Source organism: Meriones unguiculatus, chromosome 10 (genome assembly GCF_030254825.1).
Source record: "Meriones unguiculatus strain TT.TT164.6M chromosome 10, Bangor_MerUng_6.1, whole genome shotgun sequence".
Lineage (NCBI taxonomy): Eukaryota > Metazoa > Chordata > Mammalia > Rodentia > Muridae > Meriones > Meriones unguiculatus.
Genome location: NC_083358.1, coordinates 93031375 through 93175553, shown reverse-complemented (window position 1 = coordinate 93175553; position 144179 = coordinate 93031375).

Below are 144179 nucleotides of genomic sequence, written 5' to 3'. Positions count from 1 at the left end.
ATTTCTAATCAGTTGAGTGTTTGTACCAGTCACCACTACAGCAGCAAAAGTGATGGCTTTGTTTGCCCAGTTCCATCTGCAGCCAAAGTTGGCTTGGATATACAGCAAACACTAGTCAGCAAGCTGTGGGTTTACTGGAAGAAACTTCGTTCAGTCTGTGCAATCCTGATCCTGATCCTTTTAAGTATATTTATCCAGCATTCAGATGCAGTGTCTATTTGGCGATCTTACCCAGTCTCCCCATCACAATCAACACCCTGAACATTTCTAAATAGCTTCCATAAAACAAATAGAATCAGTATATTTATGAAATCTTACTAAGGAGGTAAAACTTTTGCAAAGATAAATAGAAGGTTTGAAATTTGTCATATAAATTTCACTTTTTTTCTTCACTGTTGTCATCTGTAGATCCATGCTCAAAATTTAAAGTTTTAATTTTATATGTACGACAAACAAAACTAATGTAGTGCATACTTCAGTGTTGTCTAGCAACATGTCTTTCACTTTCACTGTCATTCTTAGTACAGCAAGATACTATGCAGAAATAATGTACGGAATAATCATTATAGCATAATTTATGCTTATTTTTGACAATGTTGCTGAACACTAAATGTAAATGAACATTCCCTAAGTCTGTTTAAACAATGCTCACAATAAAAAAAGAGAAAAACATCACTGCAAATTTTGTGGACAAACTCTTTAAGTGCATTTCACCTGTATAATAAAAATATTGCAGAAATGACAGCAGATATTATAGCTATTTCATGTGTTCCATCTCTTATTATTAGGGGCTTTTATTTAAGTGTTCTTTAAGAAAGATTAATCAATAGTTTTACTTCAGAAAAAAAAAATGGATTTGCTAATACATACCCAAAATATTACTACTAAGAGCAGTAGAGCAAAAGCTGGCTATAGCAAGGACAGTGACATTATTCTTTAAGATATTGAATAGAAGACCCAGAAATAAACTCACAAACATAAGGATACTTGATTTTGAGAAAAAACAAAAACAAACAAACAAACAAACAAAATCCCACCAAAACATACAATGGAAAAAAGAAAGCACGTTCAACAAATGGTTGGTTTTAACAGGATTTCTACATGTAGAAAAATGCAAATAGACCCATATTTATCATCTTGCACAAAACTAAAGTCCAAATGTATCAAAGACCACAACGTAAAATAGAGACACACTAAATTTGTTAGAATAAAATTGAAAAAGAGCCTTAAACTTGTTGGCACAGGAGACAACTTCCTGAACAGAACACCAATAGCATAGGCTCTAAGAGCAACAATCAATAAATAGGACCCCATGAAGGGCAAAAAGCTTTTGTAAAGGCACTGTCGTCAGAAAAAAACAAAAACAAACAAACAAAAAAAAACGACAGACTACAGACTGGAAAAGGATCTTCATCAAGCCTATATCTGACAGAGGGCTAATATCCGGAATATATGAAGAATTCCAGGGGTTAAACACCAACAAATCAAGTAATCCAATTAAAAAATGGGGTACACAGCTAAACATAGAATTCTCAATAAAGGAATATTGAATGGCAGAGAAACACTTAAAAAAAAGCTAGGGTCAGATGGAAGAGGAGAAAGACCTCCCCTATCAGCAGACGTTGAGAGGGGCATGGGACGAGATGAGAAAGGAGGGGATTGGGAGGTAATGAGGGAGGGGCTACAGCTGGGATACAAAATGAATAAACTGCAACTAATATAAAAATTGAATCTTACTTAAAAAAACAAAATGCTCAACATCCTTAGTCATTAAGGAAATGCAAATCAATATGACCTGAGATTCCATCTTACACTCATCAGAATGGCTAAGATCAAAAACTCGAGTGAAAACACATGATGGTGAGGATGTGGAAAAAAAGGGAACCATCCACCATTGTTGGTGGGAATGTAAACTTGTACAACCACTTTGGAAATCCTTCTGGTGTTTTCTCAGTAAACTGGGAATAGTGCTACCTCAAGATCTGGCTGTACCTCTTCTGGGCATATTTCCAAAATATGCTCAAGTATACAAGGTCATTTGCTCAAACATGTTTGTAGAAGCTTTATTCCTAATAGCTGGAAACAAGACAGATGTCCCTCAACTAAGGAATGGAACAGAGCTTGTGGTATATTTACACAATGCAATACTACTCAGCAATTAAAAACAAGGATATCAGGAAATTTGTGGGCAAATGGTGGGCACTAGAAAAGATCACCCTGAGTGAGGTGACCCAAAATCAGAAAAAAACACACATGTTATATACTCACTTATAAGTAGATATTAGAAATATAATATAGGATAAGCATACTAAAATTTGAACACCTAAAGAAGCTAAGAAAGAAGGAGGACCCTGGGAAAAATGATTATTCAGAAAGGAGAGCAACAGAACCAAAAAAAAAAAAAAAAATTGGGGCCAGGAATCTTTGCAAAGGACCTTGCATGGAGATACCCTTGAACTCTTGCTCAGATTTAGCCCATGGCAGTTCAATATCCAAGTGGGTACCCTAGTAAGGGGAACAGGAGCTCTCTTTGACATGAACTCAGTTGCTGGCTCTTTAATCACCTCCCCCTGATGGCAGAGTAGCCTTACCTGGCCAGGGAGGAAAACAATGCAGCCTGTCCTGATGTGACCTGATAGGCTAGGGTCAGAGGTAAGGGGAAGAGGACCTCCCCTATTAGTGTACTGGAAAGGGGCATGGGAAGAGAAGAGGGAGGAAGGATGGGATTGAGAGGTGATAACGGAGGGGGCTACAGCTGGGACACAAAATGAATAAATTGTAATTTATAAAAAATTAATTAATAAAAAATAGTCAACTCCCAAATAGCTCTTAATCTGAGTAAATAATAAAACAGTCATCATGAATGTACAAATAAATATGAATTATATCTTTTCACATTGAATTTATAAGAGCCATAAGAAATTGCTCATAAGAATGGAAGTAAATTTTCTCTTTCCCAAAATGAGTGTACAAATTGTTGAGATCAAATTCTTCCATTTTTTATTTCATTGCCTGTTTATAAACAGTTAATAGCTTAGTGACCTTAAGTGTTACTTACAGCTCTCCCATTCTTCTGCACAAGCTCTCCATATTTTCTTCTCTGAGACACACTTTAGTGAAGTCCAGACTGTCTTTGAACCTGAACTCTGGTAAAGCTCTGTTCCTTCTGCCTGTGTGCCTGGATTTACTCAGACAGTAGTATATGAAGTTTAATCCATGGTAGGAATCAAAGTGAGTGCTTCATGGAAATTGGGATAGCACTCTGCCAAGTGAGCTATATCCCCAGGCTTGAAACAGACTCATATACTTAAGTTTTCACAAGAGTTCTATGTATTCCACGCAATCACTGCCTCCACTTCAAAGAAAAAGAACGTGACACTTAGAGTTAAAACTTGAATCCATAATGTGGAAGACCCATAACTTGGACAAATCTGAAAAGTCAATGACTCATCAACTGGTCATTTATAATGGTATGTGAGTCCAGTATAATGTAAGTGATTTCTTCCAACCGGTTGGAAACCAGACAATGAGACATTGTTGATATAAACATCAAATCTATGGTAATTCAATTACAACTAAAATTCTAACATCATGTGCAATTAAATGACATATATATGCTCTTCCATACTTCTAACCAATGTTACTAGGGTTGGTTCATAAGCTAGTTTTTCTATATTTGAGTAGTTTATGGTAATTAAAATTTATCCATCAGGGGTTCTCTGATATAAAAACAGCACTAGCTATAGGACATTTTGAAATTCTTTAACAGTAATGAAAGTATAAAAGCAGAAAATCATTTTTGGTTCACCTTAATATCCTTCATACAAAAACAATTAATCAAAGACAGAAAGTAAAAACCACTCCAGCTAATGAGGGGGCAAAGGAAAGAAGAATTCCAAAGGAATGAAGCCACGGACCGTGCTTTGTTTCAGCCTCTTTTTAGCTCTCTTATGAATCTATCACCTCTCTCTTAAGTTACCAGGACCAGCAGTGCAGATTTTTAAATAGTCTCTCTCCAACTGTCTCTGTCTTTGGGCTCCTAGATGGTCTCTCTATATGAGATTTCCTTTTATCTTTTTTCTTTTTCCAGGAGAAAGGTTTATTTGGGGGTTTTATTTCTTGGCTGAAGCTAGCTAAAATCGAGGCTCTGAAATGAACTTAGAATCTTTTTGAAGGAGGCTGACTGACTGCAGCTGTTCCATGTAGGGCACACATGAAGGGTCTACCTCCTACCACTTGGACAAAGGTTGGGTGCCAATTAAGAAGCTGAAAAGCAGGCAGTATGGACATGAACAAGGAGTACCTATCCTTTTTCCCATGTCAAATAGACACAGCTTACCAATGAGGCGTGGCAGATAGAGCGCTGGTCTTTACTTTCAGAAGTTGTCAGGGGATAATTGGGCCAGAACTAAACACAGGTGGTCAACCTGGTGTATGGTACTTTGGGAACTCTGGAACTTTGATAAACTGAACTGAGCAAGTAAATGAACAGAAAAATAACATTCTACAAGGTTGCCAGATTATGCATATGTTTAGCCTTCTTTTTTTTTAGGCTATAATTTTGTCAATGCAATATGAATATCCACTCACTTAAGAAAGAGAGGCATATTTTGGATATATGCCTAGGAGTGCTGTCACTGGATCTTGAGGTAGCACTATTCCTAATTGTCTGAAAAAAATGCCAGACTGATTTCCAAAGTGTTTGTACAAGTTTACATTCCCACCTGCAATGGAGGAGGGTTTCCTTTTTCCACATCCTCTCGAGCATGTGTTCTTACTTGAGTTTTTTATCTTAGATATTCTGATGGTGTAAGGTGAAATCCCAGGGTCATATTGATTTGCATTTCCTTGATTACTAAGGATGTTGAGCATTTCTTTGTTTCCCTGCCATTCAATATTCTTTATTGAGAATTCTCTGTTTAGCTCAATACCCCATTTTTTAATTGGATTGCTTGATTTGTTGGTGTTTAACTTCTTGAGTTCTTTGTATATACTGGAGACTAGCCCTCTGTCAGATATAGGGTTGGTGAAGATCCTTTTCCAGTCAGTAGGCTGTCTTTTTGTTCTGACAAAGTGCCCTTTGCTTTACAGAAGCTTTTCAGTTTCATGAGGTCTCATTTATTGATTGTTGACCTTAGTGCATGTACTGTTGGTGTTCTGTTCAGGAAGTTGTCTCCTGTGCCAGTGACTTCAAAACTCTTACCCAATTTTTTTTTTCCTAAAAGGTTTAGTGTGTCTGTTTTTATGTTGATTTTGTTGATCCACTTAGACTTTCATTTTGTGCAGGGTGGTAAATATGGATCTATTTGCATTTTTCTACATGGAGACAACTAGTTAGAGCAGAACCATTTGTTGAAGATGCTGACATCTGCTCACCCATGTTCTTAATAGCTTTATTTGTAATAGGCAGAATCTGAAAACAACCCAGATGTCCCTCAACTGAGGAATGGATACAGAAATTCTGGCACAATGCAATACTATTCAACAATTAAAAAACAAGGAAATCATGAAAGTTGCAGACAAATGGTGGGAACTGGAAAAGATCAACCTGAGTAAGGCATCACAGAAGTAGAAAGACAAACATGGTATATATTCACTTATAACTGGATATTAGACATATTAAATAGGATACACATTCTAAAATCTCTACACCTAAAGAAGCTAAGCAAGAAGGAGGACCCTAGATAAGATGATCAGTCCTCATGCAGAAAGGCAAATGGAATGGACATCAGAAGAGGGAGAAACAGGCAACAGAATAGGAGCCTACCACAGAGGGCCATTGAAACCTTTACCCAGCAAGGTATCAACACAGATGCTGAGATTCATAGGCAAGCTGTGGAAAGAGTACAGGGAATTTTATGAAAGAATGGGGGAGGTAGGAAGACCTGGAGGAGACAGTGGCTCCACAAGGAGAGCAACAGATCCAAAAAAAAAAAAAATTGGGCTCAGGGATCTTTTCTGAGACTCACTCCAACCAAGACCATTCATGGAGATAACCTAGAACCCCTGCACAGATGTAGTCCATGGTAGCTCAGTTTCCAAATGGGTTCCTTAGTAATGGGAACTGGGATTGTCTCTGACATGAATTCAATGGCTGGCTCTTTAATCACCTCCATCTGAGGGGAGAGCAGCCTTACCAGGGCACAGAAGAAGACAATGCAAGCTAGTCCTAAAGAGACCCAATAGGCTAGGATCAGAGGGATGGGGAGGAGGAACTTCCCTATCAGTGGACTTGGAGAGGGGCATGAGAGGAGAAGAAGAAGGAAGGGTGGGATGGGAAGGAATGAAGGAGGGGGCTACAGCTGGGATATAAATTGAATAAACTGTAATTCATAATAAATAAACAAATTTTAAAAAGAAATAAAGGCATCAGTGTTATTTAATAATGCCCATAGCTGATTTTCATTTGGTTTGCAATACACTCCAAAGTCAAATAGCCAATTTTTAAAGATTAAGGAATATTTTATAAACATTAAGTCATTTTCTTTTAATATACATAAATCAATTGCAAAGTAGTATTAAGTTTAGTTACTCATTGTATGTTTGCCCAAGATTTACACATATATCAATGAATCAAGTAAATACTTTAGTTTTCCTCTTATGTCCCTTTTGTCCCTCATCTACCCTCGTGTGTGTGTGTGTATGTGTGTGTGTATGTGTGTGTGTGTGTGTGTGTGTGTGTGTGTGTGTGTGTATTATAACCTCTTTTGCTTTTCTATGTAAACTTTCACTCTCTTCCTAGGCAGGTAACAAATTAAATATTTCTGATGAGTTTTGCATGGCTAGTATTTAGAAATAAATATTTATGAGATTGTCTCCAAGGACAAATTTGGCCTGACAAGAAAATGCTAAGAGTTAATAATAAAATTGTAATGCTGGAAAATGAGCAGTTACTAGTCCTCACTAAAGGTGGCATTGTCCTGAGTGCGTCTGATAAATGCCAGCACAACAAATAAATCCTATCTCTTCAGATAACTGAAAGGCTTTATGAAATGCTTTTGTATACATCTATAGGGCTTTGATGAAGGGAAATTAGGTGAAGCAATAGAAAGAAGGAAGTTCAGGTATAATTCAAATGAGATCACAGACATAGATTACATCTTCTTGTGTGTAATGTTCACATTGTGTCTTTAGATTTTTATTCTGCACATTATAGTAATGGTGTCTCAGGAGAACATTTGTTTCATCAAACAAGAATGTCTTAGACTTATCTGTTAATGGCCAAAACCTACCTGCTATATTGTGATCAACAGATGGCATCTGTGGTACCAATAGCAATCAAGAATGCACTAAACTTGTTTATTTTTTGTATCAATGTGAATAAATTCCAGCAACTTTGCTATATAGTCTGCCATAAGACCAGCACAAGCTACAGAAACAATTATAATATTTTTTTTCACATGTGGCCATGGTATTCATTGGACTCTGAAAGTAAGTAAAGTTTTAAAAAGTTTAACTGAATTTAATCATTACTTACAGACATTTAAATTTATTGATGGCATGGAAGGAAACAAATCTTTATAGAAAAAAAAATGTACCCTAAATCTGAAAAGAAAAAAAGTCTATGTGAATATGCAACTGAATTGAAAATTGAATGAATAAAAGCTAACATTCCGTATGAAGTGTACAATGACAAAGAGAGTCAGGTGTAAAGTCTTAGGGAGAGAATGTTTGCTTTGAGGGAAAGAAGAAATGCTATTCTGACCAGGAGAAGGACTATGTTCAGTGAAATGTGGCATTTGCTATAATCAACAATCAAGGCAACTCCTCACAGATAGACTTACAGGCCGGATCTGATGGAGTTGTTTGTTCGGTTAAGTTCACGTTTCCCAGATGACACAAATTTGTGTTAAAATGACAAAATCTACCCAGTACAAATATTTTGGGTTTATGGTTCTGAATAAAAAATATAAAATCATACCTTCCTTAGTCTTAGCTATGTAGTGACTCCAAACTATCTTGGTGGAATCTTTGTTTATTTAATGATTATTCATAACACAGTAAGATTTTTTTTAAAGGCTGTCCCATGGAGTCTGTAAAATAAAATTTTTTATTCTGCTTAATTTCTCTGTGGCAGGGTCAGATATTTTCATTCTCATAAATCTTATAGGAGACAATATATTTCTTTAAATTTCACTAGAAGTGGAAGTGACTTGTCATTTATCTTTCCTTCTGAACAAATTTTATTTGTAAAAGAAAGTAAGATTCGTTTCTAAATGCCTTAAGGAAAACAAGTGTCTAAAGGCAGCTCAGGGTCTGAGTGGATGATGTGTAGAGGAGAAAGTAAGAGATGAAATTTGAAGCAAAGTTTCCCGAAGACATACTTGCCTCAAAGGCCTGGCCTGTGGATTAGTAGATCTGTTATTTTTAAAAGATTGCAGACAGTGAACATCAAAGGTATGCATACCAGGTTCTTGGGAAAAATCCTTGCTAAATTGCTCAACATAATCTCTACACAGATCAAATAGCAGAGACAGCCTTGACTTAATGCTTTTATCAAATAAATAATCATCTATCACTTCTTTTTTCTTAGCAGGTAATGTAATAAGTACAAGAACTATAGATGATTAGTTTTGCAAATTACAACTTGTTAGAACAGCTCTGGTTTGTCAAATTTACAATAATCCCCATGGTACTGTCACCCATCTTATTAATTTACCTTTCAAAAAGACACAGATTCCACATATACTAAACAGAAAACCGAACTGACAGAGTCCTTTCTGTAACTCAAATAAATATATCACTGTCATTTAGCGACCACATGGGCTCAGTTGAATACTTTTCAGCAGGGCTCTGAAGGTAAAGGAGAGTGAAAACAGACAGCTCATTGACTTCCTATGCATACATCTATACCGCATTAATCTCATACACAAAAGGTCAAGCATAAAATTATGTGCTTGGAGGAGCTGTCTGCAGAGATTTGAATTAACATAGAAGAAAAGTACCACAGGGGGGAAAAAAAGTTCATTTTATCTTAATTGGATTAAGCCATGTCCTATCTCTACTACAGGAATGAGGTTACAAAAGACTAGAAACTGCTGGGTTGACAGAAAAAGGATTAATTCCTGGGCTAGTGTCAGGTTGTTGACTAATAACATATTGATCGGATCTTTAAAATATGCAGTGTGTCTGTCAGGAGGAGACACACGTTGGAATTGAAGATCACTAGCATAACTGACATGATCAGAGTTAGATTAATTTTATTAAGATGCTGCGAGAGAGCTTCATATTATCCTAGCAATCACCAAGATTTCCCACGTGTCCGGGATTGACGGTCATAAACAGAAGAGCTACCTTGTTGGTTAGAGGGAAGTGATTGATCTGCCTAGCTGCCTCTCCCCCCACCCCTCTTTGCTTTAATGTGTTCCCGCAGACATATTGAACTACTGCAGTTTAATCCCACCGGAGCCTGCAGGTGGTATTGTCCTTGCATTGAGGAGTTATTAAATTCTTAAGGTCACCATAAAAAAAAAACGTTCTATTAAATTGAGTTAATAAAAACATTGGGCAAAGGTTTGCAAAGAGCACAGATGCCAAAGCCTTGGGAATCAGAATGTCTCTCATGATATCAGACTAAAAGAATAATTTAAATCCATCATAGTACAAAGAGAAGTTCTGTTCTTTAATAAAAATGTATTTTTTAACCTAATACACCTGTGTATATGTGAACATTTATATAGCACATTCATTTCCTGAAATTACTTTTTTTCAGGTGAGACTGGCTTAGCCTACTTAAACACCAAGAAGTCTAGAAAATAGCATAAAGATGAATTTTGGAGAATTTTACATGTAAAGGCTGTTTTTGTTTTTCTAGTTTTATTAAAACAACAGCAGTAAACATATGGTATTTTCTTTTGGATGGGCTTAGATACTTGACTGGACTGTGTCTGTGCAACAAAATTCTGCCTTTAGTATTTAATAAGAATAATGTAGCTACTAAGATCCCTCAAAATGTTGCCTATACATAGGACTTACTAAGGTTAGAGTGAGGGAAGTTTATTGGATCCCATGCATCTTCCTTTCCTGTGAATTTACAACAGCTTTTCCCTATCTGACAGTAAAGATGGAACTCATTACTTTGGAAGTGTTGTGATTAATATGCTAGAAACTAATTTGTATCTAATCTAACGGCCAACTGAATTACTTAATTACTTAATGGGTTTGTTTTGCACTGCTGTAGATCAAAAGCTGAGCCCTGTGTAATCTAGACAAGCACTCAAGCTGCTGAGCTACCCTCTTAACCAAAACCACTGAAATTCAGTAAGAGAAAATAAAACTACGAATCTGGAGGTAAACACTGGAAAGATTAGAATGGATTTGAAAAACAATTTTTAAATTTAGTTTTAATTTACATATTTACTATACATCCCAATCGTAGTCCCCTCCCTCCTCTCCTCCAAGTACCTCTCTCCCATCCTCTTCACCCTTTTTCCCCACCCCCGTGTCCTCAGAAAAGGAGAGCTTCACAGCACCAACAACAACCCACTGCCACAACATCAAGTAGCATCAAGACTGAATGCTTCCTCAACCACACAAAATAGGCACGGTATCCTGGCTAGGACAAAGTGATCAAAAGCAGGCAACAGAGTCCACGTCATAGACAGCACCCACTCAGTTTACTAGGGTCCCACATGAAGATCAAACTGCGCATCGATTACATAAATGTATGGGGCCTAGATCCAGTCCATGCATGCTTTTTGGTTGGTGTTCTCTTCTGTAAGCCTTCATGGGTCTAGGTTGGTTGACTCTGTAGGCCTTCTGGCACTGTTATGTCCTGTCTGGGTCCTTCTATCTTTCCATCCCAGTCTTCCACAGGACTCCTTGAGCTCTGCCTGATTGGCTGTAAGTGTAAGCATCTGATTTGATCAGCTGCTGGGGGTGAGGCGGCTCTCAGAGAACGGTTAAGTTAGGCTTCTGTCTATAAACATAACGGTGTATCTCTAATGGTGTCACTAGTTGGCTCTCTTCCATGAGATGGGTGTCATGTTAGGCCAGGCATCGGTTGGTCATTCTGTCAGTCTCTATCTTTCTCTCTGCCCATCTTGTATATACATTTCGGTTCAAAGGTTTTGTAGGTGGATTGCTGTTCCCCTCCCACTGTTATAGGGCTTTCGTTTAGGGAAGGTGACCTCCTCAAGTCTTTGGTCTGCAACTGCCAGGAGGTTAAGCTAGAAACATGCCATATTCTCACTGTAGCCTGCCCCATTGCAGGTTTCCAGCTTGTCTCCCTGTTGTTCTTCCTTTCTTTCAGGCCCTCAAACCTCCCCTCCACTCTCCCCACATCTGATCCCCTCCTAACCCCGGCCCATCTTCAACAAATGGTGTTGGTCCAACTGGATTTCTACAAGTAGAAAAATACAAATAGCCCCATATTAATCACTTTATCACAAAAACTCAAGTCCAAGCGAATCAAAGACCTCAACATAAAAATAAGATACAGTAAGTCTATTAGAAGGGAAAGTGGGGACCAGCCTTGAACAAATTCCTGAACAGAACATCAACAGCTCAGGCTCTAAGATCCACAGTTAGTAAGTGGAACCTCATGAAACTGAAAAGCTCCCGTAAGGCAAAGGACAATGGCAACAGAACAAAACAGCAGCTACAGATTGGGAAAAGATATTCACCATTCCTACATGTGACAACGGCTAATACCTGAAATTAAACACCAACAAACCAAATAATCCAATTTATAAATGGGTTACAGAGCTAATTGAAGAATTCTCAACAGAGGAATCTCAAATGTGAGAGATAAACTTAAAGAAATGCTCAACTTTATTAGTCTTCAAAACAATTCTAAGGTTCCATCTTACACCAGTCAGAATGGCTGCTATCAAAAATATAGTACAAAGGTGTCCACAGTGCATTAATAACATTCTTCCGTTGACATTTACAGTTAAATATTTTAAGCCAAAAAAATCTCTCTTGAAAAAAAGGAGGTTTTAAATATTGTTGGCATTCTTGTGGTTCATTAAAGCGCCCCAGCCTCTCCCTTTCTCTGGAAACTCAGCACTCATGTAAACTATGCTCCCAACCTTGTATAGATGTATAAGCTTGCCCAGAAATAAGACTGCTGTTGAAGAGCCACAAAGATGTGAGTGAGTGCTTTAATAGTGCAAATACTCCTGGTGCCTGTGGAGTCTGCGAACATACCAGCTCTAGAGAGTAGAGGTACTGTTCATGGCTGCTGGAGATTCTGGCCCTGTGTGACAAGTTCGTAAGTTGATTTGTAATATTGGAATTTTCTCTTCTTTGGGTTTTGTTTTAGTTTTCTTCTCTTCTTTTGTTTGTTTGTTTGTTTGTTTTATCTCTCTCTTGTAAAGGCAATTCAATAGATGCAGGAAGGACCAAGGATCCGTCAGTTATATAAATTTGTTTCCTGAAACTCCGTGGCTCCCACATCCATCTTTTCCTTCTTCTTCCAATCACTCCTCACACACTGAGGAGCTCTTGCATTTGACAGCCTGCACACGGACATAGTGTCTTGTTTCGCTTGTTTTGTTTTATTTTATTTTATAACTAAAGCTATATAAAGCTTGTTTATTAAACAGAATGAATTTCTAAATAAAAAAAAAGCCTCAAGTGACAGCACTGGCAAAGATGTGATGAAAGGGGATCACTCCTCCATTGCTGATGAGAGTGCAAACTTGTACAACCACTTTGGTACTCAATCTGGAGCTTTCTCAGAAAACTGGAAATAGTACTGCTTCAAGACTCAGCTATACTACTCCTGAGGCATGTACTCAGAAGTTGCTCTACCATACTACAAGGACATTTGTTCAACGATGTGCATAGTGGCATTATTCATAATAGCCAGAAACTAGAAACAACCTACGTGTCCCTCAACTGAAGAATAGATAAGGAAGATCTGGTACATTTACACAATGGAATATTCCTCAGCTATTAAAAACAAGGGAACAATGAAATTTGCAGGCAAATAGATGGAACTAGAAAGGATCATCCTGAGTGAGGTAATCCAGATCCAAAAAGACACACGTGGTATGTACTCACTTATAAGCAGATATTAGACATATATGACAAGATAACTATACTGCTAATCATGGACCAAAAGAAGCTAAGTAACAAGGAGAGCACAAGTCCATCGTACTCTGGCTACTTTGCTTTTTATTTTGTGTTAAGGAAGAACGTAATGGCAGAACCATGCATTTAAACAGAGTTCTTACCTCATAAGAGCCAGAAAACAGAGAAAGGCAGAAGACAAGATGCTGGGTACCAAGTTCAACAGTTAACTGTGTCTTAAAGACACCTTAAATGTCTTCATGTAAAGTCTCATGATGCCAATATTAGTTGGTGAATATTAATATTTATATATTACTGCATTATAATTTTATGTGTATATTGCAAACTTCAATGCAAATGCAATAAATATTGTCATATAGCTTGTACTCCACACATATGTTAGTGAATTCCTAGAGTGTGAACCCATATTATATCAGAAGAAATATCTAGTTCTGCAATATTTCAACAATAAATTATTATGGCTGTGCATCTTTATATGAATTGTGTGCTCTAGCCTAGTTTCACACTTCAATAATTGTCAGCTGTGTTATTTTAAAAACCATTGATTTTCAAAATTAATTTTTGGTTTATTATTCATTTTAGGTGTAATTGGCAGCCTGCTAAAGAGAGTAAAAACAAACCAACATGATGTGGTACTGATCTGGAAATACTCACTAGTCATTGTTTTTGTTGCATTCATTTGTACAGAAGTAACCTCTAAATGATATAGTCCAAAAATTCTGTGGAAATGTGTCCTTTTTAAAATCTTATTAACTTAAAAAAATTATTTCAAGTTATACATTCAACAAAAGTTACTGTATTTATAAAATGTATATTTTATAGACAAAGCTAGTCCCTATTCATTGTCTTTATGGAGAAATATGTAATATTTCTTCACAATATTCACTTACCATGTCTATATTATACATATGTAAGAATGACTATAGCAAAATAACACATTTTTGTAATAAAATATAAAAAAAACAACTAAAATCACATATGTACACATATATATTTATACACAAATGTATATACAACTACACACATACATATATACATCTATGTACATCTGTATTCAAAACTATACATTCTAGTAAAATAATAATCTACTAAAAGCATGGAACAAATGAGTTTTCAATATCCAGAAGCATACAGTGTATTCATACAGTTCAGTAATGAATAATGTGTGTTCTTTTTGCTCTATCTCTATCGCTTTTATTGTGTCCCTATAGACTAAAAAAATTGTATTAATATGTTCTTTACTCATTTTGTATCCACACTAACTTTTACCATTACTTCCGATCTTTTCTTGACAAGATCACGTTTAATCCAGATTTAGGAGATGTTTCATTGCTTAGGAGCACTGACTGCTGTGCAGCATGCACACGATGGTTCAAAACCATTTTCATACGTGTGCAAAGGGATCCAATGACTCCTCTGCACAAATTTGAGGCATAGAAATTTGCGTGCAAATTATGCACAAACAGGGAAGGAAATATTTTGAACCACTTGAAGTCTAAGCTTATGCTTTTGTGCTACTTTTTATGAAAAAAATACACATGCACATACAAGAAACTGTGACTCGCCGCAGAATTGGGACAGGTGTCATCATAAGACATATTGTTGGACATACTGTTTTTCTGTGTTTAACAGTAGAAGTGCTATCAGTAAAAGACAAAGTTGAGAAATGAACCTGTAGCAAATTAGCATAGTTTGGAGGTGTGTTTGCAGGAGAGATTAACGTGCAGTCTCTCTGTGTCAGTTATGCTTCTTGCTATGATGATAAAACACAATGACCAAAAGAGATATCTCATGGAAGAAAGAGTTGGTTTTGGCTTAGGATCCAGAGGAAAAGTCCATAAGGGAAGAGTGTGGCAACAGGTGTCCAAGGAAGGAATCTCAAAATCACATCTTAATTCCCATATTGTAGAAGGAGATAGTGAGCTGGAAGTACGGCAAGGCTATAAAACGCTTGCTTTGTAAAAAGAAAAACATATGACTAAGACTAAGACCCTCCTAATTGCCATAGTAATTAACATTTAACAATATTTCCTATTTCCATAAGTGCCAGCTAACATCAATATATGGACATCAACATATGCATGTCAGGTAGCACCAATATATTTTTCTTCTATTTTATTTAAACTAAAAATAAACCAACGAACCAAAATACCAGGTATGCTTGCCCTGTTCTTTCAAGGGCACAGGTACATTCATGTGGAGAAATCTGAGGATTAAAGCTTGTCTCTTACCAAGTTGTCTAGGCTCATTGTTACTTTCTTCATACTGCAAATCTGTCTCTGACCATTTGCTGATATCCACTGTGTGGGGTCTGCTGGGATAAGGTAATAATCAACATTATGCAAACACATGAATTCAGATCAACAAGACAGCTCTGCTTTCTGAGCACATACTATTCCCGGTAACACCACTGTGATTACAAACAGTATTTACTGGATTTAAATACAAATGAAAATATAATAATATGCATTAACATTTTAATTCTAGAATCCCTTACAAATAGGAAACAAAATTGATGAAGGAAATTGAATTCAGTCTGCTGCTTCCTTGCATCTTAGTTGGTAGAGGCTATACGATACTCTTAGGAAAAAGCATTTTACACTCAGACTCTAGTCCCTCTGTGCATTCGAGTGTGTGCGTACTCGCCTGAGTACACACAAACACACTTTTAAAGTCATAACAGTGTAGCCACTTTGAATTGTCTTTCAAAATGGTTTAGTTTTATTTGTTTACTCTGTTTAATTTTATTTATTAGTTTATTCAATGCAGTCCTTATGATAAGGCTTTGATGGATAAAAAGATACAGAAACTTTTCATTAACAACAACAACAACAAAAAAGTATACTTACAACTGGGCACAGTGGTGCATGACTATAACCCCAGAACTTGGGGAAGCAGAGGCAGGCAGATCTCTGTGAGTTCAAGGTAAGCCTGGTCTATAAAGCAAGTCCAGGACAACCAGGTCCACACAGAGAAACCCTGTCTTGGAAAAAAAAAAAAGGAAAGAAAGAATAAAGAATACTTATTATCCTAAAGAAAATGTTTTTTGTTTCATAAATAATTCATAAATAATTGTAGAAAAATAATTCCAGTAAAAATGAAAAAAAGTACTAAAAATGTATAAAGCACAATGTATTAACCTCAGCCTAATATTCTATTTTGAAATACTTAGGCTGTATCTTTTGCTGTTCACACAGAGAAACTTCTCTAGGTCCTTTGTGATTGCTTTTTGTCTTTCTTTGTTTATCAGCAGAACCAGAAGTACTTGTCAAATCAGAGCATGAACTGAGTACAATTTGAAATCAAATGTCCTTAGATACCATATGAACAAGGATGAAGTGACATTGCCTTCACCCTGACAAAGCACAGCGTAGAGGGTACTATGCTAGAGTCAGTTTTCCTGAGTCAATTTTTAAGTGACTTTTTTATTGTGAACTGTATAATATTTTATTAACTGTCAGGATTTCATATAAAGTATTTTGATCATAGTCACTCAACACCCATCTCCTCAACCGTTCCCAGAGCCATCTTCTCCTCCCTGCCCACCTGTAATTCATGTCAGTTTTGTTGTTGTTGTTTTTGTTTTTTTTATTATTTTTTTATTTTTATGTTAATTACAGTTTATTTACTTTGTAGCCCAGCATGATCCCCCTCCTTTCTTCCCTCCCCACCCCACCCTCCCTCCCTCATCTTCTCCCTATCCCTCTCTAAGTCCACTGATAGGGGAGGTCCTCCTCCCCTTCCATCTGACCCTAGCTTGTCAGTTCTCATCAGGACTGGCTGCAAGGTCCTCCTCTGTGGCCTAGAAAGGGGTCCTCCTTAGGGGGTTGGGGGAGGCTAAAGAGCCAGCCACTGAGTTCATGTCAGAGACAGTCCCTGTTCCCCTTATTAAAGTAGCCTTCTTGGATCTTGAGCTGCTATGGGTTATGTCTTAGCAGGGCTTCTAGGTTATAACCATACATGGTCCTTATTTTTTTCTTAATAAGACACTTCTTGTAGCAAAAGGCCTGTTTCTCCAAGTGTTACAATTTTTCTGCATCATCTTCCTGAGCCTTAGGTACAGGGTTTAGGTTGGAAATGTGTTCATCTGAGGACAGGCACCTCCAAGTGGGTCAGTTGTTCTTTGTATTTGCACAGTGTTATTTTTTATTAAGGTCTCTTTCTGTTGAAAAAAAAAAGTCTTTGATGAAGGGTGAGTTCTACCCTTATCTGTGAATAGAAGGTTAAGATACAGTAAGGAATTATACCAGTTTAGGAAACTGGCTGCAGTAAGCTCTTTTCTACATTTGTTACCTAACCACTCATGGATAATTGTTTAAGTTTAAAGTATCAGGCATGAATTCTGTCCAGTTGTGCAGGTCTTAAGCCCAAATAAATTCTTGTTTTTTCTCCCTAGAATATCAGTGTCACCTTTTAAATTATCTTGCTACTTGGACATTGGATCATTGTTGTGTTTAGCAAGGATTGCATTTTCTTTTTTTTTTTTTCAATGCAGTTTATTCAGGAACATTGAACAATCCTCGGACCCCGGGGAAAGCCAGCCCACAGCTTAAATAGCCTCTGGGTAGCCAACCCAGGCGTGCCACGGGGGCAATGCAGATAGGTCCACATACATGGAAGCAAGCCAGATCCTCGGCCTTAGCCAAATGTGGAGTTGTTCGTGACAGAGAGCACTCACCATCGGGAAGGTGGAAGGCAGAAACCAGCTCCATCTTTAAGGCATAGCATTACACAGCTCTCTACAGTTCCCCCTTTTTGTTTTTCATATGCTTATTGAGTTCTTTTTTCCACTGGCAAATAACATAGCTCTCTACAATGCTATAAGAGCTAGTCAAAATTGAGGAGGTATCTGGGTCTGACTCTGAGCCGTTCTTTTATTCCTATACTCAAAGTGTCTGGTATCTTCAGCAAAAGCTATTCTCAGCTGAACATCTTGTTACTAAGTTCATAAAATAATTATTATCATAAAATTCTGTTATGGAAGGAGATAAAATCTATACAAAATTGTTAAAATCTGAAATGAGACTGCAGATTAAATGTCTCAGCCTTCATGTTGATGAGTGTCCAAAATGTACTACCTAGCACCTTTCAGATCCTTTTTGTTTAGTTTCTTTTAAGTTTTTGGTTTGTTTCTGATAGGGTCTAAAGCCTTTGAACTCATAATCTAAATTGTTTAAAGGAAACTGATACACATCATATGTTGTTAAATAACAAACTCTCTGGAAATCAATCTATTTCTTTCTCAGAAAATTTGGAAGAGTTCTACCTCCACAGCCAGATATACTACTCCTGTGTATATACCCAAAAAATGCTGTACCATACAAAACGGACATTTTCTCTACTATATTCATAGGGGCTTTATCTGTAATGGTCAGAAACTGGAAAGAACCTTGAGTCCCTCAACCAAAGAATGGATATAGAAATTGTGGTACATTTACACAATGGAATACTATTCAGTTTTTAAAAACAAAAAATATCATGAAATTTGCAGGCAAATGGATATAGAAAAGATCATCCTGAGTGAGGTAACCCAGATCCAGAAAGATGCACATGTTAAGTACACACTTACAAGCAGATATTAGAACTGTAGTATAGGATAACCATACAAAAATCCACAGACCCAAAAAAGCTAACAAGGAGGGCCCAAAGATGGTTACCAGAATGTAACTCAAAAGTACAAATAGGATAGACAGCAGAAGTGGAGGAGAAGAAGGAATTGGGCAGGAGATGGAATGAGGAGGGAAACAAGAGTGAAATAAGATGTGGTGAGAATCAAGGTGAGAGGGGAGAAGGCTGAGAATAAAAAGGGAAACTAAAGGGAGGCATCTCTTTGTCATAATGGAGGCCTGTGACAGGGTAGGCTCCTAGGAGGATATGCATGTGATTCTAGTTGATACTCCTAACAGTGCGGGGCATGAGAACTGATGTAACCACCTCCTAACAAGGCAGTACTACTGAAGGGAGGGGAAAAACAACCCACTGTCAAAACCTTTGGTCCAAAATTCCCCTTCCTACAAAAAGTACAGGGATAATGAGGGAATAAAGATTGAGAAAATGTCCAACCAAACTTGGCCCAACCTGAGACCCACCTCGTGGTAGAAAGCCAGCCCCTGACAATATTAATGATGCTCTGATATGCTTGCAGTCAGGAGCCTAACATGACTGCCTTTGAGAGATTCCAGCCAGCAGAGGATGGATGCTGGGACTTGCCACTAAACATGGGGCAGAGCTCCAGGGCTCCTATGGAAGTGTTGGGGTAAAGATGGAAGGACCTGGAGGGGAGAAGAACCTCACAAGACCTTCATAGACAATTAACCCAGACCCATGGGAACTTAAGTTGAGATATCAACTAACGAGAATGTATACTCTGTACCTAGGACCTTGCACATATGTGGCTGGTGGGCAACTTGGTTTCCATGTGGGTTGTCTGGTGATTGGAGGTGCAGGGGCATTTCTAGTGCCTGTTTTTTGATCACTTCCCCCTGGCAGAGCTGACTAGCCTGGACTCAGGGGATGAGGATATGTTCGGTCCTGATGCCACATGATGTTCTGGGGAGGGTTGATATGGGAGACTAAGGGAACTCCCCTTTTCTGGGGGAAAGGGAGGGGGAAAGAGGGAAGGAGAGGAGAGAGGGATTGGGAGGGAAGGAAAGAGGGGGCATCTTTGGGATGTACAGTAAATAAATTGAAATGAAATAATATAATAAAAAAAAAAACAGAAAATCCCAAAGTACCAGGTATGTGTTAAACATTTTTTTTATGTTATTTTTTTTTATTTTTTTTATCAGTTACATTTTATTAACTCTGTATCCCAGCCGTGTCCCGATCCCTCATTCCCTCCCAGTCCCTCCCTCCCTCCCTCCCTCATCTCCACCGTGCCCCTTTCCAAGTCCACTGATGGGGGGGACCTCCTCCCCATTCATCTGATCCTGTTTTATCAGGTATCTTCAGGACTGGCTGCAAAGCCCTCCTCTGTGGCCTAACAGGACTGCTCCTCCCTTCGGGGGTGGGGAGACCAAAGAGCCAGTCATCGAGTTCCTGTTAGAAATAGTCCCTGTTCCCCTCACTTTGGGAAACCAATTGGTTACTGAGCTACCACAGGCTACATCTGAGTGGAGGTTCTAGGTTATGTCCATACATGGTCCTTGGTTGAATGTCAGTCTCAGAAAAGACCCTGTGCCCAGATGTATTTGGTCCTTGTGGAGCTCCTATCCTTTCCCCATCAGACTAACTCCCCTTCTTTCTTATGATTCCCTGTACTCTGCCAAAGGTTTGGTCATGAGTCTTTGCTTTGAAAACACTGCTAGTTAGAGTCTTTCAGATGCGCTCAGTAGACTCCTGTCATACGTTCGATGCACATCCCATCTGTCTTTCTAAATGAGGATTGATCATCTTACCCCATGTCCGCTCAATTGATTATCTTTTTTAGGTGTATAGATTTCATTATGTTTATCATATCTTATAGGTCTATATAAGTGAGTATATCCCATGTTTGTCTTTCTCCTTCTGGGATATTTCACTCAGAATGATCTTTTCTAGATCCCACCATTTGCCTGCAAATTTCATGATTTCCTCCTTTTTGATTGCTGAGTAGTATTCCATTGTATAAAAATACCACAATTTCTGTACCCATTCCACCGTTGATGGACATCTGGGTTGTTTCCAGGTTCTGGATATTACAAATAGAGCTGCTATAAACATGGTTGAGCAAGTGTCCTTTTTGTGTACTTGAACAAACTTTGGGTATATACCTAGCAGTGGTATAGCTGGGTCTGTAGGAAGCACTATTCCTATTTGTCTTAGAAAGCGCCAGATAGCTTTCCAGAGTGGTTGTACCAGTTTACATTCCCACCAGCAGTGGAGCAGGGTTCCCCTTTCTCCACAACCTCTCCAGCATGTGTTATCGCTTGAGTTTTTCATCTTGGCCATTCTGATGGGTGTAAGGTGATATCTCAGGGTCGTTTTGATTTGCATTTCCCTGATGGCTAATGAGGATGAGCATTTCTTTAAGTGTTTTTCTGCCATTCGATATTCCTCTGTCGAGAATTCTCTGTTTAGCTCTGCTCCCCATTTTTTAATTGGATTACTTGGTTTGCTGCTTTTCAGCTTCTTTAGTTCTTTGTATATACTGGATATTAGTCCTCTGTCAGATAAAGGGTTAGTGAAGATTCTTTCCCAATCTGTAGGCAGTCGTTTTGTTTTGATGACGGTATCCTTTGCTTTACAGAAACTTTTCAGTTTCATGAGGTCCCATTTATTGATTGTTGCTCTTAGAGCCTGTGCTGTTGGTGTTCTGTTCAGGAAGTTGTCTCCTGTGCCAATGAGTTCTAGGCTGTTCCCCACTTTTTTTTCCAATTGATTTAGGGTATCTGGTTTTATGTTGAGGTCCTTGATCCACTTTGACTTTAGTTTTGTGCAGGGTGATAAATATGGATCTATTTTCATTTTTCTGCATGTAGACATCCAGTTGGTCCAGCACCATTTGTTGAAGATGCTGTCTTTTTTCCATTGAATGGAATTGGCTTCTTTGTCGAATATCGAGTATTCATAGGTGTGTGGATTTATTTCTGGGTCTTCTATGCGGTTCCATTGATCCTCCTTTCTGTTTCTATGCCAGTACCATGCAGTTTTTATTACTGTTGCCCTGTAGTACAGCTTGAGATCAGGGATGGAGATACCTCCAGATGATCTGTTGTTGTACAGGATCGTTTTGGAGATTCTGGGTTTTTTGTTTCTCCATATGAAGCTGAGAATCTTTTTTTCAAGGTCTGTAAAGAATTGAGATGGTATTTTGATGGGAATTGCATTGAATCTGTAGATTGCTTTTGGCAGTATGGCCATTTTCACAATGTTAATCCTACCAATCCATGAGCACGGGAGATCTTTCCATCTTCTGATATCTTCTTCGATTTCTTTCTTCAGAGACTTGAAGTTTTTCTCAAACAGGTCTTTCACTTGCTTGGTTAGGGTCACACCAAGGTACTTTATGTTATTAGTGGCTATTGTGAAGGGTGTTGTTTCCCTAATTTCTTTCTCAGCCTTTTTGTCTTTGGTATATAGGAGGGCTTCTGATTTTTTTGAGTTGATTTTGTATCCTGCCACTTTGCTGAAGGTGTTTATCAGCTGAAGGAGTTCTCTGGTTGAATTTTTGGGGTCGCTCATGTATACTATCATATCATCTGCAAATAGTGACACTTTGACCTCTTCCTTTCCGATTTGTATCCCCTTGATCTCCTTTAGTTGTCTTATTGCTCTGGCTAGGACTTCAAGTACTATGTTGAAGAGATATGGGGACAATGGACAGCCTTGTCTTGTCCCTGATTTCAGTGGGATTGATTTAAGTTTCTCTCCATTGAGTTTGATGTTAGCTATAGGCTTGCTATATATTGCCTTTACTATGTTTAGGTATGTGCCTTGTATCCCTGATCTCTCCAAGACTTTAAACATGAATGGGTGTTGGACTTTGTCAAATGCTTTTTCGGCATCTAAGGAGATGATCATGTGGTTTTTCTCCTTCAGTTTGTTTATGTAGTGGATTACATTGATGGATTTCCGTATGTTGAACCACCCTTGCATGCCTGGGATGAAGCCTACTTGGTCATGGTGGATGATATCTTTGATGTGTTCTTGGATTCGGTTTGCAAGTATTTTATTGAGTATTTTTGCGTCAATGTTCATAAGAGAGATAGGCCTAAAGTTCTCTTTTTTTGTTGGGTCTTTGTGTGGTTTAGGTATTAAGGTGACTGTGGCTTCATAGAATGAGTTTGGTAGTGTTCCTTCTGTTTCTATTTTGTGGAATAGCTTGAGGAGAATTGGAGTTAGCACTTCTTTGAAGGTCTTGTAGAATTCTGCGCTGAAGCCATCTGGTCCAGGGCTTTTTTTGGAGGGGAGACTGTTAATGACTGCTTCGATTTCCTTGGGAGATATAGGGCTATTCAGTCTTTCTACCTGATCTTGACTTAGTTTTGGTAGATGGAATCTTTCAAGAAAATTATCCATTTCATTTAGATTCTCAAATTTTGTGGCATATAGGCTTTTGTAGTATGACCTAATAATTGTTTGGATTTCCTCAATGTCTGTGGTTATGTCCCCATTTTCATTTCTGATTTTGCTGATCTGGATAGTTTCTCTCTGCTTTTTAGTTAGTTTGGCTAAGGGTTTGTCTATCTTGTTGATTTTCTCAAAGAACCAGCTTTTTGTTTCATTGATTCTTTGGATAGTTTTATTTGTTTCTAGTTGATTGATTTCAGCCCTTAGTTTGATTATTTCCAGCCATCTGCTCCTTTTGTGTGTATCTGCTTCTTTTTGTTCTAGGGTTTTCAGTTGGGCCATTAAGTTGTTTGTATGTGATGTTACGAATTTCTTCTTGCAGGCACTTAGTGCTATAAATTTTCCTCTGAGCACTGCTTTCAGTGTGTCCCATAAATTTGGGTATGTTGTGCCTTCCTTTTCATTGAATTCTAGGAAGTCTTTAATTTCTTTCTTTATTTCTTCCTTAACCCAGCTGTCATTGAGTAGTAAGTTGTTTAGTTTCCATGTGCGTGTCGGCTTTTTGTTGTTTCTGTTGTTGTTGAGGTCGAGCTTTAGTCCATGGTGGTCAGATAGTATACAAGGGATTATTTCAATCCTTTTGTATCTGTTGAGGCTTGCTTTGTGGCCCACTATATGGTCTATTTTGGAAAAGGTTCCATGGGGTGCTGAAAAGAAGGTGTACTCTTTTGAGTTTGGGTGAAATGATCTGTAGACGTCTATTAGGTCCATTTGATTTAGGGATTCTGTGAGTGCTTTTATTTCCCTATTTGGTGTCTGTCTAGTTGATCTGTCCCTTGGTGAGAGTGGAGTGTTGAAGTCTCCCACTATTAAGGTATTAGGATCAATGTATGATTTAAGCTTTAATAATGTTTCATTTACGAATGTCGGTGCTCTTGTATTTGGGGCATAGATATTCAAGATTGTGATGTCCTCTTGGTGGATTTTTCCTTTGATGAGAATATAGTGGCCCTCCTTATCTTTTTTGATTAACTTGGGTTGAAAGTCTATTTTATTAGATATTAGGATGGCTACTCCAGCTTGTTTTCTGGAACCGTTTGCTTGAAAAACATTTTTCCAGCCCTTTACTCTGAGGTAGTGTTTGTCTTTGTTGCATAGGTGTGTTTCTTGGATGCAACAGAATGTTGGATCCTGTTTCCTTAACCATTCTGTTAGCCTGTGTCTTTTTATTGGTGAGTTGAGTCCATTGATATTGATTGATAATAGTGACCAATGCATGTTAGTTCCTTTTGTAATGGAGTCGATGATCTAACCCTGATTCATTGCTTGTTTTCTTTTCATTTTTGTTGGGACATTATCTGTATGCCCTGTTTTCTTGGGTGAATTTGTTTTCATTGGATTGGAGTTTTCCTTCTAGTATCTTCTGTAGGGATGGTTTGCTGTGTAGATATTGTATAAATTTAGTTTTGTCATGGAATATTTTGTTTTCTCCATCTATGTTGATTGAAAGCTTTGCAGGGTATAGTAGTCTGGGTTGACATTTGTGATCTCTTAGAGTCTCCATGATACTTGCCCAGGCCCTTCTGGCTTTCATAGTTTCTGATGAGAAGTCCAGCGTGATTCTGATAGGTCTACCTTCATATGTTACTTGGCCTTTTTCCCTTGCTGCTTTTAATATCTTTTCTTTGTTCTGTAGATTTAGTGTTTTGACTATGATGTGACGTGATGTGTTTCTTTTCTGGTCTAGTCTATTTGGAGTTCTGTAGGCCTCTTGTATATTTATGGACATCTCTTTCTTTAAGTTGGGAAAATTTTCTTCTATGATTTTCTTGAAAATATTTTCTGGACCTTGGAGTCTGGAGTCTTCTTTTTCGTGAATTCCTATTATTCTTAGATTTTGTCTTTTCATAGCATCCTTGATTTCTTGGATATTTTGTGATTGGAACTTTTCTGATTTTACTTTTTCTTTGAGAGAAGTATCCATTTCTGCAAGTGTGTCTTCAGCTCCAGAGATTCTCTCTTCTATCTCTTGTATTCTGTTGGTGATGCTTACTTTTGTGGTTCCTGATCTTTTCTCCAAGTTCTCCAGCTCAAGGGTTTTCTCATTTTGTGTTTTCTTTATTGATTCTAATTCTGTTTTCATGCCTTGCACCATTTCTTTCATGTGTTTGAATTTGGATTCCTGTCTCTCTACGATGGCCTCTATTTCTTTTTTCATTTCCTTCTTATATGCCACTAATTTTTCCTCTACTTGTGTATCTATTTGTTTGGCTATGTTTGCCTGTGTTTCTTTAAGGATATTGTCTATTTCTTCTTTCTTTGCCTCCAATTGACTGGCCATCTCTTTGAAAGACTTGTTCATTTCCTCCTTATGAGCCTCAAATAATTGGGCAAGCATGGCTTTAAAATCATTTTCCTGTGCTTCTGCTGAATTGGTGTATCCATCGATTTTGGGGTTTGCTGGTGAAGTCATGATGTCCTGATTTATGTTGGAAGTGTTCTTTCGCCTACCTCTGGCCATTGGCTTATCTGAAACCTTCCCTGCTTGTTTTTGGATTCTGCAGATCAGACTGGTGCTGTCTCTCTCTGGTGTCTGGAGAGTTCTTCAGGAAGCTGAGCACTCTCAGCGTGTGCTGAGGACTAGCTGTACCTGTGGGAGGAAAGTACGCAGGCGCAAACGGGGCAAATGCAAGCGTGTGTGTGTGCGCGCGCGCGCGCGTGTGTGTCTGTGTGTGTAAGTGTGCGTGGATGAGTTTCTCGAGGGACAGAGTGATGGCTAATGTTGAACCCTTGAGTGTGTGGGAGGGGCTCTGTACTGTATATGTCGCAGGCGCTAATGATGATCGCAGCGCAATTTCTGGTATTAACTGTCTTAGCTCCTCAATCAGGCCCACAGGGCAGGAACTTCAATGTCCCTAGTGCCCCTCTGTTTCCCAAAGTGGGTATGTGGGTGGGAGGGGGGTTCGATGCCTGGCTTCTGATTTAGAAGGACCCAGGATCTGGGGAACTGCAGATTCTCAAGGGTGCACTCACTTACAGGCAGGTCTCTTGGCCGAGATCGTGGTATCCGGGGCTCTCTGCTCTCTGGTTTGGCCCTGCTTCTTTGATGTGTTCCGCCAGTTCTGTGCTGCTGTCACTGCCAGGTTCTGAGGTCTTGCTGCAGCTGGAGATTTCAGGGTGGTCACTTCAGCAGGGATGGGGTAATCAGGCTCTCTGTTCTCTGGTTTGGCCCTGGTTAGTCTTAAACTGGAGGGCTGTGGTGCCCCGCCAGTTCAGTACTGCTCCGCTGCCACGTCCTGCTGTAACTGGAGACTGGCTTGCTAGTCCCAATGCTTTCTGGGAAGTCCTGGGATCTCTTCGTTGTGCTCTCCAAGCTTGGGAGGCCCAGTGCCTGGTGTGTCCAGGTTGTATGACGTTTCTGCCTGGTTTCGGTGAGTATATAGCGTATTCTCTGTCACTGTGGGATTGGGCGGGTCGTACCGTCAGTGATGGCGATCCTGCGGAGCTAGTATGGTGTCTAGCAGATTCGCGCCCTGGGAGGATGGTGCAGCCGCTGCGAGAATCTGGGACTCCGGGGTACGTACTGCTGGCTTTTGTCTGCTGCTAAAGTGGTTGGGGCTCCGTCTCAGCGGTTGTATACCGCAGGCAGTTAGGTCTGCGCTGAGAAAGATGAGTCCGCTGTGCCGCTGTGCCGAGGAGGAAGGAGGTCTGGGGGAAGGGAGTGCAGCAAGAACAAAGGATCTTTTCTCTCCCTCCCCAAGCAAGTCTCCGGGTGACCGGAGGCCAAAGTTTTCACCTCCTGCGATGTTCTCTGGTGTTCAGAAAGCCTCGCTGTGGTTTTCCTGGGTTGGGGGTCCTTCCATTCTCCAACTTAGAAGATCAGGTATCCCACTGCTCAGAAACTGTGTGTGCTAGTCGCCATCTTGTGTGTTAAACATTTTTTAATTCATTGGCCATCCTGGCTCCTAGACCCCACCAAGTCACTGGAAAAAAAAAATCAAAGTAGTCTTTAACAAGAAGCTTCTGTCTTAAAATAATATTATTCATACTGCCAGATGGTGTTTGCATGATTCTGAAGGGGAGCGAGTACATCACTCAACCCTCTTCAGAGAAGTTTCTTCGTGGAGTAGATGGAAATTCACACAGAGACCCACCACTGGGCAGTGTACAAAGTGTGAGAGAATTTGTAGTACTCAACTCTAGATAGATGCCATTATTAAACTCCTCACCTCATTACCCAGGAATCTATGTAGATGAAAAGAAAGACAGTAAGGGCCATCGTGGTAGATGACACTAAAGAAATTGCATTTTCTAAACACGACAGGGACTGATGAACACATGAAGTCAGACAGACTGTGATAACATGCAAAATCAAAATTTCAAGTTAAACAAAAACACAGCACAGAAAAGAAAAGTGGACACATGGTCCCAGGCTTAATCATGAAGCTATTTGCCATTGATAGTTGCTGAAGAGGGAAAAATCAGATTTCTGTATAACACTGGTTATATCAAGTAGACTCCAAGGCAAGCCTCATGCTCAAGAATAGATGGCCAACAACAAACTCCATGTTAAGTTGGTTAGTGGTATGTGTGTGTGGGGGTCCTGTTTAGTTTGTTATAAGAGAGAAAAGATCATTATAATGGGTGAGTCTATTAGAGAAGGATCTTGGCGTAGCTGAGAAATAAGAAAGGGTGTAATTTAAAATATTTAGTGTGAAAATTGAAAAATGAAAGAAGGAAGGTAATGGTCAAATTCAATTATGTGGTACTACTTAATCTTGGTGCAATCTTTTATATGAGTAGGTGTACCCGATTGACCACCCAACTTATTATTTGAAAGATACTTGATTTGTCATCCACCCAAAGAGCATCACACCCGTCCGATACCTTTTTCTCAGAGGCAGGACCTGGGGCATCAACCAGCATGCAATCAGACATGCTCTTCTCTGGGTCGAAAGGGGCTGGCCCTGAGTGCAGTGCTCAGCCTCGCACCCTGAGCATAATATTTTAGCTTTTTATGGTAGCCAACCATGCTTGGGGAGACTGTCCTGCTTCAATGGCTATAAAAGCCTGCATGATCATGGCTGCATTACGCTGTTGTGAGACTGTAATCTTGCATATACACCACAGGCAAACCAAGGAGACCAACACCCGAAGGCCTGCTAACACTCCCATGCCCGCCCATTCCTTCAGATGATTCATGGCTGCAGTAATCCATGATGATAATCCTGTGGCTAGTCCTGTGTCCACTCCGGTAGAATTTGCCGTAACAATGGCCACTCTCAGCTGCTCCATCATAGTATCGAATTCTTCAGTCCAATTACCTAAAATACAGCTAGACAATTGTTTAGACAGATTTGCAGCACAGGAAAAATTCTCATATTGTATGCTAGTGACACAAAGTCCAGCATACTTCCATTGACAGCCAAGTTGAGCGATTTGCCATAGGGTATCAATTTGCTCCTGCACGAGGTCAATCCTCTGATTGAACACCATCAAGCTTCCTTTTAGTTGAGCATTAATTCCTTTTTGTACATCTAAAGCATGAGCTACATGAACATTGGTACAAAGTCCCAATTTATTTCTAATATCAGAGATCAGACCTCTACTCTTGCCTGATGTGTCTAAAACAAAAAGGGGGAACTGTAGAGAGCTTCGTAATGCCTTAAAGATGGAGCTGGTTTCAGCCTTCCACCTTCCCGATGGTGAGTGCTCTCTGTCACAAACAACTCCATATTTGACTAAGGCTGAGGATCTGGCTTGCTTCCATGTATGTAGACCTATCTGCATTGCCCACGAGGCATGTTGGAGTTGGCTACCCAGAGGCTATTTAAGCTGTGGGCTGGCTTTCCCCAGGGTCAGAAGATTGTTCAAGGTTCCTGAATAAACTGCATTGAGAAGAACAAAAAATAAAAAAAGATCAGAAAGAAGGAGAGGAGGACCTCCCCTATCAGTGGACTTGGGGAGAGGCATGCATGCAGAAAGGGGGAGAGGGTGGGACCGGGAGGGGAGGAGGGTGGGGCTTAAAGGGGGATATAAAAGGAATAAAGTGTAATTAATAAAAGTTAAATAAAAAATTTTAAAAAAAGATACTTGATTTGTCTCTACTTTATCTACTATACAACATACTATATCAAACTGTGGGCTCATAATTCAAATAGTCCCGGAGGACAATAAGCAAACTGAACATTATAAGTTGATGCCAACTGCGGAACTGCCAACATCCTTTACAAAATACACACAGTATGCAGTATACTGGATGACAATAGAAGAGTTTTAAACATCCTCATGGATAGAAGCTAAAGATGACTTCTCAAGTTTACTCCTCTACCTAGGAGTAACATTTTATCTCATCATGCTGTTTGCTTGATTCACATGCTCCTAACTGCTTAGAACATCTTTTCATGTTTTCTTTTGGTCAATAATGTCTCGTATTTGCAGTTAGTTTTACTCATATGTTTTTGTCCAGTTCTAATATAGTCAAGTTTATGGTAAAATTCTTCTTTTTTTTAATTTTTTATTTATTTATTTATTTTTACTTTAAGACATAAATCACATTACAAAAATGTTTTCTCTAATATTTTGGGTTGATTTGTTATTTTACTTATTGTCTTCTTGGAAACAAAATAAGTGATTTTAATTTTCTCCTATTCTTTCTTCTTTGCCTTTTTTTGGGATATTATTTTTATTTTTAGTGTTATATAAATAACATAACCTTTAGTGTTTCCTTTTTATAGCTTATATATTCACTCTTATATTTATATCCATTATTTATTATTATTTTTTTTGTCTATGCATAGTTTTATAGTTATGCATATATGTCTATGCATATATGTGTTCTGTCTCATTCTTTGGACCAAGGATAACCAGTTATTGAGAAGATATGCTTTTCTTATTGAATGGTGTCTTACTTTTTCATGATTGAGTAAATAATAGATAAAAAACACATGATGGATTAAAAGTGTTTTCATATCTAAGGGAACAGTTCATTCTAGCAGACAAATATGAGCAAAGGAGGCACTATATAAATATTAGTATTATGTTGCTTATTCACAAGTCAGTCAGCAAAGTAACGAAGGGAAGAGAATGTTTATAACCAACTGGTGGTCTCATTTTTCACCTGTTTTAGTATAGAGGCCCAGACCATGGAATGGCACCTCTTACGTTTGGATTAATCTTTCTCAGTCAGTTTTTCTTTCCTGTAGATGATATTATGGAACATCAGAACTTATGTCTTATTAATATCTTAAACATTTTTTTGGTGTTTTGGATTTTTAAAGTTTTCTTTTATTTATAACTTGACTTTTCTGAATTATTTTGTAAAGATAGTATAGCTGTGACATGACATTGAATATATGCCAGCACTGGTAAATAATTTGATACGATGATTGTCTAATGTAGATTTTGTTTTTTTGTTTGTTTTTCTTTTCTGTGTTGGCTTGTTTTAAGGAACATATATATTGATTTATATAGTGGCTAGATAAGTTTACATTCCCACCAGTAACATATAGATATCCTCTCTCCTTGACATCGACATCATCATTAGCTAGTCTTTATTGTTGTTTTCTTAATGATTATCACTTTGAGTAATATGTGGTAAATTTTCAATGTAGATTTAGTCTGTATTCCCATAATGGCCTAGGATATTAAAAGAAGATATTTTAATTTTATGTATGCAATATTTTAATTTCCTTTATCCTCAAATATTTTCTTGTTATTTCTTCTTTGATGTATCAACTATTCATATTCTGTTCTTTCCACATATCTACAAATTTAAGCTTTACAAATTTCTTCCATTATCTAATCTCTAATTTAACAGCCTCTAATTTAACAAATATTAGTATAAATTCAAAATTTATGAATGCTTAGCTTTCGATATTATAAGGGAAATATTAGAGGATATTCTGTGAGCTACTAGGAAAAATACGCATGGCCTTAACTAGTGAAATATTATGTGTATTTTTTCAGAGATTTTGCTTCTATCCCTAGAGCCAATGAGACTTCTTACTTTTACTGATGGTTTCATTATATCTTGGGAAATATTACCAAGTTAGCTCCATAGTTTACTGGATCCAATTGCCCACAGATAGATGCAACTTGGTTTTTTGATTCAGCATTCTGGCCAGAAAGAGCTGATTTTATTTCTGAGAGGTTAATAACTATGTGTTTTTTAATTTTTATTTTTTATTTTTCTATGTTGTGAATTTTTCTTCACATTAAAATGACTACTTAGGATGAATTTAATTGGGGATCAAAGTATGAAGTTACAACTCTCTTGAAGATACATATTTCCAAGAAAGCAAACTCCAAGTGGAGCAAATTATTGTTTGTACAGTAGGGATAAAACTTGTGAAGTATTTAGATCTTTCTATTTGATGACTGGCTGCTGACAACTCTGAGAGGAAAGGAGGCAGCCAGGAGATTTGAGTAACGTTGAGTTAATGAATCATGCATTCTACTTTTCTAATGAGGCTCAGTGGACCCTTCTGGATATAAATATATATATATATATATTTTGCTGAATTTTGAAAATGCAATTTTATCATGTATTATTCTACTTTTGTTAATTTTAGCATTAACATACAATATATTTATCATGCCCTATGCATATTAATGTTCTGCCATATGGCTATTTGAAAGATAGAAATTTTAAATTACATAACATTTATATCTATTTTTGATATAAGAACATAAAGTTTTAAAGTCTTCTAGTAAAAATCAAATCAGATAACTCTCAGTGTAAAATTGAAAACTATAAAATATTAACTTTAGAGGCCCCTTGTGCAAGGCTCCTGTCCTGCTCCCTGTCTTCTCCTACCTCTGATATCTATCCTGTCTGCCCTTCTGTATGAGGATTAAGCTTCTTCCCTAAGTTCATCCTTATGGTTTAGCTTCTGTAGGACTATAGATTTTAGTATATTTATCATATATTATATGGCTAATATCCATTTATAAGTGAGTATATACCATATATGTCTTTCTGCTTCTGGGATACCTCACTCAGGACAATCTTTTCTAGCTCTGCCCATTTGCCTGCAAATGACATGATTTCCCTGTTGAGTAGTATTCCATTGTGTAAATGGAATTTCTGTATCCATTCCTCAGCTGAGGGACATTTACGTTTCCAGACTTTGTTTAGTATTAATAAAGCTGCTATGAACATAGTAGAGCAAATGTGCTTGTGTGGTTGAGCATCATTTGGATATTTGCCCAAGAGTAGTATAGCTGGATCTTGAGGTAGCACTATTCCTAATATTGAAGCAGATGCTGAGACTCAAAGCCAAACTTTGGGCAGAGTACAAGGAATCTTATATAAGAAAGAGGCCATAGAAAGACCTGGAAAGTACATAGAGCTCCAAAAGGAGACCAACCGAGCCAAACATTCTGTGCTCAGGGGGTCCTGCAGAGGCTGATAAATCAACCAAGAATCATGAATGGAGAACACCTAGATCCCCTGCTCAGATGCAGCCCATTGACAGCTTAGTCTCCGTGTGGGTTCCAGTGTAAGGAGAACGGGGGTTGTCTCTGACATGGACTCAGTGGCTGGCTCTTTGATCTCCCCTTCCTAGTGAGGTAGCCTAACTAGATCACAGAAAAAGAGTATCTGGACAGTCATGATGAGAGACCTGATAGGCTAGGTTCAGATAGTAGGGAAGGACAACCTCCCCTATCAGTGCACTAGGGGAGGGGGAGGAGGAATGAGAGACAGAGGGTGGGAAGTTATGAAAGATCTGGCAACAGAGACCATGTCAGAGATAACACCGACTTCCGTTACTAGTGGAAGTCTTTACAGTCTATGTAGGTAACCCTGGGCCCAAATTTGTTGGCTTTGATGTTCTCCTTGTGGAACTCCTCTCCTGTCTTGGTTCTTCTATACCCCCAGTCTTCCATTATACTCCCTGTGCTCTGGCTAAAGTTTGCCTGTGAGTCTCAGAATCTGTTTCCATACCCTGCTGGGTGGAGTCTTTCAGAAGACAGCTATGGTAGGCTCCCATCCTGTTCCCTCTCTTCACCCAATCTGGATTCTATTTAGTTTGCACTTTCTGAATGAGAATTAAGCTTCTTCCCTAAGGTCCCCCTTGTTATTTAGCTTCTTCGGGTCTTTGGATTTTAGTATGGTTATCCTGTGTTTTATGCCTAATATCTGTTATAAATGAGTATCTATCATGCTTGTCTTTCTGTTTACCTGACAGTTTGATCTTTTCTAGTTCCATTCATTTGCCTACAAATTTCAGGATTTTGTTTCTAAAGTTGAGTAGTATTCCATTGTGTAAATGTACCACACTTTCTGTATCTGTCCTCCAATGAGGGACATCTAGGTTGTTTCCAGATTATGGCTTTATTACAAATAAAGCTGCTATGAACATAGTTGAGCAAATGTCATTACTGAATGGTGGAATGTCTTTATGGTATATTCCCAGGAGTGATATAGCCAGGTCTTGAGTTAGAGCTATTCCCAATTTTTCTTAGAAAGCTCCAAATTGGCTTCCAAAGTAGTTGTACAAGTTTGCAGTCCCACCAGCAATGGAGGGAGGTTCTTCTTTCTCCACATACTTGCCAACATGTGCTGTCACTTGAATTTGGACGAAAGCCATTCTGATGTCTCTAGGACAGAATCACAAAATTGTATTGATTTGCATTTCCCTAATGACATTGAGCATTTCTTCACATGTTTCACTACCATTTGATATTCCTCTGCTGAGAATTCTCTGTTTGGCTCTGTGCCCCATTTTTAATTAGATTATTTGGTTTGTTGGTGTTTAATTTCTTGAGTTCTTTAAATATTTGGGACATTTTCCCTCTTTCAGATATAGGTTGGTGAAGATCTTTTCCCAGTATGTAAGCTGTTATTTTATTCTACGAACAGCATCCTTTGATTTACAGAAGATTTTCACTATCATGAGGTCCCAGTTATTAATTGTTGATCTTAGAGCCTGAGTTGTTGAGGACTCTTCCCCTCTTTTCCTTCTAACAGATTTAGTATGTCTGGTTTTACGTTGAGCTCTTTGACCCACTTGGACTTTACTTTATTGAAAGGTGATAAGTGGATCCTTTTGCGTTTTCTACATTCAGATATTGAATGAACTTCCACAATTTGTTGAAGATCCTATCTTTTTTTTCCATTTTGGATTTTTTTTTTCTTTATCAAAAATGAAGCATCTCTAGGTGTGTGGTTTTATTTCTTGGTCTTTGATTTGATTCCAAGGATCCAACAGTCTGTTCATGTGCTGGTACCATGCAGCTTTTATTACTGTTGTTCAGGAGTAGTAATAGAAGCAGAGATCAGGGATGGAGATAACTCCAGAAGATCTTTTATAGTAGAGGATTCTTTTAACTATTCTGTTTTATTGTTTGTTTGTTTGTTTATTTTGTTTTTCAATATGAATTTGAGAATTGTTCTTTGAAAGTCTGTAAAGAATTGCATTGCTATTTTAATGGGAGTGGCATTAAATCTGCATTTGCGGGTTGCTTTTAGTCGCATGGCCGTTTTTACTAGGTTAATCCTACCAATCCATCTTCTCCAATTTCTTTTTTCAGAGACTTGATTTTTTTTTTTTCATACAAGACTTTCATGTGCTTGGTTAGAGTTACACAAAGTTACTTTATTTTTTTTTTATGAAGGGTGTTTTTTCCCTAATTTCTTTCTCAGTTTGTTTGGCTTTTGTATACACGAGGGCTACTGGTGTTTTTTTTTTTTTTTTTTTTTTTTAAGTTAATTTTATATCCAGCCAATTTGCTGTTGGTGTTTATCAGCTGTAGTTGTTCCTTGGCAGAAATTTTGGGGTCACTTATGTATACTATCATTTTTTTCTGAGAATAGGGATACTTTGACTTCTTCCTTTCCAATTTGTATTCCTTTGACCTCCTTTAGTTAGTTGTCTTATTGCTCTAGCTAGAACTTCTAGTACCATGTTGAAGATAGATAGAGTGGGCAGCCTTGCCTTGTCCCTGATTTCAGTGGAATTGATTTTAGTTTCTCTCTGTTTAGTTTGATGTTGACTATAAGTTTGCTCTATAGTGCTTTTACTACATTTAGTTATATACCTTTTATCTCTGATATTCTGTAGGCCTGGGTTTTTGCATAGAACACTATCTAGTGTTCATATTTTGCTCTGTCATTGAATATCTCGTTTTCTACATTTACTGTGTTGAAAATTTTGCTGGGTGTCATAGTCTTGACTGGCATCTGTGGTCTCTTAGGGTTTTCAAGAAGCTGACTGGGTCATTCTAACTTTTATGTTCTCTGCTGAGAAGGCAAGTTTGATTCTGATAGATTTACTATCTGATATGTTATTTGGCCTTTTTTCCTTGCAGCTTTTAATATTTTACCTTTGTTTTGTACATTTACTATTTTGATTATTATGTGGCAGGGGAATTTTCCTTTCTTGTCTAATATATCTGGTATTTTGTAAGCCTCTTGTATGCTTACAGTCATCTCTTTTTAAGATTGGGAAAATTTTCTTCTATGATTTTGTTGAAAATTCTTTATGATACTTGGACTTGAGAAATCTTTCCTTTCTTCTATTCCTATTAGTCTTAGTTTTCATCTTTTCATGATGTTCTTGATTTCCTGGATGTTTTATGTCAGGAATTTTTTTAGATTTAGCACTTTCTTTGGTGGATGCATCAACTTCTTCCATTGTGTCTTCTACACCTGAAATTATTTCCTCTGTATCTTTTATTCTGTTGGTGATATTTCCCTCTGTAGTTCCTGTTTTCTTTCCTAAGTTCTCCCTTTCTAGGATTTCTTCCTTTTGTGCTTTCTTTAATGTTTCTATTTTGTGTTTTCTTGCTTTTCATTAAATGATTTGTTCAATTCTTTCACCTGTTTGAACTCTCCTGTATTTCTTTCATTGATGTGTTTCTTCTCTAAAGGCCTCAAACTGTTTGACTATACCTTCCTGTATTAATTTATAGGTTTTATTTGTTTCTTTCATTATCAGTTTCCTAAGCATAGATTTAAGGTCACTTTCTTCTGCTTCAGTTATGTTATGGTATCCAGGGGACACCGTGGGATAACTGGGTTCTGGGGATGCCATATTGTTCCAGCTTTTGTTGATTGTGTTTTTATGCTGACCTTTAGACATCTGGTTGTCTCTGGCACTTTCTGTCAGATTCTGTTGCATGCTGGAGTCCTGCACAGGAAGCTGGATGTTTCTGCGGGAGCCCTTCTCTGATTGGTGGGAAAGATGTCTGATTGGTGTGGGATTCTCAGGGAATTGCTGTGAGTCTCCTCAGATGTTCAATCCTGGTGACCAAGTGGATTCCTCAAGAGCTCAGGGATCATAATTTATCCGAGGGAAGAGTCTTGAAGTCGGCTGTCCCACCACTGACTTTGTTGCTCTGAGGTTAGTGAACCTAGGCACTGTGCTCAGACACGGTGTTTGCTGGGTACAGCCTTTTTAGGCAATCTGGGAGCTCAGAGGTATGCTAGTCTTCTCAGGTAGATGGGTTGAGCCTTGGAGCGGTGTGTGAAGTTGCTTCCCTGGTTCCCAAGCATCAGGACTGCAGAGTTTGGAGCCACGTTCCCCAATGTACCAGAATGTATCCACTCCACAGACAGGGAGAGTGAGCGCCCAAGGTTGGAGCCACAAAAATCCGGAAATCTGGAAAGTGTCTACAGATGGTTTAGGTGAATGGGTGGCCTAGGGCTGCTGCCCTGCCAAATGAAAACTTTTCTCGGATTAGTCTTGTGGCCTGAAGATGGACTCTCACTTTTCCCTGTGGACTCTCCTCTCACCTTAGAAACACAGATGTCAGGGTTTTGAGGTCCACAGTACGGCCTGTGAGTTGCTCTGCTCTCACTGCTGAGGTGATGTTCAGATACCTAGCAATTTCGACACCACCATCTTGGATCTCTGCCTTGTCCCGATTTTTAAAGGAAGTTTTAATGCCTCCTTCTAGACAATAAATTATATGAAATAATGAAGCATTGTTATGTTTCAGATATTAGTGTAAATGTGGAACTTTAATTGGCTTTATTTCAGTATTTTATTTTGGAATAAAGTAATTGGGTCTATCATAAAATATACAACTCAGAAATTTTATAGATAAAATTTTAAAATTCACCAAACTGATAAAAATTTCTTCAAATGAAGACTCTAAAAAGAAAGAAAACAAAAAACAAAAAACATTAGACCCCACTTTACTCTTGCCCTAAATTATTATGATCAGTCTTCTATAGAATATCAATCTCTTCATCACTCAACACTTGTCACTGCACTTACTTGTTTTTTCCTGGGATGCAAAGCCACTTCTTAAAATGATAGCTCCTTACTTTCAGCCCTTAAAGATATTGACTATATTGGTCAAAGATATCAGTTTCAAGTTAAATGAAGGAATCAGTCCAAGACTTACTGTCATTCAAATTCCAGCCATGTAACTAAACTTTTTTTTTTTTTTCAATGCAGTTTATTCAGGAACCTTGAACAATCATGGACCCTGGGGAAAGCCAGCCCACAGCTTAAATAGCCTCTGGGTAGCCAACCCCAGCGTGCCATGTGGGCAATGCAGATAGGTCCACATACATGGAAGCAAGCCAGATCCTCAGCCTTAGCCAAATGTGGAGTTGTTTGTGACAGAGAGCACTCACCATCGGGAAGGTGGAAGGCAGAAACCAGCTCCATCTTTAAGGCGCGGCATTATGCAGCTCTCTACAGTTCCCCCTTTTTGTTTTAGACGCATCAGGCAAGAGTAGAGGTCTGATCTCTGATATTAGAAATTAATTGGGACTTTGTACTGATGTTCATTTAGGTTTCATCCACCCAAAGAGCATCAGACCCGTCTGATATCTTTTTCTCAGAGGCGGGACCTGGGGCATCAACCCGCATGCAATCAGACATGCTCTCGCCCCTGGGGGCAATGGTCTCTTGAACCTACTCAGACCTTGGACACCACCACTGCTAGTTCTAGAACTGATGCAAGATGTTCCAACGAGGGGGTTAAGGCTTCTCATAATATTTCCTATAAGCCCACACCTGTTTGTTTATATCCCCCATTTTTATTCATTATTAGCCAGATAAAGCCAAGTAATTGTGGTGATGATACTTGCTTTTTTGCCCAATGCTGGAATGCTAGTGAATTTAGGTATGCCCTGGATACTCGCATGCCTTGCTGGGTGCCTGTGCCCGTTGATGCCCCTCACGCTATGACTCTCTTCAGACAGAAAAGGGATCTTGGAACTACAGCCGCCATTGTTACTGCCATCTCATTGGCAGCTGTTGGAGCTACCACCGTGGCATTAGCCATGAGTCATACTGGGCAGACTGCTCAGACCCTGAATAACCTTTTAGCCAATGTAGCTCATGCCTTAGTTGTACAAAAAGGAATTAATGCTCAACTAAAAGGAGGCTTGATGGTGTTCAATCAGAGGATTGACCTCGTGCAGGAGCAAATTGATACCCTATGGCAAATCGCTCAACCTGACTGTCAATGAAAGTATGCTGGACTTTGTGTCACTAGCATACAACATGAGAATTTTTCCTGTGCTGCAAATCTGTCTAAACAATTGTCTAGTTATATTTTAGGTAATTGGACTGGAGAATTCGATACTACGATGGAACAGCTGAGAATGGCCATTGTCACAGTAAATTCTACCAGTATGGACGCAGGACTAGCCACAGGATAATCACCATGGATTGCTGCAGCCATGAATCATCTGAAGGAATGGGCAGGCATGGGAGCGTTAGCAGGCCTTTTGGTGTTGGTCTCCTTGGTTTGCCTGTGGTATATATACAAGATTACAGTCTCACAACAGCGTAATGCAGCCATGATCATTCAGGCCTTTAAAGCCATTGAAGCAGGACAGTCTCCCCAAGCATGGTTGGCTACCATAAAAAGCTAAAGTGTTATGCTCAGGATGCGAGGCTAAGCACTGCACTCAGGGTCAGCCGCTGAAGACCCAGAGAAGAGTAACTAAACTTTTTAATCTGGAAACATTCTCCAATTTGAATGTTTATGCAAAAAAAAAAATGGAAATCAGAAACTTGAAAGAAATATTAACAGCTTTATGGCCACTGAAATGGCAACAGTTTTTTGTTTGTTTGTTTGTGTTTGTGTTTTGTCAGAAAGAATAACATCAATATGAATTTTTTATTGACAAATAAGTAAATAAGGGGTTTATGGTGTATGCATTATAAAATACTATCCCACCAAAACTGAATATACCTTGCATAACTTTGTTCTTTAGCAACTAACTTTCTGGATGTTTCCACAGTGTCACGAGCCCTTTGTTTGTAATATATTGATGTGCAATATTTTCCATGAGTACTTTACATATGAATGTATTTTCCCACAATTTCTTTGAAAGCTGTTTTGTTACATAGACTTAATACCATAGTACCAATATTACTAGATATATTCGTGGAAGCATTTTAGACATATGACTGTTGTGACTTCTAATGATAAAACATGGTCTGTATGTGGAATTGTGAATGTGTATTTAATTAATTTAGGATATCACTTTGAAAATTACATTTTAATTGTCATCCTAAAAACAAAGCATAATTTTGTGTTACTCATTTGAGTGTGACTGTAAAGATGAGATGATATAATATAGTTAACATTTTCCCCCTCTGGAGTCTTAATTAAGTTATGACAAAATTGGCATAATTATAAAGATAAAATCATACCTGGGCACATCATTATGTCTATATTGAGTGAGAGAATCACGGGACAAATTTACTGTCATATTTATGTATGCAAAAAGGGAAAAGGAATCCTTCAATCACAGTATGATATTACCCCATAATTATTTTGAAAAGTAAGGGAAGCAGAATAGCCATCTATCTGAAAAGTTTAGACTTAAACCATTTCAATACCTAATATTTGTCAATCATAAAATGTCAAAGACCACATGGATTTGAAAGAAAGCAGGTAAATTAATTAATTTATTTACTTAACCTCCCAACCATCGCCCTTTCTCTCCTCTCCTCCTGGCCCATCGCTCCCTCCTTCTTAAACCTATTCCCTTTCCACTGCCTCACAGAAAAGAAGAACCCCTTGTACCAACTCACCCCAGCACATTAAGTCACATCAGGACTGAGCTCATCCTTTTCCACGGTGGTCTGGCAAGGCAGCCCACCAGGGGGAAGTGATCAAAAATCTGGTAACAGAGTTCATGTCATAGACAACCCCTGCAGACAGGATTATATGGGAGTGTTTGAAGGGAAAATGGGAAGAGAGAATTGTTGTAATTAAATTATATTCTCAAAAAACAAATAAAACCTCACAAAACACCTTAAGATTTTTTAATGAAGGAAATCAAATCCTATCAGATTTTAATGCCCTGTAACTCTTTTTCAAGTTACCTGTTCTTGGTGTTATGCAAGAAGGAAGGTTAAAACTGTGTGGTTCTAATTGCATGTCTTGTGTATTTTAATGCATTCCAATATATGGTGACTCATGAATTTAAGAAAAAAATTAGTACATGAGTCACTTAGAGCTGAATACGAGGAGTTTGAGCCTTGCACTGGGTATTATGGGCCCCCAAAATTCTGTAGTATTTCCAAATGTCCCCAAAAATCAAGGAAACAGGAGGTAAATCTTTATGGGAACTAATTATAAATACAAGAGTACATTTACTGTACACTTCATTCCAGATATGTGTTATTTACTTGAACATCTTAACAAGTTCTCTATTTACTTTTACATTATGTGATCAAAATATGGACATGTGTAAGTTAAGATGCTATTAACATCATGAGAGCATGTAAACTAAAGCCTATCCTTTTGTTTGTAGTTGATTACTGTCTGAAATAGCTTTAGGTGGTCCAGAGCTCTACATTTGTTTTCTATCAACAGTTATTGACTTCTACTTAAACAATTTATCCCATCTTTACCAAAAACATAGATAAAAACTAAAAATTATATAGGACATAAATTAATATATTCAACAAAAAAATTTAATATCCCTACCCATTGGATAATATGTGACAAATCATTCAGGAATTACTTTTGGGACTCTCTCTTCATTACTGACATTAATATATAACAAGAACTTTTGCTAAATGAAAGAAGAAAAACAAAAGCTAAAAAATATCCCTACATTAAAGATTCACCTTACACAATTTTAACTTTAGAATATTTTACTTAATATCAGAGGTGAAATGCAAGTTTGGGTAAAATAACTTACAGTGTGATTTTCTTTCCCTAGTGAAATAAGTATGCATGTGCCATATGAATACAGTGGCTAGTGCAGGCCGGAAGAGGATATCAGAGTCCCTGTGAAGTGCTCTGTGTGGATTCTGAAAACTGAACTAAGATATTTCAACTCCAAAGTTGGAGCTTTATTTATAAATTAAAATTTATTTATTTATATTATGCAGGTGTCACCAGGTACACAGAATGCAGATGGAAGTCAGACACCAGCTTGCAGGAGTTAGTTCTCTTCCTATACCGTATGGATTCTGGGGATTAAACTCTCATTTCTATTTGAGTGTATCAGTACCTAATGCTCCTAAGGTTATGAGAATAGAAAATTGATAGTGTTCATGCATAAATACTGCATTTATAATTTAGATAGCTTTTTAGATGTAGATAAAGAGGACAAAAAGAAGGTCAACATTAGTTGAGCAGATCTATTAGGCACTGTGTTATACATATATATATATATAATATATATTATAAATTATTAGCTAGATATCTATATCTACCTAAGAGATAATATGGAGGAAATAACATGTTTACTAAGATTTTGAATTATGAGAACAATCTATATGATTTTGTGTCAGTTCCATTGTTGTATCTACTGTGTGACAGATTTCAAAACACTGTTTAATTATGCCTTCTCTGCTGTGTAAAAGTACGTTTTTTCTTTTCCTTCTCTTTGTCTGAATAATGATTCAGAGATCTTGATATTTATTAAAAGCTTCAGGCACCATAGCTAGGCCATTGTAACCTGATAGTATGGGCCAGGCCAAATTCCCATCCCCGTGGTCTATTACCTGTCATCTTGGTCTCACCCCAGCACCTCCTTCTTCATCTGTGTCTCCATGGTCCTGACATGCCCCTCCGCCCCAGACCTGGAAGTCTGTGTGATGATAGTTTCTCTCAACCTGGATATCTGAGTGGAAAAAAAAAAAAAAAGATTACAGGCGCTTTCCTCAACTCAGTCCTATCCTACAAAAACTGTGATAAGCAAATCCTAGGACAAATAGATCTTATATTTAAGCTCTTCACGTATTTTAATTGTGACTACAGTATTATCTAGACTATCATAGCATTTACATAGTTATTTCTACATCTTGCAAGTTTCAAAATTATTCAAATTCATATTACCTTATAAATATGTGAGCCCTCTTTAGCATTTTGTTTATAAACGAAATAAATATAAGCTTTTCTCATATTGGGTGGCTAATACTGTTAATTTGATGGAATTTAGATTATCTTAGCTGTAAATTCTAGGTAGTTATGTAAGGAATTTTTCTAGAGGAAGTTAATTGTATCATGAAGAACTATCTTAGCTCTATTTCTTCCCCTTCTACTGGAGTGTTTTCTATCCAAAAAAAGTGTATTATCTCAAAAATTTCTAATATTTAGTTTTTTTAAAAAAATGCTTAAAAGTCTCTCTTATTACAAGGAAACTTGAATTCAGTAATCAATAAATCATGACTCTTAAATTGCTTGTTGGTTGGTAGTCACTACAATGATAAATCTAAATAGCACAGAAAATTTGTACCAGGAGTAGAATTTTTGTTCCATTCTTGAGCATTTGAAACTTTGTGGGTTAAATGTAAAAATGTTTAGAACTTTGTGTTAGATAAGGTAGAGATTGTGAGCAGAAATTAATAAGCCATTCTTTTGGGAGTTTGGAAGAAAAGAATTGAAAAAAATCACTGACAACTCCTGATCTAGCCCAGGAGACTAAGAACTGCCTCAGGAATTCAGAGAAGAGATAAGTATTTTAATAAGAATCAGGGTGCATTATGCTTACATTCCAAGAAACTGAGTGAGGCTACACTTAAAGTAATACACAAAGGGAACAGAGGAAATTTTAAGGAATGATAACATTCAGTATCAGTCAATATTACCTCTGAAAGGCCCTGCCCTGCAGACTATCAATGCAGAGGCTGAGACTTACAGGCAACCTTTGGGCAGAGTGCAGGTAATCTTATGAAAGAACTGGGAAACAGTAAGATCTAGAGAGGACAGGAACTCCACAAGGAGAACAACAGAAACAAAAAATCTGAGTACAGGGGTCTTCCCTGAGACTGATACTCCAACCAAGGACTATGCATGGAGATAACCTAAGACTCCTGCACAGATGTAGCCCATGGCAGTTCAGTATCCAAGTGGATTCCATTGTAGTAGGAACAGGGACTGTCTCTGACATGAACTGATTGGCCTGCTCTTTAATTACCTCCCCCTGAGGGGGAAGCAGCCTTACCAGGCCACAGAAGAAGACAATGCAGCTACTCCTGATGAGACCTAATTGACTAGGTTCAGAAGGAAGGAAAAGAAGACCTCCCCTATCAGTGGACTTGGGGAGGGGCATGCATGCAGAGGGTGGAGGAAGGGAGGGATTAGGACTGGAGGAAGGAGGAAACCACAGGGGCGATACAAAGTGAATAAAGTGTAATTAATAAAGAATTAAAAAGAAAAAAGAAAAAAGATTACATTTCAGTCTTATCATTCAAATCTTCAATCACAAAGAGCAACAAAGTTGGGAAGGAATATATATATATATATATATATGGTGGTGACGAGTTCTTTCAGGAAATTAAAAGGTCTAGACAAAGTACAGAAAATAAAACAATTACTATTGTTAAAGCATTGCTATTCAAGGAAACCTGAAGCTTTACAATGGAACAATGGAGAAAATTCTGTGAAAAGAATAACACAATGATTGTACACTCCCTCTTGTGGAAATGCAAATTAATATGAAAGGAGTTTGCCTAAACTGAGAGTGTTTATGAACGAAATGGTTTTCTGCTCAAAAACATCTAGGAAAATGCTGAAGGGCCATTGTAACTTTGGTTCAAATGCACAAGACTCTATCCTGAAGTGGTCAGCGTTTTGCAGCAGTGTCCTTGTCTATCATGGCTTCAGATGGCCATAAAGGGCAGGCACAATATCCCAGGTTTCTGTCTGTGTAACAGAGTCTTAAGAGGCCACTGCATGAAGCTATGAAGGTGCAACCTAAACTGCAAAATAAATTCAAGGATGTTGAATATGTCAGAAATATGGTATGACTGCTCAGGAAAGCTGCAGGCAGACAGTTTCTTAAATGACAGAGAAGAAAATGTGATACTATACATCTTATTTTTAACCCAGATGAATGTATCATAAAGCCAAGTTGTCAGATATAGAACTAATGAATTTGGCATTTGCTCTGCTGTCGTTCACTATTACTTCCTTCTGATTATTTCTTATTGTTCTATAATTTGACTTTACCTAGGTGGTAATGGTCCATGGGTACCATTATAATTATATACCTTGGTTTTTATCCTATAAGTCTTAACAATGAAGAGGCTACATTAAGCCTAAGGTGAGTCTTATTACTTTTAAACAGTGTTGGAATAGGTATAGAACTTTGTAAGTTGTACAGAATGCAATATGCATTATGACATGGCCATGAGACAGTACATTCACTGCCTAATGCAGTAGATGTTTGTGGTGTATAACCAAACAAATTATTTGTGTGTCAAGGTGACAAGAGGTGAAATTAGAACGGATGATCTTGATGTCAGCTTTCTGTGATTTCGAATCACTTTGGAGATGAATCTGTTAGCATATCCATGAAAGATTTTCAAGATTAGGTTAGTTGATGTAGGAGATTAATTGAATCCATTAGGCTGAGTAGAAAAGAGAAAGTGAAATGAGCACCAACATCCTTTATTCCACTTGCTACTTAGTGTAGGACCCAGTGTGATCATGTGATCTTGCCATACTGTTCTTGCCATCCTGCCAATCCTGTTGATGGTTTGTATAAACTAAAACTATAAGATACTTAAAATATTTAAGTTGAGCTAGGCAAGGTGGTGCATGCCTTTAATACCAGCACTCAGGGAGGCAAAGTCAGGGAGATATCTGTGAGTTTGAGGCAGCTTGGTCTACAAAGCCAGTCCAGAAAAAAAAAAAAAAATATATATATATATATATATATATATGTTGATTTTGTCAGTAATTTTGTAGCACCAATGACACAAGTACATAGAACATTTAATAATAAAATATTATTTACAAGAAGTTTTTAGAGGATGGGGATCAGATAATGGAAGAGCAGGGGTGAGAGTGAGAGGGCTGGGAGAGGGAAGGGAAACTGAAGGGGCAGGACATCTCTGAGACAAGCTAGAGACCTGAAACAGAGTAGGCTCCAGGGAGGATGTGGAGGTGACAGTAGCTGAGACTTCTAGCTGGGGAGGACATGGAGACTGAAGTGGTCACCTCCTAGCCAGGAATCACCTCCAGTGGAGGATGAAGGACACCAACCCACCTACAAAACCTTCAATCCAAAATGTACCCTGCCTACAGGATGGGCAGGGATGATGTTGAAGGAGAGAATGAAGGAATGGAAAACCAATGATTGGTCTGGTCCAACATGAGAACCACCCCATTCGAGAAAGCAAACCCTTGACACTGTTAATGTTGCTCAGCTATGCTTGCAGACAATAGCCTAGCATAACTGTCCTCTGAGAGGCTCTCCCAAGCAATGGATGGAAACAGATGCTGACACCGACAGCCAAACATTGGGAGGAGCTCAGTGAATCTTGTGGAAGTGTGTGGAGAAGGATGCAAGGTCCTGTAGGGGACAAGAACTCCACCAAAATATCAACAGGGTCAACTAACCTGGGTCCATAGTGGGTTACAGAGACTAAAGCACCAATCAAAGAACATGCATGGATTGGACCTAGTCCCAGGACACATACGTAACTAATGGGCAGTTTGGTCTCCATGAGAGTCACCTTGCAAGTGGAACAGGGTCTGTCTCTGACATGGACTTTGTTGCCTGCCTTTAGATAGATTACTTCCCCTAGCTGGATTGACTAAAGGATGGCTTAGTCCTGATGCGAATCTTTTTTTTTTTCCATAGTGAATTTGTAAAGGGGTTCTGGGTGGGGGCTACCCTTTTCTGAGGAGAAGCTTAGATGGAAAGGGAGAAAATGGTAAGAGGGTGGAACCAGAGAGGAAGGAGGGCACTGTGATCAGGATGTAAAAAGAATAAATTTTAATTTAAAAAGGAATGAAAGGAGGAGGAGGAGGAAAAGAGAGCCTGAGTAGGCTACGCACAGGCATTGGAAGTTAAGAGTAATTTGTGGGATGCTGGAGAGATGGCTGACCAGTTAAGAGAACTTCCTGGTCTTGAGTAGGACCCAGCAGCCATACAGTGGTTCACAAGCATCTGTCAATCTGGTGCCATGAGATCTGCTACACTTTTCTAGAATTCACAGGCACTTGACATGCATCATACCGTGTTGTTAATACACCGGAAACATAGAGGTCTTCTATCTTTTCTCCCCCAGCATTTATTTTATTTCATTTTATTTGCTTGTTACAATTTATTCACTTTGTATCACAGCTATAGCACCCTTCCCCTGTCCCCAGTCCCCTCCCAATCCTGCCTGCCCTTCCTCTTCTTCCACCTGCCCTTCCCCTAGTCCACTGAAAAGGGAGGCCCTCCTCCTCTTCCTTCTGACCCTAGCCTATCAGGTCTCATCTGGACCAGCTGCATTGTCTTCCTCTGATAGGCTGACACCCCCCTTCACCCGCTCCAGCCTCAGGAGGAGGTGATCAAAGAGCCAGCCATTGAGCAGGGTATCCAGGCAGATACTGAGACATAGCCAAACTTTGGGCAGAGTGCACAGAATCTTATGAAAGAATGGGGAGATAGAAAGACCTGGAGGGGACAGGAGCTCTACAAGAAGACCAGCAGAACCAAAAAATCTGTACTCGGGGGGGTCTTTTCTGAGACTGATACTCCAACCAAGGAAGATGCACGAAGATAATCTAGAACCCTTGCACAGAAGTAGCCCATGGCAGCTCAGTTTCCAACTGGGTGCCCTAGTAAGGGGAACAGGGGCTGACTCTGACATGAACTCAGCAGTCTTCTATCTTGAAACTTTGTAATAAGGAAACATTTTAGATTCATTCACTATGTAGTTTCATATCTACCAGTTGATGTAGAAACAGGTGAATATGCAACCATTTAAAAATGGTGCTCATTTACCCTAGCATATTTGGAAGAAATACTTGCATCATGTGACATGCAGGGTAAGCTATAATGCGAAATCTGAATCAAGCATGGTACATAAGAAAATAAATAAAAAATATTATAAGCATGAGAAATAGGATTGTAAATGCTAGAACAGGTATTATATATGGCAGTAGTAACTTTTACTGTTTGTTTTTCTGTTTAAAAGCTACTAAATATTATGTAACAATCATTAAAAAATAAAATCCCAGACTTTTTCCACATTATGAATCTAAGCTCATTCATAATATTTCTTGAAAATTGTGCATAAGCCAATACACTAGATAGGGAAATTATATTTTCTATTAAATGTGATTTTCAGGGAGTTTAAAATAGAAGAGTTTACTTTTCAAATTAAGGGTATGGGGTATTAAGAGTCATATATTCTTTATTACTGAGATGCATTAAAATGGAAAAAATTAAGTGAGTTGCAATCAATTAGCTTTCTTAACCATCGTGAAAGCCTTTGAGAAAAACTACACTTTAATAATTGTAAAGGAATTATTAAAATACATTCAGAATTAAAACAGTAAGTGTTCTGTAGAAGCAGAAGGATAAAAATGTTAAAGTTAACTAAGAATATCTTTAAAAATGAATAAATGATATGATGCAGCAAGTGCCAGAGAGGAACCTATAAAAATGACAGCCCAGTACAAGTTAATTTACAGACTTGATTCAATTAGTTAAAAATGCATATGGGATTTAACTATAAATTGATAAAATGGCCTCAAAGAACATGAGGAGAAATAAAACTATAAAGGCAGTGATAGAAATGTCTAAGTAAAAGACAGATTTTACTTTAATAAATTGTGTGAACCCACAATTTTCTCAACTGAATATTTTTTATTTAAATGTGTTCTTATAAACCTTTATTTTGTTGAAAAACACTAATTCATGCAATATTTTTAAAATATCTTTTCTCTGTAGTTTCATGGTTTATCTTATTGTTCTTTCTTACAGGCTAATATTAGCTTTACTCAGTGACCACCTTGTTGTTAACAGAATCACACACTGTGTTGGCTTAATTTCAAAGACAATGCCTGCATTTTTACTCTTAATTTTTATCTTGAGCTCAGCATTTAAAAAATATAAACAGCTTAATGGCAGACTTTCTAATCCTTTTCTCTATTCTCCTTTTTCTTGAATATGGATTACTATTAATTTTCATTACTGTTAAGATCAATTAAAAGAGATAAAAATATTCAAGTTGTTTGTTTGATCCTAGTTGCTTCTCGGTTAATGCTGACCAATTAGTCTCTGCAGAGTATAGAAAATTTCCAAAATATGAAGACATGTGTAATTCATTTTAGAATCTAGATGATCATACGTTTCACCAGAGGAAAGCTCCTTTTTTTTTCTTTTCCTCACGTTCAGGAAGTACTATGCAAGCGTAGCAACCTACACAGAGTATCCAGAAGTGCTACCAGAGGCTCTTGGAAAGGGCGGAGCTGAATAAGGAAGGCTCTTAGTTTCTTCAATTTTCTTCCTTTCTCATTTACCCCTTGATTCTGGAGTTTGCTCTCCAGTCTTTGTTTTGCTTAGAGAAGTTTTAAACTTGTTCTTATTCAGTGATCTCCTGTGGCTTCAAGACTGACAACATCTTTCAAAGACTTTAGATGGCCTGTTAAAATATTTCATTCTACAGGATCATTATGCAGTGGGTGAGTTGACTGTTGAGGTTTGGGCTAGCTCATTGTTTTCCAAAGAGGCCCCAAACTGAGTAAATATTCTTATGGATAAATCTAGCATTTATCCATAGGGAAGAAATAAAGTGTTAAACATTTATTTCTTCTCTAGTGTTTTAAGCATATTCCAACTACTATTTTCATTATGTTCTCTAATTTTTTTGTAGTGTAATTTATGTACATAGCCAGAGTTATTTTTCTTGTCATTGTCAAGATGTATTAGCCAAAGCTTTATCAAGTACTTTATATTTTTAAAAAAAAAAATTATTTATTAAGGGGAACAGTGAATGTTTCTGACATTAACTCAATGACTGGCTCTTTGACCTCCCTCCCCACCACCCCCACCCCCCCGCAAGGGAGGAGCAGCACTGCTAGGCCACAGAGAAGGACTTTGCAGCCAGTCCTGAAGCTACCTGATAAACCAGTATCAGATGAAAGGGAAGGAGGTCCTCCCCCATCAGTGGACTTGGAAAGGGGCAGGGAGGAGATGAGGGACTGAGGGTGGGATCCGGAGGGAAAGAGGGAGTGGGATACAGCAGGGATACAAAGCTAACAAACTGTAACTAATATTATTTTTTTTAATTGGAAAAAATATTTATTTATTTACTTATTTATTTGTTTATTCTTTATTACAGTTTTTCACTTTGAATCCTGGCTGTACCCCTCCTTCTTTGTCACCTTCCAGTCTCACCCATACTCCCTTTCTCTCCCTATGTCCCTCCCCTAGTCTACTGATAAGAGAGGACCTCCTCCCCTTCTGTCTGACCCTAACCTATGAAGTCTTATCAGTGCTGACTGCATTATCTTCCTATGTCCTGGGAAGGCTGCACCACCCAGGTGGTTCAAAGAGCCAGCCACTGAGTTCATGTTAGATATAGCCCCTGCTCCCCTTACTAGGGAACCTACTTGGAAATTGAGACACATATGAGCTTCATTTGAAAAGGAGTTCTATCTAGGTCATCTACCTACAAGGTCCTTGCTTGGAGTTTCAGTCTTTGCAGGCCACTCTGGGCCCAGGTCTTTTGGTTCTGTTGGTCTCCTGTGGACCACCTATCCCCTCCAGGTCTTTCTATCTCCCCCTTCTTCCATAAGGTTCTCTGCACTCCACCCAAAGTTTGGATGTGTCTCAACCCCTCCTTTGATACCTTGACCAGTAGAGTCCATCAGAGACCCTCAGTGTAAGACTCCTGTCCTGTTCCTTGTCTTCTCCTACTTCTGACGTCTGTCTTGTTTGCCCTTCTGAATGAAGTTTCAGCATTTTCCCTAGGGATTTCCGTCTTGCTTAGCCTATTTTAGGATTATAAATTTCAATATGTTTTTCTTATATTATATGGCTAATATCCACTTATAAGTGAGTATGTACCATATGTTTCTTTCTGCTTCTGGGTTATCTCATTCAGGATAATATTTTTCTAGTTCCATTTATTTGCCTACTCATTTCATGATTTCCTTGTGTTTTAACTGCTGAGTAATATTCCATTGTGTAAATGTACCATACTTTCTGTATTCATTCCTTGGTTGAGGGACATATGGGCTTTTCCAGATTCTGGCTATTACAAACAAAGCTGCTAAAAACAATTGAGGAAATGTCCTTGTTGTATGGTTGGATATATGCCCAGTGTGGCATAGTTAGATATTGAGGTATCACTATTCCAAAATTTCTGAGAAAGCTCCAGATTGATTTCCATAGTGGTTGTTATCAAGAATAAAACCTCAAGACTCTACCCAGCAGGGTATCAGAGCAGATCCTGAGATTCATAGCCAAATTTTGGGAAGATTGCAGGGAATCTTAAGGAAGAAGGGGGGAAAAGAAAGACATGGCAGAGACAGGAGCTCTGCAAGGAGACCAACTAACCCAAATCTTGGGCCCAGGGGAGGCAGCAGACACTGATCAATCAACCAAGTACCATGCATGCGTTAGGAGGACCTTCACCTCCTGCTCACATGTAGCCCTTGGTAGCTCAGTCTTCATGTGGGTTTCTAATAAGGGGTGCAGGCGCTGTCTCTGATATGGACTCAGTGGCTGGCTCTTCTCCCTGGTGAGGTGGCCTAACTGGGCCACAGAGAAAGGCAGTACTGATTAGCACTGATAGGCTAGAGTGAGATAATAGTGGAGGACAACCTCCCCTATTAGTGGACTAGGAGACACTAATAGGGTAGGGACAGGGACAGGGAGGAGATGGGGAGAGGGTGCCACGGCAGAGATACAAAGTGAATAAATTGTAGTAAATAATAATAAAGAAAAAATTCAAGGCTATCGATATTGGTCAATGGTTAAAAACTCATTTTTTCAGAAGACCATAGATCAGTTCCCTGCACACACATCATATTTTTTCCAACTGCCTATGACTCCTGTTCCAGAAATTCCAAAATATTCAGACTTAAATAGAAACCATCATATACTCACACACACACACAAAAAAAAAAAACAAAAAAAAAAAAAACATCTTTTCTTCCTTTTCTTTTCTTTTGAAATAGGATAGGAATTCTCTCCCAGTAAAGATTAGAAACAGTAATAACCAACTTCTTATGGACTGCAGGAGAAAAGAAATATTTGATCATTTCTTTAACTAAGATATTTCTTTCAGTCATTAAGAAATACCTACCAATCTCAAACACTCACCCTTTCTTCACTATCTAATTCTTTGGCCTTTACTCCATCTGGGTGAGGGTATTGTAATATGTGGGGAAACCCCATAAGGCTAAGTCCTTCAGATTCAAGGTTGATGCTGCCCATGTGGACAGATATTATTCCCACACAAGTCGTAGCCCCTGACTTAGTATTCCAAACATAACTAAGCATTAAAATTTAAAATAATTTAAAGATCATTTGAGAGTGATTATAACAAGGAATTTGACTAACAACAGAAGTAATATTTTTTTAAAAGAATGGAGGTAATATGTTGACCATACATTATATTTTTCAGCAATATATTATTTTCCCTATCATTTTATTTTATCTTGACATTAACTCAGCTTCTTAAACTCTATTATGGACTTAAGGTTTTTTGATGTTTAGTGAGGTGATTTCTTTTTTTTTTTTTTCTCTTTCCATTAAGAGTGGAAGCCATAGGAAGACAATGCAGCCAATCATGATGAGACCTGATAGGGTAGGGTCAGATGAAAGGGGAGGAGGAGCTCCACTATCAATGGACTGGGGGAGGGGCATGGGAGCAGAAGAGGGAGGAAGGGTAGAACTGGGAAGGAATGAAGGAGGGTGCTACAGCTGGGATACAAAATGAAAAAATTGCAATTATACAGATTGGGAAAGAATCTTCACCTACCCTCTATCTGACAGAGGAGTAATATATAAAGAACTAAAGAAGTTAAACAGCAAAAAAATCAAGTAATCAAATTAAAAAATGGAATACAGAGCTAAACAGAGAATTCTTAAGAAAGGAATATCAAATGTCAGAGAAACACTTAAAGAAATACTCAACCTCATTAGCCATCAGGGAAATGCAAATTAAAATGACCCTAAGATTTCACCTTATACCCATCAGAATGGCTAAGATCAAAAACTCAAGAGACAACACATGCTGGAGAGGTTGTGGAGAAAGGGGAACCCTCCTCCACTGCTGATGAGAATGTAAACTTGTACAACAAATCTGGAAAGCAATCTGGCGCTTTCTCAGACAACTAGGAATAGTGCTTCCTCACAATCCAGCCATACCACTCCTAGGCATAAACCCAAAAGAGTCTCAAGTATACAGTAAGGACATTTGCTCAACCATGTTTGTAGCAGCCTTATTTATAATAGCCAGAAGCTGGAAACAGCCCAGATGCCCCTCAATAGAGGAATGGATACACAAATTGTGGTATATCTACACAATGGAGTATTACTCATCAATTAAAAACACAAGGAAATCATGAAATTTGAAGGTAAATGGTGAGATCTGGAAAAGATCATCCTGAGTGAGCTATCCCAGAAGCAGAAAGATGCACACAGTATATACTCACTCATATAGAAATATAATATATGATAAACCTACTAAAATCTGTACACCTAAAGAAACTAATCAAGAGAGAGGACTCTTGCTAAAATGCTCAATTCCTATCCAGAAAGGCAAAGAGGATGGACATCAGAAGAAGGAGAAAAGAGGGAACAAGTCAGGAGCCTGACACAGAGGACCTCTGAAAGGCTCTGCCCTGCAGACTATCAATGCAAATGCTGAGACTTATGGGCAAACTTTGGGCAGAGTGCAAGGAATCTTAGGAAAGAACTGAGAAACAGTAAGATCTGGAGAGGACAGGAACTACAAGGAGAGCAACAGAACCAAAAAATCTGAGCACAGGGGTCTTTCCTGAGACTGATACTCCAACCAACCAAGGACTATGCATGGAGATAACCTAAAACCCCTGCACAGATGTAGCCCATGGCAGTTCAGCATCCAAGTGGTTTCCATTGTAATAAGAATATGGACTGTCTCTGACATGAACTGATTGGCCTGCTCTTTAATTACCTCCCTGTGAGGGGGGAGCAGCCTTATCAGGCCACAGAAGAAGACACTGCAGCCACTCCTGATGAGACCTAATTGAGTAGGATCAGAAGGAAAAGAAGACCTCCCCTATCAGTGGACTTGGGGAGGGGCAAGCATGCAGAGGGTGGATGAAGGGAGGGATTGGGACTGGAGAAGGGAGGGAACCACAGGGGCGATACAAAGTGAATAAAGTGTAATTAATAAAGAATTAAAAAAATAAAAAAACAATTAATTAAAAAAATAGTAAAAGCCTACCACAGAATCCTAAAAGATTCCACGTAGTAGATCTAAGTCTGCAGATGCAGAGATTCACAGGCAAACTTTGGACAGAGCACAGGGACTCTTATGGAAGAAGGGGTAATACAGATGGACACTGAGGTGACAGGAGCCACCCAATAAGATCAAAAGACAAAAATCCTTGGCCTAGGGGAACTGCAGAGACTGATACATCAACTAAAGACCTTGCATAGAGAGGATATAGACCTTCTCCTCAGTTATAGGTAATAAATAGCTCAGTCTCCATTTGGGTCCTCTGGTAAGGGGAGAAGAGACACTCTCTGGCATGAACTGAGTTGCCTGCTCCTTGCTCACTTCTCCCTGTTGGGGAGACCTAGTCAGTGCACAGAGGAAGAGGATTCAGGCAATCCTGATGGGACCTGGTAGGCTAGGGTCAGACAGTAGGGGAGGAGGACTTCCCCTATCAGTGGACTAGGGGAGACAGATGGGAAAGGAAGTAGGAGGGAGGGTGACACTGGGAGGAGATGAGCGAAGTGGCTACAACCCTGATACAAAGTGAATAAACTGTAAAAGAAAATTTTTAAAAAAAAGCTGTTTCTTTTGTAACAATAATTTATAGCATTAGACAGAAATTATTTCTTTTCTTATAACTTGAAACTAGAATCACATTTAATTTTTACTTTGTTAAAGTTAAATTTAATTAAAATTTCCATAGATAGTTCATAATGGAAAAAAAAATTTGAAGCACTATTATAAAGTGGAAGACTGTTCAGTTCTTCTCCCTCAAGCTGGAGTTCAGACATGAACTACACATTCATTGCTATTTTTTCCTAATCCAGTAGTTCGTATTTCTCAGCATTCATATTAGAATTGAAAGACAAAACTCTCTTTTAAAAAAAAATTACAATGTTTTCTGGAAAGTTCCTATAGAGGAATATAAGGAGGCATCCCTCGAGAAATTTCCAATACTAATATTTTAAAGCTTTTGTATAAAGTTTTACCACCGCATATTCGTTCCCAGCCAGATGAAATGTATTCATCCATATAGTGATACGTATTCTCTACATTCTTGTGTGCACTTTTACTCACTTCATAGAGTTTATATTTACAAAAGATAAATGGCCCGAAAATAAGATATGTTTATTTTTATTCAATTAACTTAACCTATTCTGTAACTTCTTAATTGGGTTGTCTATTTTTTAACCGTATATTTTAATACCTCATTATAAAAACAAAATCTGTTATATTATAATGTTTTCTTTATATATTCAAATTTAGTTTTACAATACAGTAACTTAATGGTTATATTATAAAAAAATTAGGAATTGTTTTAGAAATTGAGTATATTTTAAATGCAGAATGACACTGTACAATATAGCATTACTATGTTCTTATTATTGAAAGTAAAATAAAATTTTAAGACAATATGCCATCAGAAGGGAACTATGTATGTTGTATCTATACATCATTTTTATCAATGTATCTTCTCTAGACTACATACATAGTCACTTACTTTAACTATAAATTGAAACCTGCTAAATATTTTGAAACATTTGCATTGTTTTTCCACAATCATTTTTTTTTATTTTAACTTTATTTACTTAATATGCCCAGGGTGCCCTATCTCTCCTCTCTTCCTAGCCCCTCCCTGCCTCTCTTTTCCATTTTCCCAACCTCTAGAAAAGAGGAACCCCTCACCCCTTGTGTCAACCCTCCCCAGCACATCAAGTCACATAAGGACTGACATATCTGAATCCACTGAAGCCAGGCAAGGCAACCTGCAGGGGCGAAGTGATCCAAAAGCAGGCAAAGAAGACCGGTAACAATAGAAGCTTCCCATAGTCCTAGGCCCTGGGAAGTCTGACATGAAGTATGTGGATTATAGGTGTCTACTGAGGGTAAATGACCTTTTTGCTCTGTCTTTACATGTCAGAAGAGGACACTAATCTCATTCGTAATGAGTCAGATCCCACAACCAAATAACCTCCTTCAAGGTTTCAATTTTGTCTACCATTCCATTAGTGATTAGATTTTAACAGAATAATTTGTTGAGGGCATAGGCATATAAACTCATGCATACATTCATGGACATTAAAAATATTTTGTTACAATTTTAAAGAAAACAAAGTGAATTTAGAGAATTGTACTTAAATCTTTCCAAAGTAAGCATCTAAATAGCTAGAGAATAGCTTTCAAGAAAACAGTCTTGTATAGATTTAATTAATAAATAAAAACAAATACCTTCCTCATTTCTATAATTTCAAACACAGCAAGGAAGGAGTCTGTAACTGAAAAATTCCATAAGTCGCTAATATACACCTGAAATTGCCTCCTGAAATAAATTCATCAAGAATCCCTTATGTGAAAAAGTTTTCTAATTTCCAGACACCTAGACTACTACTTTTTAATATAAATAACCCCATAATCAACATTTCTATATCAGAAAATTGATAGTTTCAAAATTACATGGAACTTTCCACACAAAGCTGTTATTCTACTTTTTCTCATTTCAAACCCATTACTGCTAATATTCTCCCTTCCTACCTCACAATTTAATCCCCCAAAAAGAATTTCTAAATTATCATTCTCTGGTGTAAAATAATGAATTTAATGATGACGATGTAGTGCTACTGAAAAAACTTCTCAAAATTATTTATTACGAGTGTGGCATTCCCATGCTAAAGCAAAGTCTTATTGTGTGTTTCAACCTGACAGTCCTAATAGTCAAGCCTGAGGCCCCAGATAGTTCAGCTAAAAGTGATGGGACAGACATGAACTTCATAGTGTTTAGTGCCAGTGCAGGGAACACAGGGGTGGTGACATTTTTAGAGCATGAAATGAAACTGATTTCTTGTTTTGATTCGCAAGCAATGATGTTTTTACCTATTCAGCCGCATCTTTCCATACATGAGTAGAATCCACCCAATATCAAAAGCCAAATTCAGTGTCCAGCTAAGTATATATGAAATTCTGCACTGTCTGTCCAAGCTGGCTTGCCAAGCAGCACCCAGTTTTACAGGGTAGACAATTAACTGCTTACATTGATCTTTCTGAAGAGCTACTTTATTGGTAGCTGGTGTGTATTTGTTCCCTTCACAGGAGTGCCATATGTTTTCAGTTTTCTACTCAGACACATGAAACTATTGTTATTCTTGCTAATGAGTCTTTTTTTTTTTTTCAATGCAGTTTATTCAGGAACCTTGAACAATCTTCTGACCCTGGGGAAAGCCAGCCCACAGCTTAAATAGCCTCTGGGTAGCCAACCCCAGTGTGCCTCGTGGGCAATGCAGATAGGTCAACATACATGGAAGCAAGCCAGATCCTCAGCCTTAGCCAAATATGGAGTTGTTTGTGACAGAGAGCACTCACCATCGGGAAGGTGGAATGCAAAAACCAGCTCCATCTTTAAGGCATAGCATTCCGCAGCTCTCTACAGTTCCCCCTTTTTGTTTTAGATGCATCAGGCAAGAGTAGAGGTCTGATCTCTGATATTAGAAATAAATTGGGACTTTGTACTGATGTTCATTTAGGTGTCATCCACCCAAAGAGCATCAGACCCGTCCAATACCTTTTTCTCAGAGGCGGGACCTGGGGCATCAACCCGCATGCAATCAGACATGCTCTTCTCTGGGTCGAAAGCGGCTGACCCTTAGTCTCGCATCCTGAGCATAACATTTTAGCTTTTTATGGTAGCCAACCATGCTTGGGGAGACTGTCCTGCCTCAATGGCTGTAAAGGCCTGAATGGTCATGGCTGCATTATGCTGTTGTGAAACTCTAATCTTGCATATACACCACAGTTAGCAGGCCTTCTGGTGTTGGTCTCCTTGGTTTGCTAATGAGTCTTAACAAAGTGAGAATTAAGTTCTTCCAATCAATTCTTGTTTAGGTTCGTCTTTTCTTGTAATGAATATTATGAAAGAAATAGACCCTGATGGTACTCAGCAAGCAACAATGAATTCAGGATAGTGATATATCTCAGTTAAAAGAGAAGGAACAGAGATTTGATGGATTCTCCAAACACAGATGAAATAACTTGGACCTCACCCTAATATTCGACCTTGTAGGGCCTACAGTTGATTTGATAACCTGAGTGTCTTGAAAAACACCAGCAAATAATCCAGACAAATACACTACAGAAAATATGGCAACCCTGTAATTCAGCCATTAAATTCAGTACAAGTGCATATAGGCTTGATTTTCATTAACCCTTTTTAATATCAATATTCTAATATTAGCACAATTAATGACTAATTTGGAATTAGTAAAGCTATGTAAAAATCAAGGCTAATTAAAACACATTTGAAAATACACTAGCTCTTTCTGTCTGCTTACTCTCCAAGACCATCATGTCTTTAAAAACAAAACAATCAACTCAGTCACCAATCTAATTCTGAAAGCAAAGATATCCAATAATATTTTACTGAATGTAATCTAGAGAAAACTAAAGTTTTGAAAACTAGAGTTGTGGGGGGGCGGAGCCAAGATGGCGACTAGCACACACAGTTTCTGAGCGGTGGGATACCTGATCTTCTGAGTTGGAGAATGGAAGGACCCCCAACCCAGGAAAACCACAGCGAGGCTTTCTGAACACCAGAGAACATCGCAGGAGGTGAAAACTTTGGCCTCCGGTCACCCGGAGACTTGCTTGGGGAGGGAGAGAAAAGATCCTTTGTTCTTGCTGCACTCCCTTCCCCCAGACCTCCTTCCTCCTCGGCACAGCGGCACAGCGGACTCATCTTTCTCAGCGCAGACCTATCTGCCTGGGGTAAACATCCGCTGAGACGGAGCCCCAACCACTTTAGCGGCAGACAAAAGCCAGCAGTACGTACCCCGGAGTCCCAGATTCGCGCAGCGGCTGTACCATCCTCCCAGGGCGCGAATCTGCTAGACACCATACTAGCTCCGCAGGATCGCCATCACTGACGGTACGACCCGCCCAATCCCACAGTGACAGAGAATACGCTATATACTCACCAAAACCAGGCAGAAACGTCATACAACCTGGACACACCAGGCACTGGGCCTCCCAAGCTTGGAGAGCACAACGAAGAGATCCCAGGACTTCCCAGAAAGCATTGGGACTAGCAAGCCAGTCTCCAGTTACAGCAGGACGTGGCAGCAGAGCAGTACTGAACTGGCGGGGCACCACAGCCCTCCAGTTTAAGACTAACCAGGGCCAAACCAGAGAACAGAGAGCCTGATTACCCCATCCCTGCTGAAGTGACCACCCTGAAATCTCCAGCTGCAGCAAGAGCTCAGAACCTGGCAGTGACAGCAGCACAGAACTGGCGGAACACATCAAAGAAGCAGGGCCAAACCAGAGAGCAGAGAGCCCCGGATACCACGATCTCGGCCAAGAGACCTGCCTGTACAGCTAGTCCTCAGCACACGCTGAGAGTGCTCAGCTTCCTGAAGAACTCTCCAGACACCAGAGAGAGACAGCACCAGTCTGATCTGCAGAATCCAAAAACAAACAGGGAAGGTTTCAGATAAGCCAATGGCCAGAGGTAGGCGAAAGAACACTTCCAACATAAATCAGGACATCATGACTTCACCAGCAAACCCCAAAATCGATGGATACACCAATTCAGCAGAAGCACAGGAAAATGATTTTAAAGCCATGCTTGCCCAATTATTTGAGGCTCATAAGGAGGAAATGAACAAGTCTTTCAAAGAGATGGCCAGTCAATTGGAGGCAAAGAAAGAAGAAATAGACAATATCCTTAAAGAAACACAGGCAAACATAGCCAAACAAATAGATACACAAGTAGAGGAAAAATTAGTGGCATATAAGAAGGAAATGAAAAAAGAAATAGAGGCCATCGTAGAGAGACAGGAATCCAAATTCAAACACATGAAAGAAATGGTGCAAGGCATGAAAACAGAATTAGAATCAATAAAGAAAACACAAAATGAGAAAACCCTTGAGCTGGAGAACTTGGAGAAAAGATCAGGAACCACAAAAGTAAGCATCACCAACAGAATACAAGAGATGGAAGAGAGAATCTCTGGAGCTGAAGACACACTTGCAGAAATGGATACTTCTCTCAAAGAAAAAGTAAAATCAGAAAAGTTCCAATCACAAAATATCCAAGAAATCAAGGATGCTATGAAAAGACAAAATCTAAGAATAATAGGAATTCACGAAAAAGAAGACTCCAGACTCCAAGGTCCAGAAAATATTTTCAAGAAAATCATAGAAGAAAATTTTCCCAACTTAAAGAAAGAGATTTCCATAAATATACAAGAGGCCTACAGAACTCCAAATAGACTAGACCAGAAAAGAAACACATCACGTCACATCATAGTCAAAACACTAAATCTACAGAACAAAGAAAAGATATTAAAAGCAGCAAGGGAAAAAGGCCAAGTAACATATGAAGGTAGACCTATCAGAATCACGCCGGACTTCTCATCAGAAACTATGAAAGCCAGAAGGGCCTGGGCAAGTATCATGGAGACTCTAAGAGATCACAAATGTCAACCCAGACTACTATACCCTGCAAAGCTTTCAATCAACATAGATGGAGAAAACAAAATATTCCATGACAAAACTAGATGTATACAATATCTACACAGCAAACCATCCCTACAGAAGATACTAGAAGGAAAACTCCAATCCAATGAAAACAAATTCACCCAAGAAAACAGGGCATACAGATAATGTCCCAACAAAAATGAAAAGAAAACAAGCAATGAATCAGGGTTAGATCATCGACTCCATTACAAAAGGAACTAACATGCATTGGTCACTATTATCTATCAATATCAATGGACTCAACTCACCAATAAAAAGACACAGGCTAACAGAATGGTTAAGGAAACAGGATCCAACATTCTGTTGCATCCAAGAAACACACCTATGCAACAAAGACAAACACTACCTCAGAGTAAAGGGCTGGAAAACTGTTTTTCAAGCAAACGGTTCCAGAAAACAAGCTGGAGTAGCCATCCTAATATCTAATAAAATAGACTTTCAACCCAAGTTTATCAAAAAAGATAAGGAGGGCCACTATATTCTCATCAAAGGAAAAATCCACCAAGAGGACATCACAATCTTGAATATCTATGCCCCAAATACAAGAGCACCGACATTCGTAAATGAAACATTATTAAAGCTTAAATCATACATTGATCCTAATACCTTAATAGTGGGAGACTTCAACACTCCACTCTCACCAAGGGACAGATCAACTAGACAGACACCAAATAGGGAAATAAAAGCACTCACAGAATCCCTAAATCAAATGGACCTAATAGACGTCTACAGATCATTTCACCCAAACTCAAAAGAGTACACCTTCTTTTCAGCACCCCATGGAACCTTTTCCAAAATAGACCATATAGTGGGCCACAAAGCAAGCCTCAACAGATACAAAAGGATTGAAATAATCCCTTGTATACTATCTGACCACCATGGACTAAAGCTCGACCTCAACAACAACAGAAACAACAAAAAGCCGACACGCACATGGAAACTAAACAACTTACTACTCAATGACAGCTGGGTTAAGGAAGAAATAAAGAAAGAAATTAAAGACTTCCTAGAATTCAATGAAAAGGAAGGCACAACATACCCAAATTTATGGGACACACTGAAAGCAGTGCTCAGAGGAAAATTTATAGCACTAAGTGCCTGCAAGAAGAAATTCGTAACATCACATACAAACAACTTAATGGCCCAACTGAAAACCCTAGAACAAAAAGAAGCAGATACACCCAAAAGGAGCAGACGGCTGGAAATAATCAAACTAAGGGCTGAAATCAATCAACTAGAAACAAATAAAACTATCCAAAGAATCAATGAAACAAAAAGCTGGTTCTTTGAGAAAATCAACAAGATAGACAAACCCTTAGCCAAACTAACTAAAAAGCAGAGAGAAACTATCCAGATCAGCAAAATCAGAAATGAAAATGGGGACATAACCACAGACATTGAGGAAATCCAAACAATTATTAGGTCATACTACAAAAGCCTATATGCCACAAAATTTGAGAATCTAAATGAAATGGATAATTTTCTTGAAAGATTCCATCTACCAAAACTAAGTCAAGATCAGGTAGAAAGACTGAATAGCCCTATATCTCCCAAGGAAATCGAAGCAGTCATTAACAGTCTCCCCTCCAAAAAAAGCCCTGGACCAGATGGCTTCAGCGCAGAATTCTACAAGACCTTCAAAGAAGTGCTAACTCCAATTCTCCTCAAGCTATTCCACAAAATAGAAACAGAAGGAACACTACCAAACTCATTCTATGAAGCCACAGTCACCTTAATACCTAAACCACACAAAGACCCAACAAAAAAAGAGAACTTTAGGCCTATCTCTCTTATGAACATTGACGCAAAAATACTCAATAAAATACTTGCAAACCGAATCCAAGAACACATCAAAGATATCATCCACCATGACCAAGTAGGCTTCATCCCAGGCATGCAAGGGTGGTTCAACATACGGAAATCCATCAATGTAATCCACTACATAAACAAACTGAAGGAGAAAAACCACATGATCATCTCCTTAGACGCAGAAAAAGCATTTGACAAAGTCCAACACCCATTCATGTTTAAAGTCTTGGAGAGATCAGGGATACAAGGCACATACCTAAACATAGTAAAGGCAATATATAGCAAGCCTATAGCTAACATCAAACTCAATGGAGAGAAACTTAAATCAATCCCACTGAAATCAGGGACAAGACAAGGCTGTCCATTGTCCCCATATCTCTTCAACATAGTACTTGAAGTCCTAGCCAGAGCAATAAGACAACTAAAGGAGATCAAGGGGATACAAATCGGAAAGGAAGAGGTCAAAGTGTCACTATTTGCAGATGATATGATAGTATACATGAGCGACCCCAAAAATTCAACCAGAGAACTCCTTCAGCTGATAAACACCTTCAGCAAAGTGGCAGGATACAAAATCAACTCAAAAAAATCAGAAGCCCTCCTATATACCAAAGACAAAAAGGCTGAGAAAGAAATTAGGGAAACAACACCCTTCACAATAGCCACTAATAACATAAAGTACCTTGGTGTGACCCTAACCAAGCAAGTGAAAGACCTGTTTGAGAAAAACTTCAAGTCTCTGAAGAAAGAAATCAAAGAAGATATCAGAAGATGGAAAGATCTCCCGTGCTCATGGATTGGTAGGATTAACATTGTGAAAATGGCCATACTGCCAAAAGCACTCTACAGATTCAATGCAATTCCCATCAAAATACCAACTCAATTCTTTACAGACCTTGAAAAAAAGATTCTCAGCTTCATATGGAGAAACAAAAAACCCAGAATCTCCAAAACGATCCTGTACAACAACAGATCATCTGGAGGTATCTCCATTCCTGATCTCAAGCTGTACTACAGGGCAACAGTAATAAAAACTGCATGGTACTGGCATAGAAACAGAAAGGAGGATCAATGGAACCACATAGAAGACCCAGAAATAAATCCACACACCTATGAATACTCGATATTCGACAAAGAAGCCAATTCCATTCAATGGAAAAAAGACAGCATCTTCAACAAATGGTGCTGGACCAACTGGATGTCTACATGCAGAAAAATGAAAATAGATCCATATTTATCACCCTGCACAAAACTAAAGTCAAAGTGGATCAAGGACCTCAACATAAAACCAGATACCCTAAATCAATTGGAAAAAAAAGTGGGGAACAGCCTAGAACTCATTGGCACAGGAGACAACTTCCTGAACAGAACACCAACAGCACAGGCTCTAAGAGCAACAATCAATAAATGGGACCTCATGAAACTGAAAAGTTTCTGTAAAGCAAAGGATACCGTCATCAAAACAAAACGACTGCCTACAGATTGGGAAAGAATCTTCACTAACCCTTTATCTGACAGAGGACTAATATCCAGTATATACAAAGAACTAAAGAAGCTGAAAAGCAGCAATCCAAGTAATCCAATTAAAAAATGGGGAACAGAGCTAAACAGAGAATTCTCGACAGAGGAATATCGAATGGCAGAAAAACACTTAAAGAAATGCTCATCCTCATTAGCCATCACGGAAATGCAAATCAAAACGACCCTGAGATATCACCTTACACCCATCAGAATGGCCAAGATCAAAAACTCAAGAGACAATGAATGCTGGAGAGGTTGTGGAGAAAGGGGAACCCTGCTCCACTGCTGGTGGGAATGTAAACTGGTACAACCACTCTGGAAAGCTATCTGGCGCTTTCTAAGACAAATAGGAATAGTGCTTCCTCCAGACCCAGCTATACCACTGCTAGGTATATACCCAAAGTTTGTTCAAGTACACAAAAAGGACACTTGCTCAACCATGTTTATAGCAGCTCTATTTGTAATAGCCAGAACCTGGAAACAACCCAGATGTCCATCAACGGTGGAATGGGTACAGAAATTGTGGTATTTTTATACAATGGAATACTACTCAGCAATCAAAAAGGAGGAAATCATGAAATTTGCAGGCAAATGGTGGGATCTAGAAAAGATCATTCTGAGTGAAATATCCCAGAAGGAGAAAGACAAACATGGGATATACTCACTTATATAGACCTATAAGATATGATAAACATAATGAAATCTATACACCTAAAAAAGATAATCAATTGAGCGGACATGGGGTAAGATGATCAATCCTCGTTTAGAAAGACAGATGGGATGTGCATTGAACGTATGACAGGAGTCTACTGAGCGCATCTCAAAGACTCTAACTAGCAGTATTTTCAAAGCAAAGACTCATGACCAAACCTTTGGCAGAGTACAGGGAATCATAAGAAAGAAGGGGAGTTAGTCTGATGGGGAAAGGATAGGAGCTCCACAAGGACCAAATATATCTGGGCACAGGGTCTTTTCTGAGACTGACATTCAACCAAGGACCATGTATGGATATAACCTAGAACCTCCACTCAGATGTAGCCTGTGGTAGCTCAGTAACCAATTGGTTTCCCAAAGTGAGGGGAACAGGGACTAATTCTAACAGGAACTCGATGACTGGCTCGTTGGTCTCCCCACCCCCGAAGGGAGGAGCAGTCCTGTTAGGCCACAGAGGAGGGCTTTGCAGCCAGTCCTGAAGATACCTGATAAAACAGGATCAGATGAATGGGGAGGAGGTCCCCCCATCAGTGGACTTGGAAAGGGGCACGGTGGAGATGAGGAAGGGAGGGAGGGAGGGACTGGGAGGGAATGAGGGATCGGGACACGGCTGGGATACAGAGTTAATAAAAGGTAACTGATAAAAAAAAATAAAATAAAATAAAATAAAAATTAAAAAAAAAAGAAAACTAGAGTTGTATTTAGTTTATCAATATATAATACTTAATTTGTCTAATAAATGCATCTCAAAGTCATATTTCATTGTTTTTATTTTATTAAAATCACTGCTATCTTGAATGGAGTGCTGTAATATGCAAAATTTGTTCTCTACAGCCACTTTGGTTTTCTAAAGTCCCTTAACATTACCAAAACACTCGTAAAAATTGAAAATCATACATACTTATAATATTTTCTTAATTATTTTAGTGTTTACTGTCATCCTAAAATAAAACATGATATAAGTAACTCTTCATATTATGCTTTTTATATTGGTCCATCATTTCCAGAGGTGTTTTGGGGTTGCCTCTCTCAGCCTCTATCTTCAAATTGTTATTTTCATTTTTCTTTAAATAGAAATCCCTTTATTTTTCTTCCAATTCTAAAAGTGTACAAATCACTTTGATATGTTATAAATATGTAAAATTATGACTAAACAGATTTTTCTTTTAACAATGCAATATTTGGAAATTAAAAATTTTGTCCTAATTTATATTTTATTATTTTAACTTTGTTTGGTTTTACATTTCTAGTACTACAGATCAAATTCTGTGCTTATGTGTATGAGGAAAATACTACTGAGCTACATCTATAAACACTCTGATGCTTACTTTCTTCAAGGATCTAACTTACAAGGCCAACTGGATATGCAACGGAACTTTCAAAATATTGAGTCAGAACATATTTTTCAGGACTATGTGTGTTTTAATTTCTAGTTATGGGATTTTCTTAAAGCATACTGTTCATGGTTAAAACGTCAGTTTTAGTGCATCGATTTTTCTATGGACTGGTTTTAATTCATTGTGACTATATATAAATGCAGAAAGCCCTCTTTGTTATTTAAATTTTACAAGGTGATTCTGATATTCATATTAAAATAAATTACCTATAATTAAAAAACAGATTAAATAAAACAAAATTAAGCAATGATGGATTTAAGGGCTTATGCTACATGACTTTAAGACTTACAGCTATCGTTTAAAAAGTAACCAGTGAATTGACTTATTGGTATAAGGTTATACATGTCCAATCAAATAAGAAAATAAAAACCCAGGACAAGGCCACATGTTTATCATTAGTTACTTTTCTTAATGATGTCCTGCCTCATTCAGCAATTATCAGAGAAACGTCCTACTGCAGAAGATGGGAGCAAATACTAAAACCCACAGCTAGACATACAGAATGACAGACCAAGAGAGAGAAAGAGAGAGAGAGAGAGCTTTCAATATATAGCCTTAAATGAGATGTCTTCCCTCTGAGATCAGAGAACACTACTAAAGAGCAGGCACAAAGTGAAGTGCCAGAGGGGATGAAGGAAACCAGGAGAACAAAGCCTTTTAAATCACATAGAAAATGCTTTTATGAATTCACTGAGACTGAAGCAGCGAACACAGGGCTTGTATGGGTCTGCACTAGGCACTCTGCGTATATATTATAGTTTTCATTGTAGTGTTTTTATGGGACTCATGACTGTGTGAATTTTGTGGGTCTCTGATTTTTATGCCTTCTCTTGGACTCTTTTCATTCTGTTGGTTTGCCTTGTGTAGATCCAAATTGTTAGTTTTTGTTTTACCAGATTATATTTTGTTTTGTTATGTTTTGTTCTTGACTCATAGAAACCTGTCTCTTTCTAGTGAGAGACAGAAAGAGTCTAGATCCAGGAAGGAGGAGATAGGTATAAGAACTGAAACAAGTAGAAGGAGGGGAAACTGTAATCAGGATACATTGTATGAGGACATAACCTATTTTCAGCCACATGATAAAGAATAAAAGCAAGAAAATAAATGGAGTAACTCCTTGAAACAAATGATGTAACAATAATTGGAGATGAAAGACCTGGAGGGGACTGGAGTTCTACTAGGAGAACAACAGAACCAAAGAATCTGGGCCCAGGGGTTTTTTAAGAGACTGATACTCCAAACAAGGATCATGCATAAAGATAACCTAGAACCCTTGCTCAGATGTAGCTCATGGCAGCTCAGTCTCCAAGTAGGTTTCTTAGGAGAACAGAGGCTGTCTCTGACATGAACTCAGTGGCTGCCTCCTTGATCACTTACTTCTGAGGGGGGAGCAGCGTTACCAGGCCACAGAGGAAGACAATGCACCCAGTCCTGATGAGACCTGATAGACTAATGCTAGATGGTAGGGAAGAAGGACCTCCCCTATCATTGGACTGGGGGAGGGACAAGGAAGGAGAAAAGGAACTGGGAGAGTCCAAGGGAAGGGGATACAGCTGTAATACGGAGTGAATGAACTATAATTAATAAAACAATTAATTAATTAAAAATTTAAAAACAATTTAAAAAATTTAAAAAACAGTAAGTAGAAATGTTAAATGCAGTGCATTTATTTCAAATCAAATATAAAAGTTTACTTGAAAAATCAAATATGGAAGCCTTAACATAAAAACACAGGGACACCTCTTAGCTAAGTTAGAATAAGCACGTGGTTTTCTTGTAAAATATCAGAATATCAGACATACATAATAAAAATAAGACCAAAGTAGTGGTATTTGCATAGTCAAAAATGACAAAGCATGCAGATTATTAATCATATACATAATATATGATGAATTATTCAATTTATTAAGAAAATAGGAAAATATTAGGTGTCATAAAAGAAAGTAATACAAAGACATGGAAAAGCTCAATTTTTGGATAAAAATATGATGTAAATCAAAGCCACAAATAAACATAGACAGGTACAAAAGTATCTAAATAGCTACAAAATACTTTAAACATATTGTTATGTATTTAGTGTTTCTATAACACATAATGAGGAAAGGTACAATGTTATACCCACTACAGAAAATAACTTAACCATTTCCAATATATATTAACAGAGAGTGAACGTGTTAAGGTGTAATGAAACTGATATTTACACTAAAAGTTCATATCTAAAAACATTCATGGAAATTATATTTACTATATGTAAAACAATCAAGGCTCAGAATGCTGATTATGAGTGAAAATTTTCTACACATGTTATCTCTATACAATAAAATATCATTTATTGTTAGAAACAATGACCTAAAATATATGTATAAGATAATATATATATTGTTAATTAGATTTATCTTTGTGTGCAGTGTGACAATAAATATATTTTGATGCATGGATTAGTTTGAATGAAAGTTTCCAGAAATGTTCATTGTGGAAAAATAGTATTTGACTCCTGAAGGCCTCTCTACCATGGCTAGCTCCCAAATAATTAAAGCAGAGAGACCATAAATTGTTTTATAAGCTTAAAGCACTAGAGCTGGGCAGATATCAACCCGCTATGCTATTTTGCTACTTCCCAGCTACAAACCCCAAGGTATTTGCCAATAATTTGTCCTAATTCGGCTAGATTTACTCCACCAGGCCATGTCCTTTTTCTCCATTTTCTTCCTTCCCTCCATCCTGCCCTCTCACCTCATGTTCCTCTTAGATCCTAAGCCTGGGAACCTTAGCCACACTTACCTCCCAGCTCAGGCTGAAAGCTACATTAGTAGCCAATAGTTACATAGCATAACTTAGTGTAACTGAGAATGTGATCATCTGGGGTGTAATTAGAACTTGGGTTGAGGCAGTAATTAACAATTAAGTACATTAGCAGCACCAGAGCAAACCCCAACAATTCCCCCTTTTTCTCTAAATAAAAAGGTTCTTTTTCTTATAATAATAAACTACATACAGTAAGAATAAAAATGAAACAATTACGAAAACTATCATGCAATAATTACATCCGCACTGTACAGTCCATTTATGTTAAACAATGTAGGAGAAAGTACATTACTATCTATCCTATCTTGTTTAGTTCAGATTTCTTTACCCAAATTATTTTCTACTATAGCTTATCTTTAACAACCTAAAAATTCTGTTTAGACCTAAAATAACTTTGCAAAACATTTTCTAACTCCTAAACAATTTAAGCCTAATTGTGAGACTAAACCATTTAGTTTTCAAGACCGCCATGGAATTGAGAAAAAAAAAAAAAAAGAAATTTTCTGAGTTATCAAAATGTGCAGGCAAGTAGCTTTCAAAACTACAGAACTGACATAGTCATCTGGCTATTTTGACTGCTTTCTAGAAGACTGAAGCATCATCATTAGACTTCTGGTTTAGTACATCTGGCAGACATATTTGTGAAGCCAGAACTATGAAGGTCTTTTTACCCTGTCTTGGCATCGCTAGGCATTTGACTTCCCCACCTACAGATTTGCCAATTTTGGACAATATCCTCTCTGCAGGGGATATATTTTTCTCCTAGTGGGTAGCTTACTATATTAGAAGCCATCTCCTAATGGAGATTCTCTGATGCTCCTCAACTTCTTTCACATCGAATGTGGTGCTGCCAGGACTTGACATGTATCATTGCCAGAAAAGCCTTAAAATAATAATAACAATGATTTTTTTTAAGCCATAGTCTATGGGTTTCTGCGGTTTGGAAGACTACCTACTTATTTGTATACATTTACATTGTGTTTTATTTATTTATTTATTTATTTATTACAATTTGTTCACTTTGTATCTTCGCTGTATCCCCACATCATCCTAGTCCTACCTACACTCCCTCTTTTCCCCCTGTTCCTCTTCCCCAGTCCACTGATAGGGGAAGACCTCTTCTCCTTCTATCTGACTTTAGCCTATCAGTTCTCATCAGAGCTTGCTGTATCATCTTCCTCTGTGTTCTGGCAAGGCTGCACCACCTCCTTCCCAGAGGAAGGTGATCAATAAGCTGGCCACTGAGTTTATGTCAGAGACAACCCTTGCCCCCCTTACTAGGGATTCCTTTGAACAGGGCCTAGGTCCTCTCCATGCATTGTCCTTGATTGGAGTATTGGTCTCTTCAGGACACCCTGAGCCCAGGTTTTTTTTTTTTTTGTTCTATTGATTTGCTTGTGGAGCTCCGAATCATTACCTATCAATCTGTCTGTCTGTCTGTCTTTCTATCACTTATAATAAATCTAAGTAGGCAAACATTGTTTCTTTCTAGCTATTTACTATCTGTTCCATTAAATCTAATATATATATATATATATATATATATATATATATATATATTTCTGTGATAATCTAGAAGAGTAACTGACATGTCATGATTCTGATTGACTATTAACTCGCATAACTTGATTTTACTAAACAGTTTGTAACAGAAGATTTTAAAAGGACTTGAAGTAAGCCCTATAATATTAAATAAGTTGCAAAGGCCTTATACAAGAGTAGAAACATCTATAAATATATGTATCAAAATAACTGAATTATATCAATATATAATATTCTGGATCAATGTATCAAAAATAACATTAATTCAGTATTAATATACAAATCTATAGCAATGTAAGCAAAAATAACCTTAAATCATATTAATATATAATAATCTATACCTATGCATCAAAAATAATTGAGAATGACAATATTTCTATAGTTAAAGAGCAGATTCAATAATCTCCCCTTTTTTTTATTACTATATTATATTGATATGATATTTCCATATTCCCTTCTTTTTCTTCTCAGCCCCTTTCCCTCACCTAAGAAAGGAATAAGAATTAGGAAAAGGAAAGAGAAATCTTTGAGTCTATGTTTGTGTACCTTGCTTTGTTCCTGATCAAGACCACTTTAATAATTTGCATCCAAACCCTTTTAACAACAATCATTCATCACCCAACAGAATGAAAAAAAAAATCCTAGCCACCACAATTTAAGGGAATGGAATGAGACTGCTTCCTGCTAATTTGGGCTATAGAATACCTTTTTCGAGGCACAAAGGATGTTGTTAATATTGGTTAAGCAATCTAGCATATCATTTGTTGCCCAGTCTCTAAATGCTAATAAAATACAGGCTTCAATAAAGTCCTTTTTTGAATAGTCTGTGAGGATGGACCAATTGGTGTGAGTAGCTTTCCTTGAAGCTATCCTGTAAGGAAGTTTTGATGCAACAGCAACTGAAGCACTCTGAGGCTGGGGAATGGAGGATGCTGGGATAAATGTATCTCAGACTCTGGCTGTTATGGTCAAAGCTGCTATGAACATGTTTGAATAAATATCCTTGTTGTATATTTGAGCATATTTTGGATATATGCCTAGCAATGGTATTGCTAGATCTTGAGGTAACACTATTCTTAATTGTCTAAGAAAGAGCCAAATTGATTTCCAAAGTGGTTGTACCAGTTTGCATTCCTACTAGCAATGGAGGAAGTTTCCCCTTTCTCCACGTCCTCTCCAGCATGTGTTGTGACTTGAGTTTTTGATCTTAGCCATTCTAATGGATATATGGTGAAATCTTAGGGTCATTTTGATTCCCATTTCCCTGATGACTAAGGATGTTGAGAATTTCATTAAGTGTTTCTCTGCCATTCAATATCCCTCTATTGAGAATTCTCTGTTTAGCTCTGTACCCCATTTTTTAATTGGATTACTTGATTTGTTGTTGTTTAACTTCTTGAATTCTTTATATATTCTGGATATTAGCCCTCTTTCAGATATAGGGTTGGTGACGATTCTTTTCCAATCTGTAGGTTGTCATTTTGTTCTGACAATAGTGTCCTTTGCTTTACAGAAACATTTTAGTGTCTTTCTTTTTAAGGTAGGTTGGACTATATAACCAAACTACACTATAATTTTTATTTGTGGCATAAAACAAGAGCTTAAAAAGTCTTGAGGATTTATTGGCTACACATAGGCATTTATGTTTTAGCCATTTAAAAAGATATTCCCAATAAAGTCACCAACAAATCATTTACTGCTTTGTGCTCTTTTTGATCTTCTTTTTATGTCTGTATCCAAGATCTTTGGGGGAGGGGAGTTCTTACTTCAAATCTGAAGTCCATGAATTTGGATGAAGGTCATACCTTTCATTTTTTTTTCCTTTCTTTCTGTTCTTTTTCTTTATTGGGGGGGGGAGGAGAAGTGTAAAATCTCCCCAATGCAATATGCTTCCTTTCTTTTTATTACAGTGGCCAAGAAACAAATAATTATCTTTAGACTTACTTCTGATAACACATTACAAATTAGAAATGGACATAGTTCTTAATCATTGAAAATGTAGTGGTTTAGCTTTTTAATGGTGGAATGAAAGCACATTCATAAAATTTTACTCAGTTGCTTTGTGATAGTGATTTTTATAGTTTTTAGTCTAAATATATTTTTGTAGAGTAAATAAAAAGACAACATACTTTAATATGATTTCTTGATTTTGATGTAGTTATACCTTTAAATTTAAAATACAGGTCATATATATCTTTAATAACAAATGTTATTTCTGCAGGCAACATATTGAAGAGCAGCAAGAAAAAAAAACATTCCATTACACATCAAAGATGATGTTTCTTTAGTATCATGATTCTTTGTTAATATTGTATTAGAGAACTAGAAACAAAGTAATTATTAATTAAGTTCAGGTATACACAGATAAATGAAGTTCAAACTACACTACAGAACAGAATACAATGTAGAATTTGAAGACATGGGTAGAGTGGATATATAGAGTTGGATAACACAGAAAAGATGAAAAGTACTGAATTTAGTCAAATAAATGAAAAAGTATTTATTATAAAATAGTATAATATATAAAATAGTATAACCAGATCTTTCCAGAAAGAAAGGATAATAAGTAACATGCTAACAGCAAAGAAATTTTGATACTGTGAAGAATATTATTTCCCAGATTTCCTAGAAAATTTCACCCAGAAAGGTAACCCAGAAAGACAAATACGGTATGCAGTTTATTTTCTAATGCCAAAAGATCAGTCCCGAAAATATACATAGAAGTAGCATTATATAGAATGATCAAATTATCTTTAGAAATATATATATGTATTTGTATATATATTTGCATGTAGCAACAAGTGATGAAAAAATGAGTTCATGAATTTGAAAGAGTGGGAAATGGCAAATGAGAGACTTTGGAGGAATAAAAAGAAAGTCAGAACTGATGTAATTATAATCTCACACATAAATTATTAAAAATTGTATGGTACAAAATAATGGAAAAATATTGAAATTACCATAAAATTATACACACCCAGGTTGAAAACATAATTAATTATGAGATAAAATGAGAGTTATGAAGGCTTCTCCAAATTCTTAGGGTTCAGATTAGAAGCAAAATACTGTAATTATTGAATATTCAAAAGTGAAAACACAAATTTAAAAGAATAGAAATCTTAGTCAAAAACTAAATACACTATAGTTTGGAAAATTAAAAATGAAAGAAAGTCATAGTATGCTTTGACCAAAAGGACTGAAGAAACCAAGAGGGTCCTCCTGGACAGCAGGCTTTAGTGTCAATTGCTCCAGTTGTTGTAGAGCAAACTCCTCATTATTAAAACGGTTTCTATAGAAAAGGCTTACTCTGAAGTCTGTCCAGAGAGGTGATTCAAACTCTGCCAAAATATTATGCAAGATAGGGAGAACAGCGACCATGCTTGCATCATGAAATGTTTTACAAGGGAAGCCTATTCCTCTGTGCAAGACACAAAGTTCACTTCACCACCCGGATACCCACCATTGTTGGGTTCACAAACTTTCTACAACAGAGATCAGGTTTTATTACAGAAATGACTTTCTGAGAAGTTCAGACATTCCACTTGATTCCAAAGGACCTACTTCATCACAAGGAAGTCAAGGATTTATTGTCATTGACAGAGCCACGTCACCTACATTTTGGTTCACCTTCTATGACCTCCTTATAAGGGCCATTCTGGTATACTGCGATGTATTAATAATGAGTAGGGACTGGAAATCTCAGAAAACTATGCAAATTACAATGTCCCTTACATGTATTTCATGCATAGTTTGTGAAGTAGAAGGCAGCTGACATGATACATTGGCAAAACAATTATTTAAGCCATATTTATATTGCAAGTAAAAAAAAATGTTTCACAATTGGGACACACTAGAATGTGATCTACTTTTTGACACGGGCTTTGAAAGAAACTGTCTTCTACTTTCAGAATTAATATCCACTGTTTCCTTATTGCCACACACAGGATCTCACTTAAATCATTTTTTTTTCGCTTCTCGTTCATGAAATTAAAAAATACAGTAGATGACCTCTTGGTGAAGTTTTATCAAACAAAACATACATTGTAAAGAAAGCTAACAGACTAATTAAGAAAATAAATCAAGCTAAAATATTAGCCATTGGCAAATTTTCTTTTAATTTTAGAGGAATAAGTAATAAAACTTGTCACATTAAAAACCCATTTTCAAGGCTACGCCTGATGTTCCCTTATACTAGATTTAGTGTATCCAGTTTTATGTTGAGGTCTTTTATCCACTTGGACTTGAGTTTTGTGCAGTGTAACAATGGATGTATTTGCCTTTTTTTCTACATGCAAACATCCAGTTGAACACCATTTGTTGAAAATGCTTTATTTTTTCCATTCTATGGTTTTGGCTTCTTTGTTAAAAAATAACACTGTATAAGTGTGTTGCTTTATTTTTGCATCTTCAGTTCAATTACGTTGATCTAGTTTATGCCAATACCATGTAGTTGTTTTTTACTACTATTACAGCAAGATATTTTATATTATTTGTGGCTATTGTGTAGGGTGTGGCTTTCTTAATTTCTTTTTCAGGCTGTTTATCATTTGTATAAAGGAGGGTTACTGAATTTTTAAATTAATTTTGTATTCATCCACTTTGCTGAAGGTATTTATGAATACCTTGGCACAGAAGACAACTTCCTGGACAGAACATCAACAGCTCAGGCTCTAATATCAACAATTAATAAATAGGGCCTTATAAAACCGAAAAGCTTCTGTAAGGCGAAGGACCCTTTCAATAGGACAAAGTGGCAGCATACAGAATGAGAAAAGATCTTCACCAATTCTACATCCGAAAGAGGGCTAATATCAAAAATATACAAAGAAATTGACTGGATGCTGAATTCAAATACCAGGAAATATCACAGAATGTACACCTTGTAGAAAACAAAGTTAACTCTCCTAGCAACAGCCTCCAGGAAATATAACAAAATAAATGCTTCATAGAAAATAGAGACAAACTCCCTGGCAGTAATCAATGGGAATCGGTTGATAATCAGGTGGAAAAATTCTCCCCAATGTTTCAGATGTGGTTTAGAAAAATAGCCATTGTGATTATATGCCTTAGCCATTGTGATCGTGTGCCTCAGAAAAGGTCACCCCGCCCTGCTAAACTTCACCCAATTCTGTAACACCAAGGCTTGTGCCCCCCCCCCCCCCGCTTGCTGCCATGGAAACCCCCTGCTCACAGACTTTCCCTTTAAAAATCCTGTTTACTCAGAGCTCAGGATCCCACTTCTCTACTGCTGCAACAGTGAGACTTGGGTCCCGAGTTTGATTGCTCTCATAATAAAGCTCTCTTACAATTGCATCGAGTTGTCTCCTCACGGTCTCTGAGGGTCCCATGAACCTGGTGTTACAGTTACATTTACAAGATGGGATATTCAGCCAGATGATTCAGCTAGAAAATTTCACCCAGAAAGGTAACCCAGAAAGACAAATATGGTATGCACCCACTTATAAGTGGATATTTGCCACAAAGTATAAGATAATCATGATTCAAGAAACTAAGTAACGAGGAGGGCCCAAGGTACAATCCTTGAATCTCACACAGAAACGGAAATAAAATAGACACCTGAAATAGGGAAGGAACTGAGTAGAAGATGTGGGGAGGGAACTGGGGTGTGGATAATGTAATGGAAGATGAGGCAGGGCTCAAAGAGAGTGAAAAGGAATTGGTGGAGGAACATCTCTGAGACTGGGGTGGCTCATGGGAGTCTATGGGGATGACCTTAGCTGAGACTCCTAGTAGTGGGTGTTATGGAGCTTGAAGAGGTCACCCCCTATATCTAGGAAGGATGTCTTGTGGAGGGGGGAGGACATACACACACCCACAAATCTTCAACTTCAAATGTAGACTCCTTACAAAAAGTACAGTGATAAAGATGAAGCAAAGAATGAGGGAAAGGCAAACCAAAATCTGACCCAACCTGAGACTCAGCCCATGGGAGAGAGCCCAGCTCTGAAACTTCCAATGATAGTCCACTATGCTTGCAGAAAGGAGCCTAGCATAACTGTCTTCTGAGAGGCTTCATCCAGCAGCTGCTGGAAACTGATGCAGAGAACTACAGCCAAACAACAGGTGAAGCTCAGGGAGTCTTACGGAAGAGTTAGGGGAAAGACTGAGGGAGGTAGAAGGGTCGAGGACACCACAAGATGACCAACAGAATAAACTAATGTGGACCCGTAGGAGCTCAAAGATCCTGAACCACTTACCAAAGAGCGTGCATGGGCTGGACCTTGGCCACCTACACATATGTAACAGATGTGAAGCTTCTTCTTCGTGTGAGTCACCAAACAATTGAAGCAGGGGTTGTCTTTTGACTCTGTTGCCTGTCTTTGGATGCCTTTCCCGTAGCTGAGCTACCTTGTCCACTGGTTTTAGTGGGAGAAGATGCACTTTGTCCTGTTGTGACTTGATGTACCAGAATGGGTTGGTTCCCATGAACAGCGGCCTTTCTCTAAGGAAAACACTGGAGGGGAAACGGGGTGAGGGCGTGTGAGAGTAGAAATGGAAGGAAAGAATGGAGGAGGGCTGTAATAAAGCTGAAAATAAATAAATAAATTAACAAAAAAAAGACATTTTCACCTGATAAAACAGCAAAGTGAGAAAGTATTTAAAAAACATATAACTCCTTTCGAAGACTAGATAATGAAAAACAAGCTGCTCCTTGATCAGTAATAAGATCTTATCTGAGACTCTCACATGTATTTTGACAATACAATAATGTATGTGAGTCTCACTTTTCTATCCTTATTCCTATAATTCACTCATACACAAATTCTCATTTTTCAATTTAGGTCCCTCTGTGTTTAGGGGGGTATTATATTTTATTTTATTTGTCTTGTGGGGTTGTTGTTGTAGTCTTTTGAGAAAGAACTTCATCTTCATGTAAGGCAAAAGGGGAAAGGGTCTGGAAAGACTTGGGAAGGGAAGAAATATGATCAAAATATATTTAAATATTAAAATTGTTTTAAATAATAAAAGTGAATATAAATATTAAAGATAGTAACCTCTAACATGAAGATAAAAGGGAACATCCTCTCAAATGAATTAATTGATTCATATCATTGAACCAGAAGAAGAAAGGGGGTCTTGGCATTAATGTTTACATCACGCTGAGAGTTCTGAGGAACACCATCTTCTTTATATTCCCAGAATCGAGGTAGTTACCTGAACCCTGTTTTCTAACATACTCATTCATATACACTAGGGGGCAGTGTGACGCCCAGTCCATCACCTTCCAAAGGGACAATTTAATGATAATTTTCATTTGACTGGCCAATAAATGTTCATTTGCTTAAATTAGTGACCTCATTGGGAAGTTTTAGTTACTTAATATAAAAGCAAAAGCCAGTTGAAATCTGCAAAGGAGTAGGTACTACTTAAATTCTATGTTCATAGTATTTTATTTAAACATTACAGGTATTCTAATATAATAGTGAACTTTTTTTTTTCAGACCAAAACAATGATGAGAGAATTTAAATAATTCATCTAAGATCATAATTCCAACATTTTATGCAATTAGTGTTTGATTTCAATAATTGCTGACTAGCAGATGTATTTACACTTTTAGGCACGGAGGCTGTGAACAACACCATTAATCATTATTTTCAAAATAATAACTTGCATGTCTGAAGAGACGTCTCAGAGGTTAAGTGCACATTGTTCTTGCAGAGATCAACAAGTTTCTCTCCAATTCCCATGTCAGTTAGTCCAAAATTACCTGTAACATTAGACCTAAGGAATCTGATACCCTTTTCTGGACTTTGCAGGCACCTGCAGTGACATAGGCACAAACTTCTACACACACACACACACACACACACACACACAAATGCATACACATATACACACATGAACACTCATAATTTAAAATAAAATTTTTAAAAAAAATAGAAGATAATTTTTCCTCATGAATATTTCTAATTAATTCTCAGTCCCTATATGACAGCTAGTTTAAACAGGAGAATTTATCTTATTTTTCACAGTATATCACATGCATGGTGTAAACACATTCTCACATATCTAACTCATTTTAATTTTGGAAATACAATGTCTATGGTAAAACAGGTGGTGGGTTAAAAAAATCTTATTAGCTTTTATATGTCTAAATTATACTTTTATAGAAAATTCTTTAACCTTAAAGCAATCAATTTTTGTTTGGTTTTTATCCTCAAGCTATTCTAATTTTTTCCTAGGAGAAACTCATGAATCAATGGCTCATCAGGCTGAGTGTAATCATGTGGGTCTTGGTTTAGCTTGCAACAACAGTCATTTTCTGTGCTCGGTTAAATCTCTGTAATAATTATAGAGATTTGGCAGTGCTGCTTATGTAACCATGACCATAAATTATAGTCAGAACAAACAGCTTTAGAGACCAATGGCTGAGCAACTGACACTTTTAATCTACTGATCCCCTTGTCATTAATGTAAAATAGGTGGAAAGGTGAAAGGACGGTCAGGACTAAATCTTTCTCACTCTGTCATTCTGCCCACCACCAAACGGACCATTACCCTTCATGAATGATTACTCAGTGTATTAACCAGAGTGACATCTGCTAGCCTGCAAAGACAATGAAAACTGCATATGTATCATCTTTTGCAGTAGACTATCTACGTTCTACAGATGGCTATTGAACTCAATTTATAAAGGTAAAGATCAGTAAATAACACTATGTATGTCCTTCTTATACTTTTGGTTGTAAGCCTAGCCTGTACTGGGTAAGCAATCTCTGCATCCCAATGACATCACGTGTTTCTTATCCGTTGATACTGAATTTCTAGTTAAAATGAATGAAGACATTTGCTTTGTTGTTATATTTGTTTGCAATATATTTGCTTAATCTCATTTATATAGAAATACCAAATTTTTGTGTCTTGATAAAAGAAACATATCTATTATAAATTTTAAGGATATTAATGAGAACAGTTGATTTTGATTTTTGTCTATATCATTCTTGGTTGAAAAACAATTAAAATGTTAAAAGCCAGTCATGTTTCTTTCTCTGTATTGTGTGTTGCAATGGTTTGGGGCTGCATATTCTTTCTTTGTTATGTCTGTGCATTTATGTGGGTGAAACAGAAGCAGAGAAATAGTCTGGCTCAGAAAGAGATACTATTTTCACCTCTTCAGACGCCAAATGAAAGTAAAGTATCTTCCTTTATGAATAGTTACAAAAGTAAATGATTTCTTTAAATTATTATTTGTGACTATGCATCTTATATTTATAACAATTATTATGAAATGGTATTTTAATTAACAAATATCTTCTGTTTTCATTCTTCTTTTATTTTTTAATGATTTTTTTAAATTTTATTTTTTATTAATTACAGTTTATTCACTTTTTATCCCAGCTGTAGTCCCCTCCCTTCTTTCCTCCCAATTTGACCCTCCATTCCTCTTCTCCTCCCCTCCCCTTCCCCAAGTCCATTGATAGGGGAGGTTCTTCTCCTCTTCCCTCTGTCCCTGGCCTGTCAGGTCTCATCAGGACTGGCTGCATTGTCTTCCTCTGTTGCCTGGTAAGGCTGTTCCTCCCTCAGGAGGAGGTGATCAAAGAGACAGCCACTGAGTTCATGTCAGGGATAGTCCCTGTTTCCCTTACTAGAGTACCCACTTGGAGACTGAGCTGCTATGAGCTACATCTGAGCAGGGGTTCTAGGTTATCTCCATGCATAGTCCTTGTTTGGAGTATCAGTTTGGAGTATCAGTCTCAGAAAAATCTCTCTGTGGCCAGATTTTTTTGGTTTTGTTGCTCTCCTTGAGGAGCTCCTGTCCCCTCCAGGTCTTTCTGCCTCCCCCTTCTTTCTTAAGATTCTGAACTAGGTATCCTGATTGAAGTTCTTGCTAAAAATGGTATAAATTAAAAGTTGTGGTGAAGTACTGATGCTATAAAAGTATATATATATATATATATATATATATATATATATATATATATATAAAACCAACCAACCAAAAATAAAAGATTCTCTGCACTCTACCCAAAGTTTGGCTTTGAGTCTCAGTATCTGCTTTGATACCCTCCTTGGCAGTGTCTTTCAGAGGCCCTCTTTGGTGGCTCCTGTCCTGTTCCCTGTTTAATCACTCTTCTGATGTCTATTCCACTTGCCTTTCTGAATGAGGATTGATCATCTTAACCAGAGTTCTCCTTCTTGCTTAGCTTCTTTACGTGTGCAGATTTTAGTATGTTTATCTGGGATACAGAGCTAAACAGAGAGTCCCCAATAGAGGTATATTGAATGGCAGAGAAACACCTATCATTGGACTGGGCGAGGGGTATAGGAGAAAAAGAGGGAAAGAGGACAGGATTGGGAGAGGATGGGGGAGGGACTACAGCTGGGATACAAAGTGAACAAACTGTAATTAATAAAATTTTTTAAAAGAACTAAAAAAAGGAAATAAAAAGAAATGCTCAATATCCTTAGTCATCGGGGAAATGCAAATCAAAACAACTCTTAAATTTCACCTTAAATCCATTACATTGGCTAAGATAAAAACTCAAGTGACAGTACATGCTGGAGAGGATGTGGAGAAAGGGGAACCCTCCTCCATTGTTTGTGTGAATGTAAACTTGCACAACAAATTTGGAAATCAATCTGGCACTTTCTCAGAAAATTAGGAATAGTGCTTCCTCAGTATCCAGCTATATCATTCCTAGGCATATATCCAAAATATACTCATGTGTACAACAAAGTCATTTTCTCAGACATGTTCATAACAGCTTTATTCATAACAGCCAAAATCTGGAAACAACCCAGATGTCCCTCAATGGAGGAATGGATGCAAAATTGTGGTACATTGACACAATGGAATACTACTTAACAATTAAAAACAAGGAAATCATGAAATTTGCAGGCAAATGGTGGGAACTAGAAGAGATCTTCCTGAGTGAGGTATCCCAGAAACAAAAAGACACACATGGTATATACTCACTTATAAGTGAATATTAGACATATAATATCGGAAAAACAAATATCTTATTATTTATAAATATAAATTTGTTTTTCAATTTTGTATTACTACTATTTTTTAAATTTTTAATTTATTTCCTTTGTATCCCAAGGCTGTCCCACCTCTCCTCCCAGTCCCCCCTTAAACTCCTCTTCCCTTCTTATCTCCCTCTTCCCCCAGAAAAGTGAAGCTCCCTCCTGACATATCAACCCTCCCCAGCACATCAAGTCACATCAGGATTAAGCATATATTCATCCCCTGAGGCCAGGTATGGCAGCCCTGCCAGAGGGAAGTGATCCAAAAGCAGGCAATAGAATCTATGTTAGAAATACCCCCCAATCCATTCACCAGGGGACCCCATGAAGACCAAGCCAGCCAGCAGCCACGTATGTGTAAATGGCTTAGGTCCAGACCATGCATAGGACTTAGTTGATGCCAGTCTCTGTAATGCCCCACTGGACTGGGTTAGTTGTCTCTGTTGGTCTTCTCGTGAGGTTTCTGTACCCTCCAGTTCCTTCCATCATTTCCCCAACACTTCCACAGAAACCCCTGAACTCTGTCCCATACCTGGCTGTAAGTCCCAGCACCTGTCATGATCCATTGCTGGATGGAGCCTCCCAACAGACAGTAAAGTTAGGGTGCTGCCTTCAAGCATAGTAGAGCATCGTTAACAGTGTCAGGGGCTGGTAGAGACTGGCTCCCTACCATAGTTTGGGTCTCACATTGGGCTGGTTATTTGTTGGACATTCCCTCAGTCTTTGTTCTCTCTTTATCCCTGCACTTTTTGTAGACAGGGTAGTAAATAAAATTCTTATGTACAAAGTATAGTCAGTAAACATAACATTAAACTTTTGTTTCTCTTGAAATTAATGAGAATCTACTGATTCTACTATTGAATGTGTAATTTGATGATGTACTAATAACTAACAGTTTAAAAGAAAGTTTTAATAGATTTTGAGGACTTAGATGACAATATCTCAATCACAGAATCATATTTTATTTTTGTATAATGTACACAATGCATAATTAGTAACCATCAATATTCTGTGTCAAGGATAAATTTGCAAATATTCCTTAGTTTTTAAGATAGCTACCCTTTAGTCAAACCATTTCCAAAGTTTTGAACATACATTGAGACTATCACATAATTTTATTGTGATTATTCATATTTCTCTTGTATGCATCAGACAAAATGCTTCAAATATTTACTGCCGCATCTTACATGTGCATTTTCCTTATATACTGCTTTAGATCTTTCACCAAGCAAACATGGTAGAAACATCCCTGAATACAAAGTGAAAGATTTTTATTGTACACTGAAGTCTATTGTTATTATCTAAGGAAGCTAAACTCTGGGACCAAAGGTCTGTACAAACCTGATTTTAATAAAGAAAAAATATTTGTCCACTAAAAAGCATTAAAATGTTAATTTATTAACTTCATCTGTATCTACTTACATTTTCTTATCTCTTCTCATACAGAATGGAAAGTAAATGAGTTTTTATTTTACTGGTATACAATAAAGATAAAAAACATAACATTAAAACAACAAGGTAAATTATAAAACCAATTTTAGTATAAATTTAATAAGATTAAAAGATTAAAAACAACATTAAATCAGATGTATTAAAAGCCATTATATGCAATAAAATGCTGTAATATTAATAAAACTTCAATGTTCCAAGAATTCATATTTAAAACCCTTTTTCTATTTTACAAAAAAAATTATAAACATTTAATTTCTTCAATTTTATAATAAAATAGAGCTCAGATAATTGCCCATTTATCTACATGTGAGCATAAAGTTGAATTAACTATAGTAATGACTTGTATTTTCAGATTAAGAACAAATGATATTATGGCTATATGGTTCAAACTTGCTATACTATCTCTAGTCCAGTTTATTTAATGTAAAATATTTAGTAACTGAAAATACAGGTAGATGTTTTTATATTTTTGAAAACAATTCAGGTTATTTCTCTGTTACAAAGTAAGTTTATATGTTAAAGTACAAAACACAGTTTAGCCATAAGTGTCCACTAAAGAAAACACAATATGTGGCGTGTGAAAAGAAGAGATGTAATCAGTTTCAAAAATGTTTTTTCACTTATCTTAATGATTGCTGTTCTTCTTCATCTGGGGTGGTGGTCTAGGATGCAGCTGTAGTCTTCCAGACAAAGAACAGAGGGACCCTAAGAACAGAGGTTCCTCTCAGGAATGGCTGGAGCACTTCAGGACAAGGCTCCCAATCTTCCCTGGAGAGGGGGAAATGAGTTTTCCACTGGTTGTTACAGTTAGCTCTTTGCAATGAGGTTTTGGGTGTCAGAGGGTGATGAAAACCTGGGAGCTCCAAGAGCCTGTGATGATACAAAGGTGTTACAGCCATTTGCCTAAACCGCTGTATTAACAGTAGAGGTATGGGCAGAAGTCTGTGCGTGGTTGGCTTGCAGGCTCAGGGACAGCAGGCTGAAGGCAGGTGCAGACCCAGTGAGTGCTTCTCTGGTGTTTGGGCAGGGTCCAGTTTGCAAGGCCTGCAGCCAAGCCTTATGAGGCCAACTCTGAATTTCCAGGGAGGAGGGGAGACCTGCCTTCCCCAGAGTAAGTGGGGAATCTCAAGTGGCCCTGGTGGAAAAGGGAGGTGAGAGATTTATTTTGTGAATCAAGGACTTAAAACTTTGGGCATTGGGAGGGTTTTGAATGCTGAATGTGTTTGATTCTCTGGAGCTAGAGATCCTTGGGATACTTGATTTACATGTAGTAGTATGGTACCTCATTTACATGTAGCAGCAGAGGAAGAAGAACACAGTAGTTAACTATCTTATGAGTGGGAGAGAATCTTCAGTACAATTAAAGGTCATTGGTGGAAAGCCAAGACACCAAGACATCTTATTAGGTGGATATCTCTAGGAATCCCTAAGTACTTATTGAACAGGTTTCTAATCAGGAAAGGGTTAGCCTGTAATCTTCCCTGAGGGGTATGTGAGGCTCCTTCTACGTGCTGGCATTCCCCAGATCATGTAAGAGAGAATGCCTCTGACAGTGGGAGTCCATTGCATAGACAGAGCTCAGAGGCTATACAGAAAAATCAGACTTCAATCTTATCATCAGAGTCCTACAGGTGACTTTGCTATGAAATGTATAATTTATTCTTCTCAGGTTTAAAGTAGAGTTATACTCTATGTACATCTTTTTGGGGATTTCATATATAAATATCCTATATTTGCATCGTTTCAACCTCTCCTTTCCCATTGATAGTCTTTCTGTGTTTATTCTTCTTTTCTTCTTTCCTTCATTTTTCTTTTTTACATTAAAATGAGTTACTTTATTTTTATATATTTATTATGAACATTATGTGTGTGTGTGTGTGTGTGTGTGTGTGTGTGTGTGTGTGTGTTTACAGGCACACACACCTACTTAAGGATATGTTAAGCTTTGCCCATGGCAGCTCAGTATCCAAGTGGGTTCCTTAGTAATAGGAACAGGGACTATCTCTGACATGAACTCAGTGGCTGGCTCTTTGATCACCTCCCCTGACAGGGGAAGCAGCCTTACCAGGCCACAGAGGAAGACAATGCAGTCACTCCTGATGAGACCTCATAGGCTAGGCTCAGAAGATAGGGGAGGAGGTCCTCTTCTATCAGTGGACTTGGGGAGGGGCATGGGAGGAGAAGAAGAAGGGAGGGTAAGTATGGGAGAAGGTGAGAGAGGGAGCTACAGGTGGATACAAATTGAATAAACTGTAATTGATATAAAAAATTAAAATTAAAACTAAAAAATATTTTTTCTTTGCTTCATTGATATAATCAAATTGCTACTCTCTTAAACATCTGAAAAAGGGGACGTAGAGATAGTTCGGAAGTAAGGACTGCCTTCTTTGTGTCCCAGTGATTTTTGTATGCTGTATTTTCATTTCCATTCTTGCCTGGATGTTAACTTTACATCTCTTCATTGTCTCTGAGGCACGCTGTCTTCATGTTGCCCAGGTGTCTCAGCGTCCTGATTTTCCCACCTTTGCCTGCAGAAGACTGAGATTTTAGGTGATTTCACCATACGTGGCTCAGACATTAACCTCAGATGCCTGGTCTGCCTTTTCAGAGTACAACAGGAGAACAACATGGTTGACTAAGTGACTCAACGGGAAGCTGTATTAAGGAGACAGAAGAAGAAAAAAACATTCATACAATATAGTCTACATTTTTGCTTGCTCTGATTTCTCCAATATCTTTCCCTGACTCCTAGACATTCTAAGCCAAACATTTTCTCCTCTCTCTCATTAAAAAACAAATAGGCAGACTATCAAAGCAGTCGCTGAGACTTATGGCCAACTGTTGGGCAGAGTGCATGGAATCTTATGTAAGAAGTGGGAAATAGCAAGATCTGGAGAGGACAGGAACCCCACAAGGAGAGCAACAGAACCAGAAAATTTGAACACAGGGGTCTTTCCAGAGACTCATATTCCAACCAAGTACCATGCGTGGAGATAACCTAGAACCCCTGCACAGATGTAGCCCAGGGCAGTTTAGTGTCCAAGTGGGTTTCATAGTAATGGGAACAGGGACTGCCTCTAACATAAACTGATTGGCCTGCTCTTTGATCACCTCTCTCTGTGGGGGGAGAAGCTTAACAGGCCACAGAAGATGACAATGCAACCACTCCTGATGAGATCTGATAGACCAAGATCAGAAGGAATGAGAGGAGGACCTCCCCTATCAGTGGACTTGGGGAGGGGCATGCTTGAAGAAAGGAGAGGGAAGGTGGGATTAGGAGGGGAGGAGGGAGGGGCTTATGGGGGGATACAAAGTGAATAAAGTGTAATTAATAAAATTAAATAAAATTAAAAAAACAAATAGGCATCTAAAATAATAATAATGATAAATATGATAATATAATAATAATAATAATAATAATAGAATAGGACAAGAAAACAAGCAGAAAAACAAGTGAAATTAAAAGCAAACGAAATGCATGTAGATGCAGTTGCTAACACAATGTATTTGTACAGATAGAAATACAAAGTCACAAGCTATAAAATAAGCAAACGACCTACAAAGGTTAAAAAAATAGCAAAACCTGTACAAATCATTATATGACAACAAAATTTAAAACATTCAGCAAATTCATTTTGTGTTAGCTGTCTGCTACTGGACATGAGAACTCTCCTAAGCGTTTTTATGTGTATCTGCTTTGACTACTTTGGATGAAACAAAATTTTCCTTGTAGCACAATAATCAATTAGAGCCTGCTTCAACGTCAGGAGGGTGGCATATGCTCACTTCTCATTTCAGTTCTGGAACCTCATTTGATTTGAACCTGTTCAGGCTGCCACACTCTGTGAATTTATATATGCCTCCATCGTATTGTGCCTACAAGGCTTTGTTCTGGGATGCCTTTCACCTCTGTTTGCTCTTGCATTCTTTCTGCCTGCGTTCTACAGAGTTCCCTGAGCTTTGTCAAGAGACTGTACGAAGATAGGATCGGATCTCATTTAAGAATGAGCATTTTAAGGTCTTTCACAGTCTGTACATTGCCCAGTTATCTGTGTTTATATTTGTTTCCATGTGCTCTGGGAGAAAGCTTCTTTGATGATGAATGAGTTATGAGTACAGCAGAATGGGCTTTATAACTGTATTTATTTAGCAGGACAGTATTATTTGGTTTTTCCTTAGGTTAATGGCCTATCTCCCCTTAAATTCTTAGTAACCTGAGCAGTGTTTGTCGTAGGTGTATATAGTGGGGCATTCTTTAATTTGAATCAGACAGTGGTTGGTTAAGCTCACAACATTTTGTCTCTATTGTGCTAGTGTATATCGCAGGCAGGTTACAACTGTAAATCAAACATTTTAATCTAACATTTAAATATAATGTTTTTAAAGTTATTATGATGATGCAAATGATTCAAAACATGTAAAATAACACATTCACCTGAAATTATTCTATTTCATGTAAAATGAAAAAATATACTATGTGTCCAAAAAAAACCACTCCATTCTTATTGTTACTATGGATGTGTGTACAGGGTTTGCTCAGCATGAACAATTCCACTAGAAGTGAAAGTGTCGACCAAGTATGATTTAATTATGGATATATGTGTTCTATTTTATGCTTTTGATCATAGTATCCATGGAGGCCAAGACAGCATGTCATATTCCCTGGAATTGAAGTTAAAGATTTGTGAGCCACTAATAGTAATGATGGCAACCAACATTATATCCTCTGAAAAATTATTACATGCTCTCAATTGTAGAGCCATTTTTTCCAGCCTGTTTACACACTACCTATATCTAATTTTAAAAATATTTTGTAACTGTTTTGGAGAGGTAAAAGTATTTTATATTGACCCAGTAATTCAGGTTTTTCTTTACATATTTTAACTGCTATAAACTTTGTAGTAGTATTTTTTTTTAAATAAGTGAATAGATTTTTGTGCAATTATATTTTTTCTAATGGAAAATATATCAAATCGAGACTATTGTATAATTACAGTTTCAATCTCTTTTGAACCAAAACTAATTTTTTTTGAACATGTTACATTAAATTCTTAAGATTGTGTGTTTTGGTAGACAGCAGTTTATGTAGAACAGAATTTGAAAGATAGGTGATACATGCTTTGTTTTGTGTCTAAAACTAAAGTGTCCTTGCACGCTTCTAAAGTCAAAGTTCTATCCATTAGCTAGTCATTAATTATGTTCAGGGGAAGATCAGTTCTTATTTATTGTCACTAAAACTCATCAATCTCATCAAGACACAATTTAATTACTTAACTTTATGTGGCCTTCTGGTGTTCATAGACTTATTTCTGAAATGAGTAGTTTAGAATGGTTATGTTCATGTTTTTCTTATGCCTAAGTAGAAGTTTAGTGAAAACAAAATATTTCTGATTTTAGTAGAAATCAGACATAAGGTCATTTGCTGGACTTTGAAGGGACAGTTTAAAATCACTCTTTACATTTCCCCATGCAATCTGTGGCAGCCTTTTCTAGCTACTAACACTGAAGGTGATTAATTTGACCATGCTAGTGAGCAAGGCTGCTGTGGCCGTGCTTTCATTCCATATTTTTGCAACTATCACGTTTCCAGCCGTATTATTTATATTCATAGATCTTTGGCTTACTTGTTATATCTGACTGTATTATATTTCTATTATTGAGCCTGAGTTACATAGTTTTACACTAGTGACAATGAAGACTGAGAAATGCATATTTATCACTTTCATTATGTTATATCACATATATTCATTAAATATTTAGATCTACCTCTATCTGTATCATCTATATCTATATGCAAGCAGTCCTGTCTTCTCTCAGAGCTCAATGCTGCGTATTCGTTTGTTAGGGGGAGTACCTATGGCCGACATTAGTTTCAATTGTTCAACCGCTCATGAGAACATAAAATGACAAGGCATACTGCAGCCTGCAGAATGACACGAAAGACAACTATAGGTAAAAATATTATGATTCACTATATGGGTAACAGTAGCCAAAACATGGATAATTACTAGTGTAGTTATTTTTTACCTCCAAGACAGTGTGGCAGATAGTGATTAAAATTACATGTACTATGGGGAAACTTAAAAGAATATGTGAGGATTGGATTTGTTATGTCATTAATAATGAACTACAGATGATTAAAGAAAGGTGGGACTAGAGAAATAGGCTTTTTCAGGGAAGAACACACACAATAACTGGTTATCCAAACCCAAATGGTCAGTCTGTGTATACATTCAAACAATATTTCACAGACTTAACAGGCTGTGCTTATGTATTTAGGAAAATAGTTCTACAAATTGTCCCATATTCATATACTTACATTTATACTCTCACAATCACACATCTGTGAAACAGTTAGTGACAACTGAGGCCATGAATTTGAAAAAGAACAAGGTAGGAAAATTTGGGTAGGAGGAAAGGGAAGTCGGAAAATGATAGAATCATATTATGATCTCAAATAATAAATAATTTAAAATGTGATAGCAATAAAATGCTTATGCATGAAAATTAATTCAGATAATTCCATCTTTATATTTTATAATAGTAAAACATTTAACAAAAATTGGATTCACTCTGACTTGTTTCTTATTTTAATTAATTAATTAATCAATCAATTAACTTTTATTTAGTTATTTGCTTTATCTCAATACCAGCTCTCTTCCTTCTCTCCTCCTGGTCACTCCATGTGTGTTTCTCTCTCTCATCCCCCTGTGCCCTTCCCTCCCTCCTCACAAAAGGGAGCCTCCCCACAAACCAACCCCAGCACATCCAGTAGCATCAGAACTGTGTATTTCCTCTTTCACTGGTAGCCTCTCCAGGAAGTTGTGATCTATGATCATCCAACAGAGACCGTTTCAGAGACAGCCCGGAATGATTCCCTTACCAGAAGACCCACTGGGAAGATAAATTGCTCATTGGAAATATATGTGTATGTGTGTGTGTGTGTGTGTGTGTGTGTGTGTGTGTAGAGAGAGAGAGAGAGAGAGCCCAGATCTAGTTCATCCATGGTCCTTGGTTGGCATTTCAGTATCTGCAAGCCCCTTTGAGCCCAGGTTATTTGGGACTCTTGATCTTCTTGTGGTGCTGCTCTCCCCTATTGGTCCTTCTAATCTTCTCCCCACTATTCTAGATGGCTCCCCATACTCCGCCTATTGTTTGATATTGAGTCTCAGTTTCTGTTTTGACACTTTGTTGGAGAAGCCCCTCTGAGGACAGCCATGCTGGCTCCCTTCTAAAAACACAGCACAGCTTCAACAATAGTTTCAGGGGTTGATTTTCTCCCATAGAGTGGGTCTCAGTTTGAGCAAGGCATTGGTTGCACATTCCCTCAATCACTGTTCTGTCTTTATCCCTGCACGTACTTTTGGCAAGGTAAATTCTGGATAGAGGTTTTTTATGGGTGGGTTGGTGTTCCCATCCTTATAACAGGAGTCCTGTCTGGTTTGAGGATAGTTTCTCCAGTCTCCATGATCCCTACCACTAGGGTCTCAGCTAGAGTGACCCCACATCCTCCCAGGAGCTCATTCTGTTTCAGTCTCCAGTGTGTCTAGGAGATGACCCTGTCCATGGTTAATCCTCTCTTTGCAAGCCCTTTGCAAGCCCTTCTACCTCTAATCTCCCCATATCTGATACCCACCATCATTTCCCTTAGTGTTCCCTCTCTCATCCTGTTCCCTGTCTTCAATTGCCCCATCATCCTCCCTGAAGCCCACCTTGCTACTTAGCTTCTTTTAGTCTGTGAATTATAGTATGGTTATCCTGTAATATGTGGCTAATATCCACTTATAAGTGAGTAACATACCATGTTTCTTTCTGGGTTTGTGCTATCTCAATCAAGATGATCTTTCCTGGTTCCATCCATTTGCCTGCAAATTTCATGGTTTCCTTGTTTTTTCCTAGCTGAGTTGTATTCTATTGCGTAAATGGACCAGAGTTTCTTTATCCAATCTCTGGTTGAGAAACATTTGGGTTGTCTCCAGTTTCTGGCTATTACGAATAAATCTGCTGTGAGCATGGTTGAGCAAATGTGCTTTGACTTTCAAGCTTTCTATGTCCATCCATCCCACATGAGGATAAAGGATGAGGAGGATAAAGTTCTCAAAAGGAAGGTTAATGATACTCTAGTTTTAAACACATTTGACAAAAGTTTTCTACATAGTAATTTAAATACATTGTAATACTTTATGATGTCTATACATTACTCTTCCAAATGATGAGAAATATGTCTTCTTCTTTTGAATTAACTATTGAAACTCTCTGAGAACATTACCATCATTAAACAAACAGCAAGAATTTAAACACGTCTTTGTTGACATTAAATCCTCTTGTTGTTCAGTGTGTATACCCAGTCCTTTGCAGCATGTTCCTTAGGAAGCATGTGTCGAGAAGGGATTTGTGATATATGAGAGAACTATCAAGAATAGTTGATCTCTGCAGTGTTTTTTCATTAAGATCTTTAGAACTTAAGGCACTGTAAAGTATATGATGGTATTCCATGTCAAGTGGTACCAATATCTTTAAGTGGACATTTCTGGTCTCTTTGAATTCTCAATTTCATAATGGGATGTTTTGCTACAAGTTGGGCATGTGATGCTTTGCTGTGAGCTCTCTTGTAAGAGGGGCATGACTTTGACCAGATGAGAACATCCATGGGTGGACTCTGAGGAGAGGAGCTATAGAGAGGCCAAACACAGTGGGGATTTGGCTTTTTGGATCCACATCACTGCACTGATCATTGTGCTTTGAAACTTGACTTTGAAGGGGGAAACGTTCCAGTGAGCAGCTCAGGGCAATCCACTGAGTCATGTCGCTTTGACTGACTGCTTGTGCTGATTGTGTTGCTGCTTGGTGTTGGCCTTTGGACTGGACTGCTGTTTTCCTAACAAATGTGTTTGGTAATCTCCTCAAGACCCATGAACCCTGATCATCAGGAAGTAGATAAAAGTGGTCTACAGCTCTTTTCCCTACTAATTTCCCATCTAATGTCAGGGGATTGGAAGGTAGGTAAAGGTGTTTAAGAACCTTAAATAAAGTAGGTTTGGGGGGAAAATCTAAGCCTACAATATCTCTATTATATCTTCACTATTAAAGTATGAAAAATAATTAGCTTTGCTACAATTTAGGCCAACTCTTACTAGGGAATGAATAAGAATATCATAGATACAAAAATATATAGACATAGCATTTATTTATAAAAGTTTATGAATTAAACCAAAAAGAATATGGCATAAAATAAACCATCTGTGAGATAATAATATTTATTGATGATTTTTTCTTTAGTACTTCTAAATATTCAGTTATACAACCTGTATGACTCACAGAAAGTAATGTGTTTTTCAGAGAATAAGTATGAAATGAGGGTGTCAATGTGTGCTGAGCTTTGAAAAATTAAGACATAATCCCAGGAGTGCTTAAGCAACTCTCACATGTATTTTCATTACTGAATAAAGTTCTCATTTATGCACTTTGTCAACATTCAATTATGAGAATTATCCTTTTAATGTCTACCTCTTAAATTTAAAATCAAAGACTATATATATATATGTATTTACCTGAAAATGTAGACATCAAGTTAACAATTAACACTCTTCAATTTACTTGAAACATAGGTTTCTCTTATGGAATATTTCTATTCAAATTAAATACCTTGGGAATTTTTGTGATTATTCTACTGCCTAGTTACCTGACCAAGCATTTTTGGATCATGCAAAAAGGCTAGGTCAGTGAATGACAAAGAAGGGCTGATACACTGAAGACGTAACAAAAGAATATTTTATATTCCCTTCTGACTAGAAAAAAAATGTAACCACAAGAGCTTAGCAGAAGTCATAGAAGAAATCAAACTTAAACTTTAAAATAGGAAATTGCATCACAGAATTGATTTAAAATAAGTCTGAGCTCTTCTCTCCTGGAGGCAAGAAACGTGTGTTCTGGATTAAAAGCATTTTTCTATCTCCAACTTCAAAGTCTCAACTTTTCATAACAAAAAGTAACTTTTTGGTTAAATATTCAGGTTTGTCCTACGTTTCAAAAATATTAAGATGTTATTCATAGGATCACTTGTAATTTTTAATGAACGCACTACCCTCTTTTTTGCCACAGTGATTTCTGATAAATGTAAAATCCTTACTGAGGTTAAGAAAAAAACAACCATTTAGTGGACTGCCTGATAGTTAATTGATACACTGGCTCCAGCCAAGATTCCCAAATAAATGAAAGTGTGTGTTCCTTCATTCATCTGAAGAAAGACCTAAACCTCCACACAAGAAAATGTGATAATTAAACAAAATGATCACACTCATTTAAGCCAACAATTTGTAAGAATAACATTGACAGACACACTACCCTCACCTTAACGTTAAAGGGATTCAATAGCTCAAAGTTTATTTTTAAAAACTGAGGTTTTAAGCTTTTAAGAAATCAGAAAAGGAAGATGGCTCAGTGATTAAGACTGCATACTGCATTTCCAAAATTTTAGACTTCACCTTGCAGTTCCCAATCCAAGAAATTTAACACTCAAGCTGTCTGCAAGCACTTGCACTGACAAGCAAACTCCTATGTGCAGGCACATACGTGTGCATACATAAAGCTATTTGATCTCCTCTCCCCTCCCCCCTCCCGAGGGAGGAGCAGCCTTGCTAGGCCACAGATTAGGACACTGCAGCCAGTCCTGAAAATACCTGATAGGCTAGGGTCAGATGGAAGGGGAGGAGGTCCTTCCCTATCAGTGGACTTGGAAGGGGGCAGGGAACAGATGAGGGAAGGAGGGTGAGATTGGGAGGGAAAGAGGAAGTGGGCTACAGCTGCGATACAAAGTGAATGACCTGTGATTAAAATAAAATTAATAAAAAAAAAAAAGAAAACAAGAGGATTCTCTCTGATTGACAGCTTTCCAGGATATACATGCTTCTTGAGTATTCTATCTGTTTTGACCTACATACTTCTGGGACATTGCCTTTGTAGAATATGAAACTGACAAAATCTCTAATACTGTAAGCCTTCCCCTACTTACAAAACAGTTAAACCATCTCTACTGAATTTCATGTCCACTCTGTTTCTCTGTAATACCCTATCAAACACAGACACAAAAGTAAGCTATGGATGACAAATAAAGTCCATTAGATGGCAAGGAGCAACATGTAACAAATTTTATAAGATAAAATATTTATCTTAAAAATATATCTTTTTAAATATGCAGACTCATCCAGTTATGATTCATAAGAATTTACATTAAACATTCACAATCAGAACTTATACTTTTCCTACGGTCTAAATAATATTCTATGGCATATATAAGCAATGTTGCTAAATTTAAAAAATAAAAAAATTCTGCTTTTCAGAACCTTTTATGTTTCTAGAGAGAAATAAAAGTGTCATATTGAATATTTACCTAGAATAAAAACATTAAAAATATCAAAGGAAATTAAGTTATCTCACCATGAAAGATCAATATAATTAAGGATTATTAAGTTTTGTCAATTATTAAAAATAATGATACACACACCATGAAATTTCACCTGAAACCCATCAGAATGGCTGAGATCAAAAACTCAATTGACACCACACACTGGTGAGGATGTGGAGAAAGGGGAACTCTCTTCCATTGCTGGTGGGAAGGAGAACTTGTACAACCACTTTGGAAACCAATCTGATGCTTTCTCAGAAAATTGAGAATAGTGCTTTCTCAAGATCCAGCTATACCACTCCTAGGCTTATATCCAAAATATGCTCAAGTATACAACAAGGACATTTGCTCAAACATGTTCAAAGCAGCTCTATTCTATTCATAACAGCCAGTATCTAGATAAAATAACAGCCAGTATCTAGATGTACCTCAATGGAGGAATGGATACAGAAATCGTGGTACATTTATACAATGGAATACTACTTAACTATTAAAAACAAGGAAATCATGAAATTTGCAGACAAATGGTGGGAACTAGAAAAGATCATCTTGAGTGAGGTAACCCAGAAGCAGAAAGACACACAGGGAATATACTCACTTATAAGTGGATATTAGCCTTATAATATTGAAAGTCTGTACTGCTGAAGAAGCTAAACTGTAGTGTCTTAGAGAACTGCTCTTCTCTGAAGAGGAAACAGTTGATGAGTGAATCTGGAAGAGAAGGTAGTTAGAGGGAGAGCTGGAAAAAGGGAAGGAAGAAAGGGGGATGGGAAAGAACTGTGCGGTGTATTGTATAAGAGAAAAATCTATTCTATTAGATTCAGGAGAAAATATTTATTAAATATTCAGGATTGCTTTCAAGATTGTATACGCCTAACAGAACTGAATTAACCACATACTTTTAGTGAGCAAATTTTTCTTAAAGTCATTTTTACAGTACAGTTACTTTTTAAAAATGACCATTTCTTTCATTAATCTAACAAGTAGTGTACATGAGAAAAGTAATGGCTAATTTTATTAGTATTCTTTAGCTAATCTCTCTTTTTTTCTCTCTTCCATCTTATCTCTGCTCTTCTAAAAAAATCTGTAAACTGTCTCTGTTTTAAGCATTAGAAAATTAATCCCAAAATTATTTTGGATTTTTAGTCTGCCCCTCCCATGTTACATCATTTATCATAGGATGTATTACTTTTGCTTAAGCTGATTTTGTAAATATCTTAGTTCACACAAGTAAGGCCATTGCATTTTCTTTCTCTAATTGCCATTTCAGTCGTAAAGACACATTTGCTTTGAAGAAAGCAGAAATGTGTATTTTTCTAATTTGTCCTGCATAAAGAGCTGGAGTAATAGCTGAAGTTGCTTGGTTGTCTCAGAATATTGGATTGTGTGCAGAGAAAAATCTTTGGTGAAGAATAGTTTATATTGCCAATCAGTTGCCTGCGTCTGTATAGTTATGGCCATTATGTGCATTGAACTGTATCCAGTTGGCAGAAGTTAATCTAGAGGGAAGAAGTCTCAATATCAACAAAATGTGTTTCTGGTTAGATAATAAAATCTTGGTGGAGCTGATCAGCTGGCAGTCATCCAGTTCTGAGCCTGTCTCGCACCTGGTTCATCTATTTGTTTATGTGCTCTCCAGATTAAAGTCTTATTTAGCAAAAGCAAATGGCTCCAACTATCTATTTGCCAATGCTGATCTCTTGATATAGTTCACAAAATTCCAGTAAATAGTGTCAGAATTTTCCTCATAATGCAGAATATTTTTTGCCCAGACACACAGTGAAATTAGGAATTTGCCAATTTTTCAACATAAGTGCTTTGTCTAAAGATGCTTATAGTTATTTATTATGCTTAAGGATAAACATGGTTCAGTGGGTTACAATATCAAAATCCAGAAAGGCTGAGGTAGTAAAGATTATAAAGATGAGAGCTAAGACTCTTCTGTCATTCTTTATATGCAAATACATAAAGTAAGTTTAAAATTGGGAAAGAGCTACTTTTTTTTTAGTTTTATTTTTCTTATTAGTTACATTTTGTTAACTCTGAGTCCCAGCTGTATCCCACTCCCTTATTCCCTCCCCAACCCCACACTCCCTCCTTGGTCTCCTCCCTGCCCCTTTCCAAGTCCACTGATAGGGGAGAACCTCCTCCCCTTTCATTTGACCCTGTTTTATCAGGTGTCTTCAGGACTGGCTGCAAAGTCCTCCTCTGTGGCCTAACAGGACTGCTCCTCTGTTGGAGGGTGGGGAGGTCAAAGAGCTTGCCCTTGAGATCCTGTTAGAAATAGTCCTTGTTCCCCTTACTTTGGGAAACTACTTGGTTACAGAGCTACTATTTTTAAATATATAATTTATTGAAAATAAACATCTACAAAATCCATAGCAAATAATAGTTCACTTATAGGTGCCATAATGTTACAAATTCATTGCATTTGTATCTATGTTATGTCATGATATCAACATTTTCAGGCATAACAGTTCACAATATCTAATTATTTTTCATAAATGTAATGAATGTGTATGGGCCTTAGAACATTCTAGTCATAATATGGGACATTAAAGCGATTTCTGCTGAGTCCCTGGCTATCAAGTTGGTCTTTATTTTAATGTTAAAACCAATCATTTTTAAAAGAAAATTAAAATGAAAGCATTAAATTAAAATACTTAGTTCCAGAAGGAAAAAAGAAATATGAAACAGATGATACAAATCAATTATTTATTTTATGTTTGCCATACACATGTTCTTAGAACTTTAATTTGCTAGCTTTATGGGTCAACTGTACTATGCTAGAATTTAGAATTGAAATAGAGAGAGAAAGTATGCATGAAATTTGATGCATGACTTCAGGTGTTCCAGACTCACTTAAGTTGTGATATTTTAATGGGTGATTTAAAACTAAAATGCTCTTGGTAAAAAGTAGATTCTCCTATATTGTATGTATAATATCCACTTATAAGTGAGTATATACTGTGTGTGTCTTTCTGCTTCTGGGACAGCTCACTCAGGATGATCATTTCTAGATCCCACCATTTGCCTGCAAATTTCAGGATTTTCTTGTTTTTAATTGCTCGGTAGTATTCCATTGTGTAAATGGACCACAATTTCTGTATCCATTCCTCTGTTGATGGACATCTGGGTTGTTTCCAGGTTCTGGCTATTACTAATAGAGTTGCTATGAACATGATTGAGAAAATGTCTTTGTTGTGTACTTGAGCATATTTTGGATATATGCCTAGGAGTGGTATAGCTGGATCTTGAGCACGCACTATTACCAATTGTCTGAGAAAGTGCCAGATTGATTTCCAAAGTGGTTGTATAAGTTAACATTTCCAACAGCAATGGAAGAGGGTCATTGGAAGAAGGAGAAAACATGAAACAGGACAGAAGCCTACCACAGAGGGCTTCTGAAAGACTCTACCCAACAGTATATCAAACCAGATGCTGAGACTCAACCAAACTTTGGGCAGAGTGTAGGGAATCTTACACAAGAAGGGGGAGATAGTAAGACCTCAAGAGATAGGAGCTCCAGAAGAAGAGCAACAGAATCAAAAAATCTGGACACAGGGTTCTTTTTTGATACTGACACTCCAACAAGGACCTTGCATGGAGATAACCTAGAACCCCTGCTCAGATGTAGCCCATAACAGCTCAGTCTCCAAGTGGGTACCCTAGTAAGGGGGACAGGAACTGTCTCTGACAATGAACTCAGTGCCTGGCTTTTTTTATAATTTTCATTTTTTCATATTAATCACAGGTTATTTACTTTGTATCTCAGCCATAGCCCCCTCCTTCATTCCCTCCCAATCCTAACCTCCCTCCCTCATCTCCTCTCTGTCCCTTTCCAAGTCCACTGATAAGGGAGGTCCTCCTCCCCTTCCATCTGATCCTAGCTTATCAGGTATCTTCAGGTCTGGCTGCAATGTCCTCCTTTGTGGCCTAGCTCGGCTGCTCCTCCCTGGAGGAGCGGGAGTCAAAGAGCTAACCATTGAGTTCATGTCAGAAATAGTCCCTGTTCCACTTACTATGGTAACCTACTTGGATACTGAGCTACCATAGGCTACATTCGAGCAGGGGTTCTAGGTTATATCCATACAGTGGCTGGCTTTTTTATCACCTTTCCCTGATGGAGGAGCAGCCTTTCCAGGCCACAGAGGAAGACAATGCAGCCAGTCCTATTGAGATTTGATAGGCTAAGGTCATATGGAAGTGCAGGTAGACCTCCCCTATCAGTGGGCTTTGAGAGGGGCATGGGAGGAAATGAAGGAGGGAGGGTGGGATTGGGAAGAAATGAATGAGGCGGCTACAGCTGAGATACAAAGTGAATAAACTTAATTAATATAAAAAATTAAAAAAAGTAGATGCTCAAAAGTTAAGAGTTCCTGATAGATAATTCAGTTTTAGACAGTGACATGTTTACTGAGGAAACATTTCAAAATGAGAGGAAAAGATATACTACATATATGATGTAAACTATAAATCAAGAAAATACCCAAATATACAGAATGTTAGTACAGAATGGGCAGAAAGTTCATTGCTTGGTATCATTGGGAATTACTTTTAGAGCACAACATGTGTTTTTATTGTATGGCATATTTGGAACAGGAAAAGTGCAAGTGCCTAATTTCCATGCCCTTGGATCTTCATGTTGTGCATATAATCCAGGGCTTTTGCCCGTGCCATGACATTTATCGCCAAAGTACAACTAACTTATTGCAAACCCACAACTCAGTTATTCTCTCACCCTCTCTCTCTCTCTCATGCACATGCGTGCATATGCACACAGACAGACACATGCAGAGAGAGAGGGGAAAGAGAGAGACTGTACTCCTTTATAAATAAAACTGTCCTAAAAATTTATATTTTGACTGTAGTTCTGTTTTTTTTTTCTAATGGTAGCAGAATGGAGTTCTCTGAATGTTAATTATCATATGTCACATTCATTCTTGAGATAAACTTTTCTGTACTTCATACATTTGTCTTCGCTTTTTTTTTTTTCTTCTGGTTATTTAAATGTAATCTTTTCTCATCTCATAAAAGCAACTCCATCTTCAATACCAAACAACCTCTGGCATAGTCAAGGTGACTGTGAATTAAACATGAAACTAATTTTCTGGGGTTTTTACAAAAGTTGTGGTTGTCAAATTGACTCTGTACTCTCACTGATGTTTTAACATTGCTAATCCCACACTCAGTATTGTTGCAAATGACTATAGTGAGCTTTAGAGACTAGGAAAGAAACTGGGATTTGCCTTTCTTTATGATTATATTTGAACTTCAACTGCCTGCCTGCTGAAAGGGAAGGGAAGACATTGTCAACAAGATTTGGAACCACTAACAAGTTTGTGTAGCAACCCTCAAAAGGTCACATGGGCAGGGATATGAATTTGTAAAATTAAGCAGCAACAATGATTGGACCATGAACATACATAACAGTGCACAGGGGTCTGACAACTGAGATGTTTACACTGTTTATTGTTTCCTTATCAAAAATGACGTCACCTCAGTGTTGTCTTCACCAAATTCCTTTCAATAGATTATAAATGTATAAATAAATTATAATTTCTAATACAAGTATATTCCCCCACTGACTGCTTATCAAAAGTCACAACACAGACTGATGAATAATAAAATATATGTGTTTTCTTATTATAATATGCTTTGAATAACACAGAAACGTAATTTAAAATTATATAACAGAAGATAAAATGTTGAGACATAGTGAGGGAAGTGTAATTGATCTTCATTTATTCATTTATTTTTGAGTCTTTTTGACTTTTAAATACACCAATGGATGGTGACAGTGCTGGGTTCTGTTTGTTGTTTGTTTTTGTTTTTGCTTTAAGATAATCTTTGAACACCGGCAAGTTAACAAGTTCTCACAGTTTTCAAAAATATAAAAACTTTTAGATTTGGACATGAGAACACAGCATGTTTTAATTTTAAGGTACTTACTGCTCAAAAATCATGCAAAGTTCATTCTTTCCTTCCCAGCAGTTTCCTCATATTGTATACTTGCTTCTTTCCATAAGCGAAACAGTATTCAAATTCTGAAACAGTTGTGTCATGAGAATTTACTGAAATGGGCTAATAAGTTATTGGATTTGTGTCTTCTTTATAAGAGTGACCTGTAATTTAAAAAGCAAACAGATACATTCATATATTGATCTGTGGAAATTTTTGAATTAAAAATAATTGTTTATTGCTTATATATGACTTTCTTTTTTCTTTTTCTTTTACATGTATTTATTTATCTATTCATTTGTTACAATTTATTCATTTTCTATCCCAGCTGTAGACCCCTCTCTCATCTCCTTCTAGTCCACCCTCCCTCTCTTTTCTCCCCCTATGCCCTTTCCCTAGTCCCTTGATAAGGGAAGACATCCTCCCCTTCTATGTGATCCTAGCCTATCAGGTCTCCTCAGAGTGGGCCAGATCATCTTCCTCTGTAAGTTTCTAAGCATGAAGGCATAGAGAAGTTAGCAGAGAACAGAGAGGAAAACCAATACTCAGGAATTAGAGTTAAACCTGGTTGGGAGCCAGCACATAAACATGGGGAACTGAAACTTGGTCCTCACTCTTATCCACAAGGCCACATCTCCAGTTCTTGGAATTATTTAAAATTTATTTATTTTATTTTCTTAATTGCAGCAACAGGAGCAGTGGCTGGCTATTTGATCACCATCCCCTGAGGGATACAGCCTTGCCAGGCCACAGAAAGGGCATAGAGGGAGAAGAGGGAGGATGGGTGGGACTAGGATGAGATGAAGGAGGGGGCTATAATGGGAATACGAAGTGAATAAACTGCAATAAATAGATAGATAGATAGATAGATAGATAAAGAGGACAAAAAAACCTAGACAGTACAATATCAGACTTGATAGTTAGGCAAAGTAACTATTGCATATACAATTTGTGGTAGTTATCAGTAGGATTAAAATAAAAAACGTTCTTTTCATATGAACATCCTAGGAATTAATTTTATGGATAATTCCTTTCCTGTAGGGGACAGGAGCTCAAAAAGGAGACCAACAGAACCAAAAGAAAAAAAAAGCCAAAAAACAAAAATAAAAAAAACAAACAAAAAAACTGAGCCCTGGGGTAACCTGCAGAGACTGATACCCCAACCAAGGTTAATGCGCATGGAAAGGACATAAAACCCCAGGTCAGATGTAGCCCATAGCCTTAGTCTCCAAGTGGGGTCCCTAATAAGGGGCACAGGGGCTTTCTCTGGCATGAACTCAGTGACAGGCTCTGTGATCACCTCTACCTGGGGGATACACCCTTGCCAGGCCACAGAGGAAGACAATGTAACCAGTCCTGAAGAGACCTGATAGACTAGGGTCCAATAGGAGAAGAAGACCTCACTTATCAGTGGACTAAGGAAGGGATTAAGGGGAGAGAGGGGGATGGATGGGATTGGGAGGAGACGAGGAAGCAGACCACAGTCAGGACATATATTAAATAAATTGTAATAAATGATAATAATAAAAATATTTATAATTTTTTTAAATTCCTCCCAAAAAAGAAAGAGAGAGAGAGAGAGAGAAAGAGAGAGAGAGAGAGAGAGAGAGAGAGAAAGAGAGAGAGAGAGAGGTAAGCTAATTCACACAATTCACATTAGTTGGTGTGACAGGTCTAGGATTCATAATCGTTTGTGTTTTTTCCTGAATGACCCAATAGATTTCCATTGCAATATACCTCAAGACACTATATTTAAGAAGTTTTAAATACATTTACTAATAAAAAGTATGAGATGTAAAAGGGCTCAGTAATTTCACACAATTCACCTTGATTATATTCACTCTATTCTCTCTCCTCACAACGTCAACCACTCTCCTTCCCACCCAAATTCATGTCTTCTTTTTTTTAAATTTTTTGTTAATTACACTTTATTCATTTTGTATCCCCCCATAAGCTCCTCCCTCCTCCCCTCCCGATCACACCCTCCCTCCCCTTTCTGCATGCATGCCCCTCCCCAAGTCCACTAATAGGGGAGGTTCTCCTCTCCTTTCTGATCTTAGTCTATCAGATCTCATCAAAAGTGGCTGAATTGTCATCTTCTGTGGCCTGGTAAGGCTGCTCCTCCCTCAGGGGGAGGTGATCAAAGAGCAGGCCAATCAGATTATGTCAGAGGCAGTCCCTCTTCCCATTACTATGTAACCTACTTGGACTCTGAACTGCAATGGGCTACATCTGTGCAGAGGTTCTAGGTTATCTCCATGAATAGTCCTTGGTTGGAGTATGAGTCTCTAGGAAGTTCCCTGTGTTCAAATTTCTGGTGCTCTCCTTGTGTGGTTCCCATCCTCTCCAGCTCTTACTATTTCCCACTTCTTACATCAGATTCCATGCACTCTGCCCAACAGTTGGCCATAAGTCTCAGAGTCTGCTTTGATAGTCTGAAGGGCAGAGGCTTTCAGAGGCCCTCTGTGGTAGGTTCCTAGTTTGTTTCCTGTTTTCTTCTTCTGGCTTTCAGAGGCCCGCTGTAGCAGGTTTCTAGGTTGTTTCCTGTTTTCTTCTTCTTCTGATGTCCCTCCTCTTTGCCTTTCAGGATGGGGATTGACCGTTTTAGTTAGGGTCCTCTCTCTTGCTTAGTTTCTTTAGATACACAGATTTTAGTGGGTTTGTCCTATGTTGTATGTCTATATGAGTGAGTATATATCGTGTGTGTCTTTTTGCTTCTGGGACAGCTCACTCAGGATGATCCTTTCTAGCTCCCACCATTTACCTGCAAATTTCATGATTTCCTTATTTTTCATTGCTGAGTCATGTCTTCTTTTTTAAAACACAGGTTAATTGAAGACTGGCTGTTCAGTTTATTTGTCAGTTTAATTGATTGCCTACTTTTTGTGTTCAATTAACATTGCTTATATATTCTGCATATTTCATGAGTATGTATGCATTATATATATATATGTGTGTGTGTGTGTGTGTGTGCAGGTGTGTGCGCAGGTGTTCCTATGTGTGTACTCATTTATGGCTATAATATGAAGGTCAGTGAGTGATCAATGTTGAACATATTCCCCCATTATTATTATTTTTTTTCTGAAGCTTCTTACTTGGGCGATATTAATTGGTCAGCAAGCCACAGTGATGTTTTCCTTCCTATGTCTCCAGCACAGGGACTGCAGGCACACCCTCTTTATCTCTGCTTTTTCAGTACATGCTTAGGATAAGAATACAAGTCCTCAAAGGACTGCCTGAAGAGGACCTAGACCCCTTGCTCTGATTAGCCAATTGGCAACTCACTCTCCATGCTGGTAGCCGAGTAAGGGGATCAGGGCCTGCCTCTGTCATGAAGTCAGTTGCCTGCCCTTTGATCACCTGCCCCTAGCAATGTGAGCCTTACCAGGACACAGAGGAATAGGATCCAGGATCCTAATGAGACTTGATAAGCTATGGGCAGATGGCAGAAAATGAGAGCTCTCCCTTTCAGTGGACCAGGGGAAAGAGAAAAAGAGGAAGAGTGAGGGGGGTGGGGCTGGGAAGAGTTGAGAAAGGGGGCTTCAGCATAATGAATAATGAATAAATTGTAAAAAAATTAATATTTAAAAAGAATATATGGTAATACAAGGTCCAGTTGCTAAAGATGTTTGTTTTCTCTAATGTAGACTTTTATTTTTTAACCTTTTTAAAAAATCAAATTGCTAAAGCTGTCTGGATTTATTTAAGGATCATCTACTCTGCTCCATTGTTCTAAGCTTCTTTTTTGTTGTTGCTTAATTGGCTGTTTGCCAGCTATTTTTTCTTTCCTATTTCTCTACATCATAAATTGAAATCTGGTATTACACTGAATATTTCTCAGCTGCTAGAAATTTGTTTGTGTATTCTTTATCTTTTTTTTATTAAATTTTTATTTTTTATATTAATTACTGTTTCTTTACTTTGTATCCCAGCTGTAGCCACCTCTCTCATTCCCTCCCAATCCCACACGCCCTCCCTCATCTCTTCCCGGCCCTTTTCCAAGTCCACTGATAGGGGAGGTCCTCCTCCCCTTCCATCTGACCCTAGCTTATCAGATCTCACCAGGACTGGCTGCGATGTCCTACTCTGTGGCCTGGCAAGGCTTCTTCTCCCACAGGGGGTGGGGAGGTCAAAAAGCTAGTTGCAGAATTCATGCCAGAGATAGTCCCTCTTCCCCTTACTAGGAAGCCACTTGGATACTGAGCTGTCATGGTCTACTTGACAGGGGTTTTAGGTTATATCCATGCATGGTCCCTGGTTAGAGAATAAGTATCAGACAAGCCTCTGTGCCCAGATATATTTGGTCCTTGTGGAGCTCCTGTTCTCTCCAGGTCTTAGTAACTCTCTCTTCTTACATATGATTCCCTGCACTCTGCACGAAGTTTGGCCATGAGTCTCAGCATCTGCTTTGATACACTGCTATGTAGAGACTTTCAGAGGCCCTCTATGGGGGCTCTTTATTTTTATTAATTATTATTATTTGAGAATTTCCTACAGGAGTCACTTCCTAACTTACAGTCTCCCACCCAGCCCCTCCTGTTCTTCTCAACTCTCTGTCTCTCATTTTCCAGAGTTCGTCTTTAATTTTGTCCATTTGCTTTTTAATTTTTATATTAATTACTGTTTATTCACTTTGTATCCTAGCTATAGCTCCCTCCCTCATTCCCTCCCAATCCTACCCTCTCTCCCTCCTCTCTACCCATGCCCTTCTCCAAGTGCACTGATAGAGGAGGTCAACCTCTTCTTCCTATTGACCCTAGCCTATCAAGTCTCATCAAGACTGGCAGCATTGTCTTCCTCTGTGGCTTGGCAAGGCTGCTCCCCCTTCAGCTGGAGGTGATCAAAGAGCCAGGCATTGAGTTCACTGAGTTCATTATCAGAGACAGTCCCTGTTCCCATTACTAGGACACCTACTTGGAGACTGAGCTGCTATGGGCTACATCTGGGCAGCGGTTCTAGGTTATATCCATGAGTGGTCCTTGTTTGGAATATCAGTCTCAGAAAAGACACCAAGACACCTGGGCCTAGATTTTTTGGTTCTGTTGTGCTTCTTATGGAGCTTCTCCAGGTCTTACTATTTCCCCTTTCTTTTATAAGATTCCCTGCACTCTGACCAAAGTTCAGTGATGAGTCTCAACATGTGCTTTAAAAACACTGCTGGGTAGAGTCTTTCAGAGACCCTCTGTAGTAGGCTCCTGTCCTGTTTCCTGTTTTCTCCCTCTTCCAATGTCCACTGTATTTGTCTTTCTGAGTGAGGATTGAGCATCTTACTCATGATTTTTTTTTCTTTTTTTTTTCTCTTTGTTCTTTTGGTATTACTGAATTAAATATGTAAAACACTTTAACTAATATGATAATTACTACAATGTTAACTCTATTGATCCATGAAACTCAAATTTCTTTCAGATTTCTAATATTTTTTTCTTCAATTTTAGAGTCATTCACAGCACATGATCCTTAGTTAGAATTACTTCTGTCTTATTCTTACTCTGAAAGTGAATATTTTCTTTGTAAGCCAGTTTTTATGTATTTTTGGAAAAGCTACTCATTTTTAAGTCTGTGTTTTCTACTTTACAAAGAAAATTTCACCCCAAGTATTATCTGGGTAAGTTTCTATTTATTTATTTATGTATATATTTATTTATTTATATTATTAATGATATTGTTATTATTTACAATTTATTCAATTTTTATCCGAGTTGTAGCCCTTTTCCTTTCATTCCCTTCTCCAATTCCACTGAGAGGGGAGATCCTCCTCTCCCTCCATATGACCTTAACCTATCAGGGCTCATCAGGACTAGCTGCTTTGTCTTCTTCTGTGGCTTGGTAAGGCTGCTCCCCAATCAGGGGGAGGTGATCAAAGAGCTAGCCAATGAATTCATATCAGAGACAGTCCCTGTTCCCCTTACTAAGGTAAACACTTAAATACTGAGCTGCCATGGACAGCATCTATGACAGTGTTCTAGGTAATCTCCATGAATGGTCCTTGGTTGAAGTATTGGTCTCAGAAAAGACACCTTGGCCCAGTTTTCTTGGATCTTTTGTTCTTCTTGTGAAGCTCCTGTCCCCTCCAACTCTTTCTATCTCCCCCTTCTTTCATATGATTTCCATTACTCTGCCCAAAGTTTAGCTATGAGCCTCAGCACCTGCTTTAATACCCTGTTAAGTAGATTCTTTCAGAGGCCCTCTGTGGTAGTCTCCTTCCCTGTTCCCTGTTTTCTCCGTCCTTTGATGTCCATCCTATTTGTCTTTGTGAGTGAGGACTGATCATCTTACCCAGAGTCCTCCTTCTTGCTTAGCTTCTTTAGGTGTACAGATTTTAGTATGTTTATCCTATATTATAGTCTAGTATCCACTTATAAGTGAGTATATACCATATGTGTCTTTTCTAGATCCCACCATTTGCCTGAAAATTTCATGATTTCCTTGTTTTTAATTGCTGAGTAGTATTTCATTGTGAAAATGTACCACAATTTCTGAATCCATTCCTTAGTTGAGGGGCATCTGGATTGTTACCGTGTTCTGGCTATTATGAATAAACTGTTATGAACATGGTTGAGCAAATGTCCTTGTTGTATACTTGAGCATATTTTGGATATATGCCCAGGAGTGCTATAGTTGGATCTTGAGGAAGCACTATTCCTAATTGTCAGAGAAAGCAAGAGGTTGATTTCCAAAGTGGGCTATTTCCTGCTCGGATATAGCCCATGGTAGCTCAGTGTCTGAATGGGTTCTCTAATAAGGGGAACAGGGACTATTTCTGACATGAACTCAATGGCGAGCTCTTCCACTCCCCTCCCATGAGGGAAGAGCAGCCTTGCTAGGCTACAGAAGAGGACATTGCAGGCAGTCCTGAAGAGACTTGATAAGCTATGTTCAGATGGAGGTGGAGGAGGTCCTTCCCTGTTAGTGGACTTGGAAAGGGGCAGGGAGAAGGATAGGGAGGGAGGGTGGGATTGGGAGGAAATGAAGGAGGGGGCTACAGCTGGGATACAAAGTAAATAACCTGGGATTAACATTAAAAAAATTAAGCTCTTTCAAAAATATTTTTTTCTAGATTGAAGGAGAAAGAAAAATAGGGTCAAAATGTTTAACTACAAATTAATTTAATAATGTCTTTGCAAGCTGGGCTCATTTCATTTTGCTTCTTTTGAATTCTTATGTAATATCTTCTTTGCTACATGTCAGTCCTTGATCTATATTAGTTGATAAATACAGCAGTATTACCCATGAGGTGTCCCATATGTTCCAGACAAACTATTAACCAAGCAACGTACTTGAAACCAGACTGTTCACACAAGTGAATATGAGGACAATTCATCTGGTAAAGTGCCAAACGGAAATTGGCCTGCTGTGCTGAAGCTTTCTTACACCATCTGCAGGAGCCTTTTTTTTTTTTTTTCAAACAAGACTTTACTATCTGGAAATTGACTATGACTATATTCATTCAAACAACAAATATAGATAAAGGTTGTTATTTTAAAGTCAGAGAAACAGTTGTTTAACAAAATATAAAAGATTCTTTAAAGTAAATTTACATCATAGTAGAGATATATTGTATTATTAAACATGAATAATTAAGAATGAAAATAAAGGTAAGACTTATTAAAATGTAGATTTTCATTAATCACCTCTGAGATATTAGGAAGTTATGAAGAGTCTAAAACACACAGAGTTGTATATATGTAATTGCCAATGTTTTTAGTTACTATTCAGTGACCTAAGCATATTCAAATTTCTCTTAACTATCTGAGAGCACACTCTATATTTGTACAACATACACTTGATGTTCCTATGAGGTTCAGAATAGAAGTTTGTTCTAAGACCAACATATACTTTGGTGATAGGACAGATATGCCCTTTCACCAGGCAGGAAAAGCTAAGGTCAAAGTTCCAAGGGAGAAACATTTTACAAAACATGAAATACTCTATGAATGTGTTATATATTATTTCACATTCCTGTCATTAAATAACCAGTACTCAATTTATCCCAGTGTGAGACAGGATCTAAAATGCATTTTATGTAACCTGTTAAATATCTTAACAATGTAAATAAAAATGAATCAAAAACATCTTCATTGTAGAACCTCATGTGCTTTGAACTGGAGAACTTGTGAGTCCGTCAGATACCATTAGGAGTAAGCAGATCAGCATTTGAGCAGGAAATGAGAGAAGCGTTGTGGATACTGCTTAAAGACAGGTGTGCACTTAGAGAATGCTGCTCATCTGACCTCAGAAACTGACTGTAGAATAACTGTTCATTGCAAAATGAAACAGTGCATATTGTTGTAATGCAAATATAGTATTGTCCTTTTTTGATATACATATTATAAAACTGTTACTGTGAAAGGCTGTCATATCCTTCAGTTCCCATAATTAACTATCTTATGCTTGCCTGCTGAGAGTATTTAAGCCTTTCTTCTTTATCAAGCAGGTAGAAATGCATACCACTTCTGGAATACATTAAAGTTTTATTTTTAAAAAAAATTCTTTTTTAAATTGAAAAATAGATTCTTTTCTTAATATATCCTGATTACAGTTTCCCCTCCTACCTCAGTTCTTCTCTATCCCACCTTTCATCCAGAACCACTCCTTTTCTGCTTCTCATTAGAGAAAAACATGCTTCCTCAGAGGAATAACAACTAAACATATCAAAATAAATTACATTGAGATAAGAAAAAAAATCACAACAAAATTAGTGACACAGGCACAGCACAACAGAGGCAAAAGAGAAGGCTTTCTTACAGGAGCTGCAGGATACCCAGTTGTACACACGCTCATGAGTCCCATCAAAACATGAGACCGAACCCTGAAATAGATGCTGAGGACCTGGTCCAGACCTGAGTAGGCCCTGTGCTTATTGCTTCAGTCTCACATGAGCTTTCCTCAGCTGATTTAGGGGACTTTGTCTTCCATTCCGTTTGGCTTTTACACTCTTTCTGCCTTAGCCAATACTTATATCCCATTTAGAGCTATGTTTTCCAATCTCTCTCTCCCTTAAAAATGTCTGTTATGTGTCCCTGTATTACACCTATGTGCAGCAAGAGTAAGAGTCAGTGATGATGGCTGAATAAGGCATTAGTGTGTGCAGCTGGATAGCAGTAGGAATACCCCTGACTATTTTTTAACCAGTAGCATGTGGTTATGTGTAATGGAAGTTTGTGTTATTTTGCGCAAATATGGTTTTGTTGTACTCCCAAACGTGATTTGTGGGAATACGGAAATTTTAACAGCCTCATGAGACAGCCCACGGTTTCTGCGAGATGATAAATGTCCTGGCACAGACTCTGAGAATGTATAAATAGGAGCTGAGTGAGAGAGAGAGAGAGAGAGAGAGAGAGAGAGAGAGAGAGAGAAGGCTCTTCACTTTGAGAAGCTCCTAGAGAGAACTCTTCCCAGAATTGTTCAAGGAGGTTGCTTCTGTTGCTTCTGATCTTCTTGTTCCATTTGCTATTGCTGGATTGCTGGCTTTCTGGATTGCTGTTTGTTGGACTGTAGGATAGATATCTTGATGATGACTAGTGGAATCACTCCCAAGGAACTACGTCTAAACAGGGCTACATCCCCTGTCTTCACTAACTTTTTTCTGCTACCAAGGGCTTGGGGGTTGGAAGGGAGGTAGAGGCTTAAGAAACCACAAATAAAGTAGATTTTTCAAAACTCAAAGACTACAGTTGCTCATTACATTTCTTGAAGTGAGGCCCCCATTGCTCAAGCACTGGGTACTTTCGTTCTTCACATGTACTTTTTCTTTTTTAAAGTGAATGTTGTTGCAATGTATATGTCAAACATGTGTATATTTAATATACTAATTTATGTATATTGGTGCACAATTCAAACATTCTTGAACTACAAGGTAGTGGTCTTTGTGATGCTATTTGGATTATCATTAGGGTTTTTACTACAATGACAGTGCCTACTTACACTCCTATGACCCATGATGTGAGTTTTCTCTTCTCTGTGTCCTTACCAGTTATTCCTCTCTCTTTTTCTGTTCAACCAAACCTTCATGAATAATTACAATGTCCTCCATCATTATGACTCTGATTTTCTCAATGAACAACTATAACAAACACAATTTCACATTCCTATGAGTCATGTATGCTTCCTTTGACAAATACTGTTTTACAATTAATAGGATTATACTTTGCTATCACACTATATGTACTTTGTTTTATTAAGTGGGAGACAAACAGAATTTGATTCACAAATATATTTTCCTTATTCTGCAGGTTGTCTTTTCATTCTACTCATTAAATCTTTGTTCAATGGCTATTTAACTTAATTTTAATTTTGCTTGTGTTTACTTGGGCCTGGTATTATATTTAAAAACACATCAAGAAAACTCATGTGACTGAAATTGTAATATTTTCTGCTGGTGGTTTCATATTATGTCTTATGTTTACTCCTTTGCATATTTTGAGTTGACTTTTGTGTAAGATGAAAAATATATATGCATTTCTCTCTCCCTCTATCCCATGTAATTATCCAGTATGCAAGTACTGAGGTTATCTCTGGACTATCTTTTTCTCCCCATGCCCTACACATTCTGTTGAGTATACACTAATTTTATGACAGCTCTCCTTTTGCGTAGTTTAGATCCTGCATGTTACATTCACCACTGCACTTACTCAGTTGTGGTTTTGTTATGACTCTTATTATTTGGGCTATATTTTGATTACACGGATTTCAAGATTGCTTCTTTTGGTGAAACATGCTTTTGGAAATTTAATGAAGGCTACATCAAATCTAATAATGCACATAATATGAACATTTTTACAGCACAAGAAAGAGATATCTTTTTATTGAAGGTTATCTTCTTCATTATCTATTCTTTAGTAAATTATTTTCCTCTCAGTACAAAACAGTAATCTCATATGTTAGGTTTATTCCTATTCATGTACTCTTCATTGTGACATGCATTAACAATGTAAAAAGAGGCCAGGAATTCAAAAGACAGCAAGAAGAGGATTGTGAGAAGGATTAGAGGAAGAAAAGGGAAAGTAAAGTTACAATCTCAAAAATAAATAAGAAATAAAAATAAATAAAAGATGTAATCAAAATATGTTAAGAATTTTCAATATTAATTCATAGAAACACAACTTATGCAACTGCACTGACTTGTTCATTAGCTATAGTGGAGTCTGAGTTTTCTGTGTCCACAGCCAGATTTGTATTTACTTCATTCTCAACTGAGGCTGCTTTGTACTTAAAATGACTCATGACATGTGTTTATTGGTTTGTTTGTGTGTGTGTGTGTGTGTGTGTGTGTGTGTACACAAACCAGCTTGAGTGTAGATTGTTTGTTTACTGAGGATGGGGTAGACTCCTGAATGAAAACATATATACTAGTATCAACAATCAGACTGAGCAGGATATATTCAGAAATAAAGATATACCCATAGAAATATGTGGTTTTAACAACAATTAATGTAAAAGGCAGCTTTTAATTTGAAAGAGAGCCAATATATGGGAGAATTTGGAGAGAAGAAAGTGAAGATAGGTTTTATTTATATTATAATCTCAAAGAGTAAAAGAAATAATTTTAAAAATTAAGGACCAGGATTCACCACACACTGAATTGGAGAGGAATGTGCTTAGGTATGAACTATATCTCTGGTCTACAAAAGACAATATGAAACTTTGGGAGGGGCAGGGTTCATTTTATTTCCAATGGATCATAAACCATCCAGTTTTCACATGAATGCCAATATCACATACATATTTGTCCACTGATTTTGTGTGTGTGAGTGTGTGTGTGTGTGTGTGTGTGTGTGTGTGTGTGTGATCAGAGCACATGGAGTTGCACAAAGCACTAGAACACAATATCAAATGAAGTGACTGCTAAACAGGGTTTAAGCAAATTTTGTGACTTCGGGAAGGTTGCAGAAGCAGCTGCTAAGAAAGGTGACCATTTGAAACAATCTTCTATTTAGCACCTGATAAACAACTGAGACTCCAACAAGGTCTCAAGAAATGTATATAACAAGTGAAAGGAAAGGACCATCTAATGAAATTTAAGTAATGAAATGAATACCAGGTATTTTTGTTACATTTATAATTGGATAAAAGCTCCCTTAAATTGTTCAAATGGAAGTTTCAGTGCTGGCTTTTTTTTTTTTTTTATCTTGGACAAATCATATAGATTAACTTACCTCTTTTGAACTCCTACCTATAAGTGATACACATTTATACAGAGAGAGAGACTTAGAGAAAAAGGGCTTGGGTGGACTGCATAGAGAGAAGAAAACTGCTGAGTACAAGGAATAATTCATCTCTGCTGTACAACTTTAGATGCAATGTGAAGATGTGCCATAAAATCTCCTTTTCATGAGGGACTACAACCTTGAGTTGTTGGCTAAAATTAGCCCTTTCTCCTTTAAGTTGCTTTCACTGGGTATTTTATCACAGCAAAAAAAAAAAAAAAAAAAAAAAAAAAATAGCTCCTTCTTCCTCAGCACAGCGTCACAGCAGACTTGTCTTTCTCAGAGCAGACCTAACTGCCTGGGGTATACAGCTGCTGAGGCAGAGCTCCAAGCCCTTTGGCAGCAGGCAAAGGCCAGCAGTACATGTACAGGAGTCCCAGATTCGCGCGGTGGCTGCACCATCCTGCCAGGGCCTGTCTAGACACCATACTAGCTCCGCAGGATCGCCATCACTGACAGTAAGGCCCGCCCAATCCCACAGTGACAGAGAATACGCTATATACTCACCAAAACCAGGCAGAAATGTCATACAACCTAGGCACACCAGGCGCTGGGCCTCCCAAGATTGGAGTGCACAGTGAAGAGACCCCAGGACTTCCCAGAAAGCATTGGGACTAGCGACCCAGTCTCCAGTTACAGCGGGACTTGGCGGCGGAGCAGCACTGAACTGGCAGGGCACAACAGCCCTCCAGTTTAAGACTAACCAGGGCCAAACCAGAGAACAGAGAGCCTGGTTACCCCATCCCTGCTGATGTGACCACCCGGAAATCTCCAGCTGCAGCAAGACCTCAGAACCTGGCAGTGACAGCAGCACAGAACTGGCAGAGCACATCAAAGAAGCAGGGACAAACCAGAGAGCAGAGAGGCCAGATATCCTGATCTCTGCCAAGTGACCTGCCTGTAAGTGAGTGCACCCTTGAGAATCTGCAGATCCCCAGATCCTGGGTCCTTCTAAAACAGAAGCCAGGCATCGAACCCCCTCCCCCCCACATACCCACTTTGGGAAACAGAGGAGAAATAGGGATATTGAAGTTCCTGCTCTGTGGGTCTAATTGAGGAGTTAAAGAAGTCAATGCCAGAAATTGCGCTGCGATCATCACTAGTCCCTGCAACATATACAGTGCAGAACCCCTCCCAAACACTCAAGGGTTCAACATTAGCCATCACTCTGTCCCTCGAGACACACGTCCACGCACACTTACACACACATACAAACGTGTGCGCAGGCTTTCATTTGCCCAGTTTGCACCTGCATACTTTCCTCCCACAGGTACAGCTAGCCCTCAGAACACACAGAGAGTTCTCAGCTTCCTGAAGAACTCTCCAGACTCCAGAGAGAGACAGTACCAGTCTGATCTGCAGAATCCAAAAACAAACAGGGAAGATTTCAGATAAGCCAATGGCCAGGGGTAGGCGAAAGAACACTTCCAACATAAATCAGGACATCATGACTCCACCAGCAAACCCCAAAATCAATGGATACTCCAATTCAGCAGAAGCACAGGAATATGATTTTAAAGCCATGCTTGCCCAATTATTTGAGGCTCATAAGGAGGAAATGAACAAATCTTTCAAAGAGTTGGCCAGTCAATTGGAGGTAAAGAAAGAAGAAATAGACAAAATCCTTAAAGAAACACAGGTAAACATAGCCAAACAAATAGATACACAAGTAGAGGAAAAATTAGTGGCATATAAAAAGGAAATGAAAAAAGAAATAGAGGCCATCGTAGAGAGACAGGAATCCAAATTCAAACACATGAAAGAAATGGTGCAAGGAATGAAAACAGAATTAGAATCAATAATAATAAAAAAAAAAAAAAACACAAAATGAGGAAACCGTTGAGCTGGAGAACTTGGAGAAAAGATCAGGAACCACAAAAGTAAGCATCACCAACAGAATACAAGAGATGGAAGAGAGAATCTCTGGAGCTGAAGACACACTTGCAGAAATTGATACTTCTCTCAAAGAAAAAGTAAAATCAGAAAAGTTCCAATCACAAAATATCCAAGAAATCAAGGATGCTATGAAAAGACAAAATCTAAGAATAATAGGAATTCATGAAAAAGAAGACTTCAAACTCCAAGGTCCAGAAAATATTTTCAAGAAAATCATAGAAGAAAATTTTCCCAACTTAAAGAAAGAGATGTCCATAAATATATAAGAGGCCTATAGAACTCCAAATAGACTAGACCAGAAAAGAAACACATCACGTCACATCATAGTCAAAACACTAAATCTACAGAAAAAGAAAAGATATTAAAAGCAACAAGGGAAAAAGGCCAAATAACATATGAAGGTAGACCTATCAGAATCACACCGGACTTCTTATCAGAAACTATGAAAGCCAGAAGGGCCTGGGCAAGTATCATGGAGACTCTAAGAGATCACAAACATCAACCCAGACTACTATACCCTGCAAAGCTTTCAATCAACATAGATGAAGAAAATAAAATATTCCATGACAAAACTAAATTTATGCAATATCTACACAGCAAACCAACCCTACAGAAGATACTAGAAGGAAAACTCCAATCCAACGAAAACAAATTCACCCAAGAAAACAGGGCATACAGATAATATCCCAACAAAAATGAAAAGAAAACAAGCAATGAAACAGGGTAAGATCACCGACTCCATTACAAAAGGAACTAACATGCATTAGTCACTATTATCTATCAATATCAATGGACTCAATTCACCGATAAAAAGACACAGGCTAACAGAATGGTTATAGAAACAGGATCCAACATTCTGTTGCATCCAAGAAACATACCTATGCAACAAAGATAAACACTACCTCAGAGTAAAGGGCTGGACAACTGTTTTTCAAGCAAATGGTTCCAGAAAACAAGCTGGAGTAGCCATCCTAATATCTAATAAAATAGACTTTCAACCCAAGATAATCAAAAAAGATAAGGAGGACCACTATATTCTCATCAAAGGAAAAATCCACCAAGAGACATCACAATCTTGAATATCTATGCCCCAAATACAAGAGCACCGACATTCATAAATGAAACATTATTAAAGCTTAAATCATACATTGCTCCTAATACCTTAATAGTGGGAGACTTCAACACTCCACTCTCACCAAGGGACAGATAAACTAGACAGACACCAAATAGGGAAATAAAAACACTCACAGAATTCCTAAATCAAATGGACCTAATAGACATCTACAGATCGTTTCACCCAAACTCAAAAGAGTACACCTTCTTTTCAGCACCACATGGAACCTTCTCCAAAATAGACCATATAGTGGGTCACAAAGCAAACCTCAACAGATACAAAAGGATTGAAATAATCCCTTGTATACTGTCTGACCACCATGGACTAAAGCTAGACATCAACACCAACAGAAACAACAAAAAGCCGACACGCACATAGAAACTGAACTACTTACTACTCAATGACAGCTGGGTTAAGGAAGAAATAAAGAAAGAAATTAAAGACTTCCTAGAATTCAATGAAATGAAGGCACAACATACCCAAATTTATGGGACACACTGAAAGCAGTGCTCAGAGGAAAATTTATAGCACTAAGTGCCTGCAAGAAGAAATTCGTAACATCACATACAAACAACTTAATGGCCCAACTGAAAATCCTAGAAAAAAAAAAAGAAGCAGATACACCCAAGAGGAGCAGACAGCTGGAAATAATCAAACTAAGGGCTGAAATCAATCAATTAGAAACAAGAAAAATATCCAAAGAATCAATGAAACAAAAAGCTGGTTCTTCGAGAAAATCAACAAAATAGACAAACCCTCAGCCAAACTAACTAAAAAGCAGAGAGAAACTATCCAAATCAGCAAAATCAGAAATGAAAATGGGGACATAACCAGAGACACTGAGGAAATCCAAACAATTATTAGGTCATACTACAAAAGCCTATATGCCACAAAATTTGAAAATCAAAATGAAATGGATAATTTTCTTGAAAGATTCCATCTACCAAAACTAAGTCAAGATCAGGTAGAAAGACTGAATAGCCCTATATCTCCCAAGGAAATTGAAGCAGTCATTAACAGTCTCCCCTCCAAAAAAAGCCCTGGGCCAGATGGCTTCAGGGCAGAATTCTACAAGACCTTCAAAGAAGTGCTAATTCCAATTCTCCTCAAGCTATTCCACAAAATAGAAACAGAAGGAACACTACCAAACTCATTCTATGAAGCCACAGTCACCTTGATACCTAAACCACACAAAGATCCAACAAAAAAGAGAACTGCAGGCCTATCTCTCTTATGAACATTGATGCAAAAATACTCAATAAAATACTTGCAAACCGAATCCAAGAACATATCAAATATATCATCCACCATGACCAAGTAGGCTTCATCCCAGGCATGCAAGGGTGGTTCAACATACGGAAATCCATCAATGTAATCCACCACATAAACAAACTGAAGGAGAAAAACCACATGATCATCTCCTTAGATGCCGAAAAAGCATTTGACAAAGTCCAACACCCATTCATGTTTAAAGTCTTGGAGAGATCAGGGATACAAGGCACATACCTAAACATAGTAAAGGCAATATACAGCAGGCCTATAGCTAACATCAAACTCAACGGAGAGAAACTTAAATCAATCCCACTGAACTCAGTGACAAGACAAGGCTGCCCATTGTCTCCATATCTCTTCAACATAGTACTTGAAGTACTTATAGCCAGAGCAATAAGACAACTAAAGGAGATCAAGGGGATACAAATCGGAAAGGAAGAGGTCAAAGTGTCACTATTTGCATTTGATACGATAGTATACATGAGCGACTCCAAAAACTCAACCAGAGAACTCCTTCAGCTGATACACACCTTCAGCAAAGTGGCAGGATACAAAATCAACTCAAAAAAAATCAGAAGCCCTCCTGTATACCAAAGACAAAAAGGCTGAGAAAGAAATTAGGGAAACAACACCCTTCACAATAGCCACTAATAACATAAAGTACCTTGGTGTGACTCTAACCAAGCAAGTGAAAGACCTGCTTGAGAAAAACTTCAAGTCTCTGAAGAAAGAAATCGAAGAAGATATCAGAAGATGGAAAGATCTCCCGTGCTCATGGATTGGTAGGATTAACATTGTGGAAAAGGCCATACTGCCAAAAGCAATCTTCAGATTCAATGTAATTCCCATCAAAATACCAAGTCAATTCTTTACAGACCTTGAAAAAAGGATTCTCAGCTTCATATGGAGAAACAAAAAACCCAGAATCTCCAAAACGATCCTATACAACAACAGATCATCTGGAAGTATCTCCATCCCTGATCTCAAGCTGTACTACAGGGCAACAGTTATACAAACTGCATGGTATTGGCATAGAAACAGAAAAGAGGATCAATGGAACCACATAGAAGACCCAGAAATAAACCCACACACCTATGAATACTTGATATTTGACAAAGAAGCCAAATCCATTCAATGGAAAAAAGACAGCATCTTCAACAAATGGTGCTGGACCAACTGGATGTCTACATGCAGAAAAATGAAAATAGATCCATATTTATCACCCTGCACAAAACTAAAGTCAAAGTGGATCAAGGACCTCAACATAAAACCAGGTACTCTAAATCAATTGGAAAAAAAAGTATAAAACAGCCTAGAACTCATTGGCACAGGAGACAACTTCCTGAACAAAACACCAACAGCACAGGCTCTAAGAGCAACAATCAATAAATGGGACCTCATGAAACTGAAAATCTGTAAAGTAAAGGACACCGTCATCAAAACAAAACAACTGCCTACAGATTGGGAAAGAATCTTCACTAACCCTTTATCTGACAGAGGACTAATATCCAGTATATACAAAACTAAAGAAGCTGAAAAGGAATAAACCAAGTAATACAATTAAAAAACGGGGAACAGAGCTAAAGAGAATTCTCTGTAGAGGAATATCGAATGGCAGAGAAACACTTAAAGAAATGCTTATCCTCATTAGCCGTCAGGGAAATGCAAACCAAAACAACCCTGAGATGTCACCTTACACCCATCAGAATGGCCAAGATGAAAAACTCAAGCAACAACACATGCTGGAGAGGTTGTGGAGAAAGGGGAACGCTCCTCCACTGCTGGTGAGAATGTAAACTGGTACAACCACTCTGGAAAGCCATCTGGCACTTTCTAAGACAATTAGGAATAGTGCTTCCTCAAGACCCAGCTATACCACTGCTAGGTATATACCCAAAGTTTGCTCAAGTACACAAAAGGGATACTTGCTCAACCATGTTTATAGCAGCTTTATTTGTAATAGCCAGAACCTGGAAACAACCCAGATGTCCATCAACGGAAAAATGGGTACAGAAATTGTGGTATTTCTACACAATGGAATACTACTCAGTAATCAAAAAGGAGGAAATCATACAATTTGCAGGCAAATGGTGGGATCTAGAAAAGATCATTCTGAGTGAAATATCCCAGGAGGAGAAAGACAAACATGGTATATACTCACTTATATAGACCTATAAGATATGATAAACATAATGAAATCTATACACCTAAAAAAGATAATCAAGAGAGCGGACATGAGGTAAGATGATCAATCCTTGTTTAGAAAGACAGATGGGATGTGCATTGAACATATGACAGGAGTCTACTGAGCGCATCTGAAAGACTCTAACTAGCAGTGTTGTCAAAGCAAAGACTCATGACCAAACCTTTGGCAGAGTACAGGGAATGATAAGAAAGAAGGGGAGTTAGTCTGATACAGAAAGGATAGGATCTCCACAAGGACCAAATATATCTGGGCACATGGTCTTTTCTGAGACTGACATTCAAACAAGGACCATGTATGGATATAACCTAGAACCTCCACTCAGATGTAGCCTGTGGTAGCTCAGTAACCAATTGGGTTCCCAAAGTGAGGGGAACAAGGACTATTTCTAACAGGAACTCAATGACTGGCTCTTTGGTCTCCCCACCCCCGAAGGGAGGAGCAGTCCTGTTAGGCCACAGAGGAGGGCTTTGCAGCCAGTCCTGAAGATGCCTGATAAAATAGGATCAGATGAATGGGGAGGAGGTCCCCCCTATCAGTGGACTTAGAAAGGGGCACGGTGGAGACGAGGGGGGGGCTGGGAGGGAATGAGGGATCGGGACACGGCTGGGATACAGAGTTAATAAAATGTAACTGATAAGAAAAAAATAAAATTCAAAAAAAGTAATTAAGACATTGTATATTAAATTGTATACTGATATTAGACTATACAACATACATAAATGAAATAGGGATGTTTACAACATGTAAGATGCTTTAAGAAATTATACATATATACATATACCTATATATACACACACACACATATATATACACATATACATACTTAGAAAAAGCATTCATGAAGTACCTATCTATAGTGTCTTTTATTTTACCTATACAATTCAGTTTTTTTTCTTTTTTATTTAATTGGTACTTACTTCCCAGCAGAAGTAACTCTAATAATATAATGCTTTATAACTATAATGCTTCAGCCATAATTAAGACTGTTGATGAAACCAATTCAGATCCAACTTGTCTTTTCGTCATTTGTTTTCTACCTCACTCTTCTTAGATTCTTTTATTTGGTTGTGTATTTATAGTATACAATGTGCAAAATACAGAACTCAGGGGAATTATTGTCCTAAAATGGTTGATCATACCTGAACTATTGCACTTTATTTCCAAAGTCCGCCTATCCTACTGAGTTAGATCTCCTAAAGGAGATAATGGTCTAGGGAAAGATCCCTCCTTTTCAAGTTGACCATGGATATTTTTATAACTCCTCTTGACAAATGGCATCACATAAAGTTTCTATTGTCCATGTCAATTGAAAGTGTTATATTTACATCATAGACTGGGCTATTAGTCACATTTCATACAACCATTAAAATAGCTAATACAAACAAATTCAAATGATCAAAAATATATCTTTACAGGTGAGCTTCAAAAGGAACTAAAGGTGTATACTTGCTTTTTTCTTTCTCAGAGAAAACAGTTTTTAAAAGCTGTTTGCTTTTACTGTACTGCTTTCCTTATTGATTATTGTTTTTTATTAAGCAATCCAGTGGAGGTCTTCTCATTTATAAAGGTGATCTGATCATTAATGTAGAACACTTAACATTTGCTGAATGTGTTAATAACCATTATCACTGACACAGCACTTCCGTGAGCTGTAAAATAAAGACATAGAGAAACTGATTAGTCACCATGACAGAATGGACATTTGATAATTACTTTTCTTTGCATATAATTAAAAAAATCAATTAGATGGATGCATAGAGATCAATATTATTTAGTTTAGGAAAACAAAGAAATAAAGTGCAATTCTGCCAGTCATTGCCTCCTAAATTTCTTTGAGTGTGTAAGCATAGGAGAGGGGCTTAGAAAACGATGTAATAAAGGTCATCACCAGCTGCACGGATTGCCTTTTGCTTCTTTTCAGATGTTTGATGCTATCAAACCAAATACACAGTGAAAAGGTGCATTATTGGACCTCTGTGACATTTTATAAATAAAATTTGAAAACTGCTTTTTGACAATAAACAAAGAAAGGGAATATTTCATTGTGCCCTTCTCTTTTCTCATACCTATAATTTAATATTAAGTTTTCCCTGGTTTTATGGTTGTTTGCAAAATGCCAAGCCTAGCAGCTGATATTATGTTTGAGACCTAGGAATGGCACACAGAAGGATAGTAAGTGTGTTTGAAAGCTCTTGAATCAGACAAATTTTATATATATATTTTATATTTGAGGAGCTCAATAGAATACTTTACAGCTATTATAGGATACAGTTTTGAAAGATTGTTCATAAAACATTACACACATTTTTACTTTTAGGACTACGATTAAATAAATAATAAGGAAAGATACTTATTTGATATTTAGTATCCTAGGCTTATCACTCAAGTTTTTTTTTTTTCTTTATTTTTTTTTTCTAGGTTTGTTGTTTACTTTTTGTTTGGGGAAATAGTTGTAGTTTAAACCAAGATGTGAAAATAAAGAATATATGCTATACTTGTTAGCTATTTAGTTTTTTTTTTATTAATTACAGTTCATGCACATTTTATCCCAGCTGTAACCACTTCCTTAATTCCCTCCAAATACCGCCCTCCCTTCCTCATGTCCTCCCTGCCCCTCTCCAAGTCCACTGATAGAGGATGTCCTCCTCTCCTTCCATCTGACCCTAACCTATTAGGTTTCATCAGGACTGGCTTCATTGTCTTCCTCTGTGGCCTGCTTACCTCAATCCCCCAACCCCCCATGGGGAGGTGATCAAAGAGCCAGCCACTGAGTTCATATCAGAGGAAGTCCCTGTTCCCCTTACTAGAGTACACAGTTGAGACTGAGCTGCTATGGGCTACATCTGAGCAGGGGTTCTAGGTTATCTCCATGCTTAGTCCTTGATTGGAGTATCAGTTGCATAAAGTTTTTTTTTTTTTTTTTCAATGCAGTTTATTCAGGAACATTGAACAATCCTCGGACCCCGGGGAAAGCCAGCCCACAGCTTAAATAGCCTCTGGGTAGCCAACCCAGGCGTGCCACGGGGGCAATGCAGATAGGTCCACATACATGGAAGCAAGCCAGATCCTCGGCCTTAGCCAAATGTGGAGTTGTTCGTGACAGAGAGCACTCACCATCGGGAAGGTGGAAGGCGGAAACCAGCTCCATCTTTAAGGCATAGCATTCCGCAGCTCTCTACAGTTCCCCCTTTTTGTTTTAGACGCATCAGGCAAGAGTAGAGGTCTGATCTTTGAACATAGGGAACTTCCCAGAGACTCATACTCCAACCAAGGACTATTCATGGAGATAACCTAGAACCCCTGCACAGATGTAGCCCAGGGCAGTTCAGAGTCCAATTGGGTTACATAGTAATGTGAAGAGGGACTGCCTCTGACATAATCTGATTGGCCTGCTCTTTGATCACCTCCCTCTGGGGGGGGGGGAGCGGCCTTACCAGGCCACAGTAGAGGACAATACAGTTGCAGAAAGTTTTAAAGGCAAAAACAACTTTGATCCTTCTAGTATATTAACATTATAAGAAAAATAAGTAAAAATATTTATAAATGGTAAATAGAGACCTGCTTTTAGTTTTGATATTGTTTCACTTATCTGTAATAATCGCTCTTGTTTTAGTTAAAAATACTTTTTTATTTTAAAAATTTTCTTTTCTTGCATAGTGGCACACATCATTAATCTCAACACTTAGGAAGGAGAAGCAGGAGAGAGCTCTGTGAATTTGAGGTCAGTCTTGTCTATATAGAGAGTTCCAGAACAGCCAGAAGCACAACGAGAGACACTGTCTCAGAGAACAATGACAAATAATAATAATAATAATAATAATAATAATAATAATATTTTTTTGAGAACCACATCAATCAGTTCTAACCTTATATATATGGCTCCTTATATATGCTGTTTTGTTACAAAGGGTAACAGAGCTCTGATGTATACTTTTTTATAACACTTAATACCAATTCAATTTTTATTTGTTTTACTGATTATTGCATTGATGTCCTCAGAGAAAAAGAGTGTCCTGTAAAAAGGACTGAGCCCATTTCTGTTTACTATTCCCTTTTCATTGCAATTTTTTTAACTGGTCTCACTAATTCAATTGGGCAGTTAAATAAAAGAGAGCAACATACACCACTGCATGTTGAATCATATAACATCCCCAAACAGAGAAATTTACACCAGATGCACTGGAAGCAACACTGGAAGCAACCCATGCACAGAACAATGGAGTCACATTCTCCAGAGTCCCCTGATGCCACTTCTGTCATCCGGATTCCCATCCATTTTCAGAGTAACACTATTTCTAGACCACCCCCTTTCTCTCCTAAAAATATTCAGAGATTATATAACTTCTTACTTTCACTCACTCATTCAAGCATAGTTATGTACTTATTATTTTTGGTGGCACATTTTCCCTGATCCTTTAAAGGGTAAGGAAGTAGATCTTCAAGAAGCAGCCAGCTTTGCCCACTAGCACATATTCATTTGGCTCACACAACAAGTAAAATCTATGTCAAAAAGTCAAGTATACTTAGGTGTGTGCGTGTATTTCTGGGTCTTTTATTTGATTCCATTAATCCACCAGTCTGTTTCTATGCCAGTACTATGCCACTTTCATTACTGCTGCTTTACTGCAGATTGAGATCAGGGATGGAGATAACTCCTGTATAATAATTTAATTATACAGGATTGTGCTAGCAATTCTGGGTTTTTTGTTGTTGTTGTTGTTTTCCATACGAAATTGAGAATTGTTCTTTCAAAGTCTGTAAAGAATTGTGTTGGTATTTTGATGGGAATTGCGTAGAGTCTGTAGATTGCTTTTGACAGGATGGCCATTTTCACTATGTTAGTCCTACTAGCCCAAGAACATTGGAGATCTTTCCATCTTCTGATATCTTCCTTATTTCTTTCTTCAGAAACTTAAAGTTTTCTTCATACAGGTCTTTCACTTGCTTGGTTAGAGTCACACCAAGGTACTTTATGTTATTTAAGGATAAACATAGTAAAATCTATAGTCCTAAAGAAGCCAAACAAGGAGGTCCCTACGGAACATGCTTAATCCTCATTTAGAAGAGCAAACAGAATAGACATTAGCAGCTGGAGAAGACAGGGAACAGGATCCTACCACAGAGGATCTCTGAAAGACTCTACCCAGCAGGGTACTGAAGCAGATGCTGAGTCTCATAGCCTAAATTTTGGCAGAGTGCAGGCAATCTTATGAAAGAAGGAGGAGATAGAAAGATCTCGAGGGGACAGGAGCTCCAGGGCAGGAGCCAAAATTCCTGTAGGAGAAGAGGGAGGGGTCTACAGCTGGGATACAAAGTAAATAAATTGTAATAAATAATATGTGAATAATAATTTTTTAAATATCTAATTCCTGAGCTACATCTTGGAGATTCTGGCATCTGACGTTGTGAAATCTGTGTCTTTAATTTACATTCTTATTGATAATCATGTATGTCCTCACAAGATAGTATCTTGAGAACATTTCTGCTAGAAGACCCTAAGAGCTTGCTTTACTAACTATTGTAATCTTAGAGGGAGAAGCATTTTGCACTGTTCAATTTCCCTACCATCACCAATTCAGAATGTCTACACAATTCACAAACAGACTGCACATAAAGAATAGTAAAGAAAAAGCAGAGAGCAGGAACTAAAAGTGTGTCATGCTTCATTCTGACAGAATATGATTGCAATTTGACAGACATACTTATCTATCTAGGTCTTTGAAAGGAGCACAGGTATTTATCTGCACAAAACTTCAATAACAGACACAGATCATAACCTTTGTGAGATGCCCTTGGGGACACAGAAATATAAGAGCACATTTCCTCATTGTTCAAGAGGAAAGGCATCACTTAGAAATTTCACTAAGACTAATATGGATGTACAGGGAAGCTCTTAAACTATCCTGTATCTCTAATCTGTGTATATAGCTGAATAAACAACAAAATTACACCAGTAAAATCATGTTGTACGTAGTAAAGAAGAATATTTAGTTATGTTTGTAAATGGTATCACATGAAATTACATGTATCAGTTGACCATTGTTAGAATTTATATAAGTAAATGTTTCCTTATATTATTAATTTCATCTGCATACCAAGATTTGTGGTTGTTTTTAAATTACTTATTACTGTTTTTCTTACCTTTCTCAATGATTAATATACAAGTTCTTTTGACACTGTTCATAAATTAAAAGGAAACAATAATATTCAATTCCTGACAGAAAATAAAATTAAAACCACAGAATACATCTTCAGTCATGTCCTCACTGATTACTCCACCATTTTCCTGTGAATAGTAGCAAATCTATGGTCACAAAGGTATTTCTCTTTAAGCTCACTGGGTTTCACACACACAAACAAAAGACATGACTGTGAGTAGGGGTAAAGGACTTATAAAGAGGGAATGGTAAATTGGTATCAGGACAATAAAAGAGTTAGGCATGGTGTTTTTATATCCCCCATTTTTATTCCTAATTAGCCAGATAGAGCCAAGTAATTGTGGTAATGATACTTGCTTTTTTGCCCAATGCTGGAATGCTAGTAAATTTAGGTATGCCCTGGTTACCCGCATGCCTCGCTGGGTGCCTGTGCCTGTTGATGCCCCTCATGCTATGACTCTCTTCAGACAGAAAAGGGATCTTGGAACTACAGCCGCCATTGTTACTGCCATCTCATTGGCGGCTGTTGGAGCTACCACCGGGGCATTAGCCATGAGTCATACTGGGCAGACTGCTCAGACCCTGAATAATCATTGAGCCAATGTAGCTCATGCCTTAGTTGTACAAAAATAAATTAATGCTCAACTAAAAGGAAGCTTGATGGTGTTCAATCAGAGGATTGACCTCGTGCAGGAGCAAATTGATACCCTATGGCAAATCACTCAACTTGGCTGTCAATGAAAATATGCTGGACTTTGAGTCACTAGCATACAACATGAGAATTTTTCCTGTGCTGCAAATCTGTCTAAACAATTGTCTAGCTATATTTTAGGTAATTGGACTGGAGAATTCGATACTACGATGGAGCAGCTGAGAGTGGCCATTGTCACAGTAAATTCTACCAGAGTGGATGCAGGACTAGCCACAGGATTATCATCATGGATTGCTGCAGCCATGAATCATCTGAAGGAATGGGCAGGCATGGGAGCATTAGCAGGCCTTCTGGTGTTGGTCTCCTTGGTTTGCCTGTGGTATATATGCAAGATTAGAGTCTCACAACAGCGTAATGCAGCCATGACCATTCAGGCCTTTACAGCCATTGAAGCAGGACAGTCTCCCAAAGCATGGTTGGCTACCATAAAAAGCTAAAAAGTTACGCTCAGGATGTGAGGCTAAGCACTGCACTCAGGGTCAGCCGCTTTCGACTCAGAGAAGAGCATGTCTGATTGCATGCGGTTTGATGCCCCAGGTCCCATCTCTGAGAAAAAGGTATCAGATGGGTCTGATGCTCTTTGGGTGGATGACACCTAAATGAACATCAGTACAAAGTCCCAATTTATTTCTAATATCAGAGATCAGACCTCTACTCTTGCCTGATGCGTCTAAAACAAAAAGGGGGAACTGTAGAGAGCTGCGTAATGCCGCGCCTGAAAGATGGAGCTGGTTTTTGCCTTCCACCTTCCCGATGGTGAGTGCTCTCTGTCACAAATAACTCCACATTTGGCTAAGGCTGAGGATCTGGCTTGCTTCCGTGTATGTGGACCTATCTGCATTGCCCACGTGGCACGCTGGGGTTGGCTACCCAGAGGCTATTTAAGCTGTGAGCTGGCTTTACCCAGGGTCAGATGATTGTTCAAGGTTCCTGAATAAACTGCATTGAAAAAAAAAAAGTAATAATAATAAAATAAATAAAAAAAGAAAAAAAATAGTTAGGCATGAACATACATTTGGAGGTTTGAATTTCCTTGTTCTTAATGTTATTTTTAATGTATTTATGTTCCCGCTTTATGTCCTTGGATTCGACTGTATTCTGTTTGGCACCATATGTTTAAATGATAGTTTTTCTAAGTGAAACGGTTATAAAGATAACTATTAATCAAGAGTGATAGACACTAACTGTGGGATCATCAGAAGCTGGGAATGGAGAGTTACTGCCTTAAAAGAGAAAATAAGTAGAAAGAAATAGTGATATATTTAACATCAGAATTTATTTAAAAAAAAAGAAAAGATAAATACGTAGTATAAAGACAAGAGAAAATAAAATGTCTGGTAGGAAAAATTGACAGAAAGGTAATGAAACAGTGTAATGAGCAAGGAACAGAATGATTTTGTACTCCAAAGCAGAAAACCTGCTTGTGTTCTTAAATGTTACTGTGTTTCTCTTCCTTTGGCCCATTGCAATGTCTTTATTGTATCAATATAAATGTTGATCTACAAGTGTAATAGATTTCAGCAAGTCCTATGAGCCCTGAGAGTAATTTATCCACTTCAAAATCAATCAAAGGAAGCATGTAAATTTGACATTGATTTCAGAAGTAAAGTTAGTTTTGGATCATCTCCTTACTTGGCTGTATGTCAACATGGTGAGACTGGTCAGTAAACTATTTAAATATTATATTTTGTGTTATTAGTAGGTTAAATATAAAATGGACCCATTTCTTTTCCTGCCTCAATTTTGAGCATTTAAACAAATCACCTGGACAATAAAAACATAATGTAGACTATGAGCAGGAAACAGACATAGCACCAAGGTTTACATCATTTGAAACAAGCATGCAGTCTTCAGAATACTTGTCACTCTGTGTCTAGATGTCCACTGAATGCCTTTTAGGACCTTTAAAATACATATTGAAGATTCTGTATGTCACATGTAGCTATAAGAAATTTGATAGCTTTTTGAGGAGCAGCCTCCTAACAGGATATAACTTTATGTCACTATTAAGACATTTTATATGATTTAAACCTAGCCATATGTGGTTTAATTTAACTATTCTATCAATATATGAATTCAGCTAATATATAAAGAAGGAAATCTTGTTTCTTACAAAAAAAAAAGCAAAGGAAAAACAAATCAAGTGATTATATTGAGGCAGAAAATTCCCTTACCACTAACCACACTGGGAAAAACATTGACATTTCAAGCTGTATTTGGACAAAGGACCCCATGGTTATTGTACAGTTAAAAGATAAGCCTAAAAATATGGGTACTCAGCAGCTAATTCTGTTTCTGTTCATAATAGCAGGATTGAAGGTTTCAAGTTTGTTTCTATGGAGACTTGCTGTTACTAAGACTCACATCTGATTTGAGATCCAATGTTGCCATATCAAGGAAACAAACTTTGGCCTCAAAATATGGGCTTAAGTTTACTCTCAAAGTAAGCATATTTTATGTGTTTATATAGAAGCATTGAATCTCAGATAACTATGTTAATTATATACTAGTTTACCTGAATTGATTGCTTTCAATTGAACCTATGCAGAGAAGTTAAATTTAATCAAAACTAAAAGCCATGATTGATTCAATCAACCTGTTCTGTCTGTATGGGGCACTTTGAATCAAAGTGGGATTTCCAAATTTAATTAAATCCAGCAGTTCTGGCTACTTTAAGTTTTGTGTTTACATAGTACTCTACCCATGGTCTTGATTTATTTCCTCCTCCTTTATTGAATTTACTGCTTTTAATTTGTTTAGCCTCATTTAATTCTGGATAGGAAACATGTTTCATTGTTTGTTTATGAGCTATAAAGTGTCATTAAAATGGCTTAAGTTACACTGTCAAAAATTCTATAAATTATCCAGCAGATTTCATGTCTTTCAAATGAACTTCTTATCCATGTTAAGAATCTGCCTCAAAACTTGGAGTATATCATATATATGTACATGTTAATGTATATGTATATATATGTATGACTTTTATATTGAAAGCTAAGTATTGTTCTTTTTATCTGAGTCTAAGCCTCTACTAAATTCTGCCATAGGCAAATATAATTTTTCTGGTCTGAAAGTAGACATTGTAAGCATACCATTACCAATGAGGAAATTGAGGCTTAAAGAGCCTACATAAATATAACCAGTTGAGTCTGTATAATGTTAATAAGGCTGTTTGTATAAATGTATTCAGGCAATCATTTGGCAACAGAGAGCCAATTGATGTGTTCTTGGAGGGGAAGAACAACTCTCCAGCTTCCACTGTTCCTTGGTTGACTGTAGTTCTTTTTTTAGGGTTAGGGGCCTCTTAAACATTTCCCCATTCACTTTGGCAAGAGCATTGGTGTTGTTTCTGTTCAGTTGACACAATAACAATTAGTAAAAAATTGAGGTCAAGAATTTGAAGACAAATGAGGATAGCAGGGTAGGGAACATTGTAGAAAGCCTTTGCAGTAAGGAAATGTAATGGAAAAATTTTGAGATTAAAATAAAAATTACAATAATAAATATAAAAGGCTAATATCTAGAATATATAAAGAACTAAAGAAATTAAACACCAAAAAATAACTAATCCAATTAAAAATGGGATAGAGAGCTAAAGAGAGAATTTTCAATTGAGGAATATCGAATGGCAGAGAAACATTTAAAGAAATGCTCAACATCCTTAGTCAACAGGGAAATACAAATCAAAACAACGCTGAGATTTCATCTTACACCCATCAGAATGGCTAAAATCAAAATCTCAACTCAAGTGACAACACATAGTGGAGATGATGTGGAGAAAGGGGGACCTCCTTTATTGCAGCTGAGAATGTACAACCACTTTGGCAATTAGTCTGGTGCTTCCTCAGAAAATTAGGAATAGTGCTACCTCAAGATCCAGCTATACACTCCTGGTCATATACCCAAAAGATGCCTCACCATTCAATAAGGACATTTGCTCAACCATGTACATAGCAGCTCTATTCATAATAGCCAGAATCTGGAAACAACCCAGATGTCCCTCAGTTGAGGAATGGATACAGAAATTGTGGTACATTCATACAATGGAATACTACTCAGCAATTAAAAACAAGGAAATGATGAAATTTTCAGGCAAATGGATAGAACTAGAAAAGATCATCCTGAGTGAGGTAACCCAGAAGCAAAGAGACACTCATGGTATATCCTCACTTATAAGTGGATATTAGCCATAATATAGGATAAACCTACTAAAATCTGTACACATAAAGAAGCTAAACAAGAAGGAGGACCCTAGGGAAGAGGCTTAATCTGTCCCGTCCAGCAGGAGTTCAATGAGTTCCTAAGGAGGGGTGAAAAGAATGATATAGAGACAAGGAGACACAAAGAATGAGAGCAAGTCTATACTCTGATCTCGTTCTCATTTATTTGAAAAATTTCACACAACTTTATAGGGAGACAGCAGGATGGGAAAATGTGTCAGCAATACAGTTTACAAAACATAACAGGGTGATTAATGATGATGCAGAACACTGCAAGAATGTTTACTAAAAGAGATACTACAAGAATGTCAGCTAAGATATCTCAAAATGTCTAGCCTGACACGTAGATGTCTCATCGGTTCAGTAAATGTAAATCTCTCACCTTCAATCTTGTTTCAGTTGTCTGAAACTTTCCACTAGTTGGCCTTGGCTCCAGGCATCAATCCTTATTCAGAAAGACAAATAGAACAGACATCAGCAGTACGAAAAGACAAGGAACAGGACAAGAGCCTTCCACAGAGGACATCTGAAACACTTTACCCACCACAGTATCTAAGCAGATACTGAGACTCAAGGTCAAACTTTGGGCAGAGTGTTGAAAGAAGAGGGAGTCAGAAAGACCTAGAGGAGACAGGAACTCCACAAAGAGAACAACAGAGCAAAAATACCAGGGCCAAGGGGACCCTGCAGAGACTGATACTCCAACTAAGGATCATGCATGGATAGGAACTAGATCCTCTGTTCAAAGGAGGCCCATTGGCTGCTGTTTCCAAATGGCTAACAGGGGTACAGGGACTATGTCAGACATGAACTCAGTGGCTGTCTCTTTGATCACCTCCCCCTGGGAGAGGGGTGCAGCCTTGCCAGACTAGAGAGGAAGATGAGGCCTAGGAGTGCTATAGGATGATATGGAGGAAGCACCATTCCTAATTGTCTGAGAGAGCACCAGACTGATTTCCAAAGTGGTTATAGAAGTTTACATTTCCACCAGCAATGAAGGAGGGTTCTGCTTTCTCCACATCCTCTCCAGCATTTTAGTCAGGGTCCTTTCACACAGGGATCTTCCTAGAGACTCATCCTCCAACCAAGTACCAGGCATGAAGATAACCTAGAAGCCCTGCACAGATGTAGCCCATGGCAGTTTAGTGTCCAAGTAGGTTACATAGTAATGGGAAGAGGGACTGCCTCTGATGTAATCTGATTGGCCTGCTCTTTGATCACCTCCCCCTGAGGGGGGAGCAGCCTTCCCAGACCAGAGAAGATGACAATATAGCCACTCCTGATGTGCTCTGATAGACTAAGACCAGAAGGAAGGAGAGGAGGACCTCCCCTATCAGTGGACTTGGGGAGAGGCATGCATGAAGAAGGGGGAGGAAGGGTGGGACTGGGAGGGGCTTATGGGGGAATACAAAGTGAATAAAGTGTAATTAATAAAATTAAATTAAATTTTAAAAAGGCACATATGGTATATATTCACTTATAAATGGATATTAGCCATATAATATAGGATAAACATATTAAAATCTATAGTCCTAACCAACAAGTAGGACCCTAGGGAAGAGGCTTAATCCTCATTCAGAAGGGAGGACTGGGAACTCCCTTGTGTCCTCAAATTTGATACACTAGTTGGATTTGGATACCCTAAAGTGCACACAGTTTTGCTTCTCTGATAGGTTCGCTCCTAAGTTTTCAAATTTTCATTCAATAGTTTTGTTGTTGTTGCTGCTGCTGTTCTTGTTTCAGTGTTTGTTTGTTTGATTGCTTACTATAGAAAAAACACATACTTCTTCTTTTCAAAGAGCGTCAATCTAAGAGCCTTAGAAAATTAAGAGACAAAAATAACAGTAAACATTTTGGAAAGTGAAGATGATTTAATCTGTGGAAAATATTGAAACTTAACAAAGCAAGTAGGAAAAATGATAGGAAAACCAAGAGTAAAGTGGAAAGAAGTTAACATGGTGAAGGTGTAGATACAAGGGGAAAATTATGTAAGTTAGAAGAGGGAACAAAGAATATGAAAGGTATTAGACAGTGTGTATTTTATTCATTGAAGAAGATTTGTATCTATATTATAGAGTGGGAATACTGTTAGAAGTATATTTAATTTTTTAAGTTTGAAAACTCTGAGGATACCTGGGCTGCTAATGTTTTGTCTCTGAACCTCAGAAAGTAACATGACCAGAATTTTCAAATACTAAGAAAGTTGGGAATCTTCCTTCTGTGTTATAATTAAATTGTATTGCTATTTAATAATAAATATGTTTAATAATAATATACATAATACATATAGGAAGGGTATATTACATATTATTGGTACTATATATTATATCTTTTTGTGGGGCTTACACAGTGCCTGCTTTGGGTTTAATTAAGACATAGGGTGACATTTACATATTTTAAGGCTGTTGACCTTTTGCTGGGGGAGTCTCTGGTAACTTAACCCAGCTCCTCTATGTGTCTCTCACTGTCTACTTTCCACATACATCTGTCTCTTTCTGCTTTCTTCTCTGCATCTCTCTGCATATACCTGCACCTTTCCATGCTCAGATATTCTCCTGGTTCTTTTTTTATTGAATTAAAATTTTATTTTTTATATTAATTACAGTTTTTTTCACTTTGAATCCCAGATGTAGCCCCTCACTCATTCCCTCCCAATCCTACCTTCCCTTCCTTATCTCCTCCCATGCCCCTCTCTAATTCCACTAGTAGGGGAGGTCCTCCTCCCCTTCCATCTGACCCTAGCTTATCAGGTCTCATCAGTCCTGGCTGTATTGTCCTCCTCTGTGGCCTGTCAAGACTGCTCCCCATTCTGGGGGAGGTGGTCAAAGAGCCAGCCACTGAGTTCATGTCAGAAACAGTCCCTGTTCCCTTTCCTAGGATACCAATTTGGATACTGAGCTGCCATGGGCTACATCTAAGCAGGGATTCTAGGTTATAACTATGAATGGTCCTTTGTTGTAGTATCAGTCTCAGAAAAGACCTTGTGCCCAGATATTTTAGTTCTGTTGCTCTCCTTGTTCTTCTTGCATCAGCTCTGGCCACCAGCTTTTTAGTCTGCAGAAAGCCATGATCCAGTCTGAACTAAGCAGCAGGAGGACAAACTTTCAGCCATCTCTTTGGTTGCCCTTTGGCATTGATGGATGTGTGACTTGTACCTCCTTTCTTTGTTGTTGTTGTTGTTTTATAATTTTTTAATTTTAATTTTTCTTTTTTATATTAATTACAGTTTATTCACTTTGTATCCCAATGGTAGCCCCTTCACTTATTCCTTTCCAATCCCACCCTCCCTCCCTCATCTCCTCCCATGCCCCTCCCCAAGTCCACTGATAAAGGAGGTCCTCCTCCCTTTCCATCTGACCCTAGCTTATCAGGTCTCATCAGGGCATCCTCGGTGGCTTGATAAGGCTACTCCCTCCTCAACCACCTTGCATTTTAACATGAAAATCTCAGAGAATCATCTTCTGGGCAGGTGGGGAAGAGCAAGCATTCAGATAAAAAAAAAATGGGCCATAGAGGGAACAATACCAAATACTCTGCCATGTCACAGCGATTTTCAACTGGAAATACAGGGGCACTCCTTTATTCATTGTAGGGGAAGGTCACCCCAACCACTTAGGTAGTTAAATGTGTAATGATATGTAAAGCGTTATATATGACTATATTTATTTATATGTATATGTTATAAAATATTGAGAGAATGAGGCACTCGATGTGTGAAATTGTTAAAAGGACAGTGAGAGATTGGATGTAGGATTTTTTTTAGTTCTTCTTGAAGGGCAAGGTTTCATCTTTTTCAGTATTATAAAATATGTATCAGTGCCAGTGATAAGCTTGATGCTCTGGGGCATTTTTCTGTCTTGTTTGTATTGACCAGGATACTGTACATTACTATAAACATACAAAGTACACACATTTACTTTCTGTTAATTTTAAATTGCTTACTGAAAACTCAGCTGCTATGATCTAACTTAGTCTTGTAGTACAACAGAAAAAAAATTGCTCTTTTACACTTTATTCTCCCCACAGAAACATTGATTTTATATTGCTATAAAGATACCATGCCATCTGGGGAATGACTGATTTTATCTCATGCTAAAAACCAGAGCCACCCCACACTGACATTTCTTCTTTACTTTGACCCAGTCTTCATTTTTTTTTTCCTCAAAACCATAAAAATCAAAAGCAACACTGAAATTGCCCTTCTTTGTGCTTTCCCACTGGCTGTCTTTGTGCTGTCCATACAGTGACCTTGGCATTCAAAAAGGAGTAAAACACTTTGAGAAAACTTTGCTGCTGATATAGCTTAATATGTTTTTAGTCCACTGCATTGCATCTGGAATGAAGCTAATTGGAAGTCTCCACAGGATCACTTTTTTATGTATAGTGAATTAAATTAAATGGTCCATTCTGATAATCAGAATGAGCACACTTTGTTTTCAGAAGTTTCCAAGTATGCTGATTGTCAACAACCATAATTGCATACCCCCCACACAGAGACAAACAAAATCAAAACCAAACCACCCCCCCAAAAAAAAAACAAGTATTAAAGGCTTTCATATTAAGCTTGATTATTTAAGTTCTCATTTGTTACATTCTCTTTCAAATGTGGGGGAAAGAAATTAATAACCCTTAATTTGGTCACTTAAAGTATCAAGTAAAATATAGTCATCTAAAGTAGTCCTGAAAGCTATTATAAAAAAAATTAATTCTCAGTTTTCAAGGATAAAAATATTTGGAGATTTGTTTAATTACATAGTAATTAATCTTGAAGAAGCTCTCATTAAACAGGTATTCCCCCAAGTGTTGGAGACATGGTGGCAACAATAGAAATGTTTCGAGTTGTAGTACAGTTGTCATATCATTCACTAATGTACATTGATTTGAACTGTAAAATGCCTGCAGTTAGCAAGGACAAAAAAAAGTAGCAACAGAAAGAAGACAAAGTAATACTTAATATCAATTCAGTCTTATTTAAGTTCAAGACAGCATTTTAATCTATTCATCTGTTAAGTATTTTCCTGTAGTGGCAATAAAAGAGTTGACACAGACCAGCTGAAGTGGTAAAAGAATTGCAGGTTAGAGCATTATTGATTGTATGAAAGAATGATATAGTGAAATTTTCTATGAATTGCTTATTGTCAAAATTATAGCCATATGATTTGATTATAACTTCAAGTTTTAATATCTATGCCTATCTTTATGTCTATGCAGTAGTCACTGCATCCCTCTATAGAAAATTACAATAACATGTAATATGGAAATGTCAAAGAGAGGCAAATTGATATACATGCAATGATAATGTTTGATTTAAAACCAAATCTTTATCTCTTCTAACGAGTGTTCAAATTCATGCCAATACACTCCTATGGAAGAAACATAAAATTTCAAAATAAAATACAGAAAGAAGAGACAAAGATAGGAATGGAAGAGGAAACAATGTTGATATCCTTAGGGGAAATGAGATAAACACAACTTTTTTTAGGAAACAAAGAATTAGAGAAAATGAAGACAACTGGTATGTAAACACAATTTGTGGTCACTTTTCCCTAAACATAGCTTCAGATCCTAAATTATGGTTAAAAATTGATCATCCATAAGATATACAGTATGCCTTAGTCAGTGTGCTATTTATTATTGTGAAGAGATTCCATGACCAGTAACTCTAGGAAAATATTTAATTGGAGGATTATTCCCTTTGCTCCACATCCTTGCCAGCATGTCCTGTCAGTTGAGTTTTTTATCTCAAACATTCTGACCAATGTAAGATAGAATTTTAAAATCATTTTGATTACCAGTTTTCTGATGACAAAGGGCATTAAACATTTCTTTAAGCGCTTCTTAACCATTGGAGAGTCCTCTGTTGAGAATTATATATTTAGTTCCGTACTCCATTTTTAATTGGGCTATTTAGTTGTTGATTTTTGATTTATTGAGTTCTTTATATGTTTTAGATATTAGCCTTCTGTTGGATGTAGGATTGATGAAGATCTTTTCCTAATATGTAGGCTGCATTTTTGCCTTACAGAAAATTTTCAGTTTAATGAGGTCCCATTTGTTAGTGGTTGAGTTTTGAGCTTAAGCTGTTAGTGGTCTCTTCAGGAAGTTGCCTTCTATACCAAAGAATTTAATATTTTCCCCCACTGTGTCTTCTGTTATATTTAATGTATCTGTTTCTTTATGAAGTCTTTGATGCACATATACATGAGATTTGTGAAGCATTATAAATATAGACATATTTGCATTCTTCTAAATGTAGACATCCACTTAGACCAGCACCATTTGTTGAAGATGCTTTCGTCTTCCCATTGTGTGGTTTTGGCTTCATTGTCAAAAATTAGGTGTCCATAGGTGTGTGGGTATATTTCTGGGTCTTTGATCAGTTCCACTAATCTTCCTGTCTGTTTTCATGCTAATAGCATGTTGTTTTTATTACATTTGTTCTGAGATACAGCTTGAAATCAGGAATGATGATACCTCTAGAAGTTATTTTACTTTAAACAATTGTTTTTAACCATCCTGTTTTTTGTTTTGTTTTGTTTTTTCTTGTTTTTTTTTTCCATATACTGATTGTTCTTTCAAGGTCTGTAAAGAAGAGTTTTAGAATTTTGATGGAAAGTGAATTGAATCTGTAGATTGCTTTTGTTAAGATGGCCTCTTTTATCAGGTTAATACTACTGATCCATGAGCATGGGAGATCCTTCTGTCTTCTGATTTCTTCAATTTGTTTCTTCAAAGACTTAAGATTATTCTCACACAAGTCTTTCACGTGCTTGGTTAGAGTGGGAATGCACACTTACAATCTGGACATCAACACTGTTGCTTTCTCAGAAAATTGAAAATAGTTCCACCTCAAAACCCAGCTATACCACACCTGAGCATTTATTAAATGATGATTCACCATACACAAGGATACCTGCTCAACTATGTTTATAGCAGCTTTATTCATAATAGACAAAGCTGGAAACAACCAATATGTCCTTCAACCAAAGGATCAATTTAAAAAAAAAATGAGGTACACTTACATACTGGAATGCACCTCTGATATTAAAAACAAGGAAATCATAAAAATTGCAGGCAAATGGATGTAATTGGAAATATTGTCCTGAGCGAGGTAACCCAGATTCAGGAAGACATGCATTGTATTTATTCAGAACCACAATCCACAGACTCAAAGAAGCTAAGAAACAAGGATGGCCCAAGGGAGTATGCTTGAATCTGCCTCAGAAGGGGAAATAAAATAGACATTAGAAATAGATGAAGAGAGAGAACAGGGTAGGAGAGAGTATGGAAACAGAATAGAATGTAGGTATCAGTTCCAGGAGGAGGGCAGCAGGAGGTTGTGAAATGGGTAAGATAACCTTACAGATTCCATTTTGAATTTTAGGCCTCATGTTAAGCTAAGTTTTCTCAGTACTTTTCCGGAAAGCAGAAAAAGTTGGGCAAAGATGAGGAAGCTGGCAAGTTGAGACAGACCCACCATGGACCCACCCTATTGTAAAAGAGTGACTGACCTGCACTTGCAAGATATTGTTGCATGGCAACCAACCCAGTGACTCCAGTCCCCCAGCCAGATAACCCCTGGCTTGTGACCAGTCACATAGCCCAGCTTCTCAGAAAAACCAAAAGATGTGCTAACCACTCCCCCACCCTTAGCAACAGCCAGATCAGCACGTAACAGGACATTCTGGGCTATGATCATGATCAGATATCCTACAGATAGCCCATCCAGGACTGACCAGTCGTAGAGCCTAAAATAGACCAATCATTTAAAAAGTCAACTTCCCTATAGACCCTTTTACCCAATCCTGTAACACCAAGGCATGTAACTCCCTGCTTGTGGTTTCTCCCTATAAAAACCCAAAGCTTTTGTTCCTTGGGGCTGACTCTAGCTTGAATGTGGGGCAGCCCCAGTGCGTGTTAGCTTGAATAAACCTCTTTCAGTTTGCATCGATCTGGAATCCGAGTTTCCTTTGTGCCTTTCCCCGGTAATTGGGTCCCAAATTGGGCCTAACATTTGAGAGCTGAGAAGGCTAGGAGAGGGAAGGGAGAGGGAGACATCTCTGAGACAAGCTGCAGACCCTGGATGGCTCAGGCTCCTGGAAGAATAGGGTATGACTTTAGCTGAGACTCCCAGCATCAGGGGATTTGCAAACCGAAGTAGCCACCTTCTATAGCCAGGCAGGACTTGCAGAAGAGGGAGGAGGAGACCAACTCATCCACAAAATCTTCCTCCCAATATGTGCCTGCCTACAATATTTTCAGGGATATAGATGGAGCCAAGATTGAGGGAAGGACCAAGCAATGACTGGCCAAACTTGAGAACCACCCCATGGGAGAAAGTCAATCCCTGACACTATTAATGATACTCTGCTGTGCTTGCAGACAGGAGGCTAGCATGGCTGTCTTCTGAGTGGCTCCACCTAGCAGTGGTTCAAAACTGGTACAGAGACCCACAGCCAAACATTAGACAGAGCTCCTGGAGTCTTGTAGTAGAGTTGTAGGAAGGACAGAGGGACCAGGAGGGGACTAGAGCTGCACAAGAAGACAAAGTCAACTAACCTAGGCCCATGGGCCTCACAGAGAATGAATGAAAAAACAAAGAGCATGCATGGACTGGACTTAGATCCCTTACAAATATGTAGCTGATGGATAACTTGGCATTCTTGATGGTCCCCTAGAAATTAGAGTGGAGGTTGTCTCCGACATTGACTCTGTTGCCTGGTTTTGGAGCACTTTCCCCTAGTGATGCTGACTAGTTGGGCCCCAGAGGAAAAGGATATGCTTATTTCGGATGCAAATTGATGTCAGGAGGCAGGTGTGAGGGGTTATTTTCTTTGAAGGGGAAGATGAAAGGGGGAAGTGGATGCAATGGTAGTACCAGGAGGAGAGAGGAGGTTTCTATAGGGATATAAAGTGAATAATAACCAAATTTTTAAAAAGACATTTAATTGAGGCTTGTTTATATTTAGAGTTTAATTCATTAATTGTTATGGACATGACCTCAAGCAGGCAGACCAGGTGTTGGGAGAGGTAGCTGATCATTCTACATCTAGGTCAGCAGTCGGCAGAGAACGAGAGAGAAAGAGAGGTGAAAACCCAAACCACATGCCTAGTGACACACTTCTTCCAACACCCCAACAAGGCCACACTTACCCCAAGAGGTCCACACCTCCTAATGCCACGCCCTAAACTCCCCAAACTCCCTCAGCATTTAAATGCAAGAGCCTGTGGAGACCATTCTTATTCAAACCATCACATTTTAGGATCTAATATATCTTCTCACTTTCTAAATTTTAATACTTGTTTTCATTTCTACAGCACACGAAACACCATGCAAAGAATTAAAAAAAAATCTCATAATGATAGAAAGATATGTACAATAGCTAATAGCGAATGAAACAACTGTGGAATTTGCTTTGCTGTTTATAATCTACTATGAGTAGCTGTTCAACCAAGTGAAACAGTTAACGCTCTGAAATGAGAGTACACTGTGATTTCAGCAGAGGAGTTTGTTGAGTGTAACAAAACCAGGGAGGTATTTGAAAATGAATGAAATATTTTTTTACCTTTTATAAGTATCATTGCCTCAAAAATCCTCATGTACAAACTGAAAAACTTTTGCATTTCTTGTAGTGAAAGGACACACAATATGACTAATGAGAACAAAAAAATGAAATGAGACTTCAAACACCTCACTAAAACACGGTGAATTTTCAGCGTATTCCTAGAGACGTGCTTAATAGAAACAATAACTTTTTAGGGCTTTAAATGAGAGACCAAAGACTTAAAAATCCCTGGGTTTGTTTTAAAATTTAGCCTTATTGCCCTGAGGGGAAGAACTAGCCTTACTTCATTCTTTCCTGTCCACTAATTATACAGTTTCTAAGAAACCGGCCCATATGACCAGGCCAGAACTGTTTGTAGTTTTGACTCCTAAAGTGGACCAATAATTTCAAAAGCCAATTTCCCTTACCCAATAATGTAATGACAAAGCATGTAAGCCCCTGCTTGCGTTTTTTTTTCCCTTTAAAAACTCTGTACCCCTAGACCTTGGGGCCACATTACTCCCTGCTTCCACAGGAAGTTTTTGTCTCATGTTCAAACACATTTGCAATTTAAAAACCTCATGTATTTACCGTGGAGTCTCTTTATTCCTCGTCTTTTGGGGTTCCTGAACTGGGCATAACATAAAAATTTAGAATGAGGAGCTAAGAGTGAATGCATGTATTTGTACCTACAGTTCCACAGGCTAAAGAATGTTTAAATGACTTTTATTGTAACGATTATCTTCCCTCGAGTTCTGTCTGTCACTGCACTGCTTTTCTAAGTATACAACCTTAAATCTGCGTATCAAGAGGCTGTATCAGAGACCACAGTTCCACTGATGACTTATATGTGACATATATCTTTGTTGTGGTGTGAGAATGTGTTCCTCAAACCCAAGTTTTCCCTCAGTAGTTTTCAATATTATTTAATATATTTTGTTTAGAGAAAACTTATTACAGACATGTCAAACTAAAGAGTCACAAAACAGACCCTTTATATCTAAATTAAGCTTTCACATTAAGCCTGTTTTAAACAGAATATTTATCATCATGTTAACAAGAATTCAAAATTATTAGAGAAGTAAAAAACCAATAGGATACATCTTAATATTGTCTTTGAAAACTGTGTACATAAGTTTTGGAAGTTAGAATATTATGCAAAAGTATGCATATATACATATCTACACAAACTTTAGTTGCTTTTAAAATTAAAGCGTTATTTTTCTAACAATCTGACAACCCATATAAATTCAAAACTGTTTTTATGGTGCTTTTCCATTATTTTGTTTGTTGCTTGCTAATTACTTTTCTTGCCCAATTTCATTTGCAGTTTGAATAAGTAAACTGTTACTTTCCGCCCGCAGGTTGCTAGACGAATAGTCAATATGTAGCTGTAATAAAATCATAAATTTCTTTGAACAGGCAATTTCCAACTTATACTTCCACAGAGGGTTTTTCAATTTCTATGTTAGAGAAACAACTTTATGCAAACCTACAAAGTTTTATGCTCATTTATGAAGTTTGGATTCATGGAGCTAAAGTCAAATGATTGGTTGTTACATTAAAACATTACAAAGAATAAATTGCATAAAAATTAAATAGAACACCCTTATGCCTTTCAATTAATATATACTCCAATATTAGTTAAAGAGTGATTTGGAGTTTGAGCAACTGCGTAATTGCATGTTAATGGAGCATCACCTCGACCAAAATTTTGAGAAACCTGCTTAATTCTGATAATTTTTTCCTGGTTTTTGAGTTTTGTTTTTCTTCCAATGCAATAGTAAATGGCAAAGCATTTTCATTGTGTGACAAACACCAAGGTCTGGGTTTTGTTAACAAAAACTGAGTAGCCTTTAAAAGTCCACTTGCATTTTCTGAGTGCATTTGCATACTTTTAAAGAAAGAATAACTATGTAAATTTTATTTACCATTCAATAAAATATACTCACTATAAATTTAACATTACAATTAAAGATTATTTAGAGAAAATGTGTTTTATTTGTGATTTAAGATATTCAGTGACATTTCTTTCTTAATTCTCCAACTTTACTACTGGATATGTACATTTCAAGGGCAATGTATATCACAAGGATATGTCTGTCATAAGGGTATGTCATACACACAAAAAAAACTATACAAAATTCATTAACAAAATATTACATATATATAATCAATTTACCTTAAATAAAAGAAAGGCAATAATTTCAAATGAAGTTAACTTTTTAACTATTACTGTAGAATATAACATAAACACATATATTTACATCTTTTCATATGTAATCCTTTTAAATTAAATGAAAATTGCAGAAAGCTAAATTATCTAATGAAATGTCCAATATAGGCTCATTCTGCCATCAGGAAATTTCACATATTGCCTTTTGTATTCATTGTTGGCTGATAATCCTCTTTTGTGAATTCTTTCATAAGGAAAACATGAAGGTGATCATGATCTGGACATTCTTCTTCTTCAACAGGTCAGAAATATTTTATAACCTCTATTGAGACCCCCACTGGGTCCTCTTTTAAGTGCCATTAAAGGGCATGGGAGTTTAGCATTTTTATTCACAAGAGAGGAAAGGAAAAAAAGAGCAGCCAGACCCTATTAGAATGGGAAGATGTTTATAGAGTAGGGTCATACTCTTGGGGTCATTGTTCTAGAAAAGTTTTGGGTAATTAGGATAAAATTTGCATAAACATTGGACATTTGAGATGCTCATCTGAGAGACACAGTTTAAGGTCATTTGCAGATTTTACTGGATTGAGCATCATGAGGGTGATGAAGGAACTATAGAATTGTAAAAGAAGAATAACTAAAAAGGCAAAATAGTTCTTTGTATATTTTCAAGGCATTGTAAAATAAAATAATATAGAAGCATAAATTCAAAAAGGGAAGACAAAAGGAAATGACTGTAGAAAACTATTTCCTGAGAGACAGATATGTCAGGAGCAAAAATTAAAGCATAATGTGAAACTGAATTTAATTCTGGAGACATTATCTAGGAATTTGTGAAGATCATTATTGTGGGGTTATTTAGAAGTCATGTACAAATACAAATGTAAAGAAGAATCAACTAGAAATATGGATTTCAGTATAAAATCCACAGTTATAGAAATTATTAAAATCTTAACCAGTATTTAAGGCAATAATTTCATTCTTACCAATTTGATTTAAACAGATGTACTTTGAAACAATAGTGGATCAATGGAACCGAACAGAGGAAACAGAAATGAACCCACACACTTATGGACATCTGATCTTTGACAAAGGCGCCAAAACCATACAATGGAAAAAAGATAGCATCTTCAACAAATGGTGCTGGTCCAACTGGATGTCTACATGTAGAAAAATGAAAATAGATCCATACTTATCACCCTGCACAAAACTGAAGTCCAAGTGGATCAAAGACCTCAACATAAAACCTGACACATTAAATCGGCTAGAAAAAAAGTGGGGAATACCCTAGAACTCATTGGTACAGGAGAAAACTTCCTGAACAGAACACCAACAGCACAGGCTCTAAGAACAACAATCAATAAATGGGACCTCATGAAAGTGAAAAGCTTCTGCAAAGCAAAGGAGACCGTCACCAAAACAAAGCTACTGACTACAGATTGGGAAAGAATCTTCACCAACCCTTTATCTGACAGAGGACTCATATCCAGTATATATAAAGAACTAAAGAAGCTGAAAAGCAGCAAACCAAGTAATCCACTTAAAAAATGGGGAACAGAGCTAAACAGAGAATTCTCTGTAGAGGAATACCGAATGGCAGAGAAGCACTTAAAGAAATGCTCAACCTCACTAGCAATTAGGGAAATGCAAATCAAAACAACCCTGAGATTTCACCTTACACCCATGAGAATGGCCAAGATCAAAAACTCAAGTGACAACACATGCTGGAGAGGTTGTGGAGAAAGGGGAACCCTTCTCCACTGCTGGTGGGAATGTAAACTTGTACAACCACTCTGGAAATCAATCTGGCGCTTTCTCAGACAACTAGGAATAGTGCTTCCCCAAGATCCAGCCATACCACTCCTAGGCATATATCCAAAAGAGGCTCAAGTACACAAAAAGGACATTTGCTCAACCATGTTTGTAGCAGCTTTATTTGTAATAGCCAGAAGCTGGAAACAACCCAGATGCCCCTCAACTGAAGAATGGATGCAGAAATTGTGGTACATCTACACAATGGAATATTACTCAGCAATGAAAAATAAGGAAATCATGAAATTTGCAGGTAAATGGTGGGATCTGGAAAGGATCATCCTGAGTGAGTTGTCCCAGAAGCAAAAAGACACACATGGTATATACTCACTCATATAGACATACAACATAGGACAAACCCACTAAAACCTGTGCATCTAAAGAAACTAAACAAGAGAGAGGACCCTAACTAAAATGTCCAATCCCCATCTGGAAAGGCAAAGAGGATGTACATCAGAAGAAGAAGAAAACAGGAAACAACCTAGGAACGTACCACAGAGGGCCTCTGAAAGCCTCTACCCTACAGACTATCAAAGCAGATGCTGAGCCTGATGGGCAACTGCCGGGCAGAGTGAATGGAATTTTATGTAAGAACTGGGAAATAGTAAGAGCTGGAGAGGACAGGGTCTCCACAAGGAGAGCAACAGAACAAGAAAATTTGATCACAGGGAACTTCCCAGAGCCTCATACTCCAACCAAGGACTATTCTTGGAGATAACCCAGATCCCCTGCACAGATGTAGCCCAGGGCAGTTCAGAGTCCAATTGGGTTACCTAGTAATGTGAAGAGGGACTGCCTCTGACAAAATCTGATTGGCCTGCTCTTTGTTCACCTCCCTCTGTGGGGGAGCAGCCTTACCAGGCCATAGTAGAGGACAATGCAGCCACTCTTGATGTGAACTGATGGACTAAGATCAGAAAGGAGAGGAGAACCTCCCCTATCAGTGGGCTTGGGAGTGGCATGCATGCAGAGGGAGGAGGGAGGGTGGGATTGGGAGGGGAGGAGGGTGGGGCTTATGGGGGGATGCAGAATGAATAAAGTGTAATTGAGGAAAAATTTTAAAAAAAAGGGAAAAAATAATTTAAGAACCTTAAATGACTTTC